General features: G+C 46.8%; 2 protein-coding genes, 1 long non-coding RNA gene and 1 other non-coding gene across 7 annotated transcripts; 2 read left to right on the top strand and 2 right to left on the bottom strand.

Moving 5' to 3' along the window:
- Positions 1 to 13,857: 13,857 nt before the first annotated feature.
- MYH16 (myosin heavy chain 16) lies at positions 13,858 to 67,151 on the bottom strand. 2 transcript variants are annotated; one of them, XM_024745399.1, is made up of 42 exons: positions 66,942 to 67,151; positions 64,412 to 64,555; positions 61,654 to 61,810; positions 61,026 to 61,053; positions 60,592 to 60,688; positions 59,651 to 59,743; positions 58,643 to 58,706; positions 58,174 to 58,272; positions 56,966 to 57,069; positions 56,023 to 56,161; positions 54,884 to 55,152; positions 53,120 to 53,290; positions 51,220 to 51,399; positions 49,381 to 49,507; positions 48,537 to 48,595; positions 47,533 to 47,620; positions 46,807 to 46,924; positions 45,498 to 45,618; positions 42,058 to 42,194; positions 40,619 to 40,700; positions 38,315 to 38,488; positions 36,421 to 36,648; positions 35,301 to 35,405; positions 32,813 to 32,899; positions 32,447 to 32,592; positions 30,998 to 31,088; positions 30,503 to 30,559; positions 29,757 to 29,843; positions 29,222 to 29,467; positions 28,221 to 28,338; positions 26,822 to 26,949; positions 26,251 to 26,447; positions 24,580 to 24,712; positions 23,329 to 23,545; positions 22,060 to 22,196; positions 21,864 to 21,967; positions 19,659 to 19,851; positions 18,310 to 18,513; positions 17,227 to 17,352; positions 16,148 to 16,318; positions 15,414 to 15,614; positions 13,858 to 14,372 (listed from the first exon to the last, which is right to left on the bottom strand). In XM_024745399.1, the coding sequence occupies exons 1-42, from the start codon at positions 67,149 to 67,151 to the stop codon at positions 14,172 to 14,174; spliced, it is 5,838 nt and encodes a 1,945-aa protein (XP_024601167.1). In that variant the 3' UTR covers positions 13,858 to 14,171. The 2 variants fall into 2 exon arrangements, with proteins under 2 accessions (XP_024601167.1, XP_024601168.1); XM_024745400.1 differs by having other exon boundaries at positions 49,363 to 49,507; positions 66,942 to 67,097.
- LOC112399939 (uncharacterized) lies at positions 31,142 to 46,860 on the top strand. Its single transcript, XR_003003338.1, has 4 exons — positions 31,142 to 31,541; positions 32,885 to 33,071; positions 33,198 to 33,289; positions 46,720 to 46,860. It is a non-coding gene; the product is annotated as an uncharacterized LOC112399939 (long non-coding RNA).
- Positions 55,100 to 119,924, top strand: KPNA7 (karyopherin subunit alpha 7). Of its 3 annotated transcripts, XM_024745401.1 has the most exons (15): positions 55,100 to 55,175; positions 56,949 to 57,090; positions 59,420 to 59,555; positions 72,706 to 72,848; positions 75,855 to 75,954; positions 90,744 to 90,832; positions 91,913 to 92,038; positions 102,812 to 102,894; positions 103,324 to 103,592; positions 104,979 to 105,061; positions 107,329 to 107,592; positions 109,476 to 109,709; positions 111,205 to 111,387; positions 115,171 to 115,317; positions 119,718 to 119,924. In XM_024745401.1, the coding sequence occupies exons 6-15, from the start codon at positions 90,767 to 90,769 to the stop codon at positions 119,829 to 119,831; spliced, it is 1,569 nt and encodes a 522-aa protein (XP_024601169.1). In that variant the 5' UTR covers positions 55,100 to 55,175; positions 56,949 to 57,090; positions 59,420 to 59,555; positions 72,706 to 72,848; positions 75,855 to 75,954; positions 90,744 to 90,766; the 3' UTR covers positions 119,832 to 119,924. The 3 variants fall into 3 exon arrangements, with proteins under 3 accessions (XP_024601169.1, XP_024601170.1, XP_024601172.1); XM_024745402.1 differs by lacking the exons at positions 55,100 to 55,175; positions 56,949 to 57,090; positions 59,420 to 59,555 and adding exons at positions 60,646 to 60,763; positions 69,192 to 69,239; XM_024745404.1 differs by lacking the exons at positions 55,100 to 55,175; positions 56,949 to 57,090; positions 59,420 to 59,555 and adding an exon at positions 60,647 to 60,763.
- LOC112400013 (U2 spliceosomal RNA) lies at positions 101,048 to 101,237 on the bottom strand. The gene has a single exon (XR_003003352.1). It is a non-coding gene; the product is annotated as a U2 spliceosomal RNA (small nuclear RNA).
- Positions 119,925 to 134,471: the final 14,547 nt, after the last annotated feature.

Here is a 134,471-nt window from a genome sequence, read left to right as displayed (position 1 = left end):
CGAGCGCGGCCGGCGGGGGAGGGAGGGGCCTGAGGGGAAGCTGCTGCCTCTGCGAAGTCGGCGTCAGAAAACCGCTGGAAGGTGGTCGCGCGGCAGCGTGGACATCTTACTGATTCCCTCGAAAAATGTCCTCAGACTCACGGACCGACGTGTGTGGAGCCTTGGCGCTTTCACAAGTGCATTGGTCACGAAATGAGGTACTGAGAATTGGGGCCTTTTGAGCCACACGGACCGACAAATTCCTATGTTTTTCTCCCTTCATAGAGGCCCCGTCAGAGCCCGTCTCCCTCTGTGGAAGTCTCTCCAAGGAACCTTCTCGACCCTTCCCCGGTCAGAATCGCTTGTTCCCTGTTCCCGAGATGGCGCCACAGCACCGGGGAGTTGGGAGAGTTCAACTACCCCCCAAACACAGGAAGACAATGCCCTGAACCCCTCTTCCCGCTAGACTGGTTGCTCTTGAACCCACAGAAATTCTGAACCGGCTCTCCTGGCCCTGGGGTGGTTTACAAGTTTGACCCCAATGCTTGGCTGTCAGGTGATGTTCACCAAAGTGAACTCGTCAAATTCCCTACTTCAGAGTCACACTGTGTTCTCTGGGGCTGTTCATGGAGCAGTAACGCCCTGGAAGTAATTGTTGTATTTGGTCCCATGGCTACAAAGCCTTTGGTCTTAAGGGCGATCGAGGACAGATTGAGAGCTGAAAGATCATTTTCAGTTAATCACTCCCTCCTGAAGACAACATCCTGGTAAAGAAAGGACAGCACTCGTGGAAGCAAGGATTCCTCGTGTGTCTGCAAGTTAGGTGAACTAATCCAGAAGTACGTAGAGTTGGTACCCAGAGTCAAAATACCTACCGTGTTTTATTCAGATCCCACCTCTTTACAAAGGACAGTTCCTTCTTTGAAGGAGTTTATAATCCGGGCAGATGAGAGTGACACATGCAAATCAGTAATACCAGGCTCTTTATGATAAATGACAAGGTAAGAAATAATTTAGCCTCAGAAAAGTAACAGTGAGACGTTTAATGTTAGTCACTGGTTCTATCGTTTGAGTTAATATTTTGCTTTTCAGCCTAAGCAAAGCTTACCGTTTGATGCATTTCCTTTCATGTTTTATGAGCCATTCCAGATGATAGACTCTTAGTTCCACAGGGGCTCGAAGTGAAACCATCTTGTTCTGTACTGAAGAAACAGGACCAGAGGATTTTGAGAGTTGAGGAAGGTTTTGATGTAAGTCAGTGGCAGGGCTGACCTGATGCCTAGTCCAGAACATAGCCCCTAATCCCATCATGTTCTGGTGTAAGAGCCAGTTTGAGTTACAAGAAGGGCAAGTTATTTTTAGTGTTTGTTTTTTAGACTAGTGTAATGACCTTGATCTAGTATCCAATATGAGAACTCTGCCTTTTAAAAAATTAATTCCAGGGAAGGTGGTACTTAGAAATGGGAAACAGGAGGAAGAGAGTGGTTGGACACTGCCATGGGATGATTTTATTTGCTTAATAGATTCACTTGGAATTGATGATATCGCAAGAGCGCCCCTCCTACCATCTCATTGTGGTTTCTTGTTTGTGTCTTTGGGTGTAGAAGATCTTTTTTTGGTAGGTTCTGGTCTTTATTATAGATGGTTGTTCAGCAGTTGTGATTTTGGTGAGCTCGTGATAGGAGGTGAGCTCAAGGTCCTTCCGCTCCGCCATCTTGTCCCAGCCCCTCTCAGCTGGAATTGGAATAGGATTGAATTGAAGCTTTGATCAAGCGTCAAGTCATCAAATAATGAGTATTCACCAAGTGCCAAGTATTGTGTCAAGCATTTTGTGCAGTGTACAGAAGAGTTGGGTAGAATTCCACTGTCCTCAAGGAGCTTAGAGACTAGGATGAAACCAGTTCATACATATTTTAAATACAAGGAAATGCATGGTGCTTCGAACCTGGAAGTTCCTAGTTAATGTTTGTTGAGTGAAGCTATGAATAAATGAAAACAGTCTGAGGTTTCGACTGGTTACCCCCAGTTGTGAATGGGAAGGGGGTTTGTATAGACACATCAGGAACATAACCAATCATAGGTTGGAAAGGTTATGTGTTTGCAAACATCTAAGGATTTCCTTCTGTTCAGGAGACCTTTGATTTAGTTTCTGGAATGTTGATTTGGAGAGTAAGAAGATTGGTTCTTGCTTGTACCACCAGCTGAATGACAGTGAACACTTACTGCCAATTTGCCTCCATTTCTCTTACATGGGTTAAGGCCTGCCACCTATTCACCACAAGACTCTTGGAAATGTTACTGAATCAATGCATATAAAAGCTATAAGTTAACAGAAGGACAAAAACCTAAATGCATACTCTTTGTTAATACTTAATAATCCTTATGATTTAGATATTGCCCCAATTGCTGGGTGTGGCCCCAAGGGGGGAAGGTTTCCTATAGAAAGGATTTTATACAATTAGTGCAGAGGGATTGAAAAATGCATGCAGGTTTTTCCACTCTAGGCTGCTCACCCAGTTCATTTCCATAGTGCAGGGATGGGACCAGTTTATGGGATGTCTAGGGACGTAAGATAGTCTCAGGTGGTATATAAATAGCATACAATCACTAATAACCATACTTACAAGAACAAGCAGATAAGCATACTTATGAATACTAAGTATCGTTTTCCAAATTTGATAAGTGAAATCTGTAGTCTGCAAGCCTGTAAATCTCCTGGAGGCCAGGGCCACTTCTTACACATTTTGTTTCTGACACATTTTTTTCATGTTTTTATGGAATCTTCTATTATTTTAATAAAAAGGTAGTATGATGGACAGCTTAAGAGAGTTCATTGACTGGAAATAAATTGAACTGGGTTCAAATTCTTACTCTGCAGCTTACCAGCTGCAGTACATATATGACTTTGGGCAAGTCAATCAACTTCTATAAGTTTCTGTCAAATGAGGATAATAGTTCCCACCTCTTAGGGTGGTTCTAAGGATTAAAATAGATGACGTATATACAGTACTTGAGTGCGTGACACATTAAAAGCAGCCAATAAATTGTGGCAATTACTGTTTGAGAATACTGTACCAAATTGATTGTCATAATTTATTATTTCCCAATTTTTTTCTTCCCCAGTCTGTGGCTTCTCTTGGTTCATTCTCTTAATGTCTCTCAAAGAGCAGAAGATCTTAATTTTGAGGAAGTCCATTTATCAAGTGTCCTGTTTAAGAAATTTTTGCTTAATTCAAGGTTATATAGATTTTTTTTTCCTGTATTTTTCTATAAGTTTTATAGTTTTTACACTGATTGATTTCAGGGTGTTAAACTAAACTTGCATTGTTGGGAAAAGTCCTACTTGGTCTTGATGTATTATTCTTTTTATACAATATTGTATTCGGTTGTTAAAATTTTGTTAAGAATTTGACAATTTAAAATATAATTTAAAATCTTTGCTTATGGAGGGTATTGTTTTGTAATTTACTTTTCTTGTAATTTCTAGTTTTGGTATCCGAGTAATTCTGGCCTCGTAAAATGCGTTCAGAAGTATTCCTTTCTCTTCAGTTTTCTGGAGGCGTTTGTGTAGAATTAGCATTTTAAAATTTCTAAACATGGGAGTTTTTTTTTAAAAATTATTTATTTATTTATTTTTGGCTGCGCTGGGTCTTCGTTGCTGCACACGGGCTTTCTCTAGTTGCGGCGAGCAGGGGCTACCCTTCGTTGCGGTGCGTGGGCTTCTCATTGTGGTAGCTTCTCTTGTCGCGGAGCACAGCCTCTAGGCACGCGGGCTTCAGTAGTTGCAGCACACAGGCTCAGTAGTTGTGGCTCGCGGGCTCTATCATAAGGCTCTATCATTACCTCATTTGACAGAAACTTATAGAAGTAGTTGTGGCGCATGGGCTTAGTTGCTCCGCGGCATGTGGGATCTTCCAGGACCAGGGCTTGAACCTGTGTCCCCTGCATTGGCAGTTGGATTCTTAACCACTGCACCACCAGGGGAGCCCAACATGGAAGTTTTAAGTTATATTTTTGTTAAAGATTTCTGCCTTAACTGCATAATTTCTAGCTTAACTACTGATTTGGTTTTGCTTGTTTATTCTTTCAGTTGCTAAGAAAGGTGTGTTAATACATCCCAAATGATTGTAGATTTGTCTATCTCTAATTCTGTCATTTTTTTCCTTTATGTATTTTGAGGCTATATTATAGGTGCCTCTATTTTATATAATATGTTAGGTTTTTTGATAAAGTGAATGTTTTACCATTATGAAATGTTCCTTTCTGATAGTGCTTTTTGTCTTAACGTTTCCTTCTCTGATATTAATATAGCATCCCCAGCTTTCTTTTGGTTAGTGTTTGCCCGGTATATCTTTTTCTCTCTTTTTACTTTAAACTTTTCTATTACCTTATGTTATTAGATGAGCTTCTCATAAACAACATATAGTTGCATTTTATTTTTATAGCATGTTTATCTTTTAACTTGAAACATCCAGTCCATTTACATTTAAAGTAATTACTGATATATTGGAATTGAACCCTACCATCTTATCATTTACTTTATTTTTGTCCTATTCTGTTTCTTTTTCTCTTCTTTCTTGCCTTCTTTTGGATTGATTTTTATTTTTTAATTTTATTTTTTAATTTTATTTTTTGGCCGCGCCGTGCATCATATGGGATATTAGTTCCCTGACCAGGGATTGAACCTGAGTCCCCTGCATTAGAAGCTTGGAGTCTTTTTTTTTTTTTTTTTTTTTTACACGGGCCTCTCACTGTTGTGGCCTCTCCCGCTGCAGAGCACAGGCTCCAGACGCACAGGCTCAGCGGCCATGGCTCACGGGCCCAGCCGCTCCACAGCATGTGAAATCTTCCTGGACCGGGGCACAAACCCGTGTCCCCTGCATCGGCAGGCGGACTGTCAACCACTGTGCCACCAGGGAAGCCCGGATTGATTATTTTTTATATTCCATTTTCAAGGACTAATTCAGAGCTGTGCTGGAGCCAGCTCAGACTGGCTCAGGAGAGCCAAGAATGCCCATCTCCTCCCAACTCCGTGTTCAGTAACCTCTTGGTGGCTTGACATCGGCCATGGTAGAGCATTTATACCATAGAAAGTAACAAAGGCTTCAGATCATGGCTTTTATCCTACAGAGAGCTGGTTGCTAAATGTTTACCAGCAACCAATGATTAGTACTTTCTCTTCCTGGATAATGCAAGGATCTTAGAATACCTTAGCTCCTTTGTTATCCTTCTCCATAGTTATATGCTATTCTTGTCATGCATTTTAATTCTGTAGTAAATATCATGTGTTTGCCATTTTCTGAAGTTCCTGTGGGATTGTTGCTATTACTAACATGTTGTTTTGACTGGTTCTTATCCTCTCATACGCTTGGTTACCAATGTTGTGTCTAACATTTTATTTTTAAAATTGTGTAGGAATAATTTGAGACCTAAAATGATTTTATCTTTGCCCAGATAAGGTTTTCATTTTCATCTTGCCATGTACCCAAAGATGTCAACAGTCTAGAATCACCTTTATCTAATTTTAGGATTTGAGATTTTCTGGACCACCCAGATGACTCAAAGCTGGGCTCCAGTCCTTGGGAAGAATGTTCATCTTCTAATGCACCCTTATTCCTCGAATCCCAACCCAAAACACAGGTGTGGTGGTTAATTTTATTTGTCAACTTGACTGAGCCCTAAGATGCCCAGATATTTGGTCAAACATTATTCTGGATGTTTCTGTGAGGGAGTTTTTTGGATGAGGTTGACATTTAAATTGGTAGACTGAAAACAGATTGCCCTCCATAATGTGGATGTTGCTCACCCAATCAGTTGAAGACCTCAATAGAACAAAAGGCTGACCTCCCCCAAGTAAAAGATAATTCCTCCTGCGTGACAGGAGGAATTGAACTGGAACATTGGATCTTTCTGGTTCTTCAGCAGCTTCTGGCCTTCCGCCTTGAACCAGGACATTGGCTCTGCAGATTTTTTACTTGCTGGCCTTCATAATCATGTGAGTCAGTTCCTTATGATAAATCTCTTTACATCTATCTACCTATATATCTTTCTGACTCTGTATCTGTCTTTCTCTCTGTCTGTCTGTCTGTCTCTCTCCTGTTGGTTCCATTTCTCTGGAGAATTCTAAGTAATACAACAGACATTTACCAGGACCCTCATCCTTGGAGGGCCCTGGACTCTGACTTTTGTCTTTGTGGTCATGATAGGCTGTCAAAAGTACTGCTTAGACTCTCAACCACTTGTACTGGAATTAGCAAATAGCCCTCTGCGTAAAGCAGTCCTAAAATGCTGAACTCACTCTCTGGTGTTTCTCTTGGATATTGACCTGGTAATTACTACCTTATTAGTTCTCTTAATTTTGAGTAGATGTTTTGTGTATTTTGTCCATTTGTTTAATTATCGTTAGTGAGAGAGTTGTCTGTCACCCTAGTCCTCCATTACCAGAATCATTTGGTAAGTAACCATTTAAAGAAATATATCCTGTTATTTTTATTTTGCTAAACCCTATGGCATTAATGATATGTCTTTTGCACATTATTACATTGTTTGCTTTGTGGTACATGTCTGTTGTAGGCTAAAGGGAATATTTAATTCTCATCAGATATAGTATAGTGCATGTCATCATGTACTGCTCTCAAGTGTAATCGCTATGCAGTTCATTAAGTGGTAAATAGGTAATTAGTGTTTAAAATGTTTATATTATGCAGAAATGTTTGGAGAATTGTTTTATAGGTGTTCGGGAGGGTTTTAGTGATATTTAGAGAAATCGGTTGGAATTTTTGGACAGATGGTGAATGCATTCTTATTTTCTCACTTAAAATAGTGTGATATAGACTCCTTTGATCTTAGAATTGTTTTGGGGGATGGATTAACCTGGGATGGCTATATTTCTATTGTAGCATATAGCGTGCCTCTGATTTTGTGTGCTTATCACATATATATTTGTGGCTGCTTCTCATATCATACTCCCAAATGAAGATGTTGGCAAAAGTTGAGCAATTTCATAGTTGGAGGGAAGTTAACCAGTTGTGGCAACTGTCTTGACAGACGGAAGGGTAGAGCAGTGTGGAAAGGTAGAGACCGGGGTCCTTCACATTGCACTAATTCTGGAACCTGTGACTGCAGGGCTTGGTGTGAAAGATCATTAGATGTCACTATTGCTTGCACCACTGTTGGCTCATGTGCCACTACCTGCCACCAAGCACACTCTCAGCGGGTTCTCCCCACTCCGACCTTCCACTCCCACAGGCTCTCCCTCCCCTTTATGCCTACTACACATCCTTAGGCACCAGCAAAGACACGATTTCCTCTACCTTCCAGGACTCTCCTGTTGCATCCTGTACCTACCCCCACAGTAACCTTTCTAATTGCCAAACCTAATTTTCATAATACAGGTTCCCCCTTGGTCAAAATATCTGGTTACTGTTTTGCTGTCTTTATTTAAAAGTTGGTTTTTTAAATGTCTGTAGAAAAAAGTGTTACGGAATCACTGCTCCAAAGTCTCAGGATACATTTTTCATTAGCCTAAGCCAGCGTTCAGGGTTTAGAGGAGAGAACAGTCCCTTATAATAGCCAGCAAGTTCCCTTCCAGTCTTGTGGTTTTACCATAACTCAGGGTTGGCCTTTTCACAACAGATCTCCAGCCTCAGTTCCTGGTGGCTTGTGGGTGGGAGGGCCCGGGGTCTTTGTGATTTCTGGAAACACCCAAAGTTGTGCTCCATGGGGATGACCCAGAACCTGCTGGGTTCCCTACAAGGACCCAGTAGTGGTTCACATGTGAAAGGAGGAGGAAGATAATTGGTGTATGTACCTTAAAATGTACTTGGCGTTTGCTTTAATCAGGTGTGGGAAGATACACAGAATAGAAATGATTGTCATGAGGGAAGAAGTTTATACACTCATAGACCCAGAAGTAGGAAGCATGGCATGACATGCCACTCAGGGCCATGTGGAGAAGCACCAGGGTTGGTCAGGAGTAGAAGGAGCAAGGGGGAAAGCATGGGCACGAGCTTTCATTGTGGTTTCCATGGGAAGGAATGGGCGATGCAGGGTGAGCAGGGTTAGGATTGGCTAATTTCAGCAGGCTGTGGGACAGAGGGGCAGTCCCTCGTCTGCTACCTGGTCCTGGGATAATTAGGGCAGGGGAATATTGCCTCCCAGAGTATAAGAACTGGATAGAGGAGGTGGTTCAGAGTTTGGGCTCCAGATTGGTTAGTCTGTGTATGAGAGCTGTTTGCTATCCCTAAGAATTGGCAGCCCTGGGAGAGGCAGTGTCTCCTCAGATGCCAGACCTTCAAGAATATAGAAAATAAGAAAATATACTTAATACAATCAGTGATACAAAATTTAGCAGCCTTGAAAGCTATCCCAAAACATTTAGCAAAACCATCTAAATAGTCTTTGCTCCATTTACTCTACAGAACATGGTGCCAGTGCCCTGATATCAATCATCGTGGATGCCAATTACATATTATTATTTTGTAAGGCCATATAGATTATACCCTTTTAGGCCTTTAAGCCATTCTGAAATTTCATGTCCTTAGGCAAAAAACAGCATATGTGGCGAGGTGAAGTCCGTTTTCTTATAAACACTGGGTCAGAAACCTCACCTCATCTCCTGCCACAAAGAATTATTTCTGTCTCTGCATTAACTGAATGGTCTTGGGCAAGTCACTGAGCCTGTCTACTTCTGGGCCCCCACCCTCCCTGGCAAAGTCAGGAGCTGCTCTGAAATTCTCTGAGTGTGGGGGGACCAAAAGTGGACTGTCCTCCAGGAAACAATGATGAGGTCTTTCAACCTCATGGAATGCTCCTGGCGTCTCTCCAGGAAGAGGCTCGCTGCCATCAGCTACTAGACTGACAGCCCAGCAGAGCCTCCCCCAGGAGGTCAAGTGTCGGAGTCCTACAGAATGCTAGAAGAAACTTGGCGAGTGTCTCAGTGCCATGCATAATGGGCTCCATGCCAAGTTATCTTGTTTAAACTTCACATTCCTACGAGGCAGATGCTCTTATTATTCCTCATTTAATAGTTGAGGAAACAGGCGATAAGATAGGTTAAGTTGCCCAAGGTCACACTGCTGGGAAAGTGGAACCCATATCTGACTTCAGAGCATAAAATTAGACTTATTTTATGTAATTACTGAGGTGAAGACTAGATTGAAGTAAGGGCAAAATAGAGGAGACATATTTCGACTCAGTACTGGGTGGGGCTTTTGAACCATGATTGTCAGCCAGAACTGCAATGGGCTGCCTTTTTTTCACTGGAAGAGTTCAAGTTGGATTACCATTTTTTTCAGGGATGCTGTGGAAGGGAATCCCAAACTGGCTGAAAGTTGGACTAGACACCCTCCAAATGTCCCTTTGAGCCCTAAAAATTCTAATACAATTCTAAGATTGTGTGATTTGGTGTCTCACAGGAATTCACATACAGCAGTTGGAGACCCCACCACCGGAGGGCAGCGTCTTCACATTTGGTGCATTTGCACAGAAGGACGCAAACCCCGTTCCCTCCGAGGTGCCTAGAGAGTGTGAAGATTAGAACCATCATGGGGATGATGTGGGCCCGTGTGAAGACGGAGAGGGATCCACCACCAGCATATTAATATCCCTTCTTCTACCAGCCTGAACAATGATTTCTGTCTGCTAGTGCATTGGAGAGGTCAGGGTGCTGAAATTCAAAGGGAAGACCCCATTTCCATGAAGCTGGGGAGGAGGGGCATTCTGAGGGCTGCTCCCTCTGCCCCTGCACCCCAAAGACTAGGACAGTGAGGAGAGAAACAGGGTCGAGGAGTGTCAGAAGGTGACAAAGAAATCCTGTCACACTTGGGAAGATGGAAGGACCCAGGAAGGGAAGAGCAACTTGGAGGGACCGTGAGACCTGCCTTCCATTCAGGTGGTTCTGTAGGGTCCTGGGTGTCAAAACCAGGGTTGACAAGTGGATTCCACCAGGGGGCAGGGCTCAGCCTGATTTAGGGAAGCTCTCTGTGCAATGTCAGGAAGCACTGACATTCACTCCAAACGTATTTACCGTATTTACTGTGTTCTCCCTTCAGGCTGGGCGCTATCTTATTGCTGAGAAACAGCAGTGAATAAAACACACAAGATACACTTTGCCTGCCCTCACAGAGCTGACCTACCTGTGTCTGAGCATCCAGGGAGATGCTGAGGCGTGGCGTGGGGGGCCTTTGGGTCGTTAGCCTGGATGGATCTTAACATCCTTTTAGGGTGTCCTGTAACTATCTCAGCTTTACGAAACCTAGTTTGTCTTCATATCTCTGATACACCCTTTCACAATTTGCAAAGAACCTCACCATGACTACATAGGTTTCATGGTTTCCAATAGACACAAGCCTATGAATGAAGTCACGGACACAACAGAACTCTGATATACTATAAAATTGCCTTTGGATTAGGAAGTCTCAGAAAAAATTCTTCACTTAAAAACAATCTCGGTCTATTTTTCAAGTTTCTTTTATTTAAGATGCATGGGGACAAGGTATTAAAATTGTCCACACGAGGAATTACTTCTAGAGAACAGCCAAGTCCCACAGATATTACATATTCCGTCCTTGACATGAACATGTAGAATCTCAACTAAATCAGACCCACTCTTACTGTTATCCAAGTGCTTGACAGGTTGATGCCATCTCGGAGAAGCCATGCTAATTTAAATTCCTGTAATGGCTGGGTATTTACATCCCCAAGCCCATCTCCCCCACAGCTACCTTTATTCTTTTGCACCTATCTCTTTCTGGCTTGTACTTTCCTTTGCATAGTAAACATTCTCAGGATAGACCCGGTTTTCCATTTTCATATATTTTTCCTCTCAGTGGTCTGCTCTTGTGATCTGTGTCACCCTGGAAGAAAAAAGAGAGAGAGGGTGAGAAGACCCTTGTGGACCAGAGCTGGAAATTCTGACATCTTTGACCCCTTCTTGCTAGAAAGACAGTGCCCTCAGGTTCCTGGGCTGCTTCTGCACAGGTTTCCTTCCTTGTAGTGGACACCACTGGGCCATACCTGGCTCATTCTCTGCTAGGTTGTGAGGGTTTAGGGACACCTTCTTTGGGCTTGGCATGTCCAGGTAGGCCTGAACTCTAGTCGGGCCATTGAGAGGGCCAGAGTGCGATGCCCTGGGATGCAGTGCTCACCATGCACTTGTCTGCAATGTCTCATGAGGGGCCAAGAGGCTTCTTTTGCCAACTTGATGTGTCTTCCCAAGAAAGAAAAGCTACTGCTCATCACATCCCACAAATGGATTTTAAAAATTAGCAAGATTTCCTTATGGAGATTATGGAACACTTGCTCCCAGCAGGGCCCTTCACACCCACCCCCCACACCTGTCCCACCAGCTTTGTCTCCCACCCTGTCCAGCACTCTGACCTCATCCTGAGCCCCTCTTCTCCAGTCATGCTGTACCCTTGTGCGCATCCCACCTCTGCACTTTTGCATGTGTTGGGCCTTCTATCTGGAATTCCCTTCTTTCCCTCTCTACCTGGTGAGGGATCCATTTTATTTATTCTTTTTAATTTCGATTCTATTATTTTTACTTTTCATTTTTGTTTATTTTAATTACTATCTGAGATGAATACTTTTATGAAATACACTGACCATGCCCTTGGATGTCATGGCAGCATCCAATTGCTCTTGAAATTTCTAAACGCTTCCTCTCAGTTTCTGCAATGGGGACCACCCACTGAGTGGCGCTGCTCTAGACTCTCATACGGGTCATGTCCTCCATGGAGCTGCTCCCTAGCCACCTCAGGTTGAACCAGTCGTTCCTCCCCTGGAATCCCCTCCTGTGAGAAGCAGACACTGCAGAACAGTCGCTCACAGCCTAGTGGTGATTGCTGTGTGCGTCTGCCTCTCCACTGGATTCTGAGCTCCACGAGGGAGGATGTTGTTTCTTATTCATCTCTGTATCCCAGAGTACAGGCCTATTCCATATTCAGAGCTTGGTCAGTATTTGTGATTGAAGATAATGCCACTTTGGAAAACTAAATTCCTGTGGGATTTTGGCTTAGTGCTAACCCATGTACTAGTTTGCTTGCAATATCTCATGGCCACAATGGCATATCTGTGACTGATAAGGGGAAAATGGGGTAAAAGAGTGAGGATGGACCAGGACACAGAGAGCAGACCCCAGGGGCTCTGCCTCTGGGCACTGTTGGCAGGACTGTAACCCAATGACATGAAGACGGAGCAGTTGGACCAGGGCCAGCAGACCCCAGGAATAAACAGTCACCAAGCTGGAGCAGGGGATCTGCTTTACAAGGTGCCTAATCCTGGAGGCTAAGACTTAGCAGGCAGAAGGAGCTGAAATGCCTCCCGAGTCTGGGTGGTGCAGGAGGCCTCAGGAGTAACCCCCACCAAGAGGGGAGCGCAAAGGAAGGGACCCCTTTGAGGGTTTTGCCCTGCAGGGAGGGGGTTACATGTTAATTGTAGGACTCATCCAGAGGCAAGCCTCTGGTTTCCTTAACTTCCTGAGCTAACCATTATTTAAGAATTAGAGAATTAAAAAGAAGATTCTGTGTCCTATTTTTTGCTCCCTCCCTAAGCAAATGGTGAGAAAAGGCTCAGCTTGAATTCAGAGGTCAGTGGGGTTATCCCTTCTGGCTACAACCCAAACTGACCCGGTCCTGAGAGAGAGAGAGCTGTGAGTGGGGGACCTTACCCTCACCAAGGGCTGACTCAACTCGATGCTTGAACATGAGGCCAGAAAAAAATTCCCAGAATCCGTGGAGGTTGACCATCAGCACGTGGCACTGAGACTCCAAACCCCTGCCCCTCCCAACCTAAACCAAGTCCTTGATCATGAGTTGTCCCGGTTCATCCTAATCAGACGGTAACCTTATCAATCTCCACAGCAATTAAAATAAAGGACAGCCTGCCTTTCCACAGCACAGGGCTTGCGTGACCATGGGCGTCACTGAACTTCCCTGAGCTCATTTTCCTTACCTGGCAAACGCAGATATTTATACCTACCTCACGGTATAAATTAGAGTGAAAAACATTTACCACATGTCTGGCTCTTGTGGAAGTAGAAGAAACCTGCATTCCCTGGCTCCTGTTTCTGTAAGGGGAGATTTCTGCTGCAGCACTGGTTCTCCAACTTGCCCATATGTCTGAATCACCTGGAGGGCTGGTTAAACCTCAAATGCAGGGCCCACCCCCAGAGCTTCTGCTTCAGTAGGTCTGGCGTGGAGCCCAAGAATTTGCATTTCTAACAACTTCCCAGGTGATGCTGAGGTGGCTGCTGGTCCAAAGGACCACATTTTGGGAACCACTGCTCTAGAATAATGTTCTTTGCTTCTCACCTTTCCCTTGCTCCTCTCATGGGAAGAGGAGTGGTTTATCCTGTGCTTGGAAGAAGGAACCAGGAAGGTGGGGATGAACCCCATCTGGTCTCCTTTTGGATCTACCTGCAGGGTCGATGAGCTCTGGTCATTCCTGCCCTTGGAGTAGGGGCTGCTCCCCAGGGAGCAGGGCTGTGGTTGTTCAGTTCTGCAGGTACTTTTAATTCTGGGGTGAAGTACAAGGATGCTCATGGTGGACACCCATGAATTCTCAATCTAGAACTGTATCATAATAAAACTAGCGTTGTGACTTTTATGTAATTGTCTCCTGTATTTCTTCTCAGTTGGTTCTGGATTAAGGAAAATAATAAAAGACTATTAAAAAAATTTCCCCTAAAATCCCACTGGTGCTCAGTGCTCAAGAAATGGTAGTTGTGATGATGATTTCCTTGATGTTAGAAACCTGAATTCAGCCAGCATTGATGAAATCCTCAGGGATGATACTGTGGGGGATATGAAAGATGAATACACACCACCTATAAACTTGCAAATGTCCCTACAGTTCTCCAGTGAAAACAAGCATGTACTGAGCACCTATCTGCCAGGCCTAGTGTGAAGGGGCAGCAGACGTGGAACCTGCCTCCCAAGAGCTTCCACTCAGATGGGGGGAGCATCACGACCACCAGCACCTGTGACACAAGTGGACGGCATCACACCTGAGAGTGCTGAGGGGGTGTTGCAGCTGAAGGGACAGGGGAGGCTTTGGGATCCCCATTGCATAAGGTCGGGGCATGGCAGACAGGAAGCAGAGAAGTTGGAAAGAGCAAAGCAAGAGCAGGGGAGGTGAACTTGGAGCATAGAGTCCACACCTACCGGCTATGAGCTGGGACACGTGGCACCTCACTCCTCAGAAAGGGTTTTGGAGGTGCCTGTCTTGGACACCTGGATGATCTCCACAGAGGTGATGCCTTTGCCAGCCACGCGGTGTCTGGTGCGCAGCTTGTTCAGGGCGGTCTCCGCCATGCCGGCCCGCTCCTCGGCGTCATCCAGCTCATGTACCGTCTTCCTATAGCGAGCCAAGGTCTGGTTGGCCTGCTCCTCCTGTGACAAAGGCATAGTGGAAAATGGGGCATAAGCCTGGCTTGTTCTGGCTAAACGTGCATTGTTTTCAGTTCTACATGGACATCTTAAAGAGTCCAGTCGTTCTGTAAGGCTTATTAGGAAACACAGCAGTCCTGGGTCGGGGCATCCTCCAGATCACCACGGACACCCACCTTCAACACTTTTAGCTGATTGTTTTTGGCTTTGACATCCATATTTCTAAATAAAATGTGCTCTGTTGTGGCTTCTATAATGTGTGGTTTTAGGCATTAGCTATTGGTACCCCACCATGGGAGATGTGGATTTGGTGCTTTCTTGAGCCCCTGTCACACATTTCCCACCTCCTCATCTTCCCAAGAGAGTAATAGTGTCATTTTGGTTAGAACCGTATTTCCTGTAAGCCTGGCCTTTATTGAGCATTTTGGGAACAGTGTTAGGTGCATGGGTGGATGATGGAGTCAACGTGGTGGTCCCAGAGCTGGCGGCAAATGACAGCAGAGTCAAATATCTACATCCTGGGTGGGGGATGATGGTGGCGGCAGGTGGGCGTGTGGTCTAGGGTTGAGACTTGAAGCTGCCATTTGCTAACCATGTGACTTTGACTGAAATAACATAAGTACCCTACTCTGGGCTGCTTCCTCACCTGTGAAATAGATTAAGAGTATCAGCCTTCCTGCCTTGTGTCAAGGGGATCAAAAAAGGGAAGGTACTGGTGTTTAACCTTCTGACCAGGAGGGAGAGGCCACAAGGGGCAGTGGAAGCAGGACGGAGGCACCCGAGACCTTCCCTGGCTTTAGATCCCTCCGAAGTAGGTGTTTCAGTTAGCACGGGTGTTCTCGGGATATTTTCATTTTTTACACGTTCTTATCTCCAGTGTGTCATGTCTAGTCCACTCCCCATGAGATAGCGAGGATGAAGTGCTGTGGACAAGAAGCCATCTTTTGGCCAAGACTTGAGTCCTTTCCTGTGGTTCATTCTAACCAAGGCTGGAAACCTGGGCTGGGAAGGGGGGAGAATTGGGGCCACGTGGCGGGCACCCACCGCCTCCTCGATCTGCCGCTTGTAGACCTTCAGCTTGTTCTGCAGCTTCTCCACCAGCTCCTGCATGCGCTGGTTGGTCTTGTGGTCCTCCTCCGTCTGGAAGACCAGCTCTTTGAGGCGCCGCTCATTCTTCCGCAGCGTCTTGACCGTTTCCACATGCTGTTTCTGCTCCCCGTCCAGCTCCGTCTCCAGTTCTTTGATCTGGGGGAGGAGGAGAGGAATGCGGCTGGGGGAACGCAGGTTTTTGAACTTCAGAGCTCAGTGGCCTTGGGCAGGGGTGTTGCGGTGTCCACTTCCTGCCCAGAGGTGAGCCCTGCCCAGGAGGGTTGGGTGGGCTCAGCCTTTCACCAGCAGGTGGTCAGATGCCTTGAGCCTCAAGTTTCCTCCTCTGGAAAATGGGGGAGGCAGGGGTGGGACAAGGTGACCGACCCCCTGGGCCCTTCCAGCTCTGACATTCCATGAGGTGAAGACGGAGGCTCGTTTTAAGTAAGTAATAAGAGAGGAATAATGTTGGAAACAGAGACTGGGAACAGAGACAGAGGAAGAATGTGGGGAACCACTCTGCTTGGGGGCTAAGGACACTCTGTGGGGAAGGTGACAGGGAGAGGAGGAGGAGAGGAGACCGTTGTAGAAATAGATTAGAGGCCCAGCTCCTCATCAGATGCTTGGCACTTTTGGGGGGAAAAGACCCCCTTCCCATCTCCTTTTTCCCTCTGGTTCAGTGCTGCCCTCACCCTGGCTTCCAGCTTCATGATTGTGCGTTTCCCTCCCTTGAGAGCCAGCTGCTCAGCCTCCTCCATCTTGGCCTGCAAGTCCTTGATGGTGACCTCGTAGTTCTTCTTGATTTTCTCCAGGTGCATGCAGTGGTCCTGCTCTTGCCGGAGTTCCTCGGCCATGCGGGCAGCCTGGGGTGGGGGGGGGAGGGTGGAAGCACTGGAGCTGGAGCTGGGCTCCCATCCAGGCTCCTAGTGCCTTTGAGAGACGAGGGACCTTGTCTCCCAGCCTCTGGGACACCAAGCGGTGGACAAGAGGACCCTGGCTGACATGCTGCTGGGGTGTGGTAGAGGGGGTGCCCCATGCTCCCACATCCCTCCCAGTGACGGGAGGAGGCAGGCGCCTGTGCTCAGACCCAGGCCACCCAATCCCATGGACCCGCCAGCCGGCGCTCTCCAGCCAGACTCTGCTGTCTCCTCCATGAGGGGCACAGCACAGAGAGCGGGAAAAACACAGGTCTGAGTAGAAAGTCCAAGGTCTGCACCCAGCCCCAGTCATTTAACCCACTTGTTCTTGTGTAAAATATTCATGGCGGGCTTACAGCGTGCCGGGTACCAGTCTATGATCTCAGAACACAGCACCAAATAAGACCAACAATGTTCCTGAGCTCCTGGCCTTTCAGTCAAGCCTAAGGAGCTTGACGATAAAATCTGTATTTCCTCATCTTTAAAGTGGGGCACGTAGCATCCACCACTGAGCACCCAAAGGGATACTAGGGTGAAAACACTTGAAGGCCTCCCTTGCTGACCTCCAGCCCTGAACCCCTGGGCACGGCACCCGTCTTCCTTTCACTAACCCTCCCCTTAAGGCTGGTTCAAGGCTCCTCTCCTTGCCAAAATACCTGCCCAGATGAGCCCACTTCAATGGCTCCTTTGGTCTGTGTCCCCAGGCCTCATGCTCTAATCTCTTGGCTTTTCAGAAACCAAAGGAGGCAGCCTTCCCTGCCTAGCGTGGTCTGCTCGCCGGCAGGGGGCCTGGCTGGGGTGGGGGTAGGGTGCCCAGGCCCCGCCCAGCTGCAGCAGGCCGTGCATGCACTTACGTCTGTCATGGCTTTCTTGGCCCTCTCGTCGACCGAGCGGAACTCACTGATGAGCTCCTCATGCTCGTTGGAGATGCGCTGGACATCAGACTCCAGCTTACGCTTGACCACGAGGAGGCTTTGGTTCTGGAGGAGGAAACGAAGACATTGCCATGAGCCCAGAGTCTGCACAGCCCTTCCTGTGTCCAGGAAGAGCCACCCTCTCCCAGACCCCCAACAAGAAATGGCCCTGGGCCCCCTGCTTGGGGTGAAGGTCTCTATCCTGCATTCTTCTCTGAGTTTTAGATTAGAATTTGCATCGCACGGAGCCTGGGAAGAACATCATTTAGGCCTGGGGTGGGTGGTATCTCTAGTACAATCCTGAACTTGGAGCTGGGAAGACCAGGTTCAAGCCCTAGTGCTTCTGCCTATGTGTCTCCTTTTTACCCCTGGGATTGGTCTTTTTATCTCTAAAGTGGGGTTGTAATCCCTATATGTCCCATGTACATTTTTTTCTTTCGGTGAATTCGCATGAGATGGTGAGTGAGGATGAAGCCGTGCTGGTAAAGGACTGCATTGTGAGCGGCAGGAAGCACCTGCATCACCGCTGGGGTCCCTGGTGTTGACCATGGGTGAGCCACTCAACTCTCGGCCACAGTTTTTCATTTGTACCACGAATGTCGGACTTTGGAATATTCTAGATCCCTTCCAGTTCTGAAGTTCTATCTTCAGTACACTGGGCGGGGTGGGGGGATGGGGGGTGGTAACGTTGTCCTTAAAATTGGCTAAATCATCAGAATTTCATGAGGAGTTTCTAAAAGTTAAATTCCCGTGGGTCCCACTACAGACTCACTGGATCAGAATCTCCAGGGGGGAGTCGTGGGAGTCTGTCTTGAAAAGCTCTGCACTGAAAAATGGTTAAGATGGTACGTTTTATGTTATGGGTTTTTTTGTTTTCTAACCACAACAGAAAGAAAGCTCTGCAGGTGCATTCTGAGGATCTACCGAGTGGGCCTTTGAGGGGAGCCCATGAGGTTTGGGCGCCGCCCTGGCCTCACCCCAGCGCCCCGAGTGGGAGTCCATATGGCCGGTAGCTGCCCCCACCTGGACGTTGAGCTCGTTGTGCCGCTCGGTGACCTCCACCACCTCCTGCTCCAGCAGCTTGCGGGAGCGCTCGCTGCCCTCCAGGGCCGAGCGCACCTCGTCCATCTCCGTCTGCAGCAGGCTCAGGCGCCGTTCCTGCAGGTTGTACTGTTCCCGCAGCTCCTCGTGCTGCCGGGCATCTTCGTCCATCTGGATCTGCAGGTCCTGGCGGACGAGAGACCCTGGCCTGAGCCCTTCTCCCATGGCCAGGGGTTGCCCAGGCCTGAGGGTGCTATGACCTTCCTGGACCAGGCTCAGCGGGGAGCTGGGGTGAAGGTGGGGAGGTGCAGGCCACAGGGGAAGAGAGTGCAAAGTGCAGCCCTGCCCTGGGGAGTTCAGGGTCTGGTTGATGCAGGGCCCAGGTGTCTGGAGGATCTGTCCAGCCTGATCAGCATGAGGTCAAGGATTTCCTGATGACGAGGACCTGGTGTTTCCAGCAGGGTCTTCTCAAGGAGGCCTTCCTCAGTGACCTTTGACAATTACACCCTGCCCTGGCTAATTCCCGTCTCCCTTCTCCTGTCTTTCTTGTTCTTTCTCCATAGCACTTCTCACAATTTTTTTTTTTTTTGCTGTATGCGGGCCTCTCACTGTTGTGGCCTCTCCCATTGCGGAGCACAGGCTCTGGACGCGCAGGCTTAGCGGCCATGGCTCACGGGCCTATCTGCCCCGCGGCACGTGGGATCTTCCCGGACCGGGGCACGAACCTGTGTCCCCTGCATCGGCAGGCGGACTCTCAACCACTGCGCCACCAGGGAAGCCCTCTCACCATTTTTAATACTACAGTTTTATTTATTTGTTGCTTATTATTTGTCTGCAGGGAAGTTTGTTTGTTTTATCCATTCTTGTACCCTTAGCACCTAATACAGTGCCTGGCCAGGGCGAGGCTCCAGTAAACACATGTTGAATGCGTGGGTCCAGCTATGCATGTGCTACAGACCAGGCTGATGACAGCAAGTGATAAAGCCGGCCTTCAACTCTATTTAAGATGAGTGGTCGGTATATGGGTGTTTGTTATGTTCTTTATTTTTCTGTGTCTGTAATCATTTCTAATAAGTCAAAAATGATTTTAAAAAGCAAGACAGGCCCAAATTCCTGATTCCCTCCTTCCCTCTTTCCCGTGGATCTTGGTAGTTGGGGTCTCTCATTTATACAGTCCCCAAGTCTCCTGCTCCTTAGACTGCCAGCCACCCCACGTTCTCGCTCTCATGCCTTTATCCTGGCTGGACAGGCATGTCATTAGCTCCCAGTGAGCCTGCAGGCTCGGGGATGGCTGGCTTTGTGATTAGTTCTTCCTGCTTCCAGATTGCTACCTTGATTTGCTGTTGCAGCCTTTTCAGCGTCTTCACAAGTTCGCTGTTGTTCTTGTTGGCGTGGTCCAGCTGGATTTCCATCTCATTCAGGTCTGTCTCCATCTTCTTCTTGAGCCGAAGTGCCTCTGCCCGGCCCTTGGCCTCCGCCTCCAGGCTGGCCTGCAAGGATTCGATGGCCCTCTGGTGGTTCTTCCTGCAAGTCCAAGCAGAGAAGGCCTTGGCGTACTGGGCCCACTGTTCAGCATGTGCTAAACCTCTCTAGATAAGAAATCTCAGCAATAATGTGGATACGGCCACTGTGCTGTGAGATTAAACTGTATCTCCTCTTAAAGTCTTTAAGTGGGGGAGCATCATGCTTTGGGAAAAGGAATGGAAGGTCGATGTTTACCATGTGTCTTTGTGAACTCAATTCATTTAATATGCAAAACAGCCTGGCAAGGAAACTGAGGCTCCAACATGATGAAAAACACGCCAAAGATCACCCTTTAGTCCACAATGGAGTCAATTCAAGGCCAGATGCTAAGGTCTCCACTGTTTGTTTTCATTATAAAATGTGAGCTTTGGCTATACAGGTCAGAATCTCTCTTTTCAAAGCAACAGTTAAGTGACCAAAGAAAAAACAGATAAATTGGACTTCATCAAAATTTAAGACTTTTGTGCTTCAAAGGATATTATCAATAAAGTGAAAAGACAACCCACAGAATGGGAGAAAGTATTTGCAAATCATATATCTGATAAGAGTCTAGTATCCAGAATAAATAAAGAACTCTTAAAATCAACAATAAAAAGATAAATAGCCCAGTTTTTGGGAAAGAACTTGAATGGGCATTTCTCCAAATCAGACATATAGGTGGTCAATAAGCACATAAAAGATGCTCAGCATCATTAGCCATCATGGAAATGCAATTCAAGTCCACCAGGATGGCTATAATCAAATGGGTACTCTAAGTACTTCATATAAATGGAATCATACAGTATTTGTCTTCTTGTGACTGGCTTATTTCACTTAGCATAATGTCCTCAAGTTTCATTCATGTTATAGCATGTGTCAGAATCTCCTTCCTTTTTAAGGCTGAATAATATTCCACTGTATGGATGGACCACATTTTGTGTATCCATTCATCACTGGGCATTTTGGTTGCTTCCCCATTTTTGCTATTATGAATAATGCTGCAGTGAACTTGGGTGCACAGATATCTCTTTGAGACCCTGATTTTAATTCTTCTGGGTATATACTCAGAAGTGGAATTGCTGGATCATATGGTAATTCTATTTTTAAAAATTTGAGGAATCTCCATACTGTTTTCCACAGCAGCTGTACCATTATATTACATTCCCACCAACAGTGTACAAGGGTTCCAGTTTCTCCACATCCTTGCCAACACTTGTTATTTTCTGTTTTTTGGATAGTAGCTATCCTAATGGAAGAGAGGTGGTATCTTGTAGTTTTGATTTGTATTTCCCTAATGACTAACGATACTGAGCATCTTTCCATGTACTTGTTGGCCATTTGTATATCTTCTTTGGAGAAATGTCTATTTGAGTCCTTTACCCATTTTTTAAAAAAAAAATATTTTATTGAAGTACAGTTGATTTACAGTGTTGTGTTAATTCTGCTGTACAGGAAGGTGATTCAGTAATACATATATATACATTCTTTTTCATGTTCTTTTCCATTATGGTTTATTACAGGATATTGACTATAGTTCCCTGTGCTATACAGTAGGACCTTGTTTATCCATTCTGTATGTTTGCATCTGCTAATATCAAACTCTCAATCCATCTCTCCCCCACCTCCCCTCCCCCTTAGCAACCACAAGTCTGTTATCTATGTCTCTGAGTCTATTTCTGTTTTGTAAATAAGTTCATTTGTATATTTCAGATTCCACATGTAAGTGATATCATGTGGTATTTATCTTTCTCCTTCTGATTTACTTCACTACCCATTTTTGAATTGGGTTATTAGCTCATGGGGTTTTGTGATGAATCACTAAAGTACTATATTTCTAAGTGCACACCAGAGAGTGCCATATTAGTATGAGGTACCATCATTATTACCATTTCACAGATGAGGAAACAGGTTCAGAGAGGCTCACCTAAATTGCCCAAGCTCACACATGACTGGTATGTGGCAGAGACCCAGGTTTCTGGACTCTGCTCCATCATGCTACCTAGACTCAGTCTCCTGTCCCGTCAGCCTCATACCTCGTAGCTTCAAATTCCTCTTCTTTCTCGTGGATTCTCCGGTCAATATCAGCTTTCACCTGAGCCAGTTCCAGCTGAATTCGAATCACCTTGCTCCCTTCAACCTGCCAGGAATGTAAACATCAGTCTTCCTGGCCCAGCAGGTGTGTGGTCCCTGGCCAAAGTCCAGCCCCCAATGTGATGACCACATGGTTACCTCCAGGGAAGACTCAGCTTCCTCCAGGGCCACCTGGAGTTCTTCCTTCTCAATCTCCAATTTTTTCTTCATTTTCTGCAGCTCATGTATACTCCGTCCTCCCTCACCCAGCTGATCAATCAGTTCCTTTATCTCCTCTGAGAAAGGAATATTCTTGTTAACAAGAAGAATATTTTGTTAACAAGAAACATGAGGACTATCGGCTTCCCGGGGTAATGGCATGTGACACAATTATTCCTCTATCTTTTCTCACCTGCACCAGGAGCTGATAGGGGGTGGTAGGCAGGGACCCTCAGCAGCACCTGATCATAACCCCCCCCTCCTCTTTTCCTTCCTCTCCTAGTCCAGTCAACCTATATCTGGTTCAGCTCTTCCTCCCCAATCTTTAACTTGTATTTACTTTATGCCCAAGTCCTTCAGTACTTACACTTCTGAAATTAAGAAAGCAGAGGCCTCAAACAGTTGACTCTCAAGATTATCTCCTGTAAGCAGAGAGCTCCTCTGGGAGTGACTCATAGGACCTTGGGCAGCTTTGGGGACAATCAAGGACCATCTTTTTCTACCCTCCATTGCAGTGATGCTACATCAACCCCCCCGCCCCCGCCAGGACTCAAATACAACCCTGGGGAGGAAGCAGGGTGGGGCAGCCCAGATTGAGGAAACCCTGCATTGGCTGAGTTTTCATTTCTGCTGCTCAGCAGAACAGGGACCCCAAAACAGTTCTTCAAAAACGGAAAAAAGTGACATCTCTTGAACACTGAGTTTGTGTTTAGGAAAACCACAGAAACAAAGAATACTAATTTCATGTGGCAAGATTAGATAACCAACACTTTTCAAGCAATATCCAACAGAATGAAATTCCAGCCTGAGACTCCTATATGTAAGAAACACATATGCATACACATATTATTTACATACGGTAGATGGAAGGGCTCAATATCTAAAATCTCCTGAGCCCTTATTTGACTAGCTACTCTACCGAGCGAAGACTTAAGACATTTTTATCTTATTTCATTATCGCAACAGCCTTACACGGAAGGCAGTATTATTTCCCCATTTTACAGATGAGGCACAGAAGAAGTAGGTAACTCACCTGCCTGAAGTTATACTGCTGAATGCCCACATGCTTTGCCCAAGTGCTTGCCAGCCAGTCAGCAAACACTGATTGTGCACCTACTATGCGCTGGGTGCTCAGACTCATGACAGGAGAGGGGGGGGTCCGGCTGTGTCCTCGTCCCTGCAGGCCCGTCCACCTGCCCCCAGACTCACCCTGCAGGGTCTTGTTCTCCTTCTTCACCGACTCCAGGTGCTCCAGGCACTCCTCGTAGACGGTCTTGATCTTGAAGCTCTCGGTCATGTACATGCGGCACTCCTTCTGGGAGGTGTCCACCTCCACCTGCAGCTCCTCGCACTTCTGCTGCCACTCAGCCAGCATCTTGTCAAAGACCCGCTGCTTCTTGTCCAGGGCTGCGGCCGCGGCATTGGCCTGGGGTAAGGAGGGGATGGTGTCAGGGGTCTGCCTTTCCTGTGCCTTTCCCCTCCTTCTGCCCCCTCCTTCCTTCCCTCTACCTCTCCAGTAACTCTGGTGACCCCAGACTTCTTCGAATGGGGATAGAATTCAACATTTGTGGCACAAGCACAGAATAGGGAGTCCAGAAATAATTATGTTTCGGTTCCAAAACATCTACTACTAGACATGTGACCTTGGGCCGCCCACCTTATCTTCCCAGGTGAGGGTTTCCTCAGGTGTAAAAGGAGGGATCTGGGCCACAACAGCCTTCCCAGATTTATGACGTTCACCTAACTCCCCATAACGTATTTCTCTATGACATACTAATATATATCATTGCCCAACCCAGAGATGGGTGGGTATTATTTTTCTTGTGCATCAAAGCTCATTATTCTTAGATATCATTCTCACAGTCCTTCCATCTTTTTCATAACTCCCCGCAACTGTGTATTTGCTGCTGCACAATATTAGACGTTGTTAATTTCTTCTTCTTTTTTTTTTTCTGCTTAACTTCTTAATTTGGAGGGAGCAAAAACCTTGGGGTTTTAGGACTTTTCCCCCCCAAAGCCTCTCACATGGCTATGACCTTATCTGGACCAAGACTGGGTTGGTGTGTGCCAGTGGAAATCTTATTTAATTTTGCTAAAGACTGGCGAATCAGTCTGAACTAGGGATGCAAACGGGAATATTTAGCCACACAAAGTGTGTGGAACATGGTTTGCAGAAGAGGAAGGGGAACAGGGGCAATAGGTTCCTGGACTTCCCGGGACTGAGTTTATCCTTGTCACGGACCTATTTAAATAGTGGCTGGTTGAGTTAAGATCTCAGAGTCATGAGCGTGTTGACACATGTTCAAGCAGTGAACAGTGGGCCTGACTGCAAACCCTGTTCTCCACCCTCTTGGGCCACCTGTTCCTTCTTGCTAACCCAACATGTGACAGTCTCATCCAGCTTCCCGTGGGCTGTTGGACCCAGCAAATGGTCAGCCTTGGAGCATTTGGCCCTCTGACCTTCTCCAAGTCGATGGTGAGGTCCTCAACTTCTGCCTGGAGTCTCTGTTTGTTTTTCTCGAGGGAGGCGGCTCGGGCCTGGGCGGCTTCAGCCGTCTCTTCTGCCTCCTGGAGCCTGGCGGCCAGTTTTCTCCTGTGGATGAGAGCAAGAGAGGCCATCAAGGAAACATAGGCACCCACGCGCAGGGGAGCCCAGCATGGCGCTGAGCTCTGGTGTCACAATGGAAAAGATGCAGATAAAAACAGGGGTGTTTGGCACAGAGCAACCAGTGTCCAGTCATCCATTCCACAAATATTCATTGTTTCTACTCAGTGCCAAGTCCTATTCTAGGCATTAGGGAAACCTCAGTGAATAAAACAGACTAAGATCCCTGCCCTCAAAACTTCTGTTCTAGGGGCTTCCCTGGTGGCACAGTGGTTAAGAATCCGCCTGCCAACTCAGGGGACATGGGTTCGAGCCCTGGTCTAGGAAGATCCCACATGCCGTGGAGCAACTAAGTCCATGTGCTGCTACTACTGAGCCTGTGCTCGTCAACAAGAGAAGCCACTGCAATGAAGACTGAACCCAGCCTAAAATAAATAAACCCAGCCTAAAATAAATAAACAATTAATTATATAAAAAAAAACTTCTGTTCTAGAGGGGGGACAGAAAACACAACAAAGTGACATAAGCACTATGGGAAAATAAAGCAGGGAGGGGACACATGTGCAAAGGCCAGGACCCTGTGGGTGTCTGGGGAAGAGGTTCCAGGCAGAGAGAGGGGAGGGTTTGAAATTGAGGTTTAGCTCGGAGTGAGAGCCTGGGGTGGGACCAGGCAGCCCCCGTAACTCTCAATAGAAAATATTAGAAAAGGGCTGGAGGGCAGGAGGTGGAGCTGCAGGAAGGCAGGTGTAGGCTCAGCGAATAAAGAGTGCCAGATAAAGATTGATGTCAGCTGGAAGGCACTGCGCTTATGCTGTCACCACAAATTCCAGTGGATGGAAGGCACCAGTGGCAGGCTGGGGTTCCCTCCCTGCCTGGCACCAGGGGCTCACACGCAGGCCTTCCCTGGGTGCCCTGGCCCACGGGCACCCACGCCAGCCTCTTGTGCAAGAGGGCAGCTCTGAGCCACGTTCATGTGTCCACTCTTGTTTCCTCAGGCCCGTCAAGCAGAGCGTTTGTGTCTCTAGTTTGTGAAGGAAGAAAGCTCAAAGGACTTGAGGGCATTCGCCACAGAGCTGGGGAACTGGCCGAGGGGGGACCTCTGCCACGGAGTGTGGCCCGTGTCCTCTCAGCATCACCGAGGGGCCTCACCCCAGTCCCACCAGGCCCATGGAAGCTTTCTGAGCACTTCAGAGGCAGAGAAGCCCTGCCTGGAGGCAGATCCCGCCCCCCCACCATCCTGACTTCCCTGCAGGGAGCCTGAGCATTTCTGGGCAGAAGATGTAGGTAAGAGAGCCCTTGAAGAGGGAAGCTGAAAGCAGTGGGGCATGCAGTGCGTGACCTGGTGAGGGCACGAAGTGGGCTCCCTGTCCTGACACTCGTTCCCCCCTTTAAGAGGAGCCCCTGAACTGCCCTCTCCTGGGTGTGGCCCTGGCGTCAGCTGTGGCTGTGGTGCTCAGACCCCCACCTTGCACCCACCCGCCAACCCGCTGGCCTCCCCGGCCCTTCTGGCGCAGGGTGACGCTCACTTGGTCTCCTCCAGCTCCTCGGTCCTCTGGATGGCGTCCGTCTCATACTTGGTCCTCCAGGTGGTCACCTCAGTGTTGAGTTTGGACACAAGGCGCTGCAGCTCCGACTTGCCTCCCTGCTCCTCCTCCAGCTGCTCCTTCAGCAGGTCCAGGTCGTGCTTGGTGTTGGCAAGACTCACCACGGCCGTGCTGCGGGACTGCGGTGACCAGACCAGCCTGTCAGGGCCCCCCAGCCTCTGTGGCACCCAGGGCCATCACTTAGAGATACACGACGTTGGATCAACAGTACAGCGGGGTAAAGGCAGGGCGGGGGGCGGTCGGGGAGACACAGGAGTCTACAACCCAAACCACCAGGGTTTAACTTTCCTTGATTTCTTCCAATTACTATCCACAAGGATACGTAATTCCGTTAATTTCATTTAGTTGCACATATAGTGTACTCTGGTTTTGTTGTTAACTCTTTTACTTGCAGTGGAATCAAATATTTTTCATGTTCCTTCTACATCTTCATAACATATGACTTTCTTCAAGGAGGCAGCTCTGTCACCCCCTACCTCACCCCCAAACCAACCTTGGACTCTTCGTCCAGCTGCCTCTTGTAATCGTCCACCTGTGACGTCAGGGACGTCTTTATCCTCAGGATCTGATTAAGCCGGCTCTGGGATTCTTCATATTCCCGGCTCAGTTCACTGTTTTCAGCTGGGCGAGAAGGGAACGGGAGAAGCGTTGGGTGAAGAACTAGCTCCCCTGCCAGATCCTAAGCCTTGCTCCCAAAGTGCCCATCAGTATAGTGGCTTGGCCAGCTGAGCTGGAATGGGGAGCAGGGCGACCACCACATCAGCTGCCCAAATCTAGTGGGCCCAGGAGGGGAGCAAGTGCTCAAGGGTCGCCACCATCCAGGTGATTTGCATGGGATAAGCGGCTTCAGATAGCGAAGCCCCTGGCAGGAGATACAGCAAAGAAGTTTGGAGAAAACAGTCGGGCGGAGAGTGTTTACTTTGAAAAAAAATGCATTTGTCACGGTCCCAGAACCTACACTCCTGTCATTTGTAGACTGCTCTCCGGAGCCAGAGGCCAGGAGAAGGTGCATGAGCCAGAGAACCAGCAAGAGTTCTGCCCTGTATCTTTGGTTTTGTGACCATGGGCAAGTCACTTCACCTCACTGAGTTTCACTCTTCTTATCCATCAAATGGGGATATTGATTTTAAAAAGTATTCAGAATGTGGAAAGTAAGGCCAAAGGAGGTTCTCTGGTGTCAAACGAGAGTGTTGTCTAACTGGTGCGCCTCAGGAGCGTTAACTTCTCGAAGGAAATGCACCTTTGCTTGACTTAACTGTTGACCCCTCTTTAGAGCCCGGACTCTGCGAAGTCAGACGTTAACTTGCATATTGATGAGTTGCAAATTATTTTTGACCTAGAGATGCAGAGAATTTCTTCTGGTAGAAAAAACCCCAAATCAAACCTAGAGGTTGCAGTATTATTGCCGCATAGGACATGAACCGGTTTTGCATCTAACTCAGCAGAGTTACTGAAACATTCCTTTCCCGACTGGCTGTGTAAATCTCGGCCCCCTCAGGTGCTTTTCAAAGGCAGTTCTCCCATTTTTCTGGTTCCCTCATTAGTGACACGTGTTCGCTTTACGTTAGTAGGCAGGTCATGTTTGAAAATGTTTGAAAATTGTGTTTTGTCGGTATTGCTGCTCCTCCTGCTGACCTCACGGGGTGGCTGAGAGAACTGATAGGAAAACGTTTTGGACAGTGTTCCCTGTTTTACACTGTAAAGATGTTACTTGGAGCACTCAGTGGGAGGAAGAAAATCTTCTCGTCTAGTCACAGGGGATGTGGGATGTGGATTTTCCAAGGTCAAGGAAGCTCTGGGAGGGCACCCAGGTACTCTTTCAGTTTCCTTGAGGATCCCCACTCCTTTCCATGCACTGTTCCTTAGGAAGCTGTGGGGAGGGGAGAGCTCACCTTGGAGGCGGGTCCTGATGGCGTTGATTTCCGCCTGGTTCCGCTCCAGCTCAGCCACCTTGGCATTGGCCTCTGATAAGTTATCTTCCAGCTTTCGAACGTGGGCCTCGGCATTCATCTGCTCAGGGAGAACGAACCCAGTGGGGAAATGGGGAGGACCAGGCCAGGCCCGCCTTGCTTCCCAGCTGCGCTGCCCTAGTGCAGCCTCCCAGGCCACCTACCTCATCCTTCTAGAACATCCCTGTCTCAGAAACCTCCAGCGGCTCACCATTTTCTATCAACGTAAGCCCAGAGCCTTTGGGTTGGCACACAGCCCCTCACTTCCGGGCCCCTGCTGACCTCACTCGATAGGAAAATGCCGGGAGCCAGTTAATTTAAGGAAAAACACCAGCATTAGAGCAGGCGTCTGCAGATAAAACAGGAACTACGAAGATGCCTCGTGAGTGTCTGAAGTTTGGAGACACTAGTTGGCTGGGACCTGGACCCCCAAAGCATCATCCCTGCTCACCTTTGGAGCACCACCCGCCACTTCCCTTGTGTCACAAGAAGACTCTTCCTGTGGCAGGGGCTGGATAAATGCATGTTGACTGGCTTAATTTTACTTTAATCGTACTTAATTTTCTTTCTTGCCACATATCACTTTTTCATTGTGGCGATGATTGTTTCTCCTACTAAGTCTCCAACTCCTGGAGGATATAGTCATACTAATGTCATGATGATCCTAATAGCTCACATGTATTGAGCTTTTCTTACGTGCCAGGAACTGTCGTAGCCCTAACAACAGCACTATGAGGTGGGGATTATCATTATTCCCCATTTTACAGATGGGGAAACCGAGGCACGGTTAGGTTGTGCACCTTGGCCGAGGTTATACACACAGCCAGTGGGGTCTGTGACGGGTCCATCTTGGTTCCCTTCACAGCATCTAGAATGGACCTCGGGCCTGTCGGGGGACTCGGGGGATATTATTCGTGAAGGCTCTGCGGGGTGTCCCCCCTCACCTTGGACTTCTGTATGGTCTCCACGCTGGCGTTGAGGTCGTCGATCTCGGCCTTCATGACCTGCTTGTCCTTCTCCAGCTTGGACTTGACCCTCTGCAGGTTCTCCACGTGCTCGGTCAGCTCGGCCATGGAGTCTGTGTGCTTCTTGCGCAGTGTGGAGGCCGCTGCCTCGCTCTGCAGGGCCGCCTCCTCCAGCTCCCGCCGCAGCTTCAGCAGCTCGGCCTCCCGCTTGCGGTTCTGCTCGATCTGGGGTGGAGCAGAAGAAGGGCTTGCGGGCTGGCCGGTGCTGGCCTCCCTGGGGCATTCAGTCCAAATCCCACCTGCATCCACTGAACCGAGGAGCCCCAGAAGAAAGTGGACTGAACCAGCCCCCTCTTGCCTATCCTTTATCATTGATTGGTTTCTCCTCAAGGGAGCCCCAGGAATTCGGCAGGAACTAACTGGTCCTTATCCCCCTGCTCATCGTCCAGCATTTGTTTCTCCATGCAGGCAGGCAGGCAGGAATTGGGGTTCCTGGACACCCCGAGGATGGTACCTGAGCAGATGTGGCTCCCCCAGCCTCTTCCAGCCTGTCACTGAGGTCTTCGAGGTCTCGGGACAGGTCACTGCGTTGTTTCTCCACCTGGGGGGAGATGGGATGACACTGACCTTGGCCGTCCAAGAACCCCTGTTTCTCTGGTAAGGATTGTGATCACCACGTGGCGTCTGTGAGGCCAGGGGCCTGTGCTTGGGGAGCTCTGCACTCTGCCCGTCACCCCCCCACACTCAGCAGAGGATGCTGTCTGTCCTCTTCCCTGCACTGGGGGGGCCTTAGTGCCCATCCTGCCACCCAGCCCAGCTGGGCTGAAGCTGGAGTTAGGTGTGTTACGATCCATCTCCCTACAGGATCCCTGCCCTCAAGCCTTCCTCCACTCCTGGCTCTTCCTTTCACACCTTTGTACCTGTGCACATAAGTGCTATTTGGTTCCCTTTGCCTAGAAACTCCTCCCCGCCTCAGCCTGTTGAATGCAGTCTTCCAGTCCCCAGGCTAACACTGCCCACTCTCCTTGGACCGCACAACAAAGAGCATCTGTGCCTCTTACGTTGTCATTAATGGGCACGTGTAGCACAGTGCCTGGCACACAGTAGGTGCTCAAGAAACAACAAGTCTTTTCCAACCGGAACCCCATCCTCCTCCCTACTGGTTTCTCAACAGGAGTTTCTGCTCGTTGTTGGATTGTGGCTTCACTGGGTCCTTTGCCTCAGGAAAGGAGGGAGGAAGCGTAGACGCATCTCACTTACCTTGGCTCTCATTGCCCTCTCAGCCTCCAGCTCTTCCTCCAGCTCCTCGATTCGGGCCTAGCAGGCAAAAAGGCAGACAGAGCGGGGCATTTCTCTCTCCTGGGTGAAGTTAGAGACCCACCCACTGGCCTTTTAGAATGAAAATGATGGAAGGCAGCTAAGTGTATGGGGGACGCTGTCAAAAGCAGAGGGAAGCGGGCCACAGAGAGTGTGTGCAATGGTCCTGAGGCAGGAGGGAGGCTGGGGTGTGTGAGACCCCGCAAGGGGCCAGAGGGGCTGAACGGAATGGTGGGTGACAAGCCAGGGAGGGAGCAGGGGCTATTGTGGAGGGCCCTGTGGCCACTGTGGGGACTTGGAATTTATCCCAGCATGAGGTGGACATCAGTCAGTCTCTGAGGACTCTGTGGCAGCAGCAGATCAGCTGATGTGAGCAAAGGTGCAGGCCAGTGCATTTCAAAAGAGGATCTGGGTCTCCTCCATCCCGCACAGACAGACCTGGTGTTCCTTTAGTTTCCGCTGCAGCGTGGAATTCAGAGACTGCTCATCCTCATATTTAGAGTTGACAGAATTGATTTCCATATCTCTCCTGCAAGAGAAGGTTTGACCTCCTGAGGAAAAGCTCTGAGGCTAGACCAGCAAGCTGGCACGGGAATGGAGCTGGGGCTGCCGGGGGAGACCTTGACCCTGCTGAGACCCACTCAGCCCTGACCCCTGGCCTTCTCACCCTACAGATGAGTCGCCCTGCAGAGCCCCAGGATTTGCTCCACTGGTTTTTCACTCACTCATTCATTCACTTGTGCATTTATTAATTCGCCTTCAATTTATTGAGTCCCTCCTGGTGCCAGACATTGTCTGGGGTTCCAGGGACACATCAGTGAACAAAACGGACAGAAGTCACTGCTCTGGTGCAGCTTACAGTCTAGGGGCTCCAGAATCACACAGATGCTTGGCCTTTTTAGGGAAAACGTTCCTCCAAAATCTTTCTGCAAAAGGCTGTCTCCTGATGTGAGTTCCACGTGTCAAGAGCCACGTGTGAGAGGTAAGATGCCAGAGACCAAGCAGGTGGGGAGGATGGGCAGGGTCACCCGCACCTTCTGGGTGTGCCTCCCAAGAAATGTGCTGAGATGCAGATTTAGCTGCACACGCCCTCTTGGCAGCCTGTGGTACTTTAGAATTGCCCTAGCAAAATGTACTTCAAAGATGCGTTGTCCAGGGGACTTCCCTGGTGGCACAGTGGATGAGACTCTGTGCTTCCAATGCAGGCGGCCTGGGTTTGATCCCTGCTGGGGGAACTAGATCCCACATGCATGCTGCAACTAAGAGTTTGCATACCACAACTAAGGAGACCATGTGCCACAACTAAGGAGCCCACCTGTCACAACTAAGACCCGGTGCAACCATATAATTAAATAAATAAATAAATAAATATTTTTTAAAAAGATGCATTGTCCAAATTCTGCCCCCTAAAAGCTTTCCTTACCTGCCTCCTTATCTCCATCCCTTCAGCCTCTTACTCAGTTCCGGTTTATGCTTGGACGATTGCAGTAGTTGTCTTCCTGCTTTCTCCACCCCACATGTGCTCCATGTTATTACCAGGGTGATATTGCTAACATATCCCCTCAACTCTTTGTGATCTTTGAGAGCCCAATTTTCAGGTTTCTGCAAAGACTCCCTGACCTCTGGGGTGGGTGCATTGCTTAGTACCTGTGTCCTTCCCAGTGCCCAGCAGGCCCTGTGTGAGGCTGGGAACTCCCTGAGAACAGGGAAGCACCTGCTCCTCCCTCCCTAATCCTCCGAGCTGAGCACAGTGCCTGGTACAGAGCAGGTTCAGGGGACATGCACTGATACACATGAAGCCCTCAGCAGAGTGCCTGGCGCCGGGTGCCATCCAGGAAGTGTTAGATATTGCTAACACTGCTACGGGCAAAATGAAAGACTGCGTACTTTTTCACCACCTCCTCGAGATCTAGCTTGGACCGCTCCATCTCATTGAGATTGTCAATGGTCATCTTCAAGTCACTCTCAGCTTTCCGGCGAGCTTTTTCCACTTCCGCCCGGATTTTCTTTTCCTGTTCCCAGTTATCCTCCAGCTGTGGAGACAAAAAATACAAAAGAAAGTAGGGTGTGTGTGGGGGGGCAGGGTTGTCTGAGGCCAGAATGCAATAAAGAACCAGACTGGGCCTGGTTCCTTAGCTGTGGCATCAGAAAGGGCCTCACTTCCCAGTTTCCCAAAATGTATCTGAGGTCCCTGTGACCTGGGACAGACCTGACCGTCGAGCTATAGAATCAGACCCAACGACGGGGCATTACCTCATGGATCTGGGTGCTAAGCTTGCTGTTGTTCTTGGTCAGATGGTTCACCTTGTCCTCCTCGGCTTGCAGGTCATCAAGGGTTTTCTGGAAGGAAAGATACACTGTGTGTCCTGTGAGGCAGGCGGGAGCAGCTGAACAGATCTGGTTCTCTGTCATCACTTCCGAGCTGAGTTGATGATGTCAGTGATCAGTTACAGAGCACCTGCTCCTGGGTGGTGGGTGAGGCCACGGTACACTGATCACCCGTCAGCCACAGGTGGGCCCCTAGGGGTCTTTTGGGGGCTCTGGTTCTCCACGGGGCATATAGGAAATTTGGGGGGTGCGGTGCTTTTGGTTGTCACAGTGATTGGGGGCCTCACTGGTACTTTGTGGGTGCTTCCAGGGACGCTGGACATCTGGCCTTGCTCTGGATAATGGGTGCCATGAAGAATAATTCTGTATTTCACACACTTGCTGTCCCATTCAGCCATTCACGTAAGTAAACAACTATTTATACTTTTCTGAACCTAGAACCTAGTACCTCTTCGCACATAACTCAACATTTTTTTCATTTAGTATACACTACAATTTTAAAGAATGATCTACCATGGAAACTAAGAGAAGATTTACTTCTTGTTGTTAAAATCTCCCTGAGAATTATTCACTGTTTTGTAAAATTGCATCACTGGTAGCAACCACACTTGGCTACCTGAGTCACCAACACACCCTCGGGTGCCCGTCTACAGCTGTCAAAGACGGGCTTGGGCAGGCAGCCCTCCTAGATCTGCCTGAGCTTTTACACTTTGACAGCCCCATTATTTATTACAAATTACTTTCATTCATTTCTCCTTTTATATGGAAGGGCACTCTCTTGATTTTTCTGAAGTTATATATTAGTTACATTATTATAATTTTCAATTCAGGATAGTAAGAGGGCGTTCCAAAATACAGTTGATCTTCATTATCTGTGAATTATCTATTTGCCGGTTTACCTACTCGCTAAAATTTATTTGTAATCTCCAAATCAATACTCATGGTGCTTTCGTGGTCATTCGTGGACATGTGAAGCGGGGCATGTTCCCAGCTGAGGTCGGATAAATGATGCTCCGTCTCCTTGGTTCGTCTCAGACTGCAAACACGTGTGCTTTTCCCAGTCTATGTAGTGGCACGTTTTCTACATGTCAGTGCTCTTTGTTGGTGATTTCACTGCTTACAATGGCACGAAGCACAGTTCTGCAGTGCTGTCTGGCATTCCTGACGCAAGAAGGCTGTGATGTGCCTTGCAGAGAAAATCTATGTGTTGGATGAGCTTCATTCAGGCCTGAGATACAGGGGCTGTTGACTGTGAGTTCAATGTCAAGGTATCAACAATATGTTCTGGGGCTTCCCTGGTGGCGCAGTGGTTGAGAGTCTGCCTGCCGATTCAGGGGACACAGGTTCGTGTTCCAGTCCGGGAAGATCCCACATGCCGCGGAGTGGCTGGGCCCATGAGCCATGGCCGCTGAGCCTGCGCATCCGAAGCCTATGCTCCGCAATGGGAGAGGCCACAACAGTGAGAGGCCCGCGTACCGCAAGAAAAACAAAACGAGAAAACCCAAAAAACAATATGTACTAAATAAGGTGTTTTTCAACAGAAACACACATAAAACAAGATAATGTATTGATCACCATCATATGTATGATGTATTGATGGGTTGACGAAAACGCTGTGACTAGAGGCTCACAGGAAGATAACCCTGTATTTCCCCGAGAGCGAAGGTTCAGTATTTGCTAATTCAATGACTCTATAGAACATCGCTACCCCGAATAATGAGAACTGAGCATATTTGCTATAACAGGGGGTTCTGGGTTTGATACGATGGAGAGTCACAGTCTAAGGGGAGGTGTTTCCAGAGACGACAGAGAAATGTGCTCGGGGGACATATTGTAGATTCATGATGTCAGCAAACACAGGGATGAGGGTCCACTGTCTAGTTCTGGGCTTCAATTTGCTCCCGGCACCTGTGTCTAGGCCAGGAGGTGCTCCACGCCATGGTCAGCACTGTTGGGTGGTCAGAGTTGGCTCCACACTCAGGAGCAACTGAAACAGTCGGGTGGGCTCCCCATGACCTCAGGAACTCATGCCTGTTGTTGCCGCAACGAATCAGGGTTCCCTGGTGCTTTAGAGCTCACCGGGCACTTCCATACGCCCACTTCATCCTTATGACTCTGGGAGCATCCCTCCCAGTGTGCCTGGACCATTCTGACACATGCCTGCTGTCCCCTTTCACTCTGAAACCTGTCCTAGTTTGGGTGATAAATGATATGTTCACCCCACTTAACAAACCTGGAAGGAAGGTAGCAAGTGACTGTGTCCACTTCACTGATGAGGGCATTGTGATGTAGGGAGACACTGTGACTTCCCCAAGGGCCCCAGCTGATGGGCGGCAAAGCCAGGATTCGAATGAGGGTCTCCTGTCTCCGAGCTCCATTTGCTTCGCCAAGAGGAGAAGTGGCTGGTGCCTACCTGGTGCAGCTCCTCCAGGGCCCTCTTCTCCTTCTGGAGCTTGGCGATAGAGTCTTCTCGAAGCGAGAGGTCCCCAGTCAGGGTGCGGACCTTGTGATCCAGGGCCTGGAGATGGGGCGGCAGGGGAGAAGCTGGACTTTAAGGCTGGGAACACCCTCAGGGGGAGAAGGGGAGGAGAGTACTTGCCCCGAGAGAGGGTTCTCAGCTTGGCTGTTCCCCAGAGCCACCTGGGAGCCTAAGAGATACCGATGCCCAGGGCACAGCCCAGCCAACCAAGTCAGAATCTTGGGGGTGAGGGGGCAGAGAGAACACCGTCAGGCCTTGGCTACTCAGAGCCTGGTCCTTGGACGGCAGCCGTGCCTTCGCTGGGGACTGTGTTGGAAATATAGCCCCTGGGCCCCGCAGGACCTGCTGGCCCAGAGCCTGCGTCTTATTGAGGTCCCTGTGGTTCGAGTGCACATCAAAGCTGCAGATGCCCCGGCTTAGGCAGCATCCACCTCCCCCTGCTCGGGGACCCCACCCACTGTGAGATAGGAAGGGGGCCTGAGACCAAGGGCGAGCCAGACGGTACCAGGAGTCAGGGAGCCACTTGGAAGGGCAGCAGCTGCTTCTTTGGGCAGAAATCCAACAGCTAAAGGTGACCCCACCTTACAATATGGTTGCTTCCTCTGGGAAGGGGGAGGGGTGGACATGGTGCTGCAGAAGGATGTTCTGTGAGGGGCCCCAGGGATGCTGAGGCTGAGTGGGCAGAAGGCCAGGCAGACGCCCAGGAATCCCAGGCACGAGGAGAACCAGCCAGGCCTGCGCGTCCCCACGAGGGGAACAGCTCTCAGCCCCCTGAGTCAGCTGCTCTGTCCAAACAATGGACATGTGCTCTGTCTGCTCTATCCGACATCGTAGCACTTGCTGCGAGCGGCTACTGAGCCCTCCATATGCAGCCAGGTTGACCGAGGAACGACTTGAAATTGTACTGAATTAAGTTAAAATAGCTGCATGTGGCTGGTGGCTCGGGTCCCGGGCAGCATAGCTGTATGGGCTCTGGGTGTGGCCCCTGCAGGGCAGCGGGCTGGGGGTTCCCTGGCCCTGGGAGGAGCAGGGTCTGGCCCAGGGGCCTCCCCACCTGCTTCTCCTTCTCCATCTTGGCCAGCGTGGTCTCCATGCCCTCCAGGTCCCGCTTGAGGTCACTGAGCTCTCCCTCCAGCTTGCGCTTGGTGGCGCTCAGCGAGGCCGATGTGCCCTCCTCCTCCTCCAGCCTCTCCCGCATGTCAGAGATCTGGCTCTCCAGCTCCATCTTGGTCTTCATCATCTGGGTCAGGCGCTCCTCCGCATCTATCAGGTTCTCTTGTTCCTGGTGGAAGAAAGAGAGTATTGGTCAAGGGCAGGGGCCGGGCACCTGCAGGGGAACGTGCTGATGGATAGGCCTCGGGCTGATGGGCCCCCAACAAACGTGTCCTGGAGGCTGGACAGGGGCTGGCTATCTCTGAGCTTCTTGGTGACGAAGGCTCGTCCAGGAGTGTGGTCCCCAGACCAGCAGCAGCAGCATCACCTGTGAGCCGGTTAGAATGCAAAATCTCAGGCCCCACCTGTGACCTGTTCATCTGAATCTGCTTTTTAACGAGATCCCAGGTGATCAGATTCACCTTAAGGCGTTAGCAGTGGCCTAGGAGAAGCCCGGGCCACTCAGGCAGGACGCCTCTGTCCGTTCAGGCTCTGCCACCTCATCCACTGATCCCATGTGGGCCTGTGCTTGCATCCGCCAACGTGGAGGGGCATGTCCACCCAAATAACTCCCAGCATTGATTTAGCACTTCCGTGTTAACAAACCCATTTCCCGTCCCTGGTTTCTCCTTATAACAACACTGAGAAGCAAGCCAGACAGGTGTCATCTATAAGCTAGGGTTCAGAGATGAGGGAACCGATATGCAGAGGGGGCGGAGTTGTCAAAAGTCACACAGGCAGTAAGTGGCAGAGGAGGGACAAGCGGGGTGTCCACTGGGGTCTCCCTGAGATGGGGTCAGTGGTGTAAGACAACAACTGGCCATGGAGTCAGAAGACCAGACCAGCTAGATGACTTTCGGTTCGTGGCATAAATTTACTGAAATTCAATTCTCTGCAAAATAAGGGAAATGATCATCGTAAGGCATAAAGGGATGGAGCGCATGTGGCACTTCTATAACCGGAAGATTCTTTTATCCTTGTAGTCACGCTCGGCCTCAGCCTCCCCAAACATAAAACGAGGGTCCTAGCCTGAGCAACTTCTCGGGGGGGTGGAAAGGATGGGAGAAAAGATGTCAGAGACAGCTTGGGGAAAATGGATAGCTAATGCAAGTGGCTGACACTCTCTCGGCTGAGGAGACATGGCTGTGACAGAGCAGGAATGACCAAGATGGGACTGGACCCCTCCCAGTTGTGGGTCTTCTACTGACCGGCTTGCAACCTTGATCAAATCTCTAAAGGTCGGTCAAGTGGAGTTTCCTACCCTGAAGATACACATGAAAATCGGGCGTCTTATGAGGTGGTTGTGAAGCTCGAATCAGAGAAGGAAGGACCCTTGTAAACCAGAAGGGTCACGGCAGTGAATCTGCTCATCGTATTGGGAGTCAGGCTCCCCACAGAAACTAGGTCATATGTTCTCCCCTCTGTGTTTGCACTTGATGGGCGAGGAAAAGGAAGCAGAGAAAAGAGGGCAAGTTCCCTAGGTCCCCAGGGAGCCAGGCTCACCCCAGAGGTGCTCCTCCCACCATCTCGTGGCCCCCATGTCTGGACGATCCCCCAGGCCCAGCATGTACTGTATGTGTGTGTGCTCAGCCTGCTGCTGTGGGCGAACAGGAATTTGATGGAGACTTTTTGGTAGTTGGGTCCAGAATGACATGGCAATGAAAGAAAGAGAAGGCTGGGAATTCCCCAGCGTCTGGAAGGACACAGCTTCTTAGAAGGCCACTCTCCCTCCTTCTGTGGGTCTGACTCTTGCCAAGGCCCCCAGCTCCTGCCGCCGCCCCCAGGGCCCCACATACTGCCTGCAGCTGGATGGTGAGGTCATTCTTCTCCTGGCTGAGCGTGGCCATCTTCTCCTCCAGATCCTTGATCTTGTCTAGCAGCTCCTGCGTCTTGGCCGTGGCGTTCCTCAGCTCCTCCTCCTTGGCCTTCATCTCCTCCTCTTGCCGAGCCACATTCAGGAGTGGCTTGACCTGGGTGGCGAGCAACACTGCAGAGTGTTAGGGAGATGGGCTTTGCCAGGGGGCTAGGTGGTGGGCTGCTTTGCCTTCAGCCAGGAATAGTCGCTCCTCTTCTGCACCCACAGCACGTGTCTGGACCTCTCTGTGCATTTGGCACTTCCCATCCTGCAAGAGTGCCTGGGTCCATTGGGTCCTCTGCCCTGCTAGACCACGAGCCCTGCCCTCTGCCCCTCCCCATCTCCCTCCTGCCCTCCGTGTCTCTACAGCACCAAGCAGAGCCGGCAGGACAGGCCCTCGGGATATTTCCTGATCTATGGATACATTATTCGGGAGCGCAAACACCATGGATTGGGGAGAAGGAATCACCTCTCTTTGAAGATGACAGATGAACCTGTCATCGCCAGCCTGGTCTGTGGGGATCTGGGATACCGCAGTGCAAAATTTGCATAAAAAGGTGATAGTGGGCTTCCCTGGTGGCGCAGTGGTTGAGAGTCCGCCTGCCGATGCAGGGGACACGGATTCGTGCCCCGGTCCGGGAGGATCCTACATGCTGTGGAGCGGCTGGGCCTGTGAGCCATGGCCGCTGAGCCTGCGCGTCTGGAGCCTGTGCTCCGCAACGGGAGAGGCCACAACAGTGAGAGGCCCGCGAACCGCCAAAAAAAAAAAAGGTGATAGTAAGTAGCACTTGCAACTGTGTTACACTTTTTATCCAGTGAAAGCCTCCCCCAAGGTGTTTTTTTCCATTGATTCAGCTTATCTGACTTAGTTAAATAAGATTAGAGCTCACTTAACACACTAAGAGTAAAGGATTTTAACTTAATTTTATGTTTTTACTTATTGGAACAGGATCTTGCTCCGCTATGTTTAATTGGTGAAGTTTTACTTTCTGGTAAAGAGCAGAGAAGTTTCTAGGCTCTGTCTCCTTGTCATCTGTGGTCACTTATGTCTGGCTTGGAAGGAATTTTAAAGGCCGTTGGTCTGGGGCTTCCCAAAGGGTAATATATACACTGAGGGGGCAGGTGAGATGGATTCAACCTTTGCACGGAAACCTTTTGATTTTCATTGTTACATGGTTACTTTAAAAATAATTTTGAAAAGTAATAGTTTAATACATGATTTTGAAAAATAATAATTTTTAAAAATGAAAAGAACTCGTGAAATCCACAGTTTTATGCATAACGTTTGCTTAGGATGAGAGAGGTAAGGATGTGAAGTTTCCTTTTAAAATAAAAATTTCGAAATAAAAAACTGAGTTGATGTAAAGAAAGAAGGTCAGTCATAGAACAGGTGGGGAAAGTGCCATACTGACTAAATTTGAGAAATTTTTGTTTAGATCCCTCTGCCGTCTCAGGCCCTCCAGTGGGCCGGCCTGTGCATGGGTACCGCTGGGGATGCAGAACTTACTATCCCTCCCTTTCAATTTGTGGTCAGCATGGATTGTTAGAAAGTTCTTCCCTATGGGGAGGGGAGAGAAGCTTCTGCTTGAGTTGTCGGGGGCTCAGGGCCCCCTAAGATGACCTGGAGCCTGTGACAACCCTCCACGTAGCTGCCCTGAACACCCCGCCCCTCAAGACAACACTGCCCTCCGACCCCCTGAATGCGGCAGCCCTGCCCCCGGGTCCAGTGCCGTGCTTCCTTGTAACAGGGACCCCAGGTGGGACGCCATGCCCCAGCGCCACTGGAGCCTCATGCAGTAGGTTGGTTCGTGGCCTCCTGCATTTGCTGAGGGTGGACTGGTTGCTTGGGCGCCTGCAGCCTCCCCTCCTGGCTGACTCACTCACCCCCACTGCTGCCTCAGAACAGCCTGGGAAAGGAGAGGTCGGATCCCATGATTTCCTAAAGTCCAGGACTTCGCTGAAGGAGTTGAGATGCTCTGACATGCCCAGGGGTGAGGCACTGTGCACCAAGCCCTTTTGTGGGGAGGGGGCTCTCTGCATCCTAAGTGGGTTTTATTTTGAGAGATGAGTTGAAAGGTGGGAAGACACACTATCGTTTTTCTCAGGGAGGATTCAGCCCCCTCCTGGAAGGAGGCTACACTCTTCCTCCAAGGTGCCCTCATTTTCAGACTGTCCCTGCAGCATCCCGCGGCCTCCCATCCCCAGGAGGCCCCTCCGCCCAGGACTGCGGCCCCTCAGTCCTCACCTTGTTGTAGAGCTTCCACCAGCCCCAGAAACGCAGCTCCAGGAACTTGCGTGTGTTCCGCTGGATGACCTTCAGGCCAATTCTGAAAAAAAAAAAAAAAAAAAAAAGAAGGGAAGAATCCAGCGTTGCATGGGTTAAAATGAAGGCATGGGGGGTGGGGTGGGGGACGGGAGACTGGCCTCCCTGATGGAACCAGCTCCTCCCGGACAGCTCAGGGTTGAGCTCATTTCTTCCTGCATTTCCCTCCTTCTGCTCCCTCACCGGAAATCATGGAAATCATCCGTTAGTCTCCAAATCCCATCAGTCTGCGGTCTCTGGAATCAGCCCTCCTTGTCCCTGACAGCTTCCTTCAACTGTCATTTACTGAGGATCTTCTGTGCACTGAGTCCCACCACTCAGCCCCTAACTGGTGTCCCTGCCTTTGGCCGGGGTCACAGGGGCCCTGCTGGTGGATATCAGGACTTCATTACTGTTATTATTTATTCATTACTGTTACTATTACTAATACTATGACCACAAGAGCCAGAGTCAACCACAGGGCAGCCAGGGCAGCCAGAGCCATTTTCTAATGACCATTTTAGGGAGATGGCTGAGGAGCACAATTCTGAGGGCAGCGATTTGGGACAAGGATTTCTGGCTTCTAATCCTGACTCTTTCTGCATGGACCTGGCCCAGTACCTTAACCCCTCTGATCTCAGTTTCCACACATGTAAAATGGGGGTGCTGATCCTACCACATCCCTCTCACAGCATCTTCGTATGGATCACGTAAGGGGAAGGCTGTGAAAGTGACTGTAAAGAGAAGGGTTTATATTAGGTGGTCCCTGTTAGGAGTTGAATTGTGTCCCCTCTGAAAAGATACGCTGAAGTCCTAACCCCCAGAACCTGTGAATGTGATCTTATTTGGAAATAAGAGTCTTTGCAGATGGAATTAACTTAGTTTAAGATGAGGTCATATTGGAATAGTGGGGGGCCCCTAACCCAAGATGACTGGTGTCCTTATAAAAAAAAGGAAGACCATGTGAAGACAGACACAGAAGAAGACCTTGTGAGGACAGAGGCAGAGATTGGAGAGATGCAGCCACAAGCCAAGGAGTGCCTGGGGCTACCAGGACTGGAAGAGGCAAGACAGGCTTCTCCTCTCGAGGCTTTGGAGGGAGCTTGCCTGCCAACACCTTAATTTCAGACTCCTGGCCTCCAGAATCATGGGAAAATAAATTTCTATTTTAAGGCACCTGGTTTGTAGTACTTCGCTAATGGCAGCCCCAGGAAACCCACACAGGCCCCAAAGAGGGTTCTTTGGGACAACAAAGACATTGGCACCCTCCCTATCTCACTGCCCAGTGTCACTGGTGGAGCTGAGCACTGTGTGTGTGGAGGGGTCCCTGGTCATTCCATGTGGATGGTGTGGCTTCAGTGGGCCTGCCCCACTGGTGCTACCTTCGTTCCAGCATCTTCTTGAACTCAACCCTCATGAGGAAACCCCGGAGCCGACACTGAAGCATTGTCATGATCTTGGCCAGACGCTCGTCCCGCATGTCCTCGAGCTTGGCCAGGACGCCTGCTCGGAAGAACACCTGGGGGAAAGACACATGGATCTGAGAATAGCCCCTCTGTCACCAAAGCAGCTGCTTAGCGGGGATTTCACAATGAAAGAACAAGAAGTTCCGACGGGTCCTTCAGAGTTCAGAGACCCTGGGAAACAGCTGGCCCTGGCCTGGACATCTGCACGGCAGGGCATGCCAGCTTCAGCATCTATTTCCTCTCGCTCTTGGACACTCCAGTGGGCTCTAGTCCTGGCCTTGCAGTTACTAGCTGGGTCACCTTGGACATGCCTCCTCACATCTTAGGGCCTCAGTGCCTCATCTGTGAAATGGGGTTGTTGATCCCTCTCTTAGAGGGTTGCTATAAAAATTAAATGAGATAACAGGGAAAGTGCTTCTGCAAACTGTGAAGCTCTGAGTAAAATGTGATAGATCGTTTGGATCTTCACTGCTACCTATGGTGACTGCCTGGCAGCAGGGTGCCAACGGGCCTTCCTTTTTACCACTATGCAAAGCAGCCTTGGGACAGTCATGGTCCCATGTGATATGGGAGTGGGAAGAGGGGATAGTGGTTCAGCAGGGGGAGTTGACTTTCTAGAAGGGGGACAGAGTTTTCCCAGTGGTGCACAATTTCAGGCATCCGGCTCTGTTCTATGAGTGGGACTCGTCCCCAGGAAAAGAAGAACAGCTTTGCAATGCACGTTAGAAAGGGCCAGAAACACCCAACCTCAGGGCAATGCGAATTAAGGTCACAAGATACCACTCCCCCTCCCCCGCAACCTGCAACACTGAAGACTTCTGATAAAACAAGTGTTGGCAAGTATGTGAATCAACGAGGGGGTGGGTGGTGAGTAAGTACAGTTTTGGAAATTGGTTGTCACTCCCTCAGTGTGTATCTCAACCCTGGCTGCACATCACCCCCACCTGGAGGGCTTTGGAAAGATGCCGTTGCCTGGGCACAGGTGACTTCAAACAGTTTCTGGGGTGGGGAGCTCAGGCATCGGTGTTCCAACCTCTCTGCCCCCACCCTCAGTCTAGGTGATTCTCATGTACAGCCAAAGTTGAAAACTTCGTTCTAGAGAAATTCTTGCATAGGGCCATGTGTGAGGATGTTGATAGCAGCATTGTTGGTAACTGAGAAAAGAAGGAGCAATCCAATTTCCAAGGACAGGAGACAGGACAGGTGTGGCATGGCCATCAGAAGTCCTATGATACGGCTGTGACCATGAACAAACGTCACATACCAGCCAACAAGGATGAATCTTAGAAACATGATTAAGTGACAAAAGCATGTCAGATAAGAGTATATCAAGTGTGATACTTTCATGAAGCTCAAAACCAGGCAAACCTTGGGCTATGTGCATATGTGATAAAACTGTTTTTGAAAAAAAAAAAAACAAAAACTTTTTGAAAAGGCAAGGGTACAGTTAACATTCAGGACAAAGGTTATTCCTTGGGGTTGGGAGGAAGGAGAGGAAAGAGATGCAAAGATGAAGTTCTGGGTTTTTAAGTGGGCTTATGGGTGATCGCTTTATCAGTGTGTTTTATAATGCACCATATTTTTATAGGCTTCTAATAGGACATGATAGAAACTTCTGGAAGTATAGAAGGAATCAGGAGACCCACACCTGGCCTCAACCTGCTTTGGATGTGCTAGGGCACCTTGGTTAAGTCACTCTCCTTTGGGGGAACGTGGTCTCGTCTCCTGTCCAGTGGGAGTGCAGGACCCCAAGTCCTTTCAGCGCTGGGAATCTCTGATTCTACACGTGGGGGCAGGGATTAGAGTCCCCAGATGAATATAAAGATGTGGATGCTTGGATACTGACAGGGAAAGGATGGAAAGGGATGCTTCTTCCCTCTGCCCTCTCCCCACCAATCGTAGGGTAGAGACATTGGGCTTGATATTTCCAGATTAATTGTGGTTGAGGTTTGGTCTTTGAGGAGCAGTGAGGCAAGCATGTGGCTGGTGGGGAAAGCCCACGTGAGCCAAAGCCAGGGATGGGGACACAGTGTACAGGCGAAGTCATTCTGTTCTCTGTTCTGCCCCTGCCGCCAGAGCCTGCCTGGCACCGGGGAGCAGAGCAGTCCCCAGCAGCCCCAGGCCTTTACCTGGACCTGAGGTGCCCCATGCAACCCTTGAACAACAGCAAGATCAGTCTGTCTGCCCAGGGGTAGCTGTGTCAGATACAAGTCACATGACATCCCTGATCCCATGACGAGGGGCCTGAGGCCTGCCCTGTCCTGCCTAGTTCTGTGAAATTGGGCATGTCACCTCTATGTCTTCTCCAGGCTTTCTTAAGTTTCCCACCCATCAAAGGTGGGGTGGGGGAAGGAGCTGGTCTCTGAGGTTCTCTCCAGCTCAGGTATTCAGTGATTCTGTGACAAAGCCTGAGAGTTCCCATAAGTCAATTTATCTCCACACAGCACGTCTCAGTGGTGCAGGAGGCCAAAGCTAATGGTTCTGGCAGGTTTGAAGGCAGTATTACAATCCTGCTAACACCAATGGCTACAAAGCAAGCTGTAGGGAGCTAGGGACTCTTTCTGTTCTGTCCACCTGCATATCCCTAAGCCTAGAACTGTGCCTGGCACGCAGGAGGCACTCCGTACGTGTTGGATGTACATGCAGCTGGGAGCTTCCCTGGGCATTGTGCCACACCAGGCCCACGGAGAAGCTGGGCCTGCCTATGCCCCCCACGAGACTAGGACGGTCAAGTGACCCACTCCATGCTGCACGGCAGCAGGCTCCGAGTCTGAGGCAAAGCCAGGGCCCCTCTTGCATCACCCTGACTGTCACGTTAGGGTGCAGTCTGGTTCGGCAGGTGTCGATGGGCACCTCCCACCATCAGCCTGGCCCTTACAATCCTGACAGGACTCTGCGGGACCAGGAAGTGGGACAGACATGGGCCCCATGAGTCAGGATCAGGCAGCCGCTCGGTCTGAGTCAACCCTGACTCGCCTGCCAACTCAGGGCTGGGACTCGTGGTGTGGGTGGGCTGGGATTAGGGTGCTTCACCCCCGGACCTCACCCACACACGTACCGTGGTGCCCCGGTCCAGTCCAGGACCTTGATTCCGATCGGCTGCTTTTATTCTGAGAAATCTGTGGCCCATGCAGTCCTAATATTCTCCTGTTTATTGAGTACCTCTCTGTCTGAGCTGGGTTCTCACGCACGCTACTCTCAATCCTGTGAGATTGGCTTTACCAGCCCTGATTTTTCAGAAGAGGGCACAGAGGCTCTCAGCAGCTGAGGGGCTTGACCACCTGGTCTACGGCTGAGCTGGAATTCACACCCTGACACCCACCTTCTTGGGACAAGCCTGAGTGGGAAGACCCTACCTTGGTGTGTCCGATTTTGTATTCATTCACATCCAAGTCGATGCTCCCGAGCAGCAGCTCTGAGGCCTTCTTGTTGTCCACGAACCCCTGAGAAATCACGCTGGGGTTCAGCACTTGATACCTGTCGGGAGAGACGATGGCAGTCCCCATCATCCCCAAGTTGGCAGCCCAGGAAGTCTACCCTCACAGTTATCATCGACCTGTGAGATGGCCTTCAAATCAGGGATTAGACTTGTTTTGCAGAGGCCCATGGCAGGCAGAGGGAGGGGACTGACAGGAGATGCTGGGGAGTAGATGTCGGTGTGGGTTGGAAGTTCAGTGGGGAGATGGTCTTAGAAATGAAGGTACCAAAATCTTTCCTTCTTCATCTTTTCCTCCAGACATGGGAGAACTGCTTCTTTTCCTGACCTGCCAGTAGCTCCCTTAGTCCTTCCCCAGCTAGGAACTTCAGAGGGCTTGGACAAGATGACCTCTAGTGACCCTTCTTGCTCCATCAATCTGTGGTCCTATGTTCTAGCAATTAGGGAAGGGGTCGAAGTAAATTAACCTCTCAGGTGGAGGTCTCAGTTTGGGTTCCCCCAGAATCAGACCTTGAGACCAGGATTCAAGTGCAAGTAGTTTATCTGAGAGGTGGCAGAGTTGGGGAGTGGGTCAGGGAGGCCAGCAAAAGGCATGTTATCAAGCCAGTTATCAGAACAGGTAACTGGGGCTTCAGGCTGCTGGGGGACCCTTGTGTGCTTGGAACAGCTCCCCCTGGCTCACAAGTGCCTGTGTGCATCTCTCCCCAACCCTGCATTCAGTGATGTCATATTGGTAGCTTGAAGTCAGCCATGGTGGGAGTATTTATACCATGGAAATCGGAAGATATTACAAATCAGGGCTTCTTATTATTTTTTTTTTTAATTTTAACTTGGAGGACCCATTGTTAAACATTTACCAACACACAGCTGTCTGAGAGCCAGTATAGAACATGCCTCACAGTTAGCCCATCATCAGGGTGAGGGAGCTGAAGCATTTATATGCCAAGTGTCCTTAGTCATTCGTCGAGGGCTGCTCCTGGGGAAGCATTAATTCCTGATACTTTCAGCCTGCCAAGTAGCAAAGCAGGCTCTAGCAGCCAGAGAGAGCCCTCGGGCAAAGAAATGCAGGTGCTGGCTATTCAAAGTTGGGCCATTGTGTACTGAAGTAGACAGTGAGATAGTGTCCATCACTGTACCCATAGTGTCTGCTCCAATGGAACTACACTTATCAAGAGTCAACCCCTGGAGACCGAGAACTGTACTCAAGGTATCGGGAAGACACCACTCACCTCTGTTTGAACTCTGGGTACTGCAGCCTGTTTGGGAAGCCCTTCCTGCAAATACGGATGCCTTCCAGGACTCCATTGCAAGCCAGCTGGTGCATGATCAGGTGGGCGTCCACCACACCTGCCAAGAGGGAGGGTGCAGGGTGGGGAGTCACTACCCTAGGGTACCCTAGGCCACTCCTTGCCACTCAAGGAGGCTGAACTGAATATCCAGGTCTTCAACCCTAATCTCCTCCAGTCACTGCCTAGGGTGTCCCAGGTCCCCCACAATTCAGCCAAGGCCCAAAGGCTCTCCTGAGTGTGACTTCTGCCTAGGTGGGCACCACTCTGCTTTACAAAGTAGCTAGAACATGCTGTTTGGATGATTCACTGTTGGAGGTTCTTTCAATGCCCCGTTTTACCCCAGTCATTCCTGGTGATTAAAAAGTGGACTTAGGGCTTCCCTGGTGGCGCAGTGGTTGGGAGTCCGCCTGCTGATGCAGGGGACGCGGGTTCGTGCCCCGGTCCGGGAGGATCCCACGTGCCGCGGAGCGGCTGTGCCCGTGAGCCATGGCCGCTGAGCCTGCGCGTCCGGAGCCTGTGCTCCGCAATGGGAGAGGCCACAACAGTGAGAGGCCCGCGTACCCCAAAAAAAAAAAAAAAAAAAAAAAAGTGGACTTAATTTGGAGTGACCCCCAACTTCACACATCCCGAGGACTTCCAGCTGGGAGACATGTCCCCACGATGTACCTGATTGCTTGAACTCATTGGGGACAATACAGCGGACAAAATGGGGGGAGGTGCTGTGGAGGGTGGCCATCAGCTTGTTCAACTGCTCCTGGGGGTAGAGGGAAAGAAAGAGTGAAGCTCGGTGTTGGTGTTGCAGGACACCCATGCTCAGGAGAGGTATTTGTTTGGAGTTTAATTAATTTAATTACAATTACGATTCAGTGCTTTGGTCACACCAGCCACTTTTCAGGTACTCACTAACCACGTGTGGCTAGTGGCTGTCGTACTGGACAGCATATTGGACAGTGGCTGCCATATTGAACAGAAGAGAACATTTCCATCATCGCAGAAAGTTCTGTCAGATAGTGATGCTCTCAAAGGTCCAGTAACTTGCCCAAAGTGACATGTTTTACAGAAAGAGGGACCCTCTGAGTTCAGTGCTGGCTCATCGTAGAATCTTGCTACTAGAAGGAACCGTAGTGCCTGTGTGGACAAATCCCTCACCATTTTTAACTTCCCTACTAGATGATCCCTCCTCTTCCACTTGGATACGTCCAATGAGGTGGCCCACTCTGCCTCAGGACAGCTGGATCCTTGGGAAGTATTGAAATCATTCTTTGTGCAACATCTCACCATTGGCTACATTTCTGCCCTTGGAATATGTTGCTAGTAGTGCCCAAACTTTGTGGAAGTTGTGCCCAGCCCAGAAGACCTGCCAGCACAAGATCTTAGGCACTGATATTTCCACTTGTTATGTTGGGCACGTCCCATCATCCTCTGGGTTTCAATCTGAAACAACGCAGTTAGACTGGACCATCTTTAAGGGTTTTTTCTGCCCTATGGTCCTGTGGTTCTGCGCCCTCTTCAGAAGGAAACGGACCCCTGAAATGAAAGAGGCAACCATAGGCATAGAAATGAAATCATCTTGTCCTGAGCCATGAGGTGGCAGCCAGACCACTACATCATTGGAAGGGATGGTTGGGGGCAGTGGTCACAAGGTGGCCTCTGGGGCAGACCCTACTTACCCTGTAGAAGTTGGAGACGGTCATGAAGGAGGACCCTCGTTTCTGCTTCTTGCTTCCAGCTGAGGAAGGGAGAGAAGCATGTTTCACATCAGTACCCAGCACAGGGGCAGGCAGCCCCATTCAGTGCTCTGTGTCAAGGACGTGCATTCTCTGTTTTGAAAAGACTTGTCTGGGGACTAGATGAGGTAGGACCCCCACACCAGGAAAATGAGATCTACCAGGGAGAGGGTGAACGGGCTGACTGTGGCATAACAGTCAGAAGGTGTGCTGTGCTTCCTGGAGGGTCTGTAGCCCTTTGCGATTTAGGGCTGGCCCAAGGCAACACACTGCTGTCATTGCCTGGGGAGGAGGAAGAACCCACACCATCTGGAGGAATTGCATGCTGGCGACGCACACATCTCTGAGCCCAAGGAGATTTGCAGTTCTTGTCCCTCTAAGTGGCGGCCCTGTTGGGTGTTCCCCTATGGGTCACAGGACCTCTACTGGGTAGGAGGCGGAACTGAGCTTGACATTTGGCTCAGACAGGAGAGCAGGGAGCAGAAGATAAGCACAGAGCTTTTGGGCATCAACTTTTCCAAAGCAATATCGCTCCACCTAGACATGATATGGGCCCAGTGATCAATTTGGTTGATGGAAGAAGCTCCCAGGATGCATCTGTACCTCTTTATTGCAGTAGCATCCATAGCCGATCTCAAGCAACTTGTCATTCATTCATTCATTCGTTCGTTCATTCATTCATTCAACAAGAGTCAAATATGAGAGTTTTTGTTTTCTTTTTTTTCTACTTCTGGCCGCTAAAGGGTATCGGCACAGAGAGACTGGACACACGAGGGGTCAGCCATACTTGGAGCCTCCTCTTCTTTGAAGAGAAGGGCTAGGAGCCCCAGGCTTGATTTCTGGAACAAGCCCACCACTGTTTCATTCAGGGGGTCTTTGTTCTTCTCCAGCCAGCCCGTGATGTTGTAACCCACCTGGAAGGGGGCAAATGCCAGTGGTTACATTTCAGGCCCAGATTCCACCTTTCAGGTCCCACAGCCAGAACCTCGACCTCCATCTCTGTCTACTCTGGGTTCCCAGGACCAACCTTCAGCCCCATCTCCTGGGACTTCAGTTCCTGTCCTGATGACTTGCCTGGAGTCCTGGGATGTCCATGAACCCCCATCTCTTGGGCATTTGCAGTTTGCCTGTCTAGGGCACCCTGTCTCTGAGCTTACCCACACACCAGGACTCCCCAGCTACTCTTTGCCAGGTGTGACCTTCTTTTACATGTCTTGCTTTGCTGGCCACACTGAGCCTCCCTGACCCCTGGGTCGTCTTCTACCCAGGTTGGCTGATCTTATTCCTGGCTCAGTGATTGACCTTGACCAGTGGCATCCCAAGCAACATGAAGAACTCCCTGCAAGGGCATCTGTTCTCTCCTTGCTGAGAAGCACACATCCCCCCGCCATTGCCTGGTGGGAGTTGGGCTCCATCCATCCAAACTGGGGGCTTCCTGTGTCCAAGTAACTGGACATCCACTAATTTCTGGTTCCCATTTTGCCATGTAGCCCCAGCTGGAGAGGCAAAGAGGAAGGTGCCTTTCAGATCCTTCCGTTGAGCACGGAGAGCCTAGGGACACAGATGAGAAGACAAAACCTTTGGGCTTTCCTTCTTCTATGTGGTGTATGACATTCATAACCTCTGGGCCTCATCTTAGAGCCTTCTTGGAAGTGCATAGGCCCCATTTGACTTTGGATGTCCCATTGCTACAAACACCGAGCCCTTCTCATTTCATCGTGGAGGGTGCGGTGGAACACTGCAATTTGGCCCCAAGCCCGTTTGCTCTGGGTAGCGGCACAGTCCATTTGGCCAGTAGTTGGCATTATCATGGTTGTTGAGATCATAAAAGCCCCGATGCCCAGTCCAACAGCAGCTTTCCTGACAGCTCTGTCCTAAGCCTGCCATTTCCCCGCAGCAAAACCCAGAGAGGCTCAACGAACTCCTTGGTAACAGGAGGCATTGGCATTGATGGCAACACTGATTGTTTCCCCCATCAATTATTCAAATAAACCTGAGTCCTGGCTGCACTTAATTTCCCTCTTCCCCAAGGACTAGGTTTGTCATGAGTGAAAAAGCCACTCCGTAAATGTCACCTTGTTAGTTTGGTGGCCACGTGCTGTCAGAGGGATGAATGAGTCAACTGGGGAATAATTGATGGACTCATGGACTTTTTTTCCTTCTTTTTGCAAGTTTTGTCTGGTTTTTTTTTTTTTTTTGGCCTTGCTGTGTGGCATGTGGGATCTTAGGTCCCCCAACCAGGGATTGAACCCGTGCACCCTGCAGTAGAAGCACGGAGTCCTAACCACTGGACAGCCAGGGAATTCCCTGCAAACATCGCCATTTCTGACCAAGATCGAAGTTCAGCCGTCAAACGAAGGGCCATAGACAATGGCATGGCCCTGGTGGGTCTGAGGGCATGAACTGCTGGGCATCCTTGGCTAGATTGCTTTGGAACTCCCAGAGGGAGAAGTGAGGAGGAAGTACAAGCCAGAGGTCTTTTCGATCAACTGATCACCCTGTTCGATGGTGGCTGCGTTAGGGGGAGGGAGGAGGCCTCAGCGAGGGTGCGGCAGGACAGACCTACATTTGTGGAAGCTGGAGGCACCAGGCAGGTGGACACAGAGGGTGCCAAGGAGGTACTCACAGTGCCTGCATAGTGGACAAGCTCGAAGTGGGCCTCGGGCCCCTTGCCCTTGCTCCCCTTGGGCTTGAGGAAGTTGCTGGACTTGCCCAGGTGGTTGTCGTACAGGGCTGCCTTGAATGTGGCGTCGGTGGCCTTGGGGAAGACACACTGTTCCTCCAAGATGGAGAAGATGCCCATGGGCTAGAAGGGAAGAGGAGTGGATGGCATTGGAGGGGGCCAATGGGGTGACTCTGGTGCTGGCCTGTGGCTGGTGGGAGGGGTGCCCCAGACCCCACGTGGCCGGCCAGGACGCAGAACTCTGGGCAGTGACCTCTGGGAATGGTCTAGTCTTCCATGGCCTTCGAATGCCATGACCTTTTAGACTTGAAAGAGGCTAGAATTCATCAGGTCCAAGAGAAGGGAAGACTGACATCAATGAGGGGGCTACATAGCTCCCCAAATGCTAATCCCACCCAAACAGTGGTGCCAGGCAGGCTTGGCTCTCAGAAAAATGGTGACATCATCAATGACACCTGTTTTCTCTTCTAAAGCAGACTCCTGGAAGAAAGCAACGCTTGATCCCAAAGCTCCAGCATGAGGGCATTTCAGGCTCTGTGACAGCTGGACAGGCAGGTATTTGTAGGTATTGCAGGACAGGCAGTCCACTGCCTGTTTTGGAGACTTTTCCAGGGAGGTAAGCCTGGCCCCTATTGAAGACCCCTGGCTGCCTGGATGATAGCTTCTCTATGACGGGCCTGAGGGTGAACCTCGGAGACAAGGTATGTTCTTTCTTTATTTTTTAACTTTTTACTTTGAAATAATTTCAGGCTTGCAAAAATGGTGCAAAGCATTCCTGTATATCCTTCATCCACCTTCTCCAAATGTTACCATAACCTCTGTACATAATGATGAAAACTACGAAATCAAACTAAGAAATCAAAGTCTGTTCGGACTTTGTTCAAATTTTGTCATCTGTCTTGTTAATGTCCTTTTTCTATCCCTTTTCTGCATTTAATCAAACAGTATACATTATTTTTTCTTTTCTTTTAAATTTTTTTAAAAGATTTATTTCATTGAAGTGTAGTTGATTTACAATTTTGTGTTGATTTCTGCTGTCCAGCAAAGTGATTCAGTTATACGTATATATATATATATATATATATACATTCTTTTTCATATTCTTTTCCATTATGGTTTATCACAAGATATTGAAGATAGTTCTCTGTGTTTTTTCTTTTCTTTTAAATTTTTTTTAAAGATTTATTTCATTGAAGTGTAGTTGATTTACAATTTTGTGTTGATTTCTGCTGTCCAGCAAAGTGATTCAGTTATACGTATATATATATATATATATATATACATTCTTTTTCATATTCTTTTCCATTATGGTTTATCACAAGATATTGAAGATAGTTCTCTGTGTTATACAGTAGGACCTTGTTGTTTATCCATTATATATATAATAATTTGCATTTGCTAATCCTATATATTCCTGAATGAGGCCATTTGTTAAAACATTCCCTATGGTGTGATTACAGGGGAGGCTATTAGATGGCCTTGGTTAAAACCCAACTCTGCCACTCATAGGATGGATGACCTTGGATAGGTGACTTCCTTTTTCTGTGCCTCAATGTGAAATGTTTATAATAAATTCTGTGAAATGGTTATAATAAATTCCTCCCCACCGTTGGTAGCTTGTGATGATCCAATGAGTGAAGGCATAAAACAGCCGAACTAACAGTGGCCATTGCAGTGACTGTTGTACCCATTTTGCAGAGAGGAAGCTTGAGGTCAGATAAACTGAGGTCATCTGCCATGTTGCTGACTCCCCCGAAACCACAGGCCCCAGTGAAATCCCTTCCTGAGATGTGCCCCAGAGTCCCGATCTCGCTCCAAGCCCCTCCTTTGAGAAGCGTGGTACCTTTTCCAGGAGGTCGATGCAGGCCTGCAGGTCAAGGCCAAAGTCGATGAAGACCCAGTCGATGCCCTCCTTCTTATACTCCTCCTGCTCCAGCACGAACATGTGGTGGTTGAAGAACTGCTGCAACTTCTCGTTGGTGAAATTAATGCACAGCTGTTCGAAGCTGTTGAACTGTGGCAGGAAGACAGAAAGAGGCGCATTAGCCCGGATGCAGACACAGTCTCTCCCCGGATTGAGAGCTGGTCCACAAGCAGAGCTAAAGCTTGCTGAGGGCCGACCAGTGTCTGGCATTTCCCCGGATGCACCCACCACCCGGTCAGTGCTCCCATCGGCCCTGCAAGAAGCCCTTCTCAGCTACCCTCCCCTGCAAAGGCACAGAGCCCGGGCCACCCACTGCTGCTGCCAGCACCCAAAACTCAGACTCTGGCCCCATGTGGTTAATGAACATCATTTTATTTCTAGAGATGGATCATTTGAGATGCTTTATGGGTTTGACCTCCTGTGTGCCTTTAGACAGTTCTCTCTCTCTCTGGTTTTTCTCATCCTCATCTGGAGGATGAAGCTGTTTGAGGGGTTTATAATCCTTTTTATTTTTTTTAAACCAGAGACTGCTTTCTCTGAATGAAACCCCCTGCTGAAGCCTCATATGAAAAACAGGTCAAAGGAGAGGTGCCATTGTCATCACAGAGCAACCTGCATGGAGCAAGTACGTGTGTCAGACCCTGACTAAGCTGCATCTGCTCAAAACCCTTACAAGACAAGAATGATGAGTGTCCTCATCAAAGATGGGGACACAGAGGCACACAGCTTGGAAGTGGAGGAGCTGGGATTCCAGCCCCATTTGTCTATTGCACCTGCCCTGCTCTTGACACAGGTGTCCTCCTCACTCCCTGGCCTCACCCTGCTGGCCATCAGCGGCTGCCCAGAAGTCCAGGCGGCGTGGTTTGGAAACTCTCTCTAAGGTTCTTTCCACCTATGGAATTAAATGATTCTACTGTAGACAGCAGCCACATTAGCCTTTTAGAGCCTGAGAGAAATTGGGCTAAACTATTTTTTTTTAACCCATCTGTGGCTAGTAGAAATCTTAGAATAATAGGACAGTGGAGCTGAAAAGGACCTTAGAGGTCATCTCTTCCAGCCTGCTCATTTTAGAGTTGAGACAACTGAGGCTCAGAGAGGGATCACCACTGTCCGAAGGCCACACAGCTAGTTGGTGGCCAACCCGAGTCCAGAACTAGGTCTCCCGACTCCTAATCATGCTGCCTCCAATTACAAAGGTAAAATCTTCCTGACCCACGGCACTCGTCTTATGATGAGACCTGAGCCTCATTTTTGTGGGCAAGAGGTGGGAGCCACCGGTAGTGTGCTGATAAATCAGCTCTCCCTCTCAAAAAAAAAAGCCTGATTTGTAGTGTTGGCTGATCTCCATGGTGTAAATACACCTCGGACCTGTGTCAACAGGATGGCAACTGGTCACAGAGTTCTTGAAAATTCACCAGTCAGTTCTGGTGAGCCAGTACAGGCTGGATCCAGCCAGCACGGCGCTCATTCTATCTGTTATGTTCTCCCCGTTCTTTGTGACTTGGCACCGTACAAATGAAGATGGAACTTTCCGGAGGCCAGAAGCCAGAAGCCAAAGAGCCAGGAGCAGACTGAGATCGGCCAGCCCCAGGTCCAAGGAAACAAGAGAACCTTGGTGAAAAGTCACTCATCAAAGGAGGGTGGCCACCCCAAAGCAGAGACGGAATGCGAGGCCAGACACACCTCAAAGATCTCGAATCCGGCAATGTCCAGCACCCCGATGAAGAACTGCCTTTGCATCTTGGTGTCCAAGGTCTTGTTGATCCTGACCACCAGCCACTTGAACATCTTGTCATAGATGGCCTTGCCCAGGGCCCCGATGGAGTTCTGGCACTGTTCCATGTTCTGGCCCTTCTGCACAAACTCGTTGCCTACTTTGACCCGGGGCCTGGTGATGCCCTTCTGGAGCTCCCCAGAATTGAGACCCATGAGATGGGCGACTTTGTCGGCCACTGAGTAGGGATGGAAGGAGCAGGTGAGTGAAAGAAAGATGGTGCCCTGCCCCAGAGAACCCCAGCACTGTATCGTGTTTAGAGAAGGGGTTGGGGGAGGGGGAGGAGACCCCCATGTTGCCAACAAGAAAACAGAGGTCTGAAGCTGTGCCATAGATATACTGTGGAATACTATGCAGCCATAAAAAGAACAAAATTTTGGCATCTGCAGCAACGTGGCTGGACTTGGTGATCATTATGGTAGGTACAATAAGTCAGACAGATAAGGACACGTACTGTGTGATATCACTTACATGTGGAATCTAAAAAATACAACAAACTAGTGAATATCACCAAAAAGAAGCAGACTCACAGATATAGAGAACAAACTGGTGGCTACCAGTGGGGAGAGGGAAGCAGGGGAGGGGAAATATAGGGGTAGGGGAGTAAGAGGTACAAACTATTAGGTATAAAATAAGCTACCAGGGTATATTGTACGACACAGGGAGTGTAGCCAATATTTTATAATAACTATAAATGGAGGATAACCTGTCAAAATTGTGAATCACTATGTTGTACACCTGTCACTTATATAATATTATACATCAACTATACATCAATTAAAGCAATTTAAGAATGAGGGAAGAAAAAAGAAAACAGAGGTCTGATACGGTTTCCACACTTGCTCGAGGTGAAGGGGCAAAGCAATATAGAAGCCAAAATTATGTCTCCGACTCTGTCATGCCTTCCCAAGGATCTTGATGTCTGGATATCAAAGGAACATTCTCGGTTTACAGCGTGTCTCTGAAATGTGCAGGAAGCCCTAGAGAGCCCCGAGCCCCTACCCCCGCCGGCTGCTTCCTCCCTGCATGGCCCCCGCCCCACACCTACCCTCCGTGGTGTCCACTTCAGCCTGCTCCTCTCTGGGCTTCTGCTTGAACTTCATGTTGCCAAAGTGCATGATGCCCCCAGTCAGCTTATACACGCCGATCTTCTCCTCGGAGCTGAAGCCCAGCACGTCAAAGGCTACCTGCAAGGCCACAGGGAGAAGAAAGCCAAGAAACTCCTGGCTCCCTGTTCCACAGAGTGGAGGCCACCATGGGGTGGCACCTATGGGCTGCTGCGGCACGCTGTGGACTCTGGAGGTCAGACACACCCTGACCAGAGAGAGAGAGGACTGTTTTCCTCCAAGGAGTCCAGACCAGATGCTCCATGAGATAGTCGTTGTATTTATTTAACCTCTCTGGCCTCAGTTTAGTCTTCTGCAAAATGGGTGGTGGTAGGTGATCATTAGGATAAACCAAAGTGATGTGTAAATGTTTAGTCCTGTGCTTGGCACATAATAATAACCAGGAAGTAGTGTTATTCTTCCCATAATTATTACTGTTTAGGCTCCTAGCTAGGTACCAGGAGAAGGGGAAGGCAAAGGTGCATCGGGAATCAATTCGGCTGTCAGGGAGGAGAGAGTACACAATATTCCTAACAGAATTCTCAGGTGCTCCATGTCACAAAGGAGAGAGAGGGTGCCGTGGGAACTGGTGGGACTAGAGGGTCACATCTAGCTGGGCTGGGGAGGAGGAAAAGTCACTTGGAGTAGTTGGCCCCCTTAAGTCCCTATCGCATTCCAGTTCAACTCTGCAAAGAGAAGCTGCTTGCTACGACAGCCTTGGGAAAAATGCCAGCTGCAAACCCCAGAAATCTCCATGGGAGAATCCAGGCTGCTGCCTGGTGGCTCTGAGTGTCCCCCCCGATCCCCGACCCACCCAGTACTGGTGGCAGTGCCTGCAGGGCCCCAAAGTTTCCCTGTCTTTCCCCAGCCACGCTGAGTACTCACGTCTGTGACCTGCAGCTCCTCCCCGTCGTCCATGTTATCCACGGTGGTGACACCCTGGCTCACCCAGAAGTACTCCTTAGGGTTGGGGACCAGCAGCAGACTCTCTGCCAAGAGCAGGAAAGCAGGTTAGCAGCTTGGTGACACGTGGTTTTCTTCTTCTTCATTTTTAACCCGCTCTACATGCCTCCCGTGTGCCAGGCATGGTGGTGTCATCATGGGGGTTACAGGGCTGAATACGACATGGTCCCTGCCCTCTGGGATCACCCAGAGTCAGGAGGGACTTGAACAGGGCATATGAAGAACTTTAGAGTGGCAAGAGGGTCTCTGGAACTTGGTTGTGCCCTTTGTCACTTGGCCCAGTACCTGGCACCTAGTAGGCAGCCAGTAGATATTTTTGGAATAAACGAGTGCATATCTTTCTCCTTTCTCTGTCCTGTAAAGAGCAGGTCGCACTCAAAGGCAGAAGTTAACAGGACAATTGCAGCAGGCAATAATAATCACTTGCATATAATATGCATGGGATGTTGTCACTTTTACAAAGAAATATGCTCACTTCTATTTTTCTTCAAATACATGCCCCTCTTGGTCTATGTTTGTTTTTTCACTCTTGGAAGAGACATGGATGCAAGAAATGGGTGGGGGATGATACTCAATGCCTTAGTCTCTGGCTAGGTTAGGAGGTGTGTATGTGGAAGATTGAGTCTTCATCCCTCTCTGGACCTTAGATCCTGAGCAGGTCTGCCAGGGACAGTTGAGCAGGTTGTTGCTTGCACAAGGGCATCGAGCTGAGGGGGTGAGTGCAGTGTGCTTGCCAAGCTGTGTACTCAGTGGGCTACGTCCACTCAGAGGGGAGCCTGTTACATGCAGTCGTCCTGGGCTGACATCTCCGCTGCTGTCCGAGCAAGACGTGGGGGGTCTAAAGCCCTATATCCCAGGTCCATGTCTCAGCCATGAGTTGCAGGCATCTCAAGGCCCCATCTGTGAAATGGGCCAACAATAGTGTGAAGCCTCATAGTCTGTTGTGAAGATGGATGTGAGTAGAACTTTGAGAAACTTCCCAAAACCCCTTCACATAACTCTAAACTAAAGGGATTCATGTAGAACTGCAGGTATGACACCGAACCCTCCATAACATGGGAATTCTTTCATTATTGAAAATAGAGGAAAAGCGAGTTAAGGGACAGTCAGACAGACATAAAGATCTTTACCGACAAGCTCAGGCTTCTTGTTAGAGAGAATCTGGTAGAAAATGTGGTAGCCCCTCTCAGCTGCTTGCTGTGAGATGACACGAGATTTCTCTAAGAGATCTGGAAAAGAATAAGACATGCCCATGAGTTCAGCCCATTCTCCTGGAGTTCAGGGCTCCATGAAAAGCAGGGCTCCCCTCCCCATAAATCCCAGTGCCGTGGCCAGTCATGGGTCCACTCTTCTTCTGCCCCAGACCCATGGCCTGGGCGGGGGCCTGGCTCCTGATGGGGGGGAACTTGGGGCAGGGCCGGCCTCCTGGGTGTGGCAGGCTGTGTTCAGAAGGACCCCACACTTGAGTCCCTCTGCTGCTGTTTTGAAATTCTTAACACTTTTTGAACAAGGAGCCCTGCGCTTTCATTGTGTGCTGTACCCCACGCATTGTGTAGCTGGTCCCAGCCCCAAGAACCCTCCAAAAGCAGCCTGACTCACAGCTCTCGATGTCAGCTCCGGCCAGCTTGCCTGTAGTTCCGAAGTGGATCCGGATGAACTTTCCCTGAGCAGGGAGGAGAGGGGAGGGTCGTGAGGGAGCTCTAGACCAACCTGCGACCCGGGTTTGGCTGCTCCGCCCCCCGAATTCTAAGGGCACTGCAGGAAGGTAACTGGGCCAGAGGCGGCTGTATGTGGAGTTGTGGGTTTCCCAATCGGATGGGCAGCGAAGGAGGGTGTTGGAGCTAAATCTAGGGTCTGGGGGTAGCCTGCGGCTTTGGGACCTTGTGGGGCAGACGAGTGCCCCACAGGAGGGGCTGGGGCCCCTTGGAGTTCGGCTTTGAGGTAGGAGTGGTGGGAATTTGACCAGCCACATATAGGGGGCGCTGTACCACGTCTCCTTATGGAGAGACACCACATCCCTCTCCCTGACCTTTGGCAGAACCAAGGACAAACTCTCCTGGAAATAGGACTCTCTGTATCTCCATCACCTTTTGCCCTCACCTCTACTCACCTGCCCCCACCTCCTCCTTGCCCAGCCCTGTTTCCCCAGGCAGTGAGAGGCCACAGCCAGAGATGGGGGTTCAGCAGGGAAAGGCGGGGCACTACAGAGCTCCTTCTATGACCCCAGCTCCCACCAGACCAGCTTCAGAATCCACCAGGGCCCCGGGGACAGCGCCTCTCCTACATCCCACTAGCCATGGTCCCCCTGGTCGGGGGCGGGACGTTGTCAGCTTCCAGCCACTGCAAATCTCTGGCTCTCCTGTTTTAATTTCTCAGCCCCTCCATCACTGTGTACCCACATCTCTGCATTCAAGCACCTGGATTTCAATACTGAACTGGACTCTAGTTGATATAGACCCTGACGGATAAAAATCTCTGGGAAGGAGATGCCATGACTTGACTCATCCCATTGGTAAGTTTCAATCAGCCCTGATTTCCTTCCTTGGAATGGGGTGATAATGCCTGTCCTGCCACCCCCAGGGCCACCACTGCCGCTGTCACACTTACGAAACGGGAGGAGTTGTTGTTTCTGGTGGTCTTGGCGTTCCCGAATGCCTCCAGCACAGGGTTTGCCTGGATGATTTGATCCTCCAGGGACCCCTGACCCAGAGAGAAACACAAGGTGGGGTGGCCTTTCGGCTGCTGCCTGGGGACCCAGGGCTTTCACATGACAGTGGTGTATGTGCCAGGAACCCAGGAGGGGCACAGCCTTGGGGAGGCAGGGAGAGCGGGACTAGAGGGGACCTGGGAGGAGGGCCACCGCCTAAGTAAGGACTGTCCCCCTGCAGACCCTGACATTGGAGGGCCCCTTCCAGATGAGAGGCTTTGACTCTTAGCTACTATTTCTTCCTTTTGCTCTTGGTGGAGAGATTCCTATGTGAACCTGAAAACCCTTCCTTGGGCATCCCTGGTCTTCCACCGAAGTCTTCCTTTCCTCTTTGTCAGCTTTTTTTTTGCGGTACGAGGGCCTCTCCCGTTGTGGAGCACAGGCTCTGGACCTGCAGGCTCAGCGGCCGTGGTTCACGGGCCCAGCCGCTCCGCGGCATGTGGGATCCTCCAGGACTGGGGCACGAACCCGTGTCCCCTGCATCGGCAGGCGGACTCGCAACCACTGCGCCACCAGGGAAGCCCCTTTTGTCAGCTTTTTACAGCTGCTGCTGGCCCAGCTAGTGCTCCCTGCGCTCTGGGGCTGCCAGGGCCTGCAGAAGCAGCTTAACCAGGAGCTGGCATTCCCCTTTCTACCCCGCTAAGCACAAGGGGCTCTAGCATTGGCACTTCTGGGAGCAGACGTGGCCTGGGGTATCAGAGTCCATCCAGTGGGTCAGATCTGGGACTGCAGCCACCTTCTCCCTATGGGTCCCCACCCAAGTCGCTTCCCTCTAAGCCTTCGTCTCCTCATCTGTAAAGCGGCCCTAACCCAGAGAGCAGCTGTGCCCAGTCGGCCCTACCTTCCCATCCGAGGACTGTTTGCCAGTTCCTCCGATGTTGGCAAAGTACTGGATGACCTTCTTCGTGTTCTCAGTCTTGCCTGCACCAGATTCTCCACTGCAGGTGGAAAACGAGAGCAGACGAGTGAAGGACAAAGAGGAGATTGCCCGCAGAGAAGCAACACGATGAAAGGTACGGGCTGGGCATCATCACATCTCACCCATCAGGGACAGACAGGGTAGGGCAGAAGGGGACTTGGGGACATGGAGGCCCCCACCCCCCCACACTCGGTTTAGCAGATGCAGCCTTAGTCGTCCCCGCTAAGCCCACTCGCTCTCTGCCTGCAGATTTCCATACAAAGTCCCGCCAATTAATTCTAAGAAGGCTTACTGACATGTGTAAGACACAAACCTAATTATTTGTCTATAGACTGAGAGGCAGGAGGGACACTTACGTGATTAGCATAGACTGATTTTCACGCTCTGTAGGGAGGGAACCGTCAACAGGACGATGTCATTAGAAAACACTTAGAAACTCGGCATTTGGCATCACCCTAACCACACCATCTGCATCTCCCTGCATCCCACCCGGCTTGAAGAATGGCTGCAGTGGCCCACAGACACCGAAGACCTAGGATCCCATGGGGTCTGAGGCTACACGCCTGCCTCTGCAGCCCACATCCTTGCAGAACGGGCCAAAAATTTACCAACCACTCTTTCTATAAGCACCGTCCCATGAAGCTGCCTAGTCGTAAGCAACATAAAGAGAAATAGTAATAAAAATCACATTGTACTGTATGGTGAAGATTGCACAGGGAATGGTTAAGGGTTGACTTGAGTTCTGGACATTATTTAGCTTGGCATCCCATGTTTTTGTGATGCTTAGATGAGATGGGGTGTGAGGTAGGGCAGATACTTAGCAAGTGCATTCACCGAGCAATATTTAAAAAAACCTTCAACGGGTGATGAGGGGGTCAGGGTTGGGATTGGGTAGCACATGGGTCTAATACACCTGGAGCCCCAATGGCAAAGGGACTTTTCTTGCCCTGCCATGACAGCCCCAGCGGACCCCATTGCACGCACCCATGAGCATGTCGTGGTAGGCGACGTCTGAAATGGAGAAGAGGTGGGGTGGCATCTCCGTACGCTTCTTGCCTCTGTACATGTTGGCCACGCGGGCCCCATAGATGGGCAGCCACCGGTAGGGGTTGACTGTCACGCAGAACAAGCCTGAGTAGGTCTGGCGGGAGAGAAGGAAGATGGTTAGCTGGCCCTCCCTCCTGATGCCCTCTTCCCTCCGTATCCTGGCCCATCACAGAGCATCCTGGCTGGATCATCCTGTCAACCTAGAGAAGTACAGTGATGTTCTCTCTGGGGGCAAAATCTATGTCTGAGTCTTTATTCAGTCAACAAAACCAGCCTTCTCTTTAATATATATCTCTTTCATTTTCTTTTGGCTTAATTATCTGAATCCATAACATAGTCATTTGTATGGATAAATAACGCAGCAAAAAGTCCCCCAGCTGCTCAGTGACCGCCCCCTCCTCCCACAGGGAAGCTCTGTGTTGGTTTCTAATACCCCTTTCCACGGTTTTTGATGCACATATACAAACAAATCCAGAGACACGTTCGTATCCCCTCACCTTGTTTTTAAAACAAGCAATAGTATTCTATGATACTGATTTATTTTTATTTTTTTAATTAAAAAGTTTTTTGAAGTATAGTTAATTTACAATGTTGTGTTAATTTCTGCTGTACAGCAAAGTGATCCATTATACATATATATCTATTCTTTTTCATATTCTTTTCCATTATGGTTTACCACAGGATATTGAATACAGTTCCCTGTGCTATACAGTAGGACCTTGTTGTTTATCCATCCTATGTATATTAATTTGCATCTGCTCATCCCAAACTCCCAATCCTTCCCTCCCCTCCCCCTCTCCCCCTTGGCAACCACAAGTCTGTTCTGTTTGTGAATCTGTTTCTGTTCCATAGGTGTGTTCATTTGTGTCGTATTTTAGGTTCCACATATAAGTGATATATGATACTGTTTTATATCTTGCTTTTTCCACTTACTATATGGGGGAGATTTTCCATGAGAGTTCATGGAGTCCTCACTATGTGGACACAATCCAACTGGTGGACAACTGGGTTTGATCTACTCTTAAGAAGAGACACCACCTTCTCTTTTCACCCCATGGCAATTTTTAAAGGAAATCATCCCAGTTTTTAAAAATCAGAGAAACCAATGAGGTAGTGAAAGAAATTATTTGAGGGCAGGAAATGGCCAAATCCATGGGTCCCAAACTTCTCCTGCTGGACACTCACATTGACCTCTGGTGCCCCCTCTTTTCACGTAAACTTTAAAACTTTCCATTTTGGTCCAAGTGGGGATACCCGCCCCCAGTTTCTCCTTAGCAGAGCTGCAATATATTGCGTTTTTAAAGGGAACCTTATTAAATAGAAAGTGATCCAAAGAAAGGGGAGCAAAGAGAAGAAGAAGAGAACCCACGTAAAGACTTGAGAGGACCATGCACTGTGTCTTATCCTGGGACCCAGGCACTGAGTCACTCTTTCCCTCCAGCCCTGTCTGCAGGGTGGGGTGGGGCAGATAGTGGACCAGAAGCTAGTTCTGTCCCTGTTTGGGTCACAATGTAAAAGAGAGGTCCCCCGCCACCCTTGCAGGAGGGACACGAGAGGGCAGCAGTCGGGACCTTGGAGCTGTCCTGCCTGCCCCAGTTTTTCAATCAGTGGTTCAACTGAGGCGTTTGGATTTGAGAGGAGACTCCTGCCCTGGTCCCTCAGGCCACACTCCACAGAGCCTGCAGCCCCTTAGCCCAAAGACATGATGTGGCCACCCACAGGAGCAAGGGCTCAGCTGCACGGGGGCCCTGAGTAAGCACCAGCCCTGAGCTTGGCCATTGAGCCCACATGGACATTCTCAGCCAAAGCTCCAGGCTCAGCCAGGGGCAGATGTGGCTCTTCCCAGGCTGAGGTTCAGTGACGCCCCACTGGCCTCCAGGGCTCCAGTGCAGTCCTCCAGCACTGCATGGGGCTATGGTGCTGCTGAGGGTCTGAATCTGGAACTAAAGTAGTATTGAGGAGGATAAGGCGGGGAAGCATGGGGCAGTCCTCTTGGCTGTCACCAAAGCCCAGAAGAGGAAATCCCCAGCGGCCTCTAACCTTGAAGTCAGGCTCCAGCTCACCTAGTCCTACCAGATAGCCTCTTTCCTTTTTAGTAAAGACATCTAGAGAGGCAAACACCAAAACTTCCTCATATCCCATTTTAAGTTTAGCCACCAGCACCTTCGGGAAGTCTTAGGATTTCCAAGATGGTCAGGGAGACTGATGGTAACCCGCTTTGCTTATCCTAGCACAGGGCTCAGTGTTTGTTGAATGAATGAATGGTTGGATGGAATTGGCTAGAAGGAAAGGAGAAAGGAGGGATGGAGGAAGGAAGGAAAGGGGAGATGAATGGATGGATGGAGGGTGGAGGGACAGACAGGGAAGGACCTCTACTGAGGCCACATGAAGTCACTAGGGGGAAAATGATGTTTTGATTGGAGAGTTTGCAGGGGTGGGGTCAGGAGGAAGACTTCTGGATGACAGCCTCAGCAAAAGGTGTGTCAGCTACCCATGGGGATCGTACCATCACTGAGATGCCAAAGCCTTGGGGTGGGAATTCTAACACGTCAAAAGCGTGGTCCCTCTGCCCTCGTCCCAGACATAATGTGTATGGGTTGCTGGGGAGGGTAGAGTAGCTGCCCCCTCTCCATCAGGAGAGGGGCAGAAGATCTGCAGCCTCCCCTTCCTCCCCACGCCCAGCCCTGGCACTCACATAGATCCTCATGCTGACGTAGCGTTGACGTAGGTTGTCCAGGACGCTGGCCTCATTCAGGAAGGTCATGTTGGCCATGTCGCTGACTTGGTAGAATTTGGGTGGGTTCATCTGCTGGATATCATCCTTCTTCATGGTGAGCGTCTGGGGGGTCAAGACAGCAGCACATGCATTAAGACATAGTACTGTCACAGCCACAGTGGCATCGGGCACAGGGTACTACCCACTCTCTGGGGTCCTGCAAAAAGCTGGAATCAGTGAGTCCACCTGCTGGTCCAGCTGTGTCTCATTGACTTGGGATGGGGAGGAACTTCCAAGGCCATATGAGCCCTAACTGCCTCCCCTCTGAAGTAGGGATGACAGTGGCTTCCTTGGCTGGTTGCTGGGAGGACTATATGAACTTAAGTGGCATCAAGTAAAAAGACCTTGAAGTTCCTCCCCTACATTCAGAGCACCTCCAACCTGTGTTTCTCTTCCAGCCAAGTCCATTCTGGTAGCTGATCAGAACTTGCTCACTGATCCCAGGGACCCTTTGCAGAGATATGACTCTTGGCTCTCTGCCTTGAGAATTAGTAGTGGTTTCTAAATAGCAGTGAACTTTCCCATTAAAAATAAAAAGACATTCCCCTGCTCCCACCAAACCACCTTGAAGTATAAAATTGAAAGCAAGCAAGCAAGCAAACAAGAACAAACAAACAAACAAAAAAGACAACAATGATGAGCAGTAGATGTTTTAAGGTGAAAATAATACAGCATTAAGAGTCTGGAGCTCCTGTGCACAGGCAGGCAAATCCCATCCCCGCTCTGCACCCCAATTTTTCCTCTGTAAATGAAAACTCATGCCAGCTCTTAAATGGCAGTGTCTGGGTCCGAAGCTCAAGACATGTGATCCAGAAAACAAATATCTTTCAGCTGCCTGAAGCCTGAGATGTGAGACTTAAACACCTACTGGGATTTCTGGGACTTTAAATAATTTATGAGTCCAACAGGCAGATAATTTGAAATCTTGACAGTTCTGGAAAATCCACCCAGTAATGGTCACCACACCCCTAGTAAGTCAGGCTAGGTTTCATTCAGAGTCCATTTCTGGTAGTTGCTGATCTCTGGTCCTCGCCACAGGCAAACTCTTCTCTTACAGCCCCAGCAGAGAAATGGAAGCCTGTGCCTTTATTGCAGGAGCCAGACGAGCTGGTCTTTTCTGTCCCAAACCCGGCTGGATGGCCTGTCTACCGCAGATGCTCACAGAAGTTGTGTTGTCCTTAAATTGTACACAAACTGGGGCCTCTGGGGCTCCACTCTCATCATCCATCATTCCTGGCAACACTGCAGTGCCCTGCCTTTCTGAAAAGGATGTTTCTCCTGAGAGTTAAGCTTGACTTTCATGTTCAAACCCACTTTACCACAGCTATAGCCTCATCTCTCTGTGGCCACTCCCCTCAAAGGGAGGGGAGGCACACAGTAAAGCTTAGACATTGCAAGTTCTGATCATGGAATGTCTCTGTTCTTTTATTTGTGAAATTAACCAAGGATTGACTTCACACTCCCCGGATGCAGCCCAACCATGGAAGATGAGGTGGTGCAGTAGAGGGGTCATGGGCACTGGAGCCACGTACAGCAAGCTTTGAATCTGAGTTCATCACTTTCTGTCTTTGTGACTGTAGGCAAATTACCTAAAATCTCTTTGATCCTCTGCAAAATAGGGTCCATACATCCTACTATATCAAGTTATTGAAAGCGTTAAGCAAAAGGTCTAGCGCCTCCCCAGGAGTCTGCCCCAGGGGAGGGGTTTCATGAACCAAAATTTCTATCCACTCTCTCAAAGTCACGCCTTGTAGCTGAACACTGTGGACCAGCAGAGAGTGGTGTGCTAGTAAACCAGCTGCATGGGAAAAAAAAGAAAAAATCCCTGATTTGTACCATTTGTCAATTCCACCATGGCTGACATCAGGCCGCCAAAGGTTTAACAACCAGTTGCAAAGCCACCGAATGTTTAGTGTTAGATCCTTACAAGCCAGGGCAAGCCAGCCCCAGCACACCACCTCAATACAGCAAAGGGCTTGGTGCCACCATCTGTAGCTCATGACGCTGGAGAGCTCACTCAGGTTGGCCAGGGTGTCCCGGGGCCCTGTCTCGCATTCCTTATGCCATCACAGGCACATAGCGCCACTCCTGATGGGTGGGATGTTCCTTCTCATTCTTAGAAAATAGATTCCCCATGAAAGGGGAATTAAAGATAAGATAATTTGGGGCTTTAAAGATAAGTAACTCTCCTGATAATCTGTCTCACACATGCACTGTTTTAGAGCATACAAAGTACTTTCATGTCCTATCATGTTGGACTCTCTGTTGTAAGAGAGCCAAAGCTCAGAGAGGGAAAGTGTCCTGCTTAGGGCCCCACAGCTTGAGTCTGAACTTGAACCCAGCACAGGGGACTCGGAGGCATCTGCTCTTTTTGCCACCTTGCCTCTTGAGCCCGGGTGTCCACCACTCCTAAAGCTCAATTTCATCCTGGGGATTATTCCCCTCCCACCTGGTTGGTGATCGTCTTCACGGTGACCTGGTCGCCCTGTTCGGACTGGATCTCCCCAGAAATGAAGCCCTCCTTCTCATCCTTGACCCAGCAAGACCTCTTGATGTCATAGGGCTTGTTCATGGCTTCCATTCTCTCCTTTTCGGAAGGTGTCAGGAAGGGCATTGGGTCCACGTCATCCCCACATTCGCCTCTGGATGCACTGGGCATTGTGGCTTGGCTGAGGGAGGAGCGAGAAGGAACCACGGGCGGGAACCAGGACTTCCCTGGGTGCTGGAGGGGAAAGAGAGGATAGTTTGCCAAGACTGTTGTATGGCCTGGGGCAAATGCCTGGGAGAGACATGGGGCTGCTTCTCTCATGTCACTTTGAATGTCTTGCTGCTATTAGATCTTAGTAACCAAGAATAAGAAAGAAGCTGATAACTCCTCAGAGTTGTGTACCCCTAGCCACCACAAAACACTTCTGCATCTGTGGTCCCATATGCCCGTCACACTAAGGCTGTGAGGTAGGGATCAGGGAGTCCATTTTATGGAGGAGAAGACGAAGGCCAAGAGAGGTTAAAGCATGCACTTTTAACCATGAACTGGGACGAGAAAAGAATTACCACTTGGTTTTCATTTTCCCTTAAGGTCTGAGCAGAGGCCACAAGCCACCGTAGTACCAGCACTGCTGTGGCTTGTCCCCAACAGAAATCACAGCTATTCTCCTTTCATTGTAGCAGGCATCTCCAAATATGACTTACCCTCATCTCAACTTTGAAGTGATGGTCTTATGAGACCCTCGGTTAGAAGTTGTTATTTAAATCTACTAACAAAAAAGTACACTTTTAATTGCTATATCACAAACTGATTTTGTAATATTTTGATAACTGGATTTTAATACCATCGGCTTCCTTTGTGACCCTACGTAGTTTATTTTATGCATTTAAAAACTCCAATCTGAGCAGAGGTCCACAGGCTTTACCAGATGCTAAGCGAGTCCCTGGTGCAGAATAATTGCCCCCGGTTCAATGGTTACCTCTCTTAAGATGAGGCCAGCCTGGGGTCAAGGCTGGACCTCTTGGTTTCCAAATGCAGACAAACTAGGAAGGAGGGGGACTGGGGACTTTCAGTAGCAAAGAGAGAAGTCAGGGGCGTCGCAGTTTGTCTTGGGGGTGAAGAACTTCTTGGAGGTTTGGGGAGGATGTGGTTCTGAGCCCCATTGTCAGCAGTGCTGTTCTCAAGCCAAGGGTACAGCCTCCACCTTTAAGTAACCCAGCTGGGGATGGAGCGTCTCACGACCTATACCTATACCTATACCTATACCAAGGTATCCTCTGGGGAGCTCCAGTGTTTCCTGCCAGGGGTCGTGGTGTTTCCAAAAGAGGCTGAGCCAGGACAGGCAAGCGATGGAGGCAAAGCCAGACACTTTCTCCTCTTCTCATCTCGCTGTGGGATCCAGCTTAGAGTTCTGATTGGAGCCTGGGTTCCCCAACCCCAAAGCTGGTCCATTTTGCAGAAAATAAGAATGAGAGAAGGGGTATGGGTGGGGTGTGGGGGGGTAGGGGTTCTGTGCCTTCATGGGCCACTGACCTTTTTGTCCATCTGGTGATGTCTGTGGTCTCACTGGACAAAATTTTAAATTCAGGTAATAAACTGTATAAGATCACCAAGGAAACAAATGACATTGAAATGTAATTAACACAGTATTAAACATGCATGATACAGCACTAGGTGTGCTTTCTAAAGGCAGGTCTAATAACCACTTTAGTTTTGAAGCAACCATGAGAGTTAACAATCTTTTGACCTCTCTGCAACAATTGTAATATGATATGAAAATATCAGTGACTTCCGTTGCTGACAGTCACAGGTATTGCTAATACGACTGTGTTAAAAAGGGGAGGAAATGATACATTTCAGTTAAGGGTAGTGAACATCACGATGCAATTGTTTTACCACTGGAGACCCCCCAGCCCAGGGTAGGAACCCTACCTGATCCCTCCTGAGTCCCGTCTCTGGGGAGCACGGGGCTGGGAGTCCTTCGTTTCTGCTGGTAGCTTTGGACAGTATTTGTCCAGCATCCAGGGGACCAGGCTCTCACTCAGCTCTGCCACAAGTCACCGTGGGCAGCTCAGTGGTCTCGTTGTCCCCCACCCCCTTTCTGGAAGATATGACTGTGCGACATAAACTTCCTCTTGCCATTTGTTGTCCCTGATGACACCAAAACATTGCCTTTTTGTGGTCTCATTTTTGTGGTTCTGTTTGACATAGATGGAAGTCACCAGGGACATGAGACCAAAATCCACATGAAAAGAAAATGTGAGTATCAGCAAGGTCAGATTTTTAAAAATGCATTAGGCTTGTCATTAAAACAGAACAACTGCTCCTGTCTCAACACTGGTTCCTTTTTAATTGTCCTAGTGGGGGAGGAAGGGCCAGAAATTCTCCTTTGTTTATTCCAATTAGGCTGCTTGCTTTTTTTTTTTTTTTTTAATGGTGGTTTTGCCGTGAACCACAGGCTAAGGTGTGATGGCTGTTGCCCTGGCCTGGTGGCCTGGGGCACAGACCCCTGGGACCAGGCACTGCCTGAGGGCTGTGCAGGCCACTGACACTAGGTCCCACCCCTCTCAGTGGCCACCAGCCTCCTGCTCAATTGTGACCCCACCTTCCAGGGCACCCTGTATCCAAACCACTCCTGCCCCCTACCCCCGCCCCCAGACAACTGCTTTTCCAGGCATCTTTGATAACCAAGACCCATTTTTCAAAATCATGAACCAGAAAACATAGAAAAAATTCAGCTTGTGGAATGCAAAAGCTAAAAGGGTCCTCAGGGGGGAGAGATGCATTACAGAGTGTGGGAAGGGGGTGGTGGGGATTGAACCCAGCATGACTCTAGCATCCCTTCAATCCCCTGGGGGGAGGCGGGTGGTGCAGTGAAGTGGGGTTGATCTGGGTTCAAATCCCGTCTCTCCGTGGAACCAGGCAGCTCTCTCCTGCCCCGTAGATCCAGATCCCTTGGAGCATTGAATGATGTGCCCACTCTGCAGCCCCTCAAGAAATGCCCGCCCCCTAGTCCGCTTTGCAAATCTCTCATCATTACATCTCTTTTCCTCTGGAGGCTTCTCCACGGCACCCCCTCCCCGTTTCCCATCTCCCCCAGCATCCTCTATGGTACCTACCTGAGACCACACTGGAAGAGACTGGGTGCCCAGCAGAGGCTGGCCATTCCCTTTTATACCTGCCCAACAGGTCTGAGCCAGCAAAACTTAAAAAAGAAAAGAACCTCCCAGGTCTCCAGTGGCTCAGCTGGCCTCACCTTCCAGGGCTTGACTGAACACTCCCGGGTCCCTTAGGGGGGATCAGTGAATGCCTTGATTCTAGGACATTTGCTTTCCTCCCATTGCCCTCCTGGGGAAACTGATGACCTCAGCCCAGGGATGCAGGCTGTGGGCAGAAATAGAACAGCTGGCTAATGAGTTTTCCTCTTAAAGCTGTAACTGCACCATGGAGGAGGCTGATGATCAAGGAGTAAGGCCCTGGGTGGGCTTATCCGAAGCCTTGGGCATGGATAAGCCTGGATAACAATTGGTTGATGACTTTGTCCCTTTCACAAACTCAGGACAGAAATACGAACTTGGACTTCCCTCCCTTGATGATGGCTGTGGGCCCCCTCCAGCCCACCATGGCACCTTGGTGTGGTGCCAGAGCCCATGGGGCACCTTGGTGTGGTGGCAGCTTTGAGTTCTAAAGCCTTACCTCTAATTCTTGCGTGGTTTTCCATGCATTTCATGGCCTTGAGCAAGTCCCTGTCCTCTCTGGGCTTGTCTTTCCCATCTATAAAATGGGATGGATGGATTCTAAGAGTCCTTTGTGCCCTTCTCAAGCTTGGAGATGGCCTCTGGGGGACTTTCTTCCTGGCATCTGCCATCACCCCATCTCCACCCCCAGGTCCCTAATTCACTATTTTTTTAATTGATAAAAAAGTAATATAAAATTAACCATTTTAAGTGAATAACTCAGTGGCATTTAGTATATTCACAATGTCATGTGACTGCCTACCACCTCTATCTAGTTCCAAAACGTTTTCATCAGCTCAAAAGGAAACCTACAACCCATGAAACAGTTTCTCCCCCAGCCCTTGGCAATCACCAATCTGCTCTTTGTCTTTATAGTTTTACCTCTTCTAGGGGTTTCATATGAATAGAATCATAACAATATATGACCTTTTGTGCCTGACTTCTTTCATTTAGCATGGTTTCGAAGTTCATCCACATTGTAACATGTATCAGCACTTCATTCCTTTTGATGGCCAAATGATCGTCCTTTGTATGGATGGACCATAGTTTCTTTATCCGTTCATCCATTGATGGACATTTGGGTTGTTCCCACCTTTTGCCTATTGTGAATTGTGCTTCTGTGAACATATATGTGCATATATTTGTTTTCAGTTCTTTTGGGTATTTACCTAGGAATGGAATTGCTGGGCCATTTGGTAATTCTCTGTTTAGTTCTTTGAGGAATCACCAAACTGTTTCCACAGCGGCTGAATCATTTCACATTCTCACCAGCAATTCACAAGTGTTCAAATTTCTCCATATCCTCACCAACACTTGTTATTTTCCTTTTTTAAAAATACTATGGGTGGGGCTTCGCTGGTGGCGCAGTGGTTGAGAGTCCGCCTGCCAATGCGGGGGACGTGGGTTCGTGCCCTGGTCCGGGAAGATCCCACTTGCCGCGGAGTGGCTGGCCCCGTGAGCCATGGCCGCTGAGCCTGTGCGTCCAGAGCCTGTGCTCCGCAATGGGAGAGGCCACAACAGTGAGAGGCCCGCGTACTGCAAAAAAACAAACAAACAAACAAAAAACCTATGGGTGTCCTAGTGGGTGGGAAGTGGTATCTCATTATGGTTTTTATTTAGATTCCCCTGATGACTGATGATGTTGACCATCTTTTCATGTGCTTGTTGGTGATTTGCATATCTTTGGAAAAATGTCAAGTCCTTTGCCCATTTTTAAATTGGGTTGTTTGTCTTTCTGTTCTTGAGCTGTAAGAGTTCTTTATATATTTTACATACTGGGCCCTTATCAAATATGTGATTTGCAAATATTTTCTCCCATTCTGTGGGCTTTTTCAATTTCTTGCTAAGTCCTTTAATGCACAAAAGTTAATTATTTTTTTTAGTTTTATTTTTTAAATTTATTTTTAAAATTTTATTGATGTATATTTGATTTACAATGTTGTGTTAATTTCTGCTGTCCAGCAAAGTGACTCAGTTATACATATATATATATATATATATATATTCTTTTTCATATTCTTTTCCATTATGGTTTATCACAGGTTATTGAATATAGTTCACTGTGCTATAGAATAGGACCTTGTTGTTTATCCATCCTGTACATACAAGTTTGCATCTGTTAATCCCAAACTCCCAATCCTTCCCTCCCCACATCCCCAAAAGTTAATTTTAATGAAGTCCAATTTATTTTTTATTTTGCCACCTGTGCTTTTGGTGTCATATGTAAGAAACCACTGCCAAATTCAAAGTCATGAAGGTTTGCCCCGTGTTTTCTTCTAAGAGTTGTATGGTTTTAGCTTTTATGTTTAGGTTTGATGCCTCAATTCACTCTTAAAGGGAAAAGGAACCCATCTGAGTACAGAGCTGATTTCCCTTTTTGTCTCTCTGGGTTGGGGCCCAGGAAGCAGCTACTTTAAACCCAAAGAATCTTTTATTTAGTATATAGTAATGTTCTGCAGATGTCTTCTATTATCATCTGATCCCTACAGCATGTTACGGTATTCTGAAAACCGGAATCTGGCAATGAAGAATCATATTGATAAGCAGTGATGACATTGACCTTTAGCAGCACCTGCTTCACGCCTGAGGATGAACCTCACTTCTCCCATGTGGGACCTCAGTTTCCCCAAAGGTAAAATCAGATTTTGACTGAGATGCCTTCATTCAAGCATGGCTGTCCGCGATGCTGCCGAGGCACCATTCCCGCCCCTTGCTGCTCTCCAGAGTCTGATCCCCTGACAGGGTTGTTTTTCATCTCTTCAGCAGCAGGACTTTTTTTTTTTTTTAACATCTTTATTGGAGTATAATTGCTTTACAATGGTGTGTTAGTTTCTGCTTTATAACAAAGTTAATCAGTTATACATATACATATGTTCCCTTATCTCTTCCCTCTTGCGTCTCCCTCCCTCCCACCCTCCCTATCCCACCCCTCTAGGTGGTCACAAAGCACCGATCTGATCTCCCTGTGTTATGCGGCTGCTTCCCACTAGCTATCTATTTTACGTTTGGTAGTGTATATATGTCCATGCCATTCTCTTGTTTTGTCCCAGCTTACCCTTCCCCCTCCCCATATCCTCAAGTCCATGCTGTAGTAGGTCTGTGTCTTTATTCCCGTCTTACCCCTAGGTTCTTCATGACTTTTCTTTTTTTTTCTTAGATTCCATATATATGTGTTGGCATGCGATATTTGTTTTTCTCTTTCTGACTTACTTCACTCTGTATGACAGACTCTAGGTCCATCCACCTCACTACAAATAACTCAATTTCGTTTCTTTTTATGGCTGAGTAATATTCCATTGTATATATGTGCCACATCATCTTTATCCATTCATCTGTTGATGGACACTTAGGTTGCTTCCATGTCCTGGCTATTGTAAATAGAGCTGCATACGACCCAGCAATCCCACCACTGGGCATATACCCTGAGAAAACCATAATTCAAAAAGAGTCATGTACCAAAATGTTCATTGCAGCAGCAGGACTCTTAAAGGGCAGACCTTTGTGCAGAAGTCTGGTTTGTGCAGGATAAAAGTGGAGCTTTTCTGGGTAGAGCAGGGGAGGAGGCCTCCCCACCTCCACCCTCCCTGGGGCCTTTGAGGACGGCACCCAGCCAGCCAGGAGAGGCAATGGGGGGAGCCCTCCCCTGGCAGTGGTGGCCTAGAGTCCATCCTTGGAATGCAGTGCCCCACCCAAAGCCCAGGGTCCTTCTAGCTTCTTCCCGTGATGATCTTGATGACCATCATCGTCTGGCTAACGAGCAGTGAGAGTGGCAGTGAGAACTGGGACCCGGCCCTGCCGTGATTCTGGGAAGGCATGTTCCCTAACAGGAGGTTTTCAGCCCGGGCCCCAGCGGGAAAGAGCCCATTCCAGTGGGGTCACTGTGTAGAGTGTGATGAAGAGACTCTTGACTAATTGGGGCAACCTTAGGGGAAACCAATGGAGGGTGGTGAGGTACCCTCCCTACCCCTAGAGAGGTGACCGCAAAGCCACCACACCCCAGATATGGCTGTAGGAAAGGCGTGGCCCTTAGGAGCTGGCACAGCTACTGCCCAACCAGACCCAGCAGCAGAGTGGGGACCTGGGGAGGCAGCGGGGAGCAGAGGGGAAGGCCAGCCTCCTGGGACACGGAACAGGGTGGTGAAGGATTGCAAATAGATCTGGAGCAAATGTAGGACATCCAGCACCTGTCTCTTGGTTTGAGCTTCTCACGGCGGAGTTTTTAATGGTCAGCATTCCAGAAAGTTCCATCTCAGTAGTGTGCTTGGGGAAGGCCCTTGAAGTAACTGTCAGGTGACTGCTACCTCCCAAGAGTAGGTGAGCATATGCATTGTTCTCTGCCTTTAAAAATACACTAAGAGGGACTTCCCTGGTGGTGCAGTGGTTACAACTCCGTGCTCCCAATGCAGGGGGCCCGGGTTTGATCCCTGGTGAACTAGATCCCACACGCATGCCACAACTAAGGGAGCCCATGTGCATCGGCAGGTGGACTCTCAACCACTGTGCCACCAGGGAAGCCCTGAATAAATATTTTTTAAAAGATACACTAAGAATCACATTGGACTTGGAGTCATCTAGCCCCTAAAGATACCAGCGGGAAGTCTAGTGATGTCTTTCTATAGAAGGCAAGCTGACCTGAATCCCCTCGGGCGAAAAATTCCCTGGAGTCATGGGTTGGTGTTGGTTCAACCACGAAAACAAAGGCCTCCCTTGTCCATGAGCTCATTTTGCTCCTTCCAACAACCCAGGCAGGTGCATAGGGCAGATGAGTAATGACCTACTTTTAGCAGATGAGAAAACAGAGGCTCAGAGTGGTGAAGCAATTTGCCAGAAGACACACAGCAAGTCAGTGTCTGAGAAATGACTTTGTTTTTCTTCCTAGCACTTAACTCACTCTCCAAACAATGCATTATAGATCTACTGGATGATTTGGGGGGTCTTGCCTCATAGAACATAAGCAAGGTGAGGGCAGGGGCTTGGTCTCTTTACAGAGAGGCACTAGAGTGTGGTGGTCAAGAACTTGGACTCAGAAACCAGATTCTCTGGGTTTGCCCCTTATGAGCTCTCTGTGCCTCAATTTTCTCATCTTGAAAATGGGGAAAGTGGTACCTACCAAATAGGCTTGTTATGAGAATTAAATGAGCTCATACAAGTGCCTGACATCTATTAGATGGTCGATAAATATTCGCTGAATGAATGAAAGCCCGAACCATGTATGGGAAACAATGACACCAAGTGCAGTGCTCTGTTGGGGGGGTTGTCCAGATGGAAGTTGTTCTTGTCATCTACATCCAGAAACCCCTGGACTTAGCATACACAGAGGGCTGGGCCCTTCCCCCAAGCAGCCGGCTTAGGAAATAGGCTTGATAGTCCTTATGTGTCAATCTCTCCCCCCATCCCCCTTCTTTCCTTTCCCCAGTCCTTTGAGGTCTGTGCCAGGTTCTTTGCTACCCTAGCAAAGACACACAGTTAACTAGACTCTTTCTCTGCCTCCGAGCAGTTTGCTCTGTTGACTCTGTGCCTCTGGTGGGGAAACACTGTGCTGAGTGCTATAGCAGGAGAAGGGCTGGGGAGGGTAGACGAGATTGGGAGATAAAGGCGGGGGAGTAGCGCCATGTTCAATCCTTCTGTTCTTTTACAGCCTGAGGACCACACCCCCAACCCTGGCAGTGCCGCTGGAGGGCCCCCCAGTGCCAGGACCAGGGCCCAGCACCTCGGATGGAACAGAGTTCTCACTCAAGGTAAGTCAAAGTAAATGGGACCCCCGTTCAGATCCGCAGTCAGGAAGCCAAAGCTGTAGATTCCCTGCCGTGTGCTAGGCCCTGGGCAGGAGCCAGCTGCTCCTGGGACAACGCCCCGCCTTCCTGTGAAGCAAAGCGCCAGTTCTGGAAGACCCACAGGGTGGGCTTTCCCAGCCTATGCGTGCCACTGCTGTTGGACATTCAGTGGTCACCCCCTCCACACGTTTACTGTACACTCCGAGGGGCCTCCTGCTTATGAAGCTGGTCTGTCCATCCATGATGGGGGGAGTTTGTGGGTGGGTGTGGTCTTCTCTCCTTGTTTAAAAAGAGAAGTGTGCCCTTGTCCAATTGGATACAAAGTGTTGGCTTCTAGAACATTCTTAGAATGCAGAGACCTCCCAAGTGGAAAGAGTTCCATGACTTTGAGTCTCAGTTTTGACCTTGAGTAAGTCTTTTAACCTCCATGAGCCTCCCAGTTCTTCACTATTAAATGGGAAAAATAATAATAACAACAGGACTTCCCTGGTGGCGCAGTGGTTAAGAATCCGCCTGCCAATGCAGGGGACATGGGTTCGAGCCCTGGTCCTGGAAGATCCCACATGCCCCGGAGCAACTAAGCCGGTACGTCACGACTACTGAGCCTGCGCTCTAGAGCCCGCGAGCCACAACTACTGAAGCCCACGTGCCTAGAGCCTGTGCTCTGCAACAAGAGAAGCCACCACAATGAGAAGCCCATGCACTGCAACGAAGAGTAGCCCCCACTCGCAGCAACTGGAGAAAGCCAGTATGCAGCTACAAAGACCCAATGCAGCCAAAAAATAAATAAAAAATTTTAAAATTAATTTAAAAAAAGAATAATTATTATTAAAATAATATAATAGTAATAACAACAACTACTAACTTCACAGAACTGATGAAATGATCAAATGGATTGTGGACTCGAAAATGCTTTTTTAAAATTTGTAACTAATCATCGTTAATGCAGTATATTGAGCATCTTTTCACATACTTATCTTCCACCTACGTATCTTCTTTGGTGAGGTGTCTGTTCAGATCTTTTGCTCATTTTTTTTTTAAATCAGGTAGTTTGTTTTCTTATTATTGAATTTTGAGAGCTCTTTATATATTCTAGACACAAGGCCATTGTTGGATATGTGCTATGAAATTATTTTCTCCTGTGGCTCGTCTTTAAATTGTGTTTAAGTGGTGATATGCTGCCTACATGTTAAGGATCTCCCCACGTAACTCAGAATGGAGACCCCAAGAAATTCCCCCTTCATCCACCTCTGCTTATCTCTGGGGAGCTTCCCTGCAGCATGTTGGGCTCCTCTGAGCAAGGTCAGGTGTTGGAGCCGTGAGCTCTGAGAACTTGGCTCAGGGCTGGGGCTGGGGGGGGGCGGGTGGCGTGAGGACAGAGTTGGAATATATTTATCATGCCTGGTAATCCTCAGCCGGTTTCTGCAGGTGTCGGCAGAGTCGTCGGCAGCCCGATCCCCACTCCCTCATGGGAGCATCTCATTGCCACCTCTCTCATCGTCCCAGCTCCACATTCCACACAGTTTGGATGTATAGGCTGGACACATGCCTCTAGGGTATCCAGGTTCTGGAACCCTCCGATCTGAGGAAGGTCAGCTGAGTCAAGCCTGAGGCTTCTGGCCCCAACTTCCCACCTTGGGCCTGGAGCAGCCCCTCACCAGGCACTGCCCACCCAGGCTCCCGTCTCAGCTCCTCAGGGGAACCTCTTTAGAAGCCCAAATGCCGTTATTCTGTCCTCTCCTCCTCCTTTTTTCTCTTCTCTTTCTCCTTCCCTCCTTCAGGCATCTCTGAGTTAGCTTTGCATAGAAGGGAGCAGAAGGGGAAATTCTGCAGGAGATTGCTATTGGGATGGTCAAACTGTGAGGATGAAAAGTTGGAAACAACCTAGATGTCCATCCATAGGGGATTAGTTCATAATCTAACTAATTATGAACTAAAATAAAGTGAAATAAAGGCACAATGGGTATTTTTTAAACTGATGATGTAAATTCATATTTACTGGCATGGAACAAGGCTCACAGCAGACTGTTGGGTTCTTTTGTTTTGTTTTGTTTCTTAAGAAAGGTTATAGAACAGCTTGAGCCTTTTTTTGCAAAATGGCAGCTGTGTAAACAGAGGCACCAAGAGCTTACCTGAAAGGATCCTCAGCCAGGTGGCCAGACCCATTAGCTCTGGGCGGCAGAATTTCAGGTGATTTTTGTTAAATCTTCTTTAAATTTATCAGTGTTGCCTAAAGTTTCTCTCAATGAGAAGGACTGTTTTTAGGATCTGAAATTATTTTTTAGCATCAAAAAGGTAACAAATGCCTGTCAGAGATATCTCAAGATCTTCCCTTCGGTTTTTTGTCCCAGGGTGGTGGTTGGAGGGTACTTCCTGGCAGCTCCTGGAGCTGCATTCCCAGCTGCTGTTTGATTCCTTGGAGGAAGGGGGCAGAAATCAGTGCCCTCCCAGGAGGGTTGTGGGTTGAAACCTTGGCAGGTGCAGGAAAGTTCACAGTGTGCTCCTTGAAGGCCAAACATGGACACGGAGCCTGGGCCCAGAAATAGCCCATCGCCCCAGAGACCCTTGGAATTCTGCAGGGTCATCTCAGGGAGGGGAGAGCCCGAGCAAGCCACTGCTGGAAACTTCCTTGCAGACTCTGAAATGGAAGATGAGGCCTAAGACAGGCTCCTCTAACACAAGCTGGACCTGGGCAAGGAGTTCTCCAAAGTCAGCCCAGCTTGACAAGTCTCTGATTCCAAGTCAACTGGACATCTCCTAATTAATGGTGAATTCTGTGGAATCCCAGAAACATGGTGGTCAAGCTTGCTGCAGATAGATTTCTCCAGCTGTGTTTCTTTCTTTTTCATACTGCATTTAGACCTATATCTCAATTTGATTTTATGTGCCATTTTCATTTCATTATCTCAAAATAGCTAAAAATTGTTTTCACTTTTTATCCCCCCCGGCATCTTTCTTCTTTGTCAAGAAGTATTTATTCTTATTTTTCTGAAGGAGAGAATCTCTGCTTTCTGTGGATCCCCCAAGGTCAAATAACTGGTGAATTCAAACCTCAGCTCAGCTGAATAATCTCTCATCCATCCATCCATCACTCACTCATTCATCTATCCAGCATCCATCCAACCATCCAGTCATGCATCCATCCATCATCCATCCATCCATTTGTTCATTTATCATTATCATCCATCCATCCATCCATTCATCCATCCATCCGTTCAACACGTATTTATGTCACAACTCCCTTTAGGGCCCCAGACTGGGGTGGCGTGAACCTTGGCCTTATTCTCCTGTACTCTGTGAGGACAGCATGTCCCCCACAGAGCCATCACAGGGAGTGGGAGTACCGTGCTGGACACACAGTGCTGTCTTTGAATACCTCCCTCCCTCCTTTATCTGGGATGATGATAATATCCATCTCACCCAGTTGTCACATGGTGAGGTGATGATGGTGGACCAAAGGCCCTATGTGATTGTGAGAGCCTCGGTGCTCGAGCGATGACAACTGTGATTCTTAGTTTCTCGGCAGCAGGGACCCTGTCAGGTTCACTCCTGCACCTCGCAGAGGCCAGCACAGAGTAGGCACCCAGGAGCTGCTCCCAAAGGAGCCGTGTCCACAGCCCAGTTCCTGAGGTCACGTGGTGTCGGGGAAAGCCACACACAACCCTGGACCCTGGGTGCGACTTGTGCCTCTGCTATTCAGCGCCCCCAACGAGGAGAAAATTCACCCCCAGAAAACCAAATGCTTAGGACAATCAGGTGGATGAGAAACTTGGGAGGGATGGTGCCGAACAGCCCAGAAAATACAAATGCTTTGAGGAAATAACTGCTGTGTGGAAGGATTCAGACCTGATTTTACTGGGGAGCCTCAGACTTGATAAATAATCAATGTGGGTTCCTTTTTCTGTCTTCCTTAATATCCCCTTTCCTCCTCTTCTCCTGATTCTGGGCCAAATAGCATTTCCCAAGAATCTGAAATGAACTCCTTAAGCGTCAGCATCCTGGGAAGTTAGAGTTCCCCCAGGATCTGGGGACATTCTGACACATGTGTGCACACACACAGACACACAGGGACACACACAGACAGACACATGGACACAGAGACACACTCAAATACACACAGATACACAGACGCAACACAGACACACTCACAGACATACACAGATGCACACATACACACAGACACAGAGACACACACCGGCATACCCACACAGAAACACACACAGACATACACACATACACACAAGCTCGCATGTGCAGAGGCCAAGGACGGTGACAGCTGCCTTTGTCAGGAGCCATGGATTCCCACGGAGCTGTGGATTCTCAAAGACTGACCTCAAGGACAAAACCTTCCCTGGATCCCCTGAGGAATTGTGACATCAACTCTCCAATTCTGGGGTTCTTTTTTTAATCCCTTTTACATTATTAATATAAATGAACGGGCATTTATAAATAACCAGTGATGCACGGAGTTGGGGGATGATGGAGCAGGTGGCGAGGGACATGGGTAACAAGGAGGGTCCTGACTGCAGAGGATTTAAAGACAATGAAAACTGAGTAGAAATCAGTCTGCGTTTACTAGAGCCCTGCGCTGGCCGATGTAAACTGTGTCAACGGTAAATACTCCTCCCCCTCCCCCACCACTTGGGGGTCCACTGTAAATAACAGTATTAATGATGCTACGTGAACATGAAAAACATGTTCTTGTTTTAAAGAAAGAAATCAGAAGGAAGGAAATTCTGACCACTGCTACAACATGATGGACCTTGAGGACGTCACGTTGAGTGAAGTAAGACAGTCCCAGAAGGACAAATACTGTGTGATTCCACTTATATGAGGTCCCTAGAGTCATGACATTCACACAGACAGAAAGTAGAAGGGTGGGTGCCAGGGGCTGGGGAGTCAGTGTGTAATGGGGACAGAGTTTCAGTTTGGAAAGATGAAAAGAGTTCCAGAGATGGACGCTGGTGATGGCTGCACAGCAGCGTGAGTGTACTCAAAAATGGTTCCTGTGTCCCCTGCATCGGCAGGCGGACTCTCAACCACTGCGCCACCAGGGAAGCCCTATGTTAAGGTATTTTACTACCATAAAAAAAGAAAGAGAGAGACAGAGAAAGAGAGAGAGAAGGGAGGGGGGAAGAAGGGAGGGAGGGAAGGAGGGAGGGAGGAAGGAAGGGAAACAGTTGCGACCCCAGCACAGGCAGTAGCACACACTGAGGCAAAGATGGGGCCACACAGACCCGGTCTTCCCATCATGTAACCTCAGGCAATTCACATCGAGGTTGGCAGCCTCAGTTTCCCACTCTGTGAAATGCGATTGGTAATTCCTACTGCATCAAAGGAGTCAAGGCAGGTTAAACAAACCAGGTAAACAAACCCATCCAGGTAATTCAATCTCAAGAATTTAACGTAAGAGTTTGTTGGAAAGGTGTAGGAACCTGCCGTCAGACCAGTGGGCAAGTGGTCCCCAGGGGTCAGCCCCGAGCAGAGTTCGGGAGGGTCGAGGAAAGGGGCTCAGTGGAGGGTGGGGCTGATGGAGGAAGGAGATGGAAGCGGGGAGCTGAGGTCATGCTCCCAGCCTGGGTGGACGGTGTGGCCCTTGCCAGTGATCGGGGCTTAGGAGTCGGAGAGGATGAAGTGACCTCCACTTGAGGACTTGGATTCCATCTGAAGTGATCTTCCTGCTGCTTTTCTGAGTCCTCTGGGTGGCGACTGTGGGCTCTGTGTGGTGAGCTGATTCGATTTACTCAAAGGATGCCAGTTCAATGCTTGGCTCGGGAAGGGTATTGAACACGCCCACCGTACACCCTGGGTACTTCCTGGGTGATGGAGGGGGGAACGCCTGGAACACAGTGGGGGCAGGGGGAGAGCCTGGCTCTGGGGCCAGCACACCCACTTATGCATTCCACAAATATAATGAGCAATGACTCTTCCTGGCCGTGGGGATAAAGCGTCGAGTCAAACAGACAATGCCCCTACCCTCATAGAGCTTATGCTCTATTTCAGGGGTGGGGATGGGAAATAAACAAGTGAATGCATTGCATTTCAGTTGTTAGCAAGTGCTGCCCGGGAGAACATCAGAATGAAGTGAGTCAGGTGGGGATGCAAGGATGGGGTGAGGTTTGATTTTAGACAGGGTGACCAGGAATGGTCTCTCAAAACTGACACCTGAAGGAAGTGAGGGAGGCACAGGGAACAGCAGGTGCAAAGGCCCTGAGGCCAGCGTGGTCCTGATGTGTTTGCAGGACCGAGAGGAGGCCAGGGTGGCTGGAGCCAGAGTGGAGGGAGTAAGGTCAGAGGACGAGGATGGGAGGCAAGGCAGAGCATGAAGGGCCTCACGGGCGATTGTAGGGATGTTGGGAGCACTGGAGCGTTTGAGCAGCAAAGTGGTGTAACTTGACTTAAATGTTTAAAGGATCTGTGCGTGTGTGTGTGTGTGTGTGTGTGTGTGTGTGTGTGTGTGTGTGTGTTTAAAAGCCCGAAGGGGCACAGGCCAAAGCAGTGACGGCTGTGATGAGGTGGGAGGGTCGCCGGTCCCAAGTGGAGGTGGAGAGAGGTGGGTTGTCTCAAATGCCTTGGGCAGAACAGGGAGGCCTAGGGCAATCTCTCTGCTGGCCTTGGATCCTGTGGGAATCAGGCCTCCTGTAAGCCATCCTGACTCCCCCTTTTCTGACACCATCCCTTACCAGCCACCCCAGCTTGAAACCACAGCTTTAACTTATATCTCTGTGTCATTATCACCCACCACTGCCTCGAGTGGCTCACCGGGTCCCACCCCAGTTCTGAGCTGACGGGCCTTCGCTGTATCCCCACCTCGATGTTCTCCAGGCACCTGGATGTGCAGGTCCAACCCTGAACCCCATGCTTCACCAACTCAGAACCCCGACTTCTCCGCCCCCATCTCCTGCTGTAACCAGGGTGTCCTGGGGTCGGATACCTCCTCTTTCTAGCCCCACCTGGGAAAGAATCCTCCTCTTACCCCTTCCCTCCAGGTTAGCCTAAATATTCTAAAATGACCCACTAAGAATGTTGCTTTTGGTAGGTGTGATCATGGTATTTTGGTTTAGTTTTTAAGTCTATCTGTTAGAGATTCATTCTGAAACTTTATGGATGAAATGATATGCCTGCGATTTCCTTTATAACACACCAACCAAAATCAATAAATACATAATAAAAAAGATGAGGGGAGAAGAAAGAAAGGTGGAGTTGGTAACTATTGGACCTCGGTGTCCTCAAGGATTCGTTTGTACTCTTCTCTCCTCTTTTACAAATTTGGAATTTTCCATAATAAAAAAAAAAGAAAGTAAAAATAAGGCAAATAGGGACACAACCCTGCTGGGACCTTCAGGGGCTGCCTGCTGCTCTCCGCACAAAGTCCAAACACCTTCAAAGAGTGAGTAACAGGTGGGTGCAGCCCCCTGACACTCTTCGGAATTCCTGGCTCAAAGAGCAAACAGACGTAATTGGTTTTATCATTGATTAAAAATCCCCTACAGGGCTTCCCTGGTGGCTCAGTGGTTAAGAATCCACCTGCCAATGTAGGGGACATGGGTTTGAGCCCTGGTCCAGGAAGATCCCATGTGCTGCAGAGCAGCTGAGCCTGTGTGCCACAGCTACTGAGCCTGTGCTCTAGAGCCCAAGAGCCATAACTACTGAGCCCACAAGCCACAACTACTGAGCCCGCAATCCACAACTACTGAAGCCCGTGCGCCTAGAGCCCGTGCTTCGCAACAAGAGAAGCCACCACAATGAGAAGCCTGCGCCCTGCAACAAAGAGTAGCCCCCGCTTGCTACAACTAGGGAAAGCCCGTGCACAGCAACAAAGACCCAACAGCCAAAAATAAATAAGTGAAATAAATTTATTTTTAAAAAATTAATTAAAACTAACAAACGTAGTAAGGTAGATAGCTAGGGGGAAGCAGCCGCAAGGCACAGGGATATTAGCTTGGTGCTTTGTGACAGCCTGGAGGGGTGGGATGGGGAGAGTGGGAGGGAGGGAGACGCAAGAGGGAAGACATATGGGAACATATGTATATGTATAGCTGATTCACTTTGTTATAAAGCAGAAACTAACACACCATTGTAAAGCAATTATACCCCAATAAAGATGTTTTAAAAAAAATTAATTAAAAAAAAATCTCCTACAGACAGTGCAACTTCCTACTGCCTGGACCAGAGTGGATGGCTCCCTCTGCCCCTCCCCTGTCACCAGGCCATCTTTGACCAGGCACCTGACCCCATCGTCCCTCTAACAATCCTGAACAGCCTCTGTTCCCAAGTGAACCATGGCTGGGTTTTCTTGCCTCACTGCCTTTTCCTATGCTGTTCCCTCTGACTGGAGCATTTTTCTCACAATTTTTCACCTGCTGACTTCTTTTCCTACAGACGTGGCTCTAGCATCACCTCTTCCAGGAAGCCCTCCCTGACCTCCCCTGTCCTGTGTTGTTGCAATTACTCTCCTGTTCCCACTCTAGGCCCATCTCTGCTCCTGATGGGAGGGCGGGAACCAAGTCATCTTGTTCACTGTTGCACACCAGGGCCTGAAACACAGTGGGGACAATAAATATTTGTTGAAGAAATACATGAAATTTTGTTCCTATTTCCATTTCGATACGAGGCAGACCTATTCCCGCCACCACCCAATCTTTTGCCTGCCTTGGGAAGAAACATTTGTTAACTGTTCGACAGCAGCTTTAAGCCTAATCCCTCAATTTTAGGAAGAGGCCACTCAATCCAGCTGAATCCCGGAAGCCTTAAAACACCCAGAATACAAACCCTTCCCTGGAGGTAGATGCCGCCGCCCCTCGCCTATTGATCAGCCATCTGAGGGTCTCCAAGGCTGCAGCTGCAGAGCCTGAAGGTCCGCGGTGCCTCTGAGGCTCCCATCTGTACCTTGTCGGTGCATGAGAGTCACCTGGAGACCTAGGCCTCCCTCCGCACCCCACAGGCCAGCTCAATCAGTCTCTGGGGTGGGGCCCTGGCGGCAGGGTGGGCGGAGCTCCCCACGTGATTCCAAGAACAGTTGACATTGGTCAGAAACCAGCCTGGGGATGGGCCAAATGCCCCTAAAGACATGCCACCTGCTGAGAGCATTTAAGGCCAACCAGGGGGCTGGAGACTGTGGCTCCCTGTCAGGTGAGTGATGGGTGGGTGGAGGGTGCCGGGGACCTTAGAAGCTGTTTGGGGGCCCCAGAGAGGTTGCTGTGGTCATTCCCTCCCCCAAAGCTGGTGGCCTGCCTGGAGCAGTGGCTCCCAGGAGGCCCAGGCTGGGCCTTGCCCTGTTGAACTTCAGTCTTGGTCGACAGAAGCTGTGCTAAGGGGTGCTTGGCTTGTTTTCAGGATGGGTGAGGAGGGGGTGGTAGTTGGTGGGGACCTTTCACCGTCCAGAGCCCAGGCGGGGTTGGGGGGATGGCAGGGGGCCTGGGGCTGTGTCACGCGCACGGCAGCTGGCAGCCTGTAGATCCATGTGCCCTGCGTCTTTGCTGGTGTCCTACTCCCGGAAATATCCCTCGGGATGTTCTCACCTGGGGAACAAAGCCTTTCCAAGCCTTGGAGGTGGATCATGGGAAGAAGGCCTGGTTGCTTGCTTCCTTCTTGCTTTGACACGTGCATCTCATCTTGGCCAGCATGGGCCGGGGAGGGAGGCATGGCTGTGTGTCTTCCTGCCTCCAAGGTGGTGTCAGGACACGTCTATTTGGTAAAACCGTGCAGGGAGCTGAAGAATGCCGATGGAGGGGGCGGGGGCCCTGGAACTGGAGACCACCCCCCTTCCCCGGGGGCCCACTCCAGCCCCAGCGGTGTCTGCTTGCTGACCTTGGAGCTGAGGTCGGCTCAGTCTTCCGAATAAGCCTCACTCACTCCAACCCAATGCGTGGTTTTAGCTTAAAACAAATCCCACTTTGTTTGAACAAGGGGCTGTTAGTGATGTAGATCTGAACACACCTCAAAAGATGTCCCCGGTACAGGTGAAGTGAAGAAGCACGCTGCCAAACCCTGTCTGTGATCGGCTCCCCTCCTGCAATCAGCACCTTGGGGCATGTGCAGAGTGGCTGGGACGTGTAGAGGGTGGTGTGCGTTTTCAGAGGTTAACTTGGAGGAGGAGGGGGGTTATGGGGAGTTAATGCTCAGTACGCTTCTGAAGTATTTCATTTTCTTAAGCCGTGAGCATGTATTAAAATCAGAAAAATCCTGCTTTATAGAAGCCAGCTCTGGGGTGATGAGACATATCTTAATTTAAAGCCGGTTTGGGTTCATGAAAGATGCTCACAGTGAAAGTTTGACTAGACCTAGGGAAGGACAGAAAAAACCAAATGGCCTGTAATGCTCCCACCAGAGAAAGTGACCCCATGCCATTACTAAGGCGTGGCCAGGGAGGGTCCCTTGGGTGGGCTTCTGCCACCTGACACCCAGGGCAGGGGGTCTCATAGTGTGGGGAGCAGCAGAGCTGTCCTGAGGCTGCGGGGGTGGTGTCAGCCCCTACATTGATGGTGTTTGCCTATGTAACTAGTCTGGCTTTCTCTGGATCTCAAATTTAGAGAATCAATGAAGAAAGGTACTGACTTTGAGTTTGTTGCATAACTCAAAGCCTCCAAATTAGCGTTCTCATTATACTACTGGTAAAGGATGACGGGGTAGCCAGCTCTCCTGGTGCTAGAAATAGCCATGTGAGGGGAAGGAATCACGTTTGAGCTGTGAGTAGAGAAGCCTGTGAAAGCCAGAAGGATCTGCTTTGCAGCTGGCTTTGTAGGATGTCCCCAAATGAAGTGGTGTGGCCAAATCTGTGACTTTCAAACTGCTTTCAGGGACAAGGAAGGACTCTGATCTGAAGTCAGGCTTTCCTGATTATGCCACCTGATACAGGCCTTCCACTTGATTTTCGGTTTTTGGTTTTTGGCTGCACCGCGCAGCTTGTGGGATCCTCGTTCCCCGACCGGTGATTGAATCCCAGGCCCATGGCAGTGAAAGCACCGAGTTCTAACCACTGGACCTCCAGGGAATTCCCATTCATATTTGATTTGAAGGAAAGTGGCGGCCCTCTGAACCCCTGGATCCACTTCCCAGGTTCCTTATGGCCATACCATCTGAGATGTGGCAGAAGCATGCATGGTTCCCATGGCAACAGTCCTAGAACTAGGCCCTGCCTTGGGTCTCTCAAGGAGCAAAAGCATTTCATCCCCGTGTACCAAACCGGCCTCTGTGCACATTCAGACAGTCTCATGAGCTGAGTTGGTCAGACCCCTAACAGTGAGTGAGACGCAGCAATGAGGTGGCAACAGAGTGTTTCCAAAGTGGCCTCTGTTGTTTCCATTGCCTAAAACGGTGCGCTTTCCTGTTTTCCAACATCTCACCCATATGTTAAGTGCCACCCACGGTGGAGACTTGGTGTTTCCTAATCTGACCTTGTTACAGATTACGGCTGCAAAGTTTAGTGATCCAAAGCATGACGCAGGAGTCAGACATAGGCTGATTCCTGGCTCTGAGGCTTAACAGCTGTGGGAACTTTGGCAAATGGCATCTGCAAATGTTTCCTCACTTGCAAAATGGGGCTCTTTCTCCCTTACTGCTAATGTTGCTTCATGTTTGAGTTTTTTATTAATTTATTAAAAAAAATTTTATCAGAGTGTAATTGATTTACAGTGTTGTGTTAGTTTCAGGTGTACAGCAAAGTGATTCAGTTATACATATACATATATTCATTCTTTTTCAGATTCTTTTCTCATATCCTTTATCACAGAATATTGAGTAGAGTTCCCTGTGCTATACAGTAGGTCCCTGTTGGTTATCTATCTTATATATAGTAATGTGTGTATGTTAAATCCAAGCTCCTGATTTATCCCTCCCCTCCACGTTTCTCCTTTGGTAACCATAAGTTTGTCTAGCCCTGTATCATTTTTTTAAAATTAGATTCCACATATGAGTGATATCGTATGATATTTGTCTTGCTCTTCCTGACTTCACTTAGTGGGAAGTGAATTTCTAGGTCCATCCATGTTGCTGCAAATGGTATTATTTCATGTTTTTTTTTAATGACTGAGTAATATTCCATTGTATATATATACCACATCTTCTTTATCCATTCCTCTGTTGATGGACATTTAGGTTGCTTCCATGTCTTGGCTATTGTAAATAGTGTTGCAATGAACTTTGGGGTGCATGTAGCTTTTTGAATTAGTTTTGTCCAGATATATGCCCAGGAGTGGGATTGCTGGTTCACATGGTAGTTCTATTTTTAGTTCTTGAAGGAGCCTCCATACTGCTCTCCACAGTGGCTGTATCAATTTACATTCCCACCAACAGCATAGTAGGGTTCCCTTTTCTCCACACCCTCTCTAGCATTTGTTGTTTGTAGACTTTTGATGATGGCCATTCAGACTGGTGTGGGGTGATACCTCATAATGTTGCCTCATTTAATCCTAAGTGTCCAATATTCCTTGTATGTAATAAACACATTTTGGCCATTGCTGTCTGAAATAGGCCCATAATACTATCCTGCTCCTAATTTATATTGCCATATGTCTTACCTCTCGGAGATGTAGCATATAGCTCCTTATTTAAACCCAAATCTCGGGTTGCAGCTGATCATCCTTTTGACCTTGGCTATTACAGCAACTGGAAAAGTCTTTTGCAATGGTGTTTTCAAGGGTGTCATGATGAATAGCAATGATTTACCTGTGGGTCACTGGGTCATAAAAAGCAACTCTTTCTTTCCTGATGGGGCAGGATTGGAGATGACTTTAAAGTAGATGAAGGGATGGGACATGGTTACTCTCTGGCCTGAGCCTCCAGGGCTGAGGTTGTCCTGCAGCATCATTCTTTCCTCTTCCTGATGTGCTGGCTTCTGGTGTATTGTTGGAGGTCGGTCTACCTCCAGCTTGAACTTTTAACCGAATTAATCTAAAGCCTGAGATTGTCTCAAGCCAATTTATACATGGTGCTTCTCCTGGTAAATACACAGCAGTGGAAGGGCTATGGATGTCACTGAGGCTCCTTGACTCTCTGGGGGTCGGGGTGGTGGAGGTGACCAGTGTGACTTTGTTAACGAAATGTTTAGAGCTTCGCAAATGTTCCTGTGACCCATTGTGTGACCCATTGTGTCACTCTCCACCTCTCCAGATGAGATGTGCTATGGGGAGGGAGCAACTGGTCAATTCTGGGAAGTAATTTGCATTTCCCACTCTCAGATTTGCACACATTGTCAGCTATTCTTGCCCAAGCTCCTAAAGAGACTAATGCCTTAGAACAAGCAAAGTCACAGCAGTGAAGCCTCAGCTCTGAGGCTCAGCTGACTTGTTCTCCTATCTGTCTGGGGCTGGTGGTGCTTCTTTTTATGGATTTGTCCCTGGCATGGTAGCCGCTGTTAACCGGTAGTGCCTTTGAGGCTGTGCTTCTGTTGTTCTGTCTCAAATTCCCTCCTTTCCCTGGTCCCTTGCTGGCTCTTTGTTTTCTTGGACCCTAATACACAGGTCACCAAGACTCAATTCTTGTTCTGTTCTCAGATAGAGTTCCTCTTCTCTCTCCTTGGCTCTCTCCTCACAGAATTCTCCAAGTTGTCTACACCGTCCCATCCAAATTGATATGTCTGAATTAGTCTTTCCTACCAAAATTATTCCCAACTGCTCTGCTCTCAAGAAGAGAGTCTGTTGGTCATCTTTATCCAGTTTTCTCTTTGGTAGAATGTAGTCTGGCCCATCCTGTATACTTAGAAACAGATGAATATTCATTGCATGCTTGTAAGAAAGGTTATTCCCTGCTGCCCTGTAGGAAGTCCAAACTTGCCCTGATCTGAATAACCTCCTCTAATGGAGGGCTAACTCCCTTTGTGAGCTTATCGCTCACCACCCTCTTCTAACAAATATTTGAGTACCTACTTACTACATGCCATGCATTGTGAAGGGGCTGAGGAATCATAACTAAGACACGCATGGTCCCATTGTCCTCGGGAGTATGGAGGGGAAGATGCACTAACAAGAATATATTGAGTTGTGGTAAAAGCTATGGAGAAAATGAAACAGACAGATTGGGAAGATACTTCGCTTCTTAGATAGGAAAGAATCGTTGGGTAAAAGTGGGCTGAGGCCAGCTCACGTAGGGTGGGCATCATGGTGAACTTGAGTTTTCTTCTAAGATCAACCAGCCACTAGAGGGTGGGAAAAGAGTGGGGGACATTACATGGTCAGTTTCATTTTAAAAGATCACATGGCTTTGTGTAGAGAACAGATTGGGATAAGGCAATGGTAGAAGCAAGGAGTAGAGTTTGGAGGCAGTTGCCATAGTGTGGGTGAAAGATGATGGTGGGCTGGACCAGGGTGGAGGAAGTCCTCTAAAAAATTAGGAGTGGGACATGCTTGAGACAGTCCTGTACTAATGTGCTGGTGGATTGGATGTAGGAGAAGAGGACCATCTTCCTGTCATAGCCTGGTTGGGCTCCTCAGCATCCTGTACATATGCTCTGAACAGAACTCCTTGGACCCAGCCACATGGAAGGCTTCTGTGCTTTCCTTCCAGCCTACCCTAGCCATCCAAAGCCCAGTTCAAGCCAAACTGCCCCTAAAAAGATATCCCTTACTCCTGTAGCCCAGGGCTGGTCCCCTCTGAGTTCCCATGATGCTCATTGCCTGTTGAACTGGCATGTGATGCCTGTGGATGCTGCTCTCTGTTCCACCGTGGGTCCTTTAAGGGCTTATAGCCCGGATGGCTTTTACATAGTAACCACATACTGGGCACTGAAAATCTCTTTGGAACTGTCTTACCTACAGGTGCTTTACTTCTTCTAGTCAATATGCCGACTTCAGAAGCTCCGGAAGAGAGGCTGAGAAAATTTAAATATCGTGGCAAAGATGCATCTGTGAGTATGAAGCAATACCTTACTCTATCAAGGATGGGCGCAGTAAAAAGCACATGGTTGAAATGCATTAAAAATATTGGAGGGCTTCCCTGGTGGCACAGTGGTTGAGAGTCTGCCTGCTGATGCAGGGGACGCGGGTTCGTGCCCCGGTCCGGGAAGATCCCACATGCCGCGGAGCAGCTGGGCCCGTGAGCCATGGCCGCTGAGCCTGCGCGTCCGGAGCCTGTGCTCAGCAACGGGAGAGGCCACAACAGTGAGAGGTCCGCGTACTGCAAAAAAAAATTGTGGAGAGTGGGCTAGATGGGGTGAACAAGCAAGTATAGCAGAATGTTCATTGTGGGTAAGTGCATGGATGTTCATTGAATAATCCTTTTAACTTTTCTGTATATCTGAAAATCTCATAGTAAAATATTGAAGGTGGGGAGGATCAAACCTCATGGACTTGGTCGGACAACTGTAGACTCAGATCAAGGTCTCCATGTGATCTTGAAACTATTGAACTTCAGAGCCTCAGTTTCTTCATCTATAAAACAGGGCTGATACCTACCTCTTAGGACCTGAGTAGCATCATCAAGTACCTGGTATATAGATGCTTACCTGCAGCTCTGCATGTCAAGGGGGCTTACCAAGGAGCTAAGATGTTGGGAATACAGGTACCAACCAGCATGCCTTGAAGAGAAATAGGACTCAGAAGTGAAAAGTCCAGACTGCTCTCTCTACTGGGATGAGCACGAGGGCTGGGCCAGGGAGGCTGTGCTGTGTGTGAATCTCTCATTCAGCTTCTCTGGTCTCTGGTCTCCAGAGGTATCTACACCTGAGAATCCTGGCTGGCCAATGGGTGTAAATGGTCTTCCTTCACTTTGGGAGGAAGATTGGTGATCTCTCTAGAGGTGGTAGAGGAGGAGAAAGAGGCAGAGGAGGCTAACTGAGCTGACTGTTGACTAGCTGTGTGATCTGAACTCTTCCAGCCTGTTGCATCTGTAAAAGTGAAATTGGATGCTTTGAAGTGTGCTCTAAAGGCTAAACAGGGTGACAAGCTGACTTCCCAGCTCTAAGGGCTCCCTTTCTTTTCCTCCTTAGATGAGGCGGCAGCAGAGGATAGCAGTCAGCCTGGAGCTCCGCAAAGCCAAGAAGGATGAGCAGTCCTTGAAGAGGAGAAACATCACGGATGTCTCCCCTGACGCTTCTGAGCAACAGACCAAACGGGTACGTCGGGAACATGGCATTTAGAGTAGTTGGGTATAAAACACATCCTTAGTAAGTTTCTCTGCGTTGAAAATGTTTGAGTCAGAACTTGCAAGCTCTAATGGAGTTCCTTTAAGGAAAGGGGTAGAGAGATGGTGATTAGAACTAAACTGCTGTTTCCAGGAAGCTAAGTGTCATTAGCTTTGTGGCCGTGAGTCTGGGATCTATGTTCTAACGGGGTGGAGAAGATGCTGCCTCTCATTGAAAATTCACTTGCTGCCATTCAGCTGGAAACAGGAAATGAGGAGTCATGGAGGTTCTCCCTCACTGGAGGCACAGTCACTCGACGTGTCACGTCTTACCTAGGACTTGAATGCTGTCATCTAGCTTCCATTCTCCATCTGCCCCAACCTCACTCAAGGCAAATCCTGGGGTACTTCCAGGCCAATATTGTTGTGGTGAATCTTTTGCTGAATGCCCTGACTTAGGAGGGTTAGAACTCTGATGGTGTTGTGTCTTCATGTCTTTTATGATCTGTTATGTTAACTATCCATGTGCATCCTTGCATCCTGCTAGGATTAAGCCTCTTAGAGGGCAGAGATTGGTTCAATCTGGGCAAGTGGATCCCATGATGTTCTACTGTCCACCAAATGGGATGGATGTGATCATTCTTTGAATTGTCCTAGGACTCTGAACCCTACTCCTCCCAGCTTCATTCGTCTAGAGGAGTCCCTAGGATTCCTGCCACCCAAGGAAGATGAAACTATGAAACACAACTATGAAAGAGTTTTCTTTTTTATCCTATATTAGCATGTTCCTTTTAAAATTCGAATTCACATACCACAGAATTCACCCTTTTAAAGAATATAATCAGTGGTTTCTAGTATGCTCACAAGGTGGTGAGACCATCACCACTTACTAATTTCAGAACATACTCATCACCTCAGTAGAAACCCCACACCCACGAAGCAGTCAGTCCTCACTCCTCCTTCCCCCAGCCTCTGGTGACCATGAATCTACTTTGTCTCTGTGGATTTACCTATTCTGGGTATTTCATATAAAGGGAATCATATAATACATAGCTTTTTGTGCCTGGCTTCTTTCCATCAGCAAAATGTTTGCAAGGTTCATTGATGTTGTAGCATGTGTCAGTACTTTCCTTTTTGTGGGTGAATAATTTCATTGTATACCACATTTTGTTTATTCATTCATTAGTTGATGGACATTTGGATTGCTTCCATTTTTGGGGTGTTATAAGTAATGCCACTATGAACTTTTTTTTTTTCCTTAAAAAAATTTATTTTTATTTTTTATTTTTTTAAATTTTCGTTTGCATTGGGTCTTAGTTGTGGCATGCAGGACCTTCCTTGAGGCATGCGGGATCTTTCGTTGTGACACGCTGGCTCTTTGTTGCGGTGCACAAGCTTCTCTCTAGTTGTGGCGTGTGGGTTTTCTCTCTCTAGTTGTGGCGTGCGGGTTCTCTCTCTCTCTAGTTGTGGTGTGCAGTCTCCAGGGTGCGTGGGCTCTGTAGTTTGCGGCATGCAGCCTCTCTTGTTGAGATGCGCCAGCTTAGTAGTTGTGGCGCATGGGCTTAGTTGCCCCGTGGCATGTTGGATCTTAGTTCCCTGACCAGGGATCGAAGCCTCGTCCGCTACGTTGGAAGGTGGATTCTTTACCACTGGACCACCAGGTCCCTGCTATGAACGTATTATGCACAGGCTTTTGTCTGGACATATTTTCAGTTCTGTCAGGTATACGTAGCAGTTGAATTGCTGGGTCGTATGATAATTCTAAGTTTAACTCTTTGAGGCAGTGCTTGTGGTGAGCTGAATAATGTCCCCCCACCCCCAAAATCTCCCTACCCTAATCCCCAGAACCTGTGAATGTTACCTTATATGACAAAAGGGATTTTGTAGATGTGGTTAGATTAAGGATCTTCCTTTTTTTGGCTGTGTTGGGTCTTTGTTGCTGTGAACAGGCTTTCTCTAGTTGTGGCAAGCGGGGGCTACTCTTTGTTGTGGTGCGCGGTCTTCTTATGGCGGTGGCTTCTCTTGTTGTGGAGGGTGGGCTCTAGGCACGCTGACTTCAGTACTTGTGGCACACGGGCTTAGTTGCTCCACGGCATGTGGGATCTTCCCAGACTAGGGCTCGAACCCGTGTCCTCTGAATTGGCAGGTGGATTCTTAATCACTGCGCCACCAGGGAAGTCCCCAGATTAAGGATCTTGAGATGTGGAAATTATCCTGGATTATCTGGATGGGCCCAATGTAATCCCATCTGTCCTTATAATAAGAAGGATGAAGGACAAGGCAGAGCAAAAGCAGAGATGAGCGTGTAGTGCCTTGAAGATGGGACGGGTCAAAGGCCAAGCAACACAGGAAGCCCCACTAGAGGCTGAAAAAGGCAAGAAAATAGACTCTCCTCTCAGAGCCTCCAGGAGGAAACAGCTCTGCCAACATCTTGACTTTAGTCCAATGAAACTGATCATGAACTTCTGACCCCTAGAACTGTAGGCTGTAACTTTGTTTTAAGCTACTAAATTTCTGGTAATTTTTTACAGTACAAATAGGAAACAGATAGGCTGCCAAACCTGTTTCCAAAGCAGCTGCATCCCTGTACATTCTTACATCCTTACCAACACTTGTTATTTTTCATTTTTGGATTAGAGCCATTTTATGGGTGTGAAAGGTTGTATTGTTGTAATTTTCATGTTTTCCTAATGATGATGAGCAGTTTTTCATGTGCTTACTGGCTATTTGTATATCTCCTTTCGAGAAATGTCTATTCAAACCCTTTGACAATTTTTAAAATCAAGTAATTTGTCTTTTTTTTTTTAATTTTTTGCGGTATGCGGGCCTCTCACTGTTGTGGCCTCTCCCGTTGCGGAGCTCAGGCTCCGGACGCGCAGGCTCAGCGGCCATGGCTCACGGGCCCAGCCGCTCCGCGGCATGTGGGATCCTCCCAGACCGGGGTACGAACCCGTGTCCCCTGCATCGGCAGGCGGACTCTCAACCACTGCGCCACCAGGGAAGCCCAATTTGTCTTTTTATTGAGTTGAAAGGGCTCTTTATATATTCTGAACATTAGACCCTTAGCAGTTATGTGATTTGCAAATCTTTTCTCCCATTCTGTGGGCTCTCGTTTTACTTTCTTGATAGACTCTTTGAAACACAAATGTTTTAAATTTTGGAACAGTCCAATTTATCTATATTTTGTCTTTGGTTTTCTTGTGCTTTAGGTATCATATCTAAAAATCCATTGCCTAATCCAAAGTCACCAAGATTTATGCCTATGTTTCCTTCTAAGAGTTTTATAATTTTAGCTCTTATGTTTAGGTCTTTCATCCATTTTGAGTTAATCTTTGTAAGTGGTATGAGTAGGGGTCCAACTTCATTGTTTTACATATAGATGTCCTGTTGTCCCAGCACCATAAAGGCTATTCTTTCTCCATTGAATGGTCTTAACACTCTTGTCAAACATCAGTTGACCATAAATGTGAGAGTTTATTTTTGGACTATGAAATTTCTACCATTGATCTATATGTTTATCCTTATGCCAGCACAACAGACTTGATTACTGTAGCTTTGTAGTAGGTTTTGAAATTGGAAAGTGTGTGTCCTCCAATTTTGTTCTTTTTTCCCCCCAAGATTATTTTGGCTCTTTGGGATCCCTTGCATTTCTATATGAATTTTAGAATTGGCTTGTCAATTTTTTCGCTAAAGGAAGCTCAGATTTTGATGGAGATTGCATTGATCAGTTTGTGGAGTATTGCTATCTTAACAATGTTAAGTCTTCCAGTTTATGAACATAGGATATTTTTCAATGTACTTAATTCTTCTCTAATTTTTAAAAATAGTTTTCAGCATATAAGCGTTGTGCTTCTTTTGTTCAATTTACTCCTAAGTATTTTATTCTTTTTGATGCTACTGTAAATAAACTTATTTTCTTTATTTCAATTTTGTATTGTTCATTGCTAGTGTACAGAAATACAACTGATCTTTGTATGTTATCCTGAAACCTAGCTGAACCTTGTCTATTAGCTCTAAATTTTGGTGTGTGGATTCCTTAAGATTTTCTATATTCAAGATCATGTCATCTGCACACAGAGAGAGTTTTACTACTTTCTTTCCAATCTAGATACCTTTAATTTCTTTTTCTTGCTTAATTAACCTGTCTTGAACTTCAATACTGTGTGGAATAAAAGTGGCAAGAGTGGATATCCTATGCTGTTCCTGATCTTAGGGGGGAAGTTTTCATTCATTTACCATTGAGTATGAGGCTAGCTGTGAGTTTTTTGTAGATGCCTTTGTTTGATTGAGGAAGTTCCCTTTTATTTCTAGTTTGTGTTGAATGCTTTTCTTTTTTTTTAATCATGAAAGGGTGCTGGATCTTGTCAAATGCTTTTCCTGCAGTTGTGGAGATGATCGTGTTTTTTTTCCCCGTATATTCTATTGATATGGTGTGCTACATTGATTTTCATAGGTTGAACCACCCTTGCATTCCTGGGTTAAATCCCAGTTGATTATGATGTATAATCCTGTTCATGTGTTGATGAATTTTGTTTTCTAGAATTTGTTGAGGATTTTAAGATATATTCATGAGGGATACTGATCTGTACTTCTTGTAATATCTTTGTCCAGTTTGATATTGGGGTAATACTGGACTCATAGAATGAGCTAGAAAGTTCCCTCTTCTATTTTTTGGAAGCATTTGTGAGGGAGTGCTGTTATTTCTTCTTTAAATGTTTGTAAAAATTTACCAGTGGAGCCTTTTGTATCTGGGCTTCTCTTTGTGGAATTTTAAAAAAATTAATAATTCAATCTCTTGTTATAGGCTTATTCAGATTTTCTATTTTTTAACCACTTTTGGTTTGTGTTTCTAGGGATTTGTCCCTTTCATCTAGATTATTTAATTTTTTTGTATACTTTTCTCATAGTGTCTCTAATCTTATTTATTTCTGTTAATTCAGTAGTAATGTTCCCAATTTTATTCCTGGTTTTAGTAACTTGAGTCTCATCTATTTTTCTCTTGGTCAGTCTAGCTAAAGATTTGTCATTTATGTTGCTCTTTTGAGCCAACTTTTGGTTTCATTGATTATTTTTTTCCTCTCTATTTTTTTCATTCTCTTTCATTTATTTCCACTCTAGTATTTAATATTTCCTTTCTTCTGATTTTTTTTTTTGGGGTTTGATTTTCTTTCATTTCTAATATTTTAAAGTAGGAAGTTAGGTTATGGATTTGAGAGCTTTCTACTTTTTCAATACTTGCATTTATGGCTACATATTTCCCTCTGTGCTCTGCTTTATTTATATCTCATTGGTTTTGGTATATTGTATGTTTTTTTTTTCCATTCATCTCAAAGTATTTTCTAAGTTCCCTGGAATTTTCTTCTTTTTATCCATTGGTTATTTAGTTTGGAGTAATACCATTTTAATTTCAATAGTATATAAAACAATACTCCTATATAACTTTATTCCCTCCCTGCTTTTGCTCTCATTATCATCCAAGTTACCTCTTTACACATCATGTGCCCATTAATATAGGTTTATAATTATTGCTTTATGCAGTTGTCTTTTAAGTCAGAAGAAAGACTTACAATAAAAAATACATTTATACTGTCTTATTTATTTTTATTTTATTTTATTTTTTTTGGCTCCAAGCTGTGTGTTGGATCAGGTCTGTTCTATGCATTTCCTCATTTTTCTTTTTTTTTGAATTTTTGAATTTTATTTTATTTATTTTTTTATACAGCAGGCTCTTATTAGTCATCCATTTTATCCAATCAGTGTATGCATGTCAATCCCCCAATTCATCACACCACCACCCCCCACCCCCTGCCGCTTTCCCCTCTTAGTGTCCATACATTTGTTCTCTACATCTGTGTCTCAATTTCTGCCCTGCAAACTGGTTCATCTGTACCATTTTTCTAGGTTCCACATATATGCGTTAGTATACGATATTTGTTTTTCTCTTTCTGACTTAATTCACGCTGTATGACACTCTCATAATTTTATTGATTTGCGTCCTCTCCCTCTTTTTCTTGATGAGTCTGGCTAATGGTTTATCAATTTTGTTTATCTTCTCAAAGAACCAGCTTTTAGTTTTATTGATCTTTGCTATTGTTTTCTTTGTTTCTATTTAATTTATTTCTGCTTGGCTCTTTATGATTTCTTTTCTTCTGCTAACTTTGAGTTTTGTTTGTTCTTTCTCTAATTCTTCAGGTGTAAGGTTAGATCGTTTATTTGCGATTTTTCTTGTTTCTTGAGGTAGACTTGTATAGCTATAAACTTCTCTCTTAGAGCTGCTTTTGCTGCATCCCATAGGTTTTGGATCGTTGTGTTTCATTGTCATTTGTCTCTAGGTATTTTTTGATTTCTTCTTTGATTTCTTCAGTGATCTCTTGGTTATTTAGTAATGTATTGTTTAACCTCCATGTGTTTGTGTTTTATACATTTTTTCCTTGTAATTCATTTCTAATCTCATAGCGTTGTGGTCAGAAAAGATGCTTGATATGATTTCAATTTTCTTAAATTTACTGAGGCTTGATTTGTGACCCAAGATGTGATCTATCCTGGAGAATGTTCCATGTGCACTTGAGAAGAAAGTGTAATCTGCTTTTTTTGGATGGAATGTCCTATAAATATCAGTTAAATCTATGTGGTCTATTGTGTCATTTAAAGCTTGTGTTTCCTTATTAATTTTCTGTTTGGATGATCTGTCCATTGGTGTAAGTGAGGTGTTAAAGTCCGCCACTATTATTGTGTTACTGTCGATTTCCTCTTTCATAGCTGTTAGCAGTTGCCTTATGTATTGAGGTGCTCCTATGTTGGGTGCATATATATTTATAATCGTTATATCTTCTTGGATTGATCCCTTGATCATTATGTAGTGTCCTTCCTTGTCTCTTGCCACATTCTTTATTTTAAAGTCTATTTTATCTGATATGCGTATTGCTACTCCAGCTTTCTTTTGATTTCCATTTGCATGGAATATCTTTTTCCATCCCCTCACTTTCAGTCTGTATGTGTCCCTAGGTCTGAAGTGGGTCTCTTGTAGACAGCATATATATGGGTCTTGTTTTTGTATCCATTCAGCAAGCCTGTGTCTTTTGGTTGGAGCATTTAATCCATTTACGTTTAAGGTAATTATTGATATGTTTGTTCCTATTACCATTTTCTTAATTGTTTTGTGGGGTTTTTTGTAGGTCCTTTTCTTCTCTTGTTTTTCCCACTTAGAGAAGTTCCTTTAGCATTTGTTGTAGAGCTGGTTTGGTGGTGCTGAATTCTCTTAGCTTTTGCTTGTCTGTAAAGCTTTTGATGTCTCCATCGAATCTGAATGAGATCCTTGCTGGGTAGAGTAATCTTGGCCATAGATTCTTCCCTTTCATCACTTAAAGTATATCATTCCACTCCCTTCTGGCTTGTAGACTTTCTGCTGAGAAATCAGCTGTTAACCTTATGGGAGTTCCCTTGTATGTTGTCATTTTTCCCTTGCTGCTTTCAATAATTTTTCTTTGTCTTTAATTTTTGCCAATTTGATTACTATGTGTCTCGGCGTGTTTCTCCTTGGGTTTATCCTGTATGCGTCTCTCTGTGCTTTCCTGGACCTGGGTGGCTATTTCCTTTCCTCTGTTAGGGAAGTTTTCAACTATAATCTCTTCAGATATTTTCTTGGGTCCTTTCTTTCTCTCTTCTCCTTCTGGGACCCCTATACTGCGAATGTTGTTGCATTTAGTGTTGTTCCAGAGGTCTCTGAGGCTGTCTTCCTTTCTTTTCATTCTTTTTTCTTTATTCTGTTCCACAGCAGTGAATTCCACTATTCTGTCTTCCAGGTCACTTATCCGTTCTTCTGCCTCAGTTATTCTGCTATTGATTCCTTCTAGTGTAGTTTTCATTTCAGTTATTGTATTGTTCATCTCTGTTTGTTCTTTAATTCTTCTAAGTCTTTGTTAAATATTTCATGCATCTTCTCAATCTTTGCCTCCATTCTTTTTCCAAGGTCCTGGATCATCTTCACTATCATTATTCTGAATTCTTTTTCTGGAAGGTTGCCTATCTCCACTTCATTTAGTTGTTGTTCTCGGGTTTTATCTTGTTCCTTCATCTGGTACATAGCCCTCTGCCTTTTCATCTTGTCTGTCTTTCTGTGAATGTGGTTTTTGTTCCACAGGCTGCAGGATTGTAGTTCTTGCTTCTGCTGTCTGCCTGCTGGTGGATGAGGCTATCTACTATACTGTCTTTTTTTTTTTGTGGTACACGGGCCTCTCACTGTTGTGGCCTCTCCCATTGTGGAGCACAGGCTCTGGATGTGCAGGCTCAGCAGCCATGGCTCACGGGCCCAGCCGCTCCACGGCATGTGGGATCTTCCCGGACCAGGGCACGAACCCGTGTTCCCTGCATCGGCAGGCGGACTCTCAACCACTGTGCCACCAGGGAAGCCCTATACTGTCTTTTATATTTACCATTATATTTGCCTTTCTGGTGTTACCATTATATTTGCCTTTCTGGTGTACCTGAAGAACTCTCTTCTTGTAGAGTGAGTTTGCTGACAATGAATTATCTCAGGTTTTGTTTATCTGAGAATGTCTTAATTTCTCCATTTTATTATAATTTGCCATGTATAGAATTCTAGCTTGACAAACTTGCTATCAGCATTTTAAATATGTCATTTATGCTTTCTGGGGATAAATCAGCTCTTGATCTTGTTGAGGACTTGTGTATGGTGAGTTGCTTCTCTTTTCCTGATTTCAAGATTCTCTTTTTGTTTTTGGCTTCCAACATTTTATGATGTGTCTAAGTGTGGATCTCTTGGAGTTTTTCCTGTTTGAAGTTCATTAAGCTTCTCAGAGGTGTAGATTAATTTCTTCATCAAATTTGTGATGTTTTTGGAAATCATTTCTTCAAATATACTTTCTGCCCCTTTCTCTCTCTTTTCCATTCTATTATGCATATGCTGTTGATCTGTAAGGCTGTGTTAAGTTTAATCTTCATTTGTTTTTTTAATAAAAAACACAGTCTTTATTTCCCTCAAAGGGGGTGCACTATTCCTGGAAGTACAGTAATACCTGGGTCAATGCATGGAGTGGATGGAGCAAAGTTCTCTTCCATCTCCTAGTTCCAAAAATCCATTTAATATATTGTCTTTGGATAGAGGATGTGTCAGAAATTAAACTGATAGGAATAGCTACTATTCTTGCTTCTTGGCCTTTTGGCTAAGATCTATTCATTCTTTTTTTCCCTCATGCTGCTTAATCTCAATGGACCCATCTTTAAGTTCACTGATGATTTGTTCTGTGTCTAAGACATCATTCTTATGTCTCTAAGACATCATTCTTAGACTTTCCTTTAGTTCTTTAGACATGCTTTCGTTTAGTTCTTTGAACATATTTAAAGTCTTTGTCTAGTAAGTCCAATGTCTGGGCTCCTCAGGGACAGTTTCTATTAATTGCCTTGTTTTTTGCTTGTATACGTGTATACTTTAAATGTCTTGTAATTTCTTTAACAACTAGTCATTTAAAATAATGTGGCAACTTTGGATATAAAATCTGCCCCCCCACCCCTTGCCCAGGGTTTGTTGTTGTTGCTCATTGTTCATCCAGTGACTTTTGAGTTGCTTTTGTAAAGTTTGTATTCTTTGTCATGTGTAGGCACTGAATTCTCTGCTCAGTTAGCTTAGTGGTCAGCTAATGATTGGACAGAGATTTCCTTACACACTTGGAAGCAAAAGTTCACCCAGTCTTTGCCAAGGCATTCTGTGTGCATGTTGGGGCATGCCTTCAACATTCAACGAGGAAGCTGACAATGCTGCCTTAAACCTTCACTTCCTGCTTGCACAGAGCCTCAAAGTCAGCCAGAGGTGAGACCTCAGGGTCTTTTCCATTTTTTATGAGCATGTGCAACGGTTCTATAGAGGCATGTGACCTTCTAAATTTTCAGGAACATGTTGGAGTTCTCAAAGCCCCAATGAACATCTCATTCCCAGCTTTGCCTTTTAAGTTTTTTGGTTAGTCTATTGTTTGCCCCCAACTGTTATCTGACCCCCCCACCCCCCACCCCAAGCAGCTGTGAAGTTGAACCACTTCCTCTAACTGTTTTTAACAAATACCTCCAGGGAAAAGACTTTTTGCATTGTGTGAGCTCTGAGTCAAATAAAATAGAATCTTACAAATGGGATCTCCCAGGAAACTACGAGAAGCATCGAATAATAATAATTCTCTGGGAATGAGGCTTTAAGGGAGCACCAACCTGTTCTGCCTCCTCCAGTGGCTGCTGGGCTGTTGGTTTTCAAAGCTACCACAGAGCTGGGGGAGGAGTGGGAATAAGGCAAGGCAAAATACCATAAGCCTTGCTGTTCTTACTGAGATTTAGACATTTTTCTTGAATAAACCCTTTTCAGCTTGAATAAAACAAATTGCTGCAAACCTTTGGTCAGTTTCCAGAGTTCTAAAAAAGTTGATTCTATTTTTCAGGTTTCTTGTTGCTTTTCTGGAGGAGAGAATTTTGAGGTCCTTGTTCTCCCATTTTTGCTGCCACCCACTAGCATGTTCTTACTGCATGGGATAAAAAGGTTCTGGGGATCCAAGTGATGATAGGAATTACCTATCCCCCAGAGCATGGGGAGTGTCCCACAAATCAGTGAGACCACCAAATGTTCTTCCTTCCCCTAATACAGACCAGCATACACATTGAGACTTAGTGTTCAAGCCAGCTTCTTCTAATCAGATAGATGGCTAGACTAGATGACCTGTGGTTCCTTTTGGCAGAGACTCTGACTTGAATGTATGTCTCCTTGCAGGTCAGCCTCACCCTGCAAGAAATAATCAATGGTGTCAATGCCTCAGATCCAGAACTATGTTTCCAGGCCACCCAGGCAGCCAGGTATCACCAAACAGACTTGTATTATTGACAGATGCATAGCTAGAAATGGGTTCCAGCAGCCTATTTGGTTTCTTGGCAGTGGCAAAATGCCCACACAATATAAGAAAAGGCCGGTCCATCCCAAAGTGAGATGAAATTGCTCCTCTACACTGTCCTTGAGAACAACTTAAGATATGCAAGTGTGGTCAGAGATGAATGGCTTAAGTTAAATTGGCCTCAACAGGAATGGCAGCTCATAGATAATAACTAAAGGGAAAAATATTGCTTCATCACTGCAGAGTGCTACAGGCTGAACTCTAGGATATGAAGGAGCTCTGGCCCAGGGGTTTGTTTCATTTGATAGTTAGGAATGCCAAGAACATCCATAAAGGAGGTTCTTCTTACCTGCCTCACAGGACATGTTCTTGTCTTTTCTCTTACACTGCGAAGGAAAATGCTGTCCCGGGAAAAGAACCCTCCTCTGAAGCTGATTGTTGATGCAGGGCTCATTCCCAGGCTGGTGGAGTTCCTGAAGTCATCCCTTCATCCCCGCTTGCAGCTCGAGGCAGCCTGGGCTCTGACCAATATTGCCTCCGGTACTTCGGAGCTGACTCGTGCTGTCGTGGACGGAGGGGCCATCCAGCCCTTGGTTGAACTCCTGTCTTCCCCTCATATGACTGTGTGTGAACAGGCAGTGTGGGCCCTTGGTAATATAGCAGGTGAGCCTCTCCCCTTGGTTGGGGGCAGGGGGCAAAGAAAATGGTGGGCCTTGTGAGTGGCATGCGATGGGAATTCTTTGGGTAGTATTGTAGATCAGACGTTTTAAGTATAAATACCTAGCAATGCTGGGAAGAGTAGAACGGGCCTTTCCAAAATTCAGAGTCAAGTTCAGAGACCAAAAATTGAAGCTGAAGCTAGAAGGCATGGTATGTTCTGAAGCTCCAGGCTGCCTAGGGACACCTGCCAAGACTGGGGTCCTACAGCCTCAGGGCTTAGTGGCTTCAGGAACAAAAGACAAGTCTTTGGCTCATGCAATGTGGGGATTTTATGACAGACCCTTACATCACCCAGTACCCTAAAAGAATTCTACCTTCAGTGAAAGTTGCCCAGGGAATACACACGAAAATGTCTGCTTAGTTTAGGATAAAAGTCTCCCCTGAAAACGCAATCCTAAGACTGGCCTCATGGATTTGGGACTGGGTACTGTATTCCCTGCATGGTCTGGGAAAACACAAGCTGGGGAGTGAGTGCTGTCAGGTTAGGAACTCCAGGATCCCTGGCTGAATATAAATGTGATGCTCTCTGGGGGAAACAAACTCAGTCGGGCCCCTCAGGATTTTGACAAAGTAAGATCAGCCAAATATTAGCAATTTCAAGTTCAGAAAGTCAACAATCCACTATGACTGAGTCAGCAGAAGCAAACAATGTGATTAGACCTCCAAGGACTTCAGAGGATGGAATTAGCAAACACAGAATATAAAATAAGTCTACTTTTTAAAAGCTTGCAGAAATAAAGCAACTATTACAGAGATTTCGTCTCTCATTTTGCTTAGTGCAGTAAGGAACAGGCAAAATCGGGTGGTGTAGTATAACTTATACCTTGCCTGATGATTGAAGAATTACAGGCTGAGATGTCTAGGGTCTAAAATTGGTATTCTAGCCAAAGTAGCAGAAAACTGATGGCTAGAATCTGTCCATCTCCCAGACTTTGTTCTGAGTTGCATTTGGAAGTTACTGCCCCATGTCAAAGCCTTCTGGGAAGACAATTTGGTCCATAGTGGCCTTTGTCTCCTGAGAACCATGCTGTGAGATGCCACCAGCATTTAGAGCGTGCTGCCTGGGCCCAGTTGGCTGGCTCCTTGATGGGTCCAGAGACTCTGCTTATAGCAATCCCTGCTGTGTGGTGCCTGATTTCCACATCAGGCCATCTATTCAACCAACATGTCAGAGACCCAGGGTCTAGTTCATGGCTATACTATCTACTTGCCCAACCCAGGAATGAGTTTTGGCCTCTCCCCCTTTGCAGAGACTTGTGAAGAATTACTCACCCACCCCAGGACTCTCTCTGTTCCCTCTTTGAGTGGCATGTTCTTGTCTATTTGTAGGTGATGGACCAAAATTCAGAGACGACGTTATCTTGAGTGATGCCATTCCACATCTGCTGACCCTGGTTTCATCAAGTATACCAGTGAATGTCTTTTTTTAATTAATTTTATTTATTCATTTATTTATTTGGCTGCGTTGGGTCTTAGTTGCGGCATGCGGGCTCTCTGTTGCGGTGCGCAGGCTTCTCTCTAGTTGTGGTGCATGGGGTCAGTAGGTGCAGCGTGCGGCTTAGTTGCCCCGTGACATGTGGGATCTTAGTTCACTGACCAGGGATTGAACCCGTGTCCCCTGCACTGGAAGGCAGATTCTTAACCACTGGACCACCAGGGAGGTCCCCAGTGAGTGTCTTTTTAATGAGGTAACCTAGTTAGGTAACAGGTTCCCAAAGTTGGGAAATGGGGTATGTAATTCCAAATCAATGCTAGGCCATGTTGTTGCTGCCCGGCCCCCTAACAATAGTAATGATGAACAAGGCCTAGGACTGAATATTCCTTTGGGTAGAAGTTGATCCAAATTTGTCCTCAAGGGCAGTAGTGCTGATCTTTCTTTGCGGGGGGCGTTGGGAATTAGAAGAGACCCATTCAAGTTTTTCTAAGCTTACAATCCTGCAAAAGTAGATGACTGAGCTCTCTGTTCCAGGAGTACAGACAGAATTAGTGGCTCACCAGTTCTGTTCCTGGGTAATAAATAGGGTCTAGGTTGGAAGCTTAGGGTCCAAGTTGATTGCTGTGGCAACACTAGAGGACTCCCTGGGTTAGGAATGGAATTTGGGTTCTAGATTTGCCTCAAACAAAAATGAAGAGAAGGCAGCTTCCAAAAGTCAAGGGAATAGATGCCCTGCCTTCAAGGTGAGAGAGAACCTGATATGGTTGAACCAGAAAAAGGCTGGCATGACCAAGGGAGCTTGCAAGGAGAGAGCAATATAAGATGACAAGTAGGGCAAGGGACTTAGACATCATCTTGGTGGCAAAAGGAAGGCTTTGGAGGGTTTCAAGGCAGGAAGTAAAGTGGCCTGATTTTCCAGAAAGACCATTCTGGCTGCTTGCTGTAGGATTATAGCAGAGGGAGATGGAGAAGCAGATGGACCTGGGTTGCTGCTGTGATGGGCATAGAAGGGGGAGACAGAAAGAAGTGAGGATGCCCTCGGGTTTCAGGTTAGTTTGTTTAGAGCACTGTCCTCCTAGAGATGTGGGGAGGATTGAGGGAAGAAGGAATTGGAGCCTTAGTTGTACCTATTAAGTTGAAGCCTGTGAGAGGCACCATTGCAGCAACAACAGATAGATAGATATGCAGGTCTATCTAGGTGATTGTGCATGTATGTGTCATCCAGCTGGGCAAGGTCAGCCAGAGCAGGGATCAGCCAATCTAACCTGGCCAAGTGCTTGTTTTTTTAAATAAAGTTTTATTTATTTGAAATAAACAGCCACACCCATTCATTTACATACATATTGTCTGTGGCTTTTGCAGTGTTAGAGGGCAGAATGGATAAGTTGCAACAGAGACCACGTGGCCTGCAAAGTTGAAAAACTTTATTATCTGGCCTTTTACAGAAAAAGTTGGCTGACCTCTGGTCTAGAGTGTGAGGAAAACCAAGACCAAGTCCTGAGGGCTCTGAAATTCAGAACTCAGTAGGACCTGCTAAGAAGAATGAGAAGAAACAGCCCATTTGGCAATACAACACCAGGCTTGGTGTCACAGATGGCAAAAAGAGCTTTTTCAAAAAGCTTGGATTTGGTGACTTGGAAGGAGCTGATTTCATCACTAACTCCAAAGAAGTAGGGGAAGAAACCAGACTAGAAGGGGTAGAAGAAGATAGACAGTGAATACGGATGCCTCCTTGAGGATGGATTCTGAAAAATAGAAGTGGGGTGATGGCTGGAGAGGCACCAAGGGTAGGGGTTGAATGTCGCAGAGTGTGTTTCTATACTGGTGGGACTGATCCAGAGGAGAGAGGTGATCCTGGGGACGGATGGGAAGACTGATCTTCAAATAGAAGGTCAAAAACGTGGTTAGGACATGTTGGTAGAGTTCATAGGCTGGTGGGAAGACCAAGTAACCCCTGCTTGATCTCTGTTTCATCAATGAGAAATGAAATTAGGTCATCACTCGAGTCAAGTGGGGAAGGACATTTTGAAGAATATAAGGAAACCTCCATCTGACGTTTGCATATAAAACAAAGCTCATTCTCTGCGTTCCTCCTATACTTATTACCTAGAATAAATTCCTGTTTGAAGCTCTAAGGCTTGGGTTCATGCGGGTCGATCCTACTGATCAAAGAGGGTCAGGACACATTGCCATTGGTGTTTTCCTTCTTTGCACCCCTTGCTGGAGACAGTCTCCTCGTTACAGGTCACATTCCTGCGGAACATCACGTGGACCTTGTCCAACCTGTGCCGGAACAAGAACCCATACCCTTCTGATCACGCAGTGAAGCAGATGTTGCCCGCCCTCTTCCACCTCCTGTGGCACCCAGACGAAGAGGTTCTCTCGGACACCTGCTGGGCTCTGTCCTACCTCACCGATGGCTGTGATACACGCATCGGCCAAGTGGTGGACACGGGGGTCCTGCCCAGGCTGGTTGAGCTCATGAGCAGCTCAGAACTCAATGTCTTGGTAAGTGTCCCGGGTCGTGTCGGTCTCTGTAGAGGCCTTCAGATTAGAGTCTGTGGGTCATCGTCACTCGAGCAGGTTCTGTTCTCTCCTACCCGCAAGCCTTCCCCAGCTGACATTCATCCTTTACCTGGAACAAAGCTGCTCATATGCATTTCCCTGGTCTCTGCTACTCTGTAGCCAAAGACTTTAATCGGCTTTGATCCAAAATCCTAGTGGGTATTCAGTGTCTTACTTTTTCTTGGTCTGATAACTAGAAAAGATAGAAGAGCACCAATTAAAATTGCTTATAATCCCTCCACCCAGTGAACTATTCTTTTGTGGCCTTTCATTCTACTGGTCTATGCATGTAGACGTTAACAAGTTGGTGTGCATGTTTGTGTGTCTGTTTTAACGTGAAGCTCGTAACATTTGAATTTCTTACTCAAGTATAAAAGATAATTCCCCCTTATCCTCTCCCCAGCTGGTTCTCTTAGACTACTTCAGATATAGGTGAAAAGTAAGTAAAACCAAGGTCAAATACTTGACTCTGAGACATATGTCACTTACATAATATACTTCTTGAAAATGTAGTTTGAAGCATGGGTACCCCTTTTGATTTCTATGCCTAATATTGTATATTATGCAGTCTTAGCCATCATCTGTTCTGAGATGAGGGTAGCATTCCTCAGAAGTCAAGGTTAGTTTGGGGATAGTGCCGGGATCATGGAAGGTGTGAAGACAACATCTTCAAGAAGTTGTTTATCGTGGGGGCTTGGGGCCCAACTGTGGCAGTCCTGGCAAGGCTATGATTGGCCTATGGCACTTCTAACATCTCTCACTCGAGTAGCAGATACCTAGCATGATAGGCTAGGAAAACTCTAGAACTGTTGATGGGCTGTGCTGGGGCTGCCACTACCATGCAGAGAAACCAAAATAAATCCACAGTCAGCCCTCCTAGGACAGTTGTCTTAAGCCCAATCATAGACCCGTCCTGGGGACCTTCAAAGTTATTGAGAGAAGCTTTATGAATACACCAAAACAAAAAGGCCACTGAGATTTCACTAGCTCTAATAACATATACAACAGAAACTTTTTTTTTAAATGAGGTTAATTATAGGGACCAGCCTCATTCCCAAAGTGGTTTGTGGTGGTTGACTAATTATTTATTTTAATTAATTTATTAATTAATTTATATTTTATTTTTGGCTGCATTAGGTCTTTGTTGCTTCGCGCGAGCTTTCTCTAGTTGCGGCGAGCGGGGGCTACTCTTGGTTGCGGTGCGCGGGCTTCTCATTGCGGTGGCTTCTCTTGTTGTGGAGCACAGGCTCTAGGCGTGCGGGCTTCAGTAGTTGTGGCTTGCGGGCTCAGTAGCTGTGGCTCGCAGGCTGTAGAGCGCAGGCTCGGTAGTTGTGGCGCACTGGCTTAGTTGCTCCGCAGCATATGGGATCTTCCCACCCTAGGGCTGGAACCCGTGTCCCCTGCATTGGCAGGTGGATTCTTAACCACTGTGCCACCAGGGAAGTCCCTACAACAGAAACTTGATACTCGTGCTAAATACAAATTCAGTAGAAATTATTACATTGTAAAGGCAACCATCAATTTACCAATTTTCCCAATATAAGGATATGAAAAGGACAGCATCATTTGATAATATATCTCTTGACCTCTATACCACTTGAGCTGGAACTACTGGGAGGCTAGCGAGTACCTTTAAACTATGTAAACAGCCATGGATGCACAGAATTAATAAGGATCGTGGATATAATCATTGTTCACAGGCTTCCAGAAAACCATCAGCACAGCATGATGGATGTTTGGGAGGGCACGGAGCTTGATGCGGTGGTCACCTTCCACGGTGATGAATTCATGGTACTTGGTGACACTTTCTCACCTTGTTCTTCCAGACCCCCTCTCTGCGCACCGTGGGGAACATTGTCACAGGGACGGACCACCAGACCCAGCTGGCCCTGGATGCGGGCATCCTAGCTGTGCTGCCCCAGCTCCTCACACACCCCCGCTCCTCCATCCAGAAGGAGGCAGCCTGGGCCCTAAGCAACGTGGCCGCGGGGCCCCGCCAGCACATCCAGCAGCTGATCGCTTGCGGTGTGCTGCCTCCCTTGGTGGCTGTTCTAGAAAACGTAAGTGGCCCACGTGACAAAAGGTTACTCTCCAGCGGGCCCTGTGTTGAACTTCTTTAGCTCTTCAGAGGCAGGCTGAGAAGCAAAACTAATTGAGATCATGACGAACCTATGAAACATTAAGTTTCCTAACTCTCCCTGAAAAAAAGAAAGGGGCATCCCATTTTGAACAATCCATTAAAAATTTAGAAGTCTCAGCAAGAATTGGCCAGTGAAAAGGTGATCCCACAGCTCAAATACCCAGAGGAATCTTGAGCTGGTAAATACTGGCTCATCTCTAGGGTTAAAAGAATGTGCCATCTACTCTCCTTGGCAAAAAGGGATGAGGTTTGGCTTGGTTTTGTTTTAGGAGGAAAAACGTATCGGGTTACACTGAAGACAGGTGGCCTTTGCAGTGTAAAAGTCACATTGATGAAAGGGGTAATATATATAGAAAATCCAGATATAACGGTAGAAATACAATAAAGCTTCCTTCTTCCTCCTGATTCCCACTTCCTTTCCCCAGGACAATTATGAGGGTCAGCATTTCTTTTTGTCACCTTTTAGTGGATGAGCTATGTTTAAACCATCGACTTGTGAAACAAGTCAGGAGTGGTGACCTGGGGTTGCAGACAGAGGTTACTGAGTAGGATGGGGAAAAGGAGGCACTGGCCGTGTCCTGCTCTCAGGTTGGCTGGTGGGTTCCCAGGTGTGCATTAGGTACAAAAAGGTAGCCCAGGTTTGCTACCCAAATCATGGCATCTTCCAGTCTATCAGACACTTCCTATCCTGCTGTGAGTCTGTACATATTCTAATCAGAAACATCTAGTCAGAATCAAGGAGTAATCTTTTTTCAAACTGTGCCTTTTGAACTATAGCTTGCTTGGAGCCATACGTTTTTTGTTTTGGTTTGGTTTTTTGGTGTTTTTTTTAACTTTGTTTTAAACTGAGTCAGTTTTCCCCAGCCATAAAATGGGAATAACTCCTCCTTCAAAGGGATAGAAGGATCTGTGATAAATGACTCCCTTCTCTCTGGGCCAAGTGCTTTTTATAAATGTAAATGATGCATTGAGTGATATTTCAGTGGCTTTCCTCTGTCCCCTCCAGACTGTGTGCTCAACTTTGTAGCTCTGGAGCTTCTTGTCCAAAGTTTTACTGGAGGAGAAAGACTAGAAATGTAGCTATGGGTCACTATAACCTAAAATCCCTAATTTGTATTGATTGGGTGATGTTGGTTCTCTTTTTCCGATAACCTGACTTAAGAAAGTGAGTGTGTTTGAATTTAGAACCTCCCTCTAAGACCCCACATGAGTCTGCCTTTCCTCCTCCTTGGCTTCTCAAAGATGCTGTCTTCTGCTCAAAAACTAAAGGCAGGTTGCCAAGGGATTCTGTGTAAATTGTACATATAGTCCTGGGAATTAGGTAGTCCAGCCTACCTAGAAATTGAACCATGTTTGCATCACTATATTTAAATTCTTCAGGATCTGTCAAGAATGGAAATGTTCTCTCTCTGCAGGGAGAATTTAAAGTCCAGAAAGAGGCTGTCTGGACAGTGGCTAACTTCACAACTGGGGGCACCGTGGACCAGTTGATCCAGCTTGTCCAGGCTGGAGTCCTGGAGCCACTAATAAATCTTCTCACCATCCCAGACACCAAAATTGTTCTCATCATTCTCGACATCCTCTTTTTTATCCTCCAGGTGAGCTGTTCTGAACAGGTGGGTTTCTAAATAGCAATCTCTTAATTAAGATGTTTAATTTGGTCCTTAAAACCTAACTAGGGGCTTCCCTGGTGGCGCAGTGGTTGAGAGTCCGCCTGCCGATGCAGGGGACACGGGTTTGTGCCCCGGTCCGGGAAGATCCCACATGCCACGGAGCAGCTGGGCCCATGAGCCATGGCTGCTGAGCCTGCGCGTCCAGAGCCTGTGCTCCGCAATGGGAGAGGCCACAGCGGTGAGAGGCCTGCGTACCACACAAAAAGAACCAAACAAAAACAAAAAACCTAACTAGGATTCTCTTTTCCTCTCTACTTCCTCACCCCCTCCCTTTGTCCACACATCCTGTGGATGACAAGACAAGAGGCCTTTCAAAGAAGGTCCATCATCTTCATTTTCTCAGATAAGTGTTTGTGTGCCCAGCACTGTTTTAGATGTTCAGGAAATGACAAAGCAAAGTCCTTGTTCTATAGAGCTTTTGTATTAGCGGGGAGGGGAACAGACACATCAGATAGAGAGTTACGGGTAAAATATATCTGAAAGAGGGGTAGTTACTGATGGCCCAGAGTGGAGAGGGGATGGTGATCTCTTATATGTAGTAGTTAGGAGAAACTTCACTGAGGAAGGACATTTGAGCAAAGACCTGAAAGAAGTAAGTGAGTCCTGTGGATACCTGGGAAAGAGCACTCTAGGTGAAGGAAACCTTAAAAAGCAAGGAGCGGGGTGTGGCCAGCGCGGAACAAAGGGATGAAAGGTGGTGGGAAACAGGCTCAAGGGACCCAGGGGCCAGATCACGGAAGGTCTGTGAGAATGTGGACTTGCTCTGAGTGAGAAGGAGAAACCAATCAAAGGTCTGAAGCAAGGAAAAAAATAGTCAATGAGCCACGTGGCTGGCTCTTTTGGAAGACTGAAACATAGAATATACTTGAAGGAAGCAGCAGGACGTTAGCGATGATAGATCTCGAGGGACCATACTAGAGTTCCTTTTCCATTCAGCTATGTGGCTGGGAAAATGGACTACAAAGCCTTGAATTAGAATTCTAGAAAAGTCTTATTTCTGAAATGTAAGTTAAGCCAATATTTACATACTATTTGTGTCGGTTGTATAGTGAACAACAAATTACTCCTTGGTGGCTTAAAACAAACATTTATTATCTCATATTTTTTCTGGGGTTAGGAATCTGGAGGCAGCATAGTTGGATGGTTCTGGCTCAGGGTCTTTCATGAAGTTCAAGATGGAAACTGGGGCTGCAGTTTCATCTGAAGGCTTGGTGGAGGCTGGAGGATCAGCTTCCAAGATGACTCACTCACATGCCTAGAAAGTTATTCTTACCACATGGATTCCCTGGGACTGCTTGAGTGCCCTCACATCATGGCAACTGGCTTCCCCTGAAGCAAGTGACCTTAGAAAGCAAAGTGGAAGCCCCAATGTCTTTTATGACCTGTGAAGGAGGTTATTTGAACAGCATCCTATTGGTTACACAGATCAGTCCCTTTTAACATGGGAGGGGGCTACACAGGGGCATAACTACCCAGAGGCTGGGATCATCTCAGGCCATCGTGGAGGCTGGCAATATTCATTTGATTAAAGTCTTTTTATATGTGACTAAGCCATTTGAAAAGTTTTAAAGTAACACCAGAGGACTCCTTTTATTTATTTATATTTATTTATTTTTGGCTGTGTTGGGTCTCCATTGCTGCGTGCAGGCTTTCTCTAGTTGCGGCTACTCTTCGTTGTGGTGCATGGGTTTCTCACTGCGGTGGCTTCTCTTGTTGCAGAGCATGGGTTCTAGGCGTGAGAGCTTCAGTAGTTGTATCACATGGGCTCAGTAGTTGCGGCACATGGGCCCCAGAGCATGTGGGCTTCAGTAGTTGCGGCTTGGGGGCTCTAGAGCACTGGCTTAGTTGTGGTACATGGGCTTAGTTGCTCCGTGGCATGTGGGACCTTCCCGGACCAGAGCTCGAACCTGTGTCTCCTGCATTGGCAGGCAGATGCTTAACCACTGGACCACCAGGGAAGTCCCCAGAGGACTCCTTTTAAAAGCTCACTTAAAGCATCCTTTTCATGTAACAGACCTGAGTCAAGAACAGATTGGAAACAGCCCAATTAGACGCTTAGACTTTGAGCAAATCACAGACACAGAGTACCCACTTGGCAGCCAGAGGTGAAGTTGGACATAAAAAACGTGTGAAAGCACACTTGGGGGGCTATAGAAATTTAAGTTCATCTCATTCATTTGAATTAAACACTTGGGATTTTTTTTCTTGGGAGAGTCTGGGCAAATCCCATCTGATGGACCAGTGAAGCCCCTATATCAGATAGTGGCAGGGGGGACACTGAGAAAAATCAAGATGAGATAGAAAACAGTTTCACGTGGGCAGCAGAGTGCAGTTGTGGTTCTCTGAAGTAACTTGGGGGCCATCTGCTGTTCTGTCAAAGTCCAGAATCCTTCTCCAGGGCTCCTACTGCCCTGGGGCATCCCCCACTTCCCAGTTTTCTTGGAGGCTCACCTAGCACATTGGTTCTTACCTCCATTTTTTCACTGAAAGCCAAGAGCTCATTTTGGATGTACAGATAGGACTAGAAGGTATCAAGGCTTAGATAAAAGTGAAAACTCTCATCAGATAAATTATGGCCTAAACAATATTTAATTTGATCCATAGGAAGGTTTGGGATTTTTGTTCATTTGTTGGTTTTTATTACTGTTCACAGAATAGTCAGCAGAACCTACAGGATGCCAAAGTTGTTTCCTTCTCTCTCTCCACTTCCCCCAAACATTCTGTTTATCTGGACCACTCCCTTTTCTATAAATATGCAGCACTTATTCCCTCACAACTTTGTCCTTGCCATTCCTTCTCTTGGGGATGCTGTTACCCTGTGATGGACCCTGGCGCCGTACTATCCATTAAGAACTTGATACTTTCCAAGCCTCTTGTACACATCTTCTTTCTATAAATTAAAACTCTGATCGTTTATTATACTTTCTTTTTTTAATTCACTTTTTTATTGAAGTATAGATGATTTACACTGTGTTAATTTCTGCTGAACAGCAAAGTGGTCCAGTTATACAAATATATACGTTCTTTTTTATATTATTTTCCAATATGGCTTATCCCAGGATATTATACTTTCTATACTACAGCAAGTATTGTCTCCCCTGATAGTGTGAGTTATGAAAAGGCTTTCTCTAAATCCTACCTTTATTTCTAGTTTTGTGTTCCTTGCTCGTAGTATATGTACAAATGTTGAGTGAGTGAATACCCATGGATGAGAAATCCAATGATCAGCATTGGATGAAATCAGATCACATCATTTGTTTCCAGGGACCTCATTAGTTGCCATGGTGTGGCTTCTGTCACCCAGGGTCTCCTGCCCGACCCCTCAAGGCTTTTTCCAGGGAGTGCAGGGCCAGAACATCTGCATTTACATAGCATCACCTGAACATTCTTTTCTCTGTTTTTAAAACAATCTCTATTAATTAGAAGGGAGATACCTACCAAATAGTGTTTAGTGATGGATATATAGATGATGGCATATTCAGCAAAAAAAAAAAAAAACAACTGTATTTTGTGCAATGAAGATAAACCTCAATAGACAGATGACAAATATCCAAAATGAGAGGAAGACAATGCAATTTTAAGTCAGTCTGGGAAAATAACACTACAACTGCCCATTCTGGAGTGGGTGGCTTTCGTCCGATTCTGCTGAGGTGAAGCCCCACGTCCTAAGCGCTTTGGTGCAGAGTCTCACTCTTCTACGGCCCACAGGCAGCAGAGAAGATTTCTCAGAAGGAAAACATGTGTCTGCTGATAGAAGGACTCGGTGGGATTGATAGAATTGAGGCTTTGCAACTTCACGAGAACCGTCAGATTGCCCTGACTGCTCTGAACATTACTGAGAGACACTTCTCTGAGGTAAGTGCCCAGACCTCCTTGGCAGCTGATTACCTGGCAGGTACCTGAGCTGTTCCTGGGATGTGGGTGATGAACAGGCGGGCTTCTCTCATGACTCGGCCCTGAGTTTCTCCCCATCCATGTTATCCAGGCCACCTTTGAGTGGCAGCTTCCTGGCTCCTGGAAGCTGTTCTAGACCCATTAATCTCTTAGAAGTTTGTCCTGCTCCCTCTGGTGTAGAATTTCACTCGTTTTTGTTTTTGTTTTCCCCTACTCGCCTCTCTTAGGGGAGGGAGAGGGGGAAGAAAGGAGTATGATGCTAAAGTGACTTTGTACTGAGAAATACAAACAATGGAGGCAGGCCCAGCTTTTGAACAAACTTTTTTGCTACTTACTGCATTTTGTCTCTTTCCAGAATACGTTGATTGGGAATGAACTCAACAAAAGGCTCCCAGAATTCCTGCAGGAGCAGGGAATAATGATCAGAGAGCATTAGATACTTTAAAAAAGCTTTTTATTATAGTAAAACATATGTAACATAAAATTTACCTTGTAAATCTTTTTTTTTTTTTTAATTTTTGGCCACACCCCACAGCATGTGGGATCTGAGTTCCCTGACCAGGGATCACACCGCAGCCCCCGCACTGGAAGGCAGTCTTAATCACTAGACCGCTGGGGAAGCCCCTACCATGTAAATCATTTCTAGGTGTACAGTTCACTGGCATTAGGCACATTTCACACTGTTGTGCAACCATCACCACGTTCCACCTCCAGAACTTTCCCAAAGGAAAACTCTGTCCCCATTGAACAATAAATGCCCCGTTTCCCACCCCCCCACTCCCCGCCAGGCCCTGGTAACCACCATCTTACTTTCTGTCTCTGTGAATTTGACTACTAAGTGCCTCATAAGAGGAATTGTATGGTATTTGTCCTTTTGTGACAGGCTTTTTTCACTCAGCATGATGTCTTCAAGTTTCATCTGTGTGCTGTAGCATTTGTCAAAATTTCCCCCCTTAAGCCTAAGTAATACTCTATTGTATGGATATACTACATTTTGTTCATCTATTCACTGATGGACACTTGGGTTGTCCTTTTGGCTATTATGAATAATGCTGCTATGAATATGGGAGTACAGATATGTCCGAATTCCTCCTTTTATCTCTTTGGGGTAGATACCCAGAAGTGGAATTGTTGGATCATATGGTAATTTTGTTTTTCATTTTTGAGGAACCACCATATTGTTACCCATAGTGTATATACCATTTTACATCAACACACAAAGGTTCCCATTTTTCAACATCTTCACCAATCGGCAGGCGGACTCTCAACCACTGCGCCACCAGGGAAGCCCCTCTGTTTCTTTTTGTTGTTGTTGTTTTGTTTGTTTGTTTTCTTGTGTTTTGTTTTTTGATCATAGCCATTTTAATGGGTATGAAGTGGTATCCCATTGTGGTTTTTCTCTTCCAGTTTTATTGAGATGTAATTGACATAAAGCACTGTATAAGTTTAAGGTGTACAGCATAATGATTTGATGTACATACATCATGAAATGATTAGCACAATTAGTTTAGTGAACATCCATCATATCATAGGTATAAAATAAAAGAAAAGGAAAACATTTTTTTCCTTGTGATGAGAACTCTTTAAGATTTACTCTAACAACTTTCGTATATAACATACAGCAGTATCTTTTTAATTAATTTATTTATGTATTTTTGGCTGCGTTGGGTCTTGTTGCTGCGTGCAGGCTTTCTCTAGTTGTGGCGAGTGGGGGCTACTCTTTGTTGTGGTGCATGGTGTCCTCATTGTGGTGGCTTCTCTTGCTGCGGACCACGGGCTGTAGGTGCGTGGGCTTCAGTAGTTGTGGCTTGTGAGCTCTAGAGCGCAGGCTCAGTAGTTGTGCACACAGGCTTAGTTGCTCCGCGGCATGTGGGATCTTCCTGGACCAGGGCTCGAACCCGTGTCCCTTGCATTGGCAGGCGGATTCTTAACCACTGCACCACCAGGGAAGTCCCAGCAGTGTTAATTATATTACTTATGTTGCACATTACATCCCTAATAACTATTTATCGTATAACTAGAAGTTTTTACCCTTTGACTGCCTTCATCCAATTTGCCTTCCCCCCCCACCTCTGGTTACCACAAATCTGATCTCTTTTTCTATGAGTCTGCTTGTTTTTGAAGTATAATTAACCTATAATACTACGTTAGTTCCTGATACACAGAATAGTGATCTGATATTTCTATACCTTTTTAAATGTATAGGAAATGATCAAGGTAAGTCTAGTTACCATATGTTGCCATACAAAGATATTACATATTACTATATTCCCCATACTGTATATTTCATACCCATGACTCATTTATAACTAGAAGTTTGTACTTCTTAATCTCCCTCACCTATTTCTTTCAGCCCCCCTTCCGTCTGGCAACCACCTGTTTGTTCTCTCTACCTATGACTCTGTTTCTGTTGTGTTTGTTTTGCTTTTTAGATTCCATATATAAGTGAAATCATACAGTATTTGTGTTTGTCTGACTTACTTCACTTACCACAGTGCCCTGTAGGTCCATCCATGTTGTTGCAAATGGCAAGATTTCATTCTTTTTATGGCTGAGTAATGTTCCATTGTGTGTGTGTGTGTGTGTATATATATATATATATATTATCATATCATTTATCCATTCATCTATCAGTGGGCACTTAGGTTGCTTCCATATTTTGGCTATTGTAAATAATGCTGCTATAAACATTGGGATGCATGTATCTTTTCATATTAATGTCTTCATTTTCTTTGGGTATATACCCAGGAGTGGAATTACCGTATCATATGGTAGCTCTGTTGTTAATTTTTTTGAGGAACCTCCATACTCTTTTCCACAGTGGCTGCACCATGTGACTCTCAACCACTGCGCCACCAGGGAAGCCCCCTCTGCCCATTTTTAATCAGGTTTTTTTTTTTTTGATGCTGAGTTATATGAGTTGTATATTTTGGATATTAACCCCATATCAGATATATCATTTGCAAATATCTTTATCCATCCAGTAGGCAGCTCTTTTCATTTTGTTGGTAGTTTTCTTTGCTATGCAGAAAGCTTTTTCATTTTCTATAGTACCATTTGTTTATTTTTGCTTTTGTTTCCCTTACCTGAGGAGACCTATCCAAAAAAAATATTACTAAGACTGCTGTCTGTGTTTTCTTTCAGAAGTTTTATGGTTTCAGGTTTTATATTTAAGTCTTTAATCCATTTTGAGTTTATTTTTGTATATGGTTTGAGAAAGTAGTACAGTTTGATTCTTTTGTATGTAAACTGTCCAGTTTTCCCAACACCCTTTTTTGAAGAGGCTGTCTTTTCCCCATTGTATAGTCTCGCCTCCTTTGTCATAGATTCATTGACTCTGTAGTTTTCCATTAGATATTTTTCATATGAGGAAGGTGAGATCAAAGTTCCTAAGTGGCCAGGTAAACATGGGACTAGGGGTTTACACTCTGTTAGGTGTCAAACTTGAATCATTAGCAAAATCCAGAGCCATACAGTAAATATGACCAGATTGGTAGCTCTTCCTAATGAGTGGCAGCTAATCTTAGTTTGGGACCAAGAGGATGCTCTCAAAGCAGAGAAGACCCAGAACAGTGATTAGCATCTTCTGGGTTAAAGCCTCCTAAGAAAACCTTGTAATTAGGAAACTCATCCCTTAAAGGGGAGACGGCTCCTGAGGACTCCTCCAAGGGCTCCAAGTTAAAGACTTCTGACCTAGAAACAATTGCTACACCTATCATACCCTTAACTCAATGTAAGGTTAATGTTCTTTATAGCAAAACTGCTTTTAAAAATAAGCCAGACACAGGGGACTTCCGTGGCGGTCCAGTGGTTAAGACTCTGCCTTTCCAATGCAGGGGGTGCAGGTCTGATCCCCAGTTGGGGGAACTGGGTCCCACATGCCACGTGGTGCGGCCAAAAAAAAAAAGCCAGACACAAAAGGACAAATACTGTATGATTCCACATACATGAGGGACCTGGAGTGGTCAAATTCATAGAGATAGGAAGTAAAAGCGTGGTTGCCAGAGGCTGGGAGGGAGATGGGAATGGGGAGTTGTTTAATGGGTACAGAATTTTGGTTTGAAATGATGATAAAGCTCTGGAGACAGATGGTGGTGGTGGCGAAGTAATGCCACTCAATTGTCTACTTCATGGTGAAAAAGGGTAAATTTTACGGGATGTATGTTTCACCACATGCCCAAACTGCATTTAAGGTCCATCCTGAGCAATAGTTCAATGCTTCTCTCCTTTGATCTCTCCTCTGAGGGAGCCTCAAGTCTGACAGGGCAAATTCTAATCCACAGAAGATGTGAAGGAGTCAATTGTGCAGGAATAATGTGCTGAGAGCCTGGAGGTATAACAGTGTCTCTTCTCCCCTGAAGGAAGAAGAAACTGGCACAACCTTACCAGCCCGGGGCCAAGGTCACGAATTCTTAAAGCACTTAACAAACACATACCAAAGCTCCACAACTCCTAAATCAGGGACCAGACCCTAAGAGTCACCTCTTTAAGAACCCTTCCCCTTGGTGTACCACAGGTATAAAGCTTTTAAAATTTGAATGATAATAAAAATTTCCACACTTTCACCTATTTTTATTTGCCTATTGTACATAGTTTGGGTGCAGAGAGATGGTGTTAGTCACCTTCAGGCTGGATGCCCGCGTGCTTGGACTAGGGATGTTGCAGTGACTGGCAGAGAAACAGACAGGAAGGAAGGGATAACTGGCTCTGTCAATTTCATGATGTAAAAGCTAAACGGAAAAACTCTGACCCTCATGCATTTACCCCCAATTTGTTATATACCGTAGAAGAAATGTCAGTCTCTTGGTTAACCACGTACGATCCATAATTCATCTGCTGTTTTTCTGAAACGTGGAGTGACTGTTTAACCATAATAGCACGTGACCCTTTAGGCATAGCAGAGAAGATAACTGGACTCGAAGTCGCAAGCTCTGGACTCCAGACCTGGCTCCTTTTCTAAATCCTCTGCTCTCTTTGTGCCTCACCCGTCAATTCTTCTCGTTCCTTTGGTCTTCAGGTTTTCATCTGTGAAATAAGGATTAGATAAGTTAATAGTCATATAATGTTTGCATGTATTTTATCTTACATGAGACTCATGACCCGAGAAGTAGGTGAGGCAAAAATGATCAATTTCCAAGTAAAGAAGCTGGAGCTCACAAGGTTATCTAATTTGTCTTGCATCTTTTAATAAGGGACAGAGCAGGGCCTCAGGTACCACCTGACCGCAGGGCAGCTTGCTTCTTCCGGAACAAGTGATCTGAGGGTGTGTGCATGGGAGAGAAAAAGAGAGAGTGCCCAAGACAGAAGTCACAGACCTTTATAACCTAATCTCAGAAGGGATATAGCATCCCTCCTGCCATCTGCTATTGGTTGTACAAACGAACCCTCATAGAAAGTGGGAGGGGCTGCACAGGTGTGTGCGACCAGGAGACAGGGATCACTGGATGCCACCTTGGAGGCTGGCTACCACGTTATGCTATGCTACCATGTGTTCGCATTTTAAAAGACCTCATTTAGGTGATAGCCTAGAGCCCGTGAAGTCTCAGCAAAGAAATAGAAGAGATGAAGAAGAACCAAATGGAAATTTTAGAACTGAAAAATACGATAACTGAAACAAAACTTTACTGGATGGGCTCAACAGCAGAATGGAGGAGACAGAGGAAAGAACCGGGCGACTTGAAGAGAGAACATTAGAAAGAAGCACCTAGAAAGAAGCACTTGAAGAGAGAACATTAGAAAGAAGCACCTAGATCCAACTACCAGTTTACAGGAAATCCAGAGGACAGAGGAAAATGTGAAGCTGCACTTCAGATATGCCCTTGGCAAAATGCAGACGGGAAGAAACTCTGCAGGACAGACAGCTCAGTTTCCTCATTTAATAAATTTCAAATAAAAAATTGCACATTGAGGGAACCTATAAAAGACATATTGACCAGCTGGAATGTGTATTTGTATTCTGATTACAACAAATGTAAAAATAAAACACATTGGACATTTGAGACATTGGAAACTTGAACATTGAATTGAGGTTTGATATTAAATAATTGTTAATTTTTTAGGTTTAATATTAGGGTTATGTTAATTTAAAATGTCATTTTAAAGAGATATGTACTGAATGATTACAAATGCAATGATGTTTGGAATTTGCTTCAAAGTAATATGGGATAAGGGAAATAGAAAAGAAATATATTTTGTGCATCTGACAATGTGGTGATAGCTGGTGATGGGTCTGTGGTAGGGGTAGTTATTATACTATTCTGGGTTTTTTTTTGCCCTGTGTGGATATTTGAAGTTCTCCATAATTAAAAGTTAAAAAGAAACCCTTATGTCCTCTTACTCCAGGGGGCTGAGCATCTGACCCTTCCCCTGGCAGTAAATTGGAAGTTTTCTCAATTGGGTAAAAAAGGTCTTTGTACTAGAATACATTGGGCAATGTTGAAAGCAGATTTATCATGCTGAATGCAGGGGAATTAAATAAATTACATAGGGAACAGTGAGCACCCCCTCATCCCCACACCCCACTGGTAAATGGAATGCTCTCAGCCAGGTGTAGATCCTCCAAGTAGGAGACTAGAAGATCCTTCTCTGGGAAATCTGACCACCCCAAGAGAAAAGACCTAAAGACACTGGTGCTGTGGGCTCCACAAGGAAACAACCAGTCAAATTATCCCAGGGTCTCAGAGCTTCCGATCAGCTTTTTAGCACCTCACTCTTAAATGAACAGGCCAAGGGCCACCAGGAATCATCAAACATTTGAGGAAGGTCTTTGACATAATAGAGGCAAAACAAATAGCACTGGTGGGAGATTTGGAAGAAAAGTCATACAAAGAAAAAAAATTAAACAATCCTGGTATCATTAGTATACTCAAGAGGTTAGCTATTGCTTCCAAGAAGCAAAAATAGGATGCTGTTTAAAAAAAACCCAAGAACAAAAAGTACTCTTAGAAATTAAAAATACGTAGTAGAAATGAAAAACTCAACAGTAGGGTTGGAAGATGAAGTTGAGGAAATCTCTCATAAAGTAGGGCAAAATGATGAAGATAAAATAAAAAAGGTTATATAAATCTTGGAATCCAGGAGGTCCAAAATCTAAATAGAGCTATTCCAGAAGTAGAGAATGAAAAAATATTGAAAAGAAAATTATCACAGAAATAATTCGAGTATTTCCCAAAGCAGAAGGAAACATTTCCAAACTGAAAGGATCCAGCAAAATGCATGAAAATTAACCTATGCCTAAAGCACATCACTGTGAAATTTCAAAACTCTGGTAAAAGAGAAGATCCTACAAATTTCCAGAGAGTAAAAATAAATCATGTATAAAAGATCAAGAATCAGAATGACTTTCTTCTTACTCAGCTGCTGGTCATGAAACCTTTTATCAGACCCAGTCAGCTAATCTATTCATGGGAGAATCCTAATGGGAACACATAGATGTATATATATAAGAAATCTGAGCCAACTGTTCAGAAAAATTAACCCAGGCTCCTGTTGTTAAATTTGCATGATCAAGAACAAGAAGAAAATCAGCATGATGAAACAGAAAGGCCAAGGTGAATGAAACAACAACTTTCGCTCGAAGACATATAATTCAGAGAAGGTAGGGGAAATTAAATCTCTAATTTATATTCTCAACAGATTTGAGAAGCTAGATATTGCAGCCATAAAACAAGAAGATTGTATGAACCAGGAACAATCTGAGAAATTGAATGATTGCCGGGAAAAAAAATCCAAGAGAGTGGTTTGAAGATAAAGATAAGGAAATCTTTCAGACTACTGACCAGAAAGTTACAGAGAGATGAAAAAGTTGGGAGAAAAATAAGAGACAGGATCGATTCAGGAGGCCCATCATCTGAGTACATGGAGTTCCAAAAAAAAAAAAAAGACAAAGGAGAAAACACAGGGAAAGGCATTACCAGAGATATCATGAAAGAAAACTTATCAGAATTGAAGGAATCTCTAGGTTGAAGGGCTCACTGGATGCCAAGCAGAATAAATAAGAAAAAAGACCAATACCTCAGACTACTGACCAGAAAGTTACAGAGAGATGAAAAAGTTGGGAGAAAAATAAGAGACAGGATCGATTCAGGAGGCCCATCATCTGAGTACATGGAGTTCCAAAAAAAAAAAAAAGACAAAGGAGAAAACACAGGGAAAGGCATTACCAGAGATATCATGAAAGAAAACTTATCAGAATTGAAGGAATCTCTAGGTTGAAGGGCTCAGTGGATGCCAAGCAGAATAAATAAGAAAAAGACCAATACTTACATTCAATGCTGTGAAATTTCAGAATGCCAAGAATAAACAGAAGATCCTAAAAATTTCCGGAAAGAAAAAATGTTACCTTCAAAAGAATGAGAATCAGACTAACATCAGATTTGTCTCTGGGAACACAGAATGCTAGAAGATTATGGAAAAATGCCTTCAAAGTTCTGAGGGAAAATTACCTAGAATCGAGAATTCTGTATTATGATAAAGCATAATCATATTTTCAGATATAAACTCAGAGGGATTACCTTTCAAATACTAACAGAGCTGTTTGAGAATGTACTCTTTCAGAAAAGGATGAAAACAATCTATCTCCAACCCCCCACCAGAAAAAGAGCAAGACATAAGATACAAAAAATGGTGGAACCAACCCAGAATTCCAATTAAAAGGAATCCCAGGATGAGAGTTATGGAGTGAAGCTGGAAAGCTCTTTGTGCCATATTAGAACAGAAAGGCAGAGACCTTCAGGTAGAACCACTTCAACAAGAGGAATGAAATAGATCCACGTAATAGGATGACTAAGAAGCCAGATGATGTTAATGGCATGATGAAGAAAATATGTCTGTTTCTCATCAATAAGAAAGTAAGTAAGGCAATTAGAAACAACAGGGGAAAAATTGTGTAAGAAACTCATGACCAAATGTGAAGCAAACAAGATGTGGTGTGATTTTGATCTTGATTCTGAAACAACTCATGAAACCAACAGACAAAACAGGCAAGTAACTCTGCATGCAGAAGAGATGGTGAATGTTGTCCTTGACACTGTCAAAGTTCAGCAGACAAAAGATGCAGCTGGGGGACTTCCCTGATGGTCCAGTGGTTAAGACTTTCTGCTTCCAGTGCAGGGGACAGGGGTTCGATCCCTTGTTGTGGGAAGTTCCGCATGCTGTGGGGTGTGGCCAAAAATAAATAAAATTTAAAAAAAGATGTAGGTGGAGATGTAGAGGAGTGGAGCAGAAGGTAGAGTACCAATATCTTCCTTCATCTAACTTGGAGGGGTCACGTGTTTCAGGCTGACCGATTGAAAAGCAAAGGCAGGTTCAAAAAATAATATTTAAAAGGACAAATAGAAGAACTGAAAACAGTAACTACAAAAGTGGGGGCAGGAGGAGGGAAGTGCTAGCTACCTAACTCCTCATCTTTCATGATCGGGAGTCAACAGATGCAGTCTTTTTTTTTAATTTTTAAATTTTTTATACAATTTTTAAAGGTTATGCTCCATTTACAGTTATTACAAAATATTGGCTCTATTCCCCATGTTGTACAACACATCCTTGTAGCCTATCTTACACCCAGTAGTTTACACCTCCGACTCCCCCACCCCTATTTTCCCCCTACCCGCCCACCCAGTTTGTTCTCTGTATCTGTGAGTCTGCTTCTTTTTTGTTATATTCACTAGTTTGCTGTATTTTTTAGATTCTACATATAAGTGATGTCGTACAGTATTTTTCTTTCTCTGGCTGACTTATTTCACTTAGCATAATGCCCTCCAAGTCCATCTGTGTTTCTGCAAATGGCAAATTTTCATTTTTTATGGCTGAGTAGTATTCCATTGTGAGCACACGCACGCACGCGTGTGTGTACTACATTTTCTTTATCCACTCATCTGTTGATGGACAAGATGAAGTCTTAAACTGGTGGTGAATCAAGAAATACCAGTGTATATATATATGTTATTATTTGTAAGAATATTATATATCTGGTAGCATATGTATAGAAAAAAATTCTGGGAGACTAGTCACCAAACTGCTAACCTCTGGTAGGAGATAGACAGGATTCCCAATTTTGTCATGGGTGGTTTTTTTTAGTAATAATTAAAAATTTAAAAACCTCAGAGACATTAGAATTGTGTGATCTCCTGGTGTGTCGCATGAATATGGATTTGAGTCCTAGATCCCTGAGGCACGACTACATACAATGAAAGTCTGATGAACAAGTTGGGAGTTACCAGTAATAAAAAGGCACTTTAGAGTGTAAGCGTCTCTCCTCCAAAGTAAACACCGTTTCACTCAGTTTGGGTGAATCATAATTGGGAAAATATTCCAAATTTGTGATTTGCTTGTCTTTGAAAAATGTGATTGTTTAGAAAACCTTTAAAGTGGTTTTCTTTGTGTGTGGTGGGGGGAGGGGGCAGAGAATCATAACATTTAACAATTATTAAAAATTAGGGGAATTTTTATTGTTTATAAAGTCCTGGTCATTACCTGCACATTCAATTAAATAAATACACTTAGGAAACCAAAATCCCTCTCTGGAAGCTTGCAGGTTTAGACACAAATGCCCCTAGATTAAGAACAATCACAGGACACCTTAACAGAGTATTTTTATAGACATGTTCCATACCGGTAATGCTGATAATAACAGTATGTTATTGGTATTATATCTATTTTATAGATGAAGAAGTTGAAGTTCAGAGATTTAAGGGAATCACCCAGGATCCCACAGCCAGCAAACAGGGGAATATTTAAACCCACTCTGCTGATACCAAGTCTAATCCAGCTCGTCTGCCTAATGTGGTGATTGCCAGGGACTTAATTGCTCTGGGGTTTATCCTGGTTCTTACATGCCTTGGGTTTTTAGTTCTCCACGCATTTTGAGGGAAGGAAACTCTGATGATTGTTAAACAATTCATGGCAAGTCTCTAGTTTTGAGGAAAGGTGGGGAAAGAAATGTTGGGGTGATCAAGAAATTAGAATCCAAAGGAGGCTAGAAAGTGATTTTCATGGGACTTCTCTAGAAGGATTTCTGAGGAGCATAGCCACCCTAATAACCCCGGTAGACTGTAGACATGGGCTTTCTCTTTGACCATGGCCATAAATCTGGCTTCTGAACTAAAAATACTCTTCTATCTAAATCCGAGGAGTGGGAATTCCCTGGAGATCCAGTGGTTACAACTTGGCTCTTTCACTGCTGAGGGCCCGGGGTTCAATACCTGGTCAGGGAACTAAGATCCCGCAAGCTGTGTGCGGCAAAACGAACAAACAAAAAACCAAAACAGCAACAACAGCAACAAAAAATGCAGGAGTTTTCTCATCTGAGTGATCAGGGGCCAAAGCAGCAACTCTTTCTTTGAACTTCCAGACCAGGTCTTCCCAGTAGAAGAGAAATAGCTCTTTGGCAAAACAATCTAGTGCTACCCAAATACCATATTCCAGGCCAATGGCAGGTTCATAGCTTTCCTAAGTCATTCACTGTTGGCGCCGATCCCCTCTCACCCTCTTATCCCACCCACTTAGATACGAAGTATTCTGCAAAGGATTGCATTCAGGGGATGGAAACTCCTTCAGGGAAAGGATGTGTCAGCCAGATGAGTTCCATGAAACATCTCTAATGATACTTAGCCTCACCCTTTTTCCAACACAAGCTTCTCCTAAGACCAGCCCATTAGTATCAAAACATTCCATCCGGATGCAATGTGGTTTATTTAGGATAACATTCAAGTCTCTTAATTTTCATCCATGAGTTGAGAATCTAACCGGAATCCATAAATTCAACTGCAGTAAGGGCAGTCTGTTTTCTTTGCAGCGAGTACTTTCCAGAGCGAACATCTAACTGTTTTCCCACTTGATTCCAAGGACTCTCACTTTTAAAAGAGGAGTATGACAGCCTTGTCCTGTGCTCAGTTAAGACATCACAGGCTTTGCTCTCTGAGCAAATTGCAACGTCTACATTGATTATACCTCTAAGTGACAACCTGAGATGAGAATTCACGGCAGAAATAGACGTGGCTTGTGGAGAAAGCTGCTCAAGCCTTTTAAAAAGAAGCAAATGTTGGGGGGCTGCCTTATGAGAAATGAAGTTACCAACCATACCTCCCAAGTATATTTATTTATTTATTTTTTTAGCGGTACGCGGGCCTCTCACTGTTGTGGCCTCTCCAGTTTGTTTTAAATCACGGACTTCCTTTCTTCTTGTTAGGCTGTCTCCATCTTCCCATGAGTCAGTGTGTGCTTGGGGAATCAAAAAGCGAGCTCTAAATTATTGGTATCCGTTTAATCAAATAAGAGGGAATGTTAATCTGTGGCTCTCCTTCCCCCTTGTGTTCCTGAGGCAGACATTAGGCTTTTGGGGGCTGTTCAGTTCTCTTCCTATTAGGGAGAAAGAACCTACTGTGTATAGTTTGGGCAGGAGGCAGCACTCCAGTTCCCACTATGCAGGTAAAAGGGGCTTCGTTTTTCCTTCTCACTGTCCCCAGACAGCCAGGCTTTAAACTCAACCAGCTGGGAACTCCTTCTAGAGCATATAATCTTTTAAAAAAAAATTTTTATTGGAGTATGGTTGATTTACAATGTTATGTTAGTTTCAGGTGTGCAGCAAAGTGAATCAATTATACACATACATATATCTACTCTTTTTAAGATTCTTTTCCCATATAGGCCATTATGGAGTACTGAGTAGAGTTCCCTGTGCTATACAGTAGGTCCTTATTAGTTATCTATTTTACATATAGTAGTGTGTCTATTTCAATCCTAATCTCCCAATTTATCCCTCCCCCCTGGTAACCATACGTTTGTTTTCTGCATCTGTTACTCTCTTAGAGCTTATATTCTTGAAAGATAAGGACAGATGGCATTAATTCCTAGGGGATCAGGGGTGGCATCCTGGCCACACTGTTTCTGATAAAAGAATCTGCTTCTTGGCTGTTCAGATGTGTTGATCATGGCCCATTGTTTAATCACATTGTTTATAGAGCTACTCCATAAACAAAATTACCTTTTTAAATGAATAATAGCAGTTCAATTATTTTCTCATTTTCACTCATGACCTTACCTGTTTCTGAACATGGACTGTGGGGTTCAGCTATGATCTTTAAAGAAAGACTTTGGAATTATTTTTCTGCAGTTGCCCCTAATTACTTGGCTGCATCTATTTGAAGAAATAATCTATATCTCAAATAATTCCACAGCCATAAAACAACTACACACCTATCAGGATGGCTAAAAGGAAAAATAACACCACCAAATGCTGGCAAGAATGCTGAGGAGCATTGCTGGTAGGTAAGTGAAATGCTACAGCCACTCTGGAAAAGAGTTTGGTAGTTTCTTGTAAAACTGAACATGTAATTTCTTTATCACTCAGCAATTATACCCTAGGGTAGCTATCCCAGAGAAATGAAAACTTCTGTTCACATAAATACCTGTACACAAATGTTCATAGTAATTTATTTGTATTAGCCAAAAATTGGAGTTAGCTCAGGTGTCCTTCAAAGGATGATTGGTTAAACAAACGGTGATACATCCATACTGTAGAACACTACATAGTAATAAAAAGGAGGGAACAATTGATACATGTAACTACCTGGATGACCCTCCAGGGAATTATGCTGCATGAGAAAAAACTATCCCTGAAGATTACATTCTATATGATTCTATTTGTGTAACGTTCTAAAATTGACAACATTTAAAAATGGAGGACAGATTACTGGTTACCAGGTGTTGAGAGTGGGACAAAAGGTGTGGGTACAAAAGGGCAACATGAGGGATCCATGTGGCATTGGAACTGTTCAGTATTTTGACCATGGTGGTGGATACTTAAACCTACACATATTAAAACTGTATAAAATTTAATACACACACACACACACACACACACACACACATCAGTATAAGTAAAACTGGGAAAATCTAAATATCACTGGATTTTATCAATGTCAGTACCCGGGTTGTGATATTATATTGAATACTACGAGTTTGCAAAATGTTACCATCAGGGGAAACGGCAAAGTGTCCAAAGGATCTCTCTGTATTATTTCTTACAACTGCATGTGAATCTACAATTATCTCAATAAAATTTTCAATTAGAAAAAACAAGTAAAACACCTTACCAATGATAATAATGTACTAAGACTTGCATCAAGTTTAAGTTTTAATTTAGAGAAAGATCCTAAAGGCTTCTGGGCATAAAAGAATAAATAAATGTGCTAATTAAACATGATTTTATACACCCTGTTGTTTTAAAAATCTGATGTTCAGGTGAAAAGTAAAAGAATACTAGATGCCAGATCTACGAAAGACCTTAAAGTCCAGTCTGATCTAGCCACTGGCCTCAGAGGCAACAGCTCAGGTCCAGACGTGTCCTCAAGAGGCATTTTTTTTTTGCGGTACGCGGGCCTCTCACTGTTGTGGCCTCTCCCGTTGCGGAGCACAGGCTCTGGATGCGCAGGGTCAGCGGCCATGGCTCACGGGCCCAGCCGCTCCGCGGCATGTGGGATCTTTCCGGACCGGGGCATGAACCCGTGTTCCCTGCATCGGCAGGCGGACTCTCAACCACTGCGCCACCAGGGAAGCCCCAAGAGGCATTTTTTATAGCTGTCTCTACTCCCACAAGGGATCCTCTGCACACTATTCCAAACAGATTTCCCTAGGGTAATAGAACTTGCAGGTTTTGGAGCAAAGACTAGCACATGCATTTTACATGTACTAATAAGAACTGCCATTTACCGAGTGCCTGCTGCGTTAGACTGCTAAATCTACACCCAAGATTTAACTTAAGCCTCATGATAACTTTGAGCGAGAGGTATTTTTATCTCCATTTTACAGATGAGCAAAGTGAGACTTGGAGATTTAATTAACTTGCTCTGGCACCAGCTGGTAATAGGATGAAGCTAGGGTAAATTGTAGGTCTGTGTGGATTATAGCTGCCCTCTTTTCGGCATACCCACTGCCTTCAAAAGGAGCTACTGCTCTGCAGAACACATACATATTGGATATTCCCAATGCTATTTGCTTGGTCGTTGCCTTTAGGTTAGGAGTTCTTAATCTAGGGGTGATGGGAACTTACAGGATATACAAATTGGCTTCAGGAGATCATGAACCCACTGAAATGGGATGCAAAATTTGGTGTGTATTTGCCCATATGAACTTTTCTGGAGAAAGGCTCCATTGCTGCCATCAGATTCCCAAGAGGTTTGGGACTCAAAAAGAGGTTAAGAACTGCTGCAGCTAGATCCAAAGAGATTTTTTCCCCGGCTGGAAAACCTTTCAAATGCCCAATAACACTGACTCAGGGAAGTGATACATCTGGGGCAATAAAATCAGCTACTAAATCCTACACAGAAAGCAGGGTCAAAACTACATTTTGTAAAGTCATTGCAAAGAGGATACTTGCAGAGACACTGAATTCCATCTCTGCCTCAGCAGAATTGTTTGACATTTCCCATCTATTTGTTCCAAATATCTTTAGTATAGTCATCCCTCCCTATCTGTGGATGATTGGTTCCAGGACCTCCTGCAGATACCAAAATTTTCAGATGCTCAAGGCCCTTATACAAAATGACGTAGTATTTGCATGTAACCTAGGCATATCCTCCCGTATATTTATTTAGTGGTACGCTGGCATCTCACTGTTGTGGCCTCTCCCGTTGCGGAGCACAGGCTCCGGACGCGCAGGCTCAGCAGCCATGGCTCACGGGCCCAGCCGCTCCGCGGCATGTGGGATCCTCCCGGACCGGGGCACGAACCCGCGTCCCCTGCATCGGCAGGCGGACTCCCAACCACTGCGCCACCAGGGAAGCCCTTTATTTATTTTTTAACATCTTTATTGGAGTATAATTGCTTTACAATGGTGTGTTAGTTTCTGCTTTATAACAAAGTGAATCAGCTATACATATACATATATCCCCATATCTCCTTCCTCTTGTGTCTCCCTCCCACCCTCCCTATCCCACCCCTCTGAGTGGTCACAAAGCAACGAGCTGATCTCCCTGGGCTATGTGGCTGCTTCCCACTAGCTATCTGTTTTACATTTGGTAGTGTATATATGTCCATGCCACTCTCTCACTTCGTCCCAGCTTCCCCTTCCCCTTCTCCATGTCCTCAAGTCCATTCTCTATGTCTGCGTCTTTATTCCTGTCCTGCCCCTTGGTTCTTCAGAACTAATTTTTTCTTTTTTTTTTTAGATTCCATATATATGTGTTAGCTTACGGTATTTGTTTTTCCCTTTCTGACTTACTTCACTCTGTATGACAGACTATAGGTCCATCCACCTCACTACAAATAACTCAATTTCGTTTCTTTTTATGGCTGAGTAATATTCCATTGTATATATGTACCACATCTTCTTTATCCATTCATCTGTCAATGGACACTTAGGTTGCTTCCATGTCCTGGCTATTGTAAATAGAGCTGCAGTGAACATTGTGGTACATGACTCTTTTTGAATTATGGTTTTCTCAGGGTATAGGCCCAGTAGTGGGATTGCTGGGTTGTATGATAGTTCTATTTTTAGTTTTTTAAGGAACCTCCATACTGTTCTCCGTAGTGGCTGTATCAATTTACATTCCCACCAACAGTGCAAGAGGGTTCCCTTCTCTCCACACCCTCTCCAGCCTTTATTGTTTGTAGATTTTTTGATGATGGCCATTCTGACTGGTGTGAGGTGATACCTCATTGTACTCCTGTATATTTTAAATCATCTCTAGATTACTTATAACACCAAATACAATGTAAATGCTATGTAAATAGTTGCTGGTGCAGAGGAGTTTTGCTTTGGGGAACTTTCTGGAATTTTTCTTTCCAAGTATTTTCGATCACAGATTGGTTGAATCCACAGATGCAGAACCCGTGGATACAGAGGGCTGACAGAGTTTTTGACACATCTGATACAGAATGAAAGGGTATCAAGGTACATCTTAAATTCAATATAAGGGCTTGCCTACAGCCTTAACACAAAATTGTGGGTGATAATTTTTTTTTGCGGTACGCGGGCCTCTCACTCTTGTGGCCTCTCCCACTGTGGAGCACAGGCTCTGGACGCGCAGCCTCCATGGCTCATGGGCCCAGCCGCTCCGCGGCATGTGGGATCTTCCCGGACCAGGGCATGAACCCGTGTCCCCTGCATTGCCAGGCGGACTCTCAACCACTGTGCCACCAGGGAAGCCTGGGTGATGATTTTTAAGTGGGCAAATACCTTTTATCATCTCTATCAACTTTTAATGGAGTAGGGTGTAAGGAGAGAAGATCCAGCAGCTACGTGACTGCACTTACACTGAAAACTGCGCTGGGAAATGCATTCACTTTCCTGCCTTTGCGCATGCTGTTCCCTCTGTCTATAATGCCCTTCCCCACCTCTTTGCCCAACAAACTTGGACTTAAACTTGCCTCTAAAGCCCTAGATCAAGATCCTCTGTGACTCTTCTAAGCTCTTCCCATCTCTCTCCTCAGGTAGAATGGTCCTATTCCTAGCCTCTGTGCACATCTCTATCACTGTATCATTATCAGTTCTTGTCTGCTTCATCCAACCAACAGAGCCTCGGAAGTGCTGGAGCTCTGACTTACTTATGTTCCTTGTCCCTAGCCATGTATTACTTGTTAATGATAAATGAAATGCAATCCAGTAACCTCCAGAAGTGGTCTGACTCAGCTGTTGAGGAAACAAGAAAAGGCCCAGACATCTAGGAAGGTAAGAAAACAATGAGGTTAAGAAATGAAAAAAAAAAAAAAAAAATGAAAGGTTTTCAGGTAGGAAACAGCTGAGGTAAGAACAGGGTCCCACACTCAGGTAAGCAGAGAAAGAAAGACGTTTAGTCTGGTTTACAGAGAAGAGACTTCTTGAATATGCGAACAAAGCAGAGGGAGAAATACTGACTGGACTGAAAGAAGAATGGGGATTACTCGAGGCATTGCAGGCTCTAAATGGATTGATTCAGATTCAGGAACTCAGTGACAATTGCCTCAAAGAGAAACAGCTGGATTCTGGATCTACTGCTCTGTTGACTCAACATAGTTTGTATTCTTGGATATTTCACTAGAATCAAAGTCTGAGCTGCAAGGGGCCATAGAAACGATCTAGGTCTGTCCTTTTATGTCACTGACTGAGGCTGGGAGAGGCAGCCTTGAATCCAGGCTAGGAGAGAGTCTTGAGCTCAGCCTGAGTAGGTGGACATGTCAAGGGGCTCCAGGAAGAGGGATCTATTCTGAAGACTGTGACCCCAAGACAGGTCTCTGGCTGCAAGGGATGGCTGCAAGGGCTCAGAGCCTGGTTTCCTTAGGACACAAACCAAAAAAGGCATTCAAAGAATCAGGTAGTTGGTCAAAAACAAGTCTGATAAACAAACCCAGCTTTTCCTCTCTATCAACACAGTATTTCCTCTCTGTAACGGGTTAACAAACAGAGGAGTCTGTTTGCTGGAGAAAGCATAATGGGCTTTTAGTTCTACCCTGCGACTGTGGGAGAAGTGTTAACAGAAGGCAGGGAAACACAGGCCATAAAGCTGCCTTTTTGCTTGGCTAAACTGTACGCAGATTGGATAATGACAAACATCTTATCTACCTCTTTATCCATCTCTCGCATCTTGTTTACCGTGTCCATATATGGCACTTTCTGCGATTCTGGCAACTTTGTTATGGGTCAATAGAGCGCACTAGTTGCCCAGAACACACCTAGGGGACTTTGTCTCTAGAAGTTCCTCCCTTGAAATTGCGTTGTCTAGACGCTCTTTACTAAAAGTAAATAAACTGGGATTGCATGACTATTCGTGCAAAGTGCTTGGCGTAGTAACAGGCCACGGTTTCCTGTAAGCCCCCCTTCAACAGCTCTCAGGAGCTCGGAGCCTTGAGTGAGAGACCTGGAAAATCGATTCCGTTCTCTGAACCTCAACGTCCGCATTGGCAAACCGGTTCCCTTCGAGAATGTGGCGAAGACCAAAGGCGACCACGCGCTGGCCCAGCCGTCCCGCCCGCCTAGGTGTGTGCCCGGCGCTCGCTCCCGGCCCCGCGGCTCTGCACACCGCGCCGGGTTCCACGGGCCTCCGAAGCGCTCGGCCCCAGCACCCGATCTCCTCCTCCCGCCTCCCGGTCCGACGGGTGCCGGGAACCCGGCCACCGGTTCCGGACCCCTAGCGCCCTGGGCT

Source organism: Neophocaena asiaeorientalis, unplaced genomic scaffold, assembly GCF_003031525.2.
Source record: "Neophocaena asiaeorientalis asiaeorientalis breed wild unplaced genomic scaffold, Neophocaena_asiaeorientalis_V1.1 scaffold461, whole genome shotgun sequence".
NCBI classification, from domain to species: Eukaryota; Metazoa; Chordata; class Mammalia; order Artiodactyla; family Phocoenidae; genus Neophocaena; species Neophocaena asiaeorientalis.
The sequence above is the reverse complement of the archived record's forward strand: the minus strand, read 5'-3'. Positions and strand labels throughout refer to the sequence as shown.

Coding starts and splice junctions, on each gene's coding strand:
- MYH16 (XM_024745399.1), bottom strand. CDS start 67,151: ATGCCCAGTGCATCCAGAGGCGAATGTGGGGATGACGTGGACCCAATG. Junction 61,054..61,653: donor CTACCACGACATGCTCATGG/GTGCGTGCAATG, acceptor CCCTCCCTACAG/AGCGTGAAAATCAGTCTATG. Junction 28,339..29,221: donor AGACCATACAGAAGTCCAAG/GTGAGGGGGGAC, acceptor CTCCCTGAGCAG/ATGAATGCCGAGGCCCACGT.
- KPNA7 (XM_024745401.1), top strand. CDS start 90,767: ATGCCGACTTCAGAAGCTCCGGAAGAGAGGCTGAGAAAATTTAAATAT. Junction 105,062..107,328: donor TGGTTTCATCAAGTATACCA/GTGAATGTCTTT, acceptor TCCTCGTTACAG/GTCACATTCCTGCGGAACAT. Junction 111,388..115,170: donor TCCTCTTTTTTATCCTCCAG/GTGAGCTGTTCT, acceptor TACGGCCCACAG/GCAGCAGAGAAGATTTCTCA.